The sequence below is a fragment of the Toxorhynchites rutilus genome, chromosome 3, assembly GCF_029784135.1.
Source record: "Toxorhynchites rutilus septentrionalis strain SRP chromosome 3, ASM2978413v1, whole genome shotgun sequence".
Lineage (NCBI taxonomy): Eukaryota > Metazoa > Arthropoda > Insecta > Diptera > Culicidae > Toxorhynchites > Toxorhynchites rutilus.
Window position 1 is genome coordinate 20,548,370 of NC_073746.1, and position 112,416 is coordinate 20,660,785.

General features: G+C 39.5%; 4 protein-coding genes across 7 annotated transcripts; 2 read left to right on the forward strand and 2 right to left on the reverse strand.

Moving 5' to 3' along the window:
- Positions 1-3,940: 3,940 nt before the first annotated feature.
- LOC129772940 (uncharacterized) lies at positions 3,941-5,684 on the reverse strand. Its single transcript, XM_055776473.1, has 2 exons — positions 4,364-5,684; positions 3,941-4,276 (listed from the first exon to the last, which is right to left on the reverse strand). Exons 1-2 carry the CDS (start codon positions 5,682-5,684, stop codon positions 4,212-4,214), a joined length of 1,386 nt encoding a protein of 461 aa, XP_055632448.1. The 3' UTR covers positions 3,941-4,211.
- Positions 5,685-18,612: 12,928 nt separating this feature from the next.
- Positions 18,613-36,178, reverse strand: LOC129777977 (methionine--tRNA ligase, cytoplasmic). The gene is made up of 3 exons (XM_055784590.1): positions 35,888-36,178; positions 23,676-25,802; positions 18,613-19,463 (listed from the first exon to the last, which is right to left on the reverse strand). The coding sequence occupies exons 1-3, from the start codon at positions 35,988-35,990 to the stop codon at positions 18,781-18,783; spliced, it is 2,913 nt and encodes a 970-aa protein (XP_055640565.1). The 5' UTR covers positions 35,991-36,178; the 3' UTR covers positions 18,613-18,780.
- Positions 36,179-36,258: 80 nt separating this feature from the next.
- Positions 36,259-41,463, forward strand: LOC129777978 (coiled-coil domain-containing protein 130 homolog). 2 transcript variants are annotated; one of them, XM_055784591.1, is made up of 4 exons: positions 36,259-36,365; positions 39,755-39,995; positions 40,054-40,396; positions 40,458-41,461. In XM_055784591.1, the coding sequence occupies exons 2-4, from the start codon at positions 39,766-39,768 to the stop codon at positions 40,869-40,871; spliced, it is 987 nt and encodes a 328-aa protein (XP_055640566.1). In that variant the 5' UTR covers positions 36,259-36,365; positions 39,755-39,765; the 3' UTR covers positions 40,872-41,461. The 2 variants fall into 2 exon arrangements, with proteins under 2 accessions (XP_055640566.1, XP_055640567.1); XM_055784592.1 differs by lacking the exon at positions 36,259-36,365 and having other exon boundaries at positions 39,861-39,995; positions 40,071-40,396; positions 40,458-41,463.
- A 3,137-nt stretch (positions 41,464-44,600) lies between these two features.
- Positions 44,601-107,258, forward strand: LOC129775072 (blastoderm-specific protein 25D). Of its 3 annotated transcripts, none has more exons than XM_055779309.1 (7): positions 44,601-45,636; positions 83,366-84,577; positions 84,647-84,846; positions 96,733-98,228; positions 104,992-105,387; positions 105,455-105,747; positions 105,811-107,258. In XM_055779309.1, exons 1-7 carry the CDS (start codon positions 45,351-45,353, stop codon positions 106,089-106,091), a joined length of 4,164 nt encoding a protein of 1,387 aa, XP_055635284.1. In that variant the 5' UTR covers positions 44,601-45,350; the 3' UTR covers positions 106,092-107,258. The 3 variants fall into 3 exon arrangements, with proteins under 3 accessions (XP_055635284.1, XP_055635285.1, XP_055635286.1); XM_055779310.1 differs by having other exon boundaries at positions 96,760-98,228; XM_055779311.1 differs by lacking the exon at positions 44,601-45,636 and adding an exon at positions 83,144-83,271.
- The last annotated feature ends 5,158 nt before the right edge of the window (positions 107,259-112,416 follow it).

Sequence of the window (112,416 nt, forward strand, 5' to 3'; positions counted from 1 at the left end):
CGGGCATATTCTAGAGGATACTGCTTTGTATACACTGGCTTATCCAAACTGAACATCTCGATCGTCATCTCACAGTCCTTTGCCGTTCCCATTTCATGGTAATTTTTAGCAAAACACTGTCGGTATTGTTGCACCACTTGTAAAATTCTTCCTCGTTCGTATTCTCCTTCTACGTTGATTTCCGTCGCTTCAATTGGCTCAAAGGCTCGAACGTTGTATACATCTCCCTGACCGCCAACAGCATCCACATCTTCACCAACACATTCATTAGAAATCATTTCAATTCTGGCACTACCTCTTTTTTTGATGAATCGTATATCCTCTCGATCAATAATATCTCGTCCGATGATTACTGCACTAGCTTGTACGTAATTCGGCACTACGTATACCGTCGATTCCAAATTCAATCCATCGACGGTTATTACTTCGTTGCTTTTTTCAGTAACGCTTTTTTTCCCCTGTTGGATGTGAACCACTGCGTCCATTATTCTGAACTATTGTGGTATATCCCATTTTTTTGTACTCCGCTTCAAGCTTACCTACTACTTATTGATGAAGAAGTAGACTGAATGCTATAGCGAGATAGGTGCCAATCAGGAATACTCTGTTTGATAAATTTTATAATCCTGATCGGCGACGCAGACCAAATTTCCTTGGGCTCCAAAATAGCCTTATCAAGGTATTGCAGTCTGCGTCTAGTTAGAGCTCCACAATTACAGAGCAAATGTTCCGAGGTTTCACTTTCGGTATAACAAAAACGACAAATATCATCTTGCACTAAACCTATGTTTTTGAGATGGTATTTACTCGGACAGTGTCCTGTTATAAGGCCTGTGATTGTGCCTAAGTCTTTCTTATTAAGACTCAGCAATTGTTGAGTAATTTTAATACTCGGCGTGATAAATTTTTTTGACTGGTTAAGTTGTACCGCCAACCAGTTGGCTAATACTTCCCGGTCTTCCCAGTTCTTCAGCTCACCTTTCAACACACAGTCAGATATTCCACAGAAAGGTTCTGGACCAGTGAAAGGTGAGCTTGAGCCGTTCCTGGCAAGTTCATCTGCTCGCTCGTTTCCCTCTATTCCACAATGGCCAGGAATCCAGTACAGTTGTACCGAACTTATCCGACTTAGTTGCCGTAAGAGGAGAATGCATTCCCAGACAATTTTTGAGGAGCATTTAAAAGCATTTAGAGCTTTAAGTGCCGCTTGACTGTCTGAGAATATGCAGATGTTAGCATGTCTATATTTTCTTTTAAGGCAGACATTTGAGCATTCTATTATCGCAGATATTTCTGCTTGAAAAACTGTTGGCCAGTTTCCCATAGCTACAGAGATTTTTGTTCTGGGACCATACACTCCGGCACCTGTTCTGATTCCCATTTTTGACCCATCAGTGTAGAACATGATTGAACCATTACGAACACTGGGACCGCCTTCATCCCATATTCAACGAGAAGGCTCGATTACACTGTATGGAATGTCGTAGTTAGTCCTAGGTTCCATCCAATCACTGTTCATCTCTGAGGATGGTCCTACGGGTAAGAGATTCAGGATGCTCAAGTGACCAATTTTGTCTCCGTCTAGTATTTTTTTCCATTGTTTAAGCTTTAGAGCGCTTTTCTTAGCCTCTAGCTGAACATGTTGGTTCAGAGGTAGCAAGTGAAGGATAGCCTCCAGTGCCTTCGAGGGTGTGCTTCGCATTGCTCCAGTAATTGCAATGCATGCTAGTCGTTGGAGTTTGTTCAGCTTTTTTGTAGCTACAGTCTCCTTGGTCTTTGGCCACCAGACTAATGAGGCATAGGATATTCTGGGCCGCACAATGGCAGTGTAGACCCACATTACCATTTTTGGTTTAAGACCCCATGTTCTTCCTATCATTTTAGAACATGCCCATAGGGCTGTATTGGCCTTACTGATTATTGCATCTAAGTGTGCATTCCAGTTGAGTTTAGCATCTAGGATAACACCTAGATATTTCACTGAAGCGCTGCATTTTATTTCCACTCCCCCAAGATATAAAGACTGCAGATGCTGTTTTTTCTTTTTGGTGAATGGAACAATTGTTGTCTTCGAGGGATTTATGCTCAGACCTTCTGTGGTACACCAATTTTGTGTTAGGTTTAAGGCCATCTGCATTCTACTCGATATCACGTCGTCGAACTTGCCTCGTATCATTATGACTAGATCATCGGCGAAGCCCACAATTTCAAAACCTTTTGCCTCTAAACTTGTCAGAAGGTCGTCAACTACTAGTGACCAAAGGAGAGGTGATAGAACGCCTCCTTGTGGGCAACCTTTTGTTGCAATCACATAATTAGACGACCCGCCCAGCTCCGAGGTGATTTTTCTTTGTGTGAGCATGCCATGGATCCATTCGACTATACAGTTATCAAAGTGTCTTCTTCTCATTGCCTGTGCCATTGATAGATAAGAAGCATTATCAAAAGCACCTTCGATGTCAAGAAACGCACATAATGCGGTTTCTTTTGACAAGAGAGATTTTTCAATTTTTGTCACAAGCATGTGTAGTGCTGTTATTGTGGATTTGCCTGATTGGTAGGCAAACTGGTATTTGGATAGTGGGTGTTTGGACATGAATACAGACTTTATGTATTCATATAATACTTTTTCCATAGTTTTCAACAGTATTGATGATAAACTAATTGGTCTAAAAGCCTTTGGAAGTGATTTGTCGCGTTTTCCCGCTTTTGGGATGAAAACTACTTTCACAAGTCTCCATATCGAAGGAATGTGCTCTAGTATCAGACTTGCCTTAAAGATCTCGATTAGAGACGGAATTAGTTTTGATTCTCCATTTTGAATCAAGGCTGGAAAAATCCCGTCTGCACCTGCAGATTTGTAAGGTAGAAAGGATCTCACCGCGTTTGCTACTCTGGCCCTCGTGAAGACTAACCCAGCAACTATGTTAGCGACATCCTTTGCACTTTCGGGTCCTATGAGACGCCTTCGAGAGCATATTGTGTCGCCATTATAGCCAGGATTTGTGTCCGAGTGGACAGATGTAGATCCCGGAAAGTGAGTCTTCATCAGTAAGTCTAGTACTTCTGAGGGGGTTTTTGTGAACGAACCGTCGTCCTTTTTAAGCGATCCAAGCCCGTTCGAGTGGTCTTTTGCCAAAGTCTTGTTGAGTCTAGCAACGATTGGGGTATTTTCAATGCTTTCGCAGTTATATACCCAGGATTTTCGTTTAGATCGTCTCAGTTCTCTACTGTACTCAGTTAGGGCTCTCTTATATTGAGACCAGTCCGAGGTAATTTTTGCTCTGTTGAACAATTTACGCGCCGTTTTGCGAAGCCGTTCGAGCCTTTTATTCCACCAAGGAACGTTTCTTGTCGAAGAAACTTTTCTCAGTGGGCAATTACTGTTGTAGGCAGAGATTATCGTTTCATTTAATTCTTTTGTAGCTGATTCAATCTGTTGAATCGACCTTATTTTTGAGTTTAGAGTTTTAGACTCGAGTTCAAGTGCATACCGATCCCAATTGGTTTTTTTGGGATCTCGGTATTCTCTCTGAACTTCCATGCCACCATTCCATTCAAAAATAATGTGTCTATGATCAGACAAAGACTCCTCATCGGAAACGTGCCAGTTATGGATATTTTCTTGAATAGCCGGACTGCACAGCGTTAGATCTAAGACTTCTTGTCTGATAGCGTTAATGAAGGTTGGTTCATTCCCTTTGTTAGCAATATCTATGTTGTTTGACGAGAGAAATTCTAAAAGACACTCACCTCGGTAGTTGATATCCGTACTTGCCCACATGGTGTGATGAGCGTTGGCATCACATCCGATTATGAAGTCCTTGTTAATTTCCCTGCAGTAGTTTACAAACGCCGCTACCTCTCGTGGAAGAACCTCAGGAACGTCGCCTGGAAAGTAAGCCGACGCAATTACGATGTCGGCCCTTCCTTTGGCGGTAGGAACTTCCACTCTGATCGCGACGATGTCCCTTTGAATGAACTCTGTAATAGGAAAGCATTTAATGTTTGCATTTACTAAGACAGCAGCTCTTGGGGAGTCATGCTTGTCATCATAGAACAACTTACATGAACCTGTTTGAATACCTAGTATTCTTCCTTTGTGAACCCAAGGCTCTTGTATAAGAGCTAGATCCACAGCGTCTTTTGTAAACCTCCTGGATAGCACGCTCGACGCTGCTTTGGCGTGGTGGAGGTTTATTTGCAGAACTTTAGTGTTCTGCATTAGGTTGGGTTATCCGATCTGGTGGTTCATTTGGGAGGATCGGAGTCCCATCTGTTTTTTTGAAAATCAGGTCAGGTTTTTTGCTTGTTCCAGCTTCCGTATTCGTATTAGATCTGGGATGGGTATGAAGAAACTCACCTTTTTTACTTGGCACAATCGAGGTTCCTAACCTGTTTGCGATAACCATTGAGTTCGTACCGCTTGGGCCGGGAATACTCAGGATGCCAAGCTTCTTGTTTTTCGGAGAATCTTCACGAGGGCGCTTTGGTTTTCCAGAAACCCTTCTGCCGACTTCTTGAGTTTTTTGTGGTTCCACTATTTTGGAGTCACTAGTCTCTGAAGACTTCAGGTTTCCTGGGTTTTTGGAATTTTTAGGTTCCTCGTTTTTTGGCCCCAGATCTCCTTTGAATACACCGGAGCTTTTATGGATTATGACTTGGCGCTGCTTTGGATTTGTTTTCCTCAGCTTAGTTTCGCCAAATCGGAAGTTTATGTTGAAGTTTGTGCTAGTTAGTTGACGCATCGAAGCTTCGTCGACTGTTAGCGTCCAGTCCGCGTGAATTTCGTTGGGATTGGATCTCTTTAGTATTCGCCATTTATCGGTGGAGAGATTTTCATTTTGACTCTCAATGAGGCTTTTGAGTCTCTCGTCGCTGAATGTTGCGCTTTGTGGGAAAAAGGCATGGAGAATTTCTGGACGCGGAATATTTTTGGCGTCTAGAGCAACCAGTTTGATGTTGTCGTCTAGGATTATCCCGGGAACCACTTTCTTCAACCATTCCGAAGTTTGATGATCTTTGCACGAAAGGATTAGATAACCTGACTTATACGAGCAATTGAAAAATTTGGGCTTAACCGGCTCGTTTCTTTGTTGCTCTATTGCAGTGAGTAGAGAATTCTGGATGGAATCTAACTGAGCCGTAGTAAGATCGGTGTTGGGATAGTCCTCCGGGAGTATTCCAACTTTGATCTGTTCCAAAGCTTCCTTGAAGGAGATTCCAGTTTCGACAGAAGTTATTGTGGAGTCTTTGTTTTGAAGAGTGTTTCGAGCATCTTTTTTTTGCTCGTTCAACCCCGCTCTTTTACGGGGGCAGAGATTTTGTTTGGATTTTTTGAGAATCGGTTTTTCGTCACTACTAGGTAGTTCCGATCCTCGGGGGCGTTTTGCTGGTCCAGAGATGTGCTGACTCAGTGCTTGCTGCCGAGCTTCCTTTGCAGGGATCCCGGCTGCGACCAAGTTCTTCAGCCTCCTTCTCTGACCCTTGGTGAGGTTTTTCTTCCACGAAAAGTGGACCTCGGCTGAATCTAGCGCTTTAGGTTCAGTTTTTGTAGTGACGTTACTTTCGTCACTATCATCCTCTAGCGACTCACAACGAGTCGGGGTGTTGAGGATGGAAGAGGAACAGGACTGAACATCCGCAGGTGCGTCACTCAGTACTTCATCCTCTTCGACATTCATAGAGTCGACCTCTATGACGATTTTTTCCGACAGAGAGAGGCTGCCGGAACCCGGAAGATTTTTGTTTTTTGTTGAATTATTCATGAAATTCCCACGAGTTGCGCGGTAAAGAAGTTCAACTGCATCAGTGACCCGCTTAATGCAGAGGGGGCAGACGATACTGTGGAGGGTGCCCTGGTACTCCACAGGCTCCGTTAGAGGCAGGGTATTTGATTGAAACCCCCCCAACCATTCATCCCTCAGCACGGGTTGCGTCACACCTTGGATTAGGGGTTTATCCATTACTTTCTTTCCATAATAACCATGGATAACAGCTATTACAACCATCCTCCTTTTAGGGGCTTTGGACCCACTGCTCTGGTTCTCAATAGTTTCAGGTTCTTATACGGACATGCTATTATCAAGATAATTTCAGGTTCTTATAAGGACATGCCATTATCGAGATCCGTCATTCGCAGGCGGAGTCAGTAACGCTTACTTTATTACCACCGAATCCGACCAGCATCATATCACATCGTTCAATGTTACCCAACGCACGTCTGTAACTTTGTTTTATAGTGGTAACAGCAGATCCACAATCGTACAGTGCTTCTAGTTTGCAGTCACCCACACGCACTTCTTTAACAAAATTACTTTGCTGGCTGACCTCTTGCATGACCCTGACATTTTCCTTCTGTATGAACTTGCTACAGTTTTTCGCGATATGTCCCTTATGATTGCAGCGAAAGCATTCAACATTTTGCATTTTAGTATTACTTTTTTCATTGTTGCAGCTACGTGTCCCATAGTACCGCAACGTTAGCATTTCATACTGATTGCTCCCGTCGATCTAGGGGATCTCGATGACGTGGCACGAGGGTTGCTTTCGGCCACCTTCAGGTCCTTTAGTTCCACCAACCACTTGAGTTGTTTCAACAAATCAGGCAAACATTCAACCTGCGCAATCGTCCCGTAACGACCTTCCAAACCCGACACGATATATTTAATAATTGCTTCGTCCGGTAATTTTCCTTTTTTTCCCATCGCTACTTGGCTATAGAAGTACGTTTCCAAACTTTCACTGGGCAACTTTTTTCGGCCCATCATTGCCTGATGAATGCTGACCATATCTACTGAAGTCGGAAAATCGCGCACCAGATTCGTCTTGAACTCTTGCCATGTTTTCACATCGACACCACTAAACCAGAGTTTAGCAGCACCTTGCAAATTTATTATGCCGCATTGCAGTTTCCAATCGTCATCTGCCTTGTACAGAGCAGCTGCCTTATCGATTGTCTCGATCCATTGCTCCGCCGTAGGAGTAGTAGGTACATCGGGATCGAAGACTACAACAATGTCTTTGACATCACGGATATCGAATCGTCGCTCAGCATTCCGCACACCTAAAACCTTCAACGCATCGATCAATTGTTTTAGTGTTTCATCAGCCATCTTATTTTCAGTCTTTGTCTCGTTGGATTTTACTTTATATCGTGGATCCTTTTTCAAAAATTCTTCAAAACTGTCTCGTCGCACTTCTGTAGGTGACCCGAATGTTTCACTATCGGAATCGGATGGACCTTCGTCGGTGATAACTCTCGTTGATCCGCTGGCTTCAACATCCACGCAATCGATATCCTCGCCGATCACTTTCTCGGCTACCTTCCTGGAAATCTTTTCCAACTCTCTTACGGGAAAACTCATAACCCGTGACCGATCTCCGGTCACACTCGTCCTCTATCCGACCGAAAGTATTATAGGCATCCACAATAAAAATCCCAACACGTACCACGCGTTAGTGCTGATCCTGTCTACAGTATTGTAGGAGATAAATCTCGGACAGTACTATAAAAGAAACGCTTAGCTCGGCTATACAAATTCAACTGCCTTTATTTCGTTTAATCCACTTCTCGTTGCCCCGAAAATACGCACAATAGTACCCAATACAAATTTGGTTGTGTTGCGAGCACTAGAGTGGTGCCCAAAAAATTTCAAAATCCGGATTACAACAACATAGATTTAAAACTTTTCTTGATAAATCGTTGATTAGGTGAACAAACATTTCCCCCAATAAATCCATAATAACAAAACGTCTGAGTGATGAAACCATATGCTCGAGGAAAAATATCAATAAAACCAAAAGATATATGAAACTTATTCTTTTTTGTTGTTTTTTTTTTAATATTTTGGCACTGAGAAAAGAGTATTGGTTGATCAATTTTAAAACTGTTTGTTGTTTTTCTCAAAACAAAAACATGTCTTCTCATCTGACATCACTGATCATACCGAGAAAGACTGACAGTTTGCTCGTCTCCACAGTGACTGAAGAGAGTTTTACAACTGGCACGCGAACCAAAATAAATTAATAACTTATCATAACATATTGAATAACTTGGTTTCCCCCAAATAATTTTTTGGTGCACAACCTTAACACTAGAGATGGGCAAATCAGCTCATCATGGTGAGCGGCTCAGAACCGTCCAGCTCATACAAGTGAGCTGCTCATTCGGAACAGCTCTTCAGCTCAATTGAATTTTGCGGCTGTCCACACAACTGCATAACTACCATGGGACATTTTATAGTGTTCATTTTCTTAATAGACGGAAATCAAAAAAATAAACGAATTTAATTTGTAATTGTATACAAACTAAATTTAATATAGATTCTAATAATATAATATACAACAAATATTGAATGTTGAAATCCAACATAGAAGATGCTTAGGATATGCTGAACTTAAACAACAGAAGAACCAGCAGTAGCCAAATAAAATGCCTTCAGAAATATTGGTTGAGACAACGTTTTTTGATAAAACTACCGAGATATTTTTTTTTGCATCCAAGGATATAAAAATAAATCCATTAATAGAAACCAACGAGAAACAATTCTTCGCCATGACAAAGGTAACAAAAGGACCATTATCAATCACCAGCATTTATCACGGGTAGTTTTGACGTGGGACTACGTCTAACCGGAATATATGGAGGGTAAAATGAAAACCTAAACACAGAACATGCAAGAAAAAATGAAAGATTTCGAATGCTTATAGCTCGAACATTTCGTACTGGATAGGAGAGATGTTTGCATCACTTGATAGGGAATATTTCTACGCATCTATCGCAACTAACAAAATGTTGTTTTTCATTAGATAAACAATTGAATAACTGTAAAATATTAGGCGTTATCTAAACGCCCTAACTGCATCGTTTTGATTGGCCCGATTTACGGTTTCCCTAACACAGCCATCAAAACCAAGCAGCCTAGGGGAAATCGGCATTGCAAATTCATACAAATCGGGGGTATTTTTGTTCCGATTGAAATGTGTTTCCCTAACACAGACTTCAAAACCGAGGTTTCTGGGGAAATCGGCTCTGCAAATAAATGCAAACTGCGAGTACTTTTGTCCTCGCTTGCCTTTGTGCAGAGTGGAATATGTCTGTCCTAACATGATCTTCTAAACTTAGGAACCTGGGAAAAACGTGCAGACACTAGAAGCGAATGAACTTCCCAGTTTCAAGCAAATTCGAGATTCGAGAAGTATGTACACTTTTGGGATGTAAACTTCAGAGGGAAATGTAAAATAAAATAATCGTTTGATAATTTTTTTTTGTCTTTATTGGAAAGATTTTCAGCCTTAGGCTGGTTCGTCAAACGTTTGATAATTCTTCCGTACATATATTTTGTTCTAGTCATCATACCAAACGTAAAAGGTCCGTCATTAAATTTACTTGTAACGAAGAACAATCAATCACAATAAATGAATTGACTTTACACGGCATTTGTTCATTTTTTTCACTCACAGAGCAAATATATTGAACTCAATTGAATTTGGAAACTGTTTCATTCAATCAAGAATTTAATCAATACAAACGAATGATTGCTAAGCTAAGGTAGTTCCACGTGAACCTTGCGGTTATATCATAGATATAACCCACTATTTTTTTCTGAATTGTTTTGATTCAGCAGCATTTTGATTATGTGTTTTAAAATTCATGTTTTAATAACAATATAATATAGTAATTCTATTTACAAGCATATAATAATTTTTATTATTTTGTTTGGCGATGTAAGAAAAATTTAATGGAACGATTGAATATCTTCAAAACAAAAACCTTTTTCCTCTCAGGCATCTCTGCTAAAGCTAAAGAACGAAGAGGGACGAACGAAAACAAACTGACGTCATATCATAAAGCGCGGGAGACGAAAATTTCTTCCGCGTCTCAAAATTCACACTCTCTGCTGCTTTTGCGCTCCACAGCTATGCAGCTCATCAGCTCTCCAGCTCCGTAATGAGCTGATGAGCTGCGTTGTTTTGATTGCGAGCCGATCCGAATCCGCTCACTACGATGAAGCGATTCGAATGAACAGCTCATGAGCGGATGGCACATCTCTACTTAACACCGGCTCCACCATAGCGTCAGTTCGATGCATTGATGCAATGTCAAAGGCACCAACGAAGCCTTTATGATGACGGAAAACAAACAATGTTAACTGTTTGGAAAAAGGCTGAATATTTGCCTCAGCAGAGATTCATTACTAATACCCTAGCGTAGGTACACCCGTGGCCGAGTGGTTAGCGTCCCACACTATCATGCCGGGTGTTCGGGTTCGATTCCCGTTCTGGTTGGGGGATTTTTCGTCAAAGAAAATTCTTCCGGCTTGCACTGTGGTCACGCGTATTCTAGAGCTTGCCACTCCAGAGTACATTCAAGGCGTGTTACTCGGCATCGTAATCTCAACCAAGTATTAATGAACGACGCTAGTTGATGAATACGTTGAGACGGCAAAAGTTCCACAGGGAACGTTAACGTCATTCAAGAAGAAGAAGAACCCTAGCGTAAATAATTCCCTCCCGCTATCTCCCCTCCTTGTTTATATTTATCATTACAAATGGGGTTTCAGCGTAGCGAAGATGCACTATTTTTACCTACGGGTCATGAAGCACGCACGTACGCACACAAATATCCATATATCGATGGCTTGCAGCAACTAAATATATACACACACACACACATACTTATCTCTGTTTTGCGCTCTTCTCAACAGAAGCCCTTTCTGTTAATATTGCCAGTCTAGATTAGCTTAGCTGTCATCCTTTGTGGAGAGAGTTTTCCTACCGAAATTGCGAAACCAAATCACTGAAAAAATTCCAGAACATTTATTTTCTTGGTAAACTGACGATAGCCTAGCTTGGTAATTCCCCACACAATTGTCTAACTCAAAACATTAATGCAATGGCGTCAGTTTGATGCAATGATTGCAATGCCAGAGACATCAGCGAGTGAGTAATTTGGTCTCGTCCACAGCTCAGTCCGAAACGAAGACACGCGATGACGCAAAACAAGGAAGAACAAGCGATATTCATTGCTTCGTATCTAGAACGATACTGAAAGTTTGCCTTCCTCCCTTGCTTGAGAATTTAAACTTTTTCAGTTCATTCGTCTCTAACCTTCAAAAAGCCCTTGAAAAACTTTACTTTATCCATCATATTACTCCTCCACCCCCATTGCCTTGAGAAAGGCATTCGATCCCTCGCCGTCCAGCTCGTCCAGCAACGATGTTGTTCAGTCGATTTTCTCACGAAGAATGAAAGTTTGCCTCAGCGAGATCAGCTGTTTATACTCTAGGCAAATATTCCCTTTCGTTCTTCTTCTTTTCCTTTGTTCACGGAGACTTTACACCTTACGATTTCCCCCTCGTTGCTCGTTATTGACCGCTCTGTTCGGGAGAGCACACAAATGGACTGGACAAATGTATGAGGAAATGGAAATGTTTCTAATTTTCATCAATTTAAACCATATACAGACTATGGGATTGTAATGTATAGCATATCAAACAAATCTTAGGGAATTTCCGATTCGTTTGGTATGTAAATCGCCAAAATCCGTTCACGCCAAAAATAGTTATTAACGTTAACTTTATTTCATAAAAACGTGACCTGTTTTCTGATTTGGCACCCTTAATGAAAGACGTAGTTCAACGTCAAAAAAATCCAAGCTATCATTGAAGCTGCAGAGCATTTCAAAGTAATGTATTTTCTTTCAAAAAAATTGTAAAGGCCCATTTATACGTTGCTAGTAGCTGGCTTCACAATGAGCAGCTACTGACCCGGTGAACTCGCTTGACAAATGGTTGACTCGCCTTGTCCGTTCACACAATGTGAGCTGCTGGCAAGAAACTAGATACTACGGCACAGGTTTTCCAGAGATGCCAGGCGGTTTTTCAAATGTCCATCAAATCGTCAGAAACAGCAATCAGATCCGAATTTGTCAGATGATTGATCCGAAATCGACTTCTTTATTGGCAGTTTTCGTCTTAGATTTTCAGTTGAATTTATCATTACACAATTTTATCGCTAAACACACACTGGCCGTGTTTAAAAATACTTTGTGCTGAATTTCTTTGAACTGAAGGTACTATCCGGAAAAAGCAGAAAGAAAAAAGGATTCGGTCCAGGAATTGGATGCAAAAAAAAGGAGCAACAAATACAATATTGAAGTAACTCTACGATGATGATCCCCGAGAGTACAGAGCAGTGTTGAGAATAACACCTGAAAAAGTGAAAAAACTGTTGGATTTAATTGCTCCACAAATACAACGCAAGATACACTCATGAGGGATGCTATACCTACATAAGTGAAACTAGAAATGTTGTACCTTTCTTCTGGAATATCGTTCAGATTATTGTCGATATTTTTTTAGAATCTCGAAAGCATCCATAGCTAAAATAATTCCGAAAGTATGTAGTGCTACAAATGGCAGTCTAAAAGATTTTTCAAATTTTGAATTATTTCGCCTTGACAGCAGCTTCGTGTACCAATTTGTGAAATGAAAATGATAGTAGATTTGCAGGAGGAATAAATACGCCTCAAAAACTAAAATAATGAATGAAAATCTACTTTTTTAAATGGAATATGTATTCTGTTTTTTAGAACAATACTTTTTTTGGAAGTTGTGAGTGAATTTCGAATGAAAATTGTGCCCGATAATGATTTTATATTTAGAATCCCAAGAAAACTATCTCAAAAAGAAAACGTGCCCCACCAGCGTGCAAAACAAAATAAAATGAGTAAAAAAACTTTTTAAGTTAAACGGTTTATTTGTGATTAAACATAATAATGTACTAAAAGCTAGAGAAAATAATTAGGCAAGTTGCAGTTAGTAGTTATCACACCTCTCCTTCATTAGTCTAGGGCATTGATAAGACTAAAATAAAATAGTGGGACATATGATGAAATCACTAATTGTGGATAATGAAAATGAATGGATTTTATAATTTAAAAAGTTTTTGTTTACTCATTTTATTTTCTAGTTTTTAGTACATTATCTGTTTCATTAGAATATTTCTCTACAATAAAGGCATTGTACTGTATTCTATCAGTCAAAAAATTTCATTTGATACCGATATTGAGTAGATTGCAGAAAATACATAGTGTGTTCTCCAAGTCAAGTTCGTTGGTTTGATACACATATCTCAATCAACCTTTTTTTTGAGATGATATGGAATCAGCGATTTTGAGCGGAGGCCAAATTGGATTTTTCAAGATAAGCAGTTTTAAAATGACAGCAGTTCCTATCCGGTCAGTTCCTATTGGTCAAATTTCTATTACTGTGGGACAATCCTACAGACATACATACATACATACGAACAGTTCAAGCTAAATAAAACCGTTTAATAAAGTATATTGCTATTTTGTGATTGCGGCCATCTTGGATTTTAATTTTTCATGATCTACTGTGATCTACTATTCAAGCCCTTTCATTTGATACCCATATTAATGGTGTTTTGACATAATATGTAGTCCGCCATTTGGTAGAATTTTGATGGATTTGCATTTTTCACAAATAACCGTGTTCTGCTAGTCAATCCCTTTCATTTGATACCCATTGTTACGGGGGTTTCGGAGGTTCTATTCAGCACGCGTTTTTATCAATGTATAGCGAGCTCAAAGCTGTATTTATTAAGAGAAACAATAATTAAACAAGAACTTTACATTATTAGGTTTTACCTACATTTGATCTCCTCGTTTTAAATTCAAAGCACGACAGGATGATTCAATTATTTAACAATTTGGGAATTCAACTTTATTTTGGGTTCTATCTCTACTCCTTTTTTGTGATTAGCAAAGAATGTGTGGTACGAGAGAAGTTTTCAGAATGACAGTGATGACAGCTAGCTGTCAATGATTGTCTGGGTGCGTCATGGAGTGGCACCGTCCGGATGCGCAGGTTCAGATCAAGTCATCAGTGGCGTAGTTTGCTTCCCCCCAACACCCATATTAATGAAGTTTTGGGAAACTATGTAGTCCGCCATTTAGTAGTGGCAGCCATCTTGGATTTGCATTTTTCTTAAATAACTGTATTCTGCTAGTCAAGCCCTTTCATTTGATACCCATATTGATGGGGTTTTGGAAAACCCACATTGATGAGGTTTTGAGGAAGAAAGGGATCCGCCATTTTGTAGCGGCCTCTATCTTGGATTTACAAGATAATGAAATACGCAGTTTTGTAATGACTACAGAGATAAAGGTGTGTTCCAAATTTCAGATCAATCGGTCAACAAGAAGGGGGTCAAATTTCTACTAATGTGGGACATGTTACAAACATACAAACAGATTACAGGGCAAGCTAAATAAAACCGTTTAATAACAACGATTCCGCTTAGAAACTATGAGGGTTTTATTTGTTTTTTCAATAATTTTCAAGTCTATAATAATCTTCGCATATTTTCAAATATCTTAAAAATAGGGACATGTAAAGACAATGTAAAGATTTGGCCTCCCTGATTCGAGCGCTAAATTCTGTTTTTGACGTTTTGAGGGATGCGAGTGCGAGTAAATTCAAAAAAATTTGAAGTAGCTCGCACGCCGAATCACACATGACACTAACTGGCATGATGTGTTCACACGGTGTGAGTAGCTGTACTGCAGTAACTGACTAGACCGACTCGTATGCTTACTCGCACCGTCTGAACCCGGCTTAAAGGCCCATTTATACGTTGCTAGTAGCTGACTTGACAATGAGCAGCTACTGACCCGGTGGACTCGCTTGACAATTGGTTGACTCGCCTTGTCCGTTCACACAGTGTGAGCTGCTGGCGAGAAACTAGATACTACGGCACGGGTTTACCAGGGATGCCAGGCGACTTTTCAAATGTCCATCAAATAGTCAGAAACAGCAATCAGGTCCGAATTTGTCAAATGATTGGTCCAAAATCGACTTCTTTATTGGCAGTTTTCATCTTAGGTTTTCAGTTGAATGTATCATCACACAATTTTATAGCAAAACAAACGCTGATCGTGTTTAAAAATACATACTTTGTGCTGAATTTCTTTGAACTGAAGGTACTATCCGAAAAAGCAGAAAGAGAAAAGGATTCGGGCCAGGAATTAGATGCAAAGAAAAGGAGCAACAAATACAATATTGAAGGAACTCTACGATGAGGATCCCCGAGATTACAGAGCAGTGTTGATAATAACACCTGAACAAGTGAAAAAACTGTTGGATTTAATTGCTCCACGAATACAACGCCAAGATACAGTCATGAGGGATGCTGTACCTGCAAGAGTTAAATTAGAAATGACATTGATGTGCCTTTGTTTTGGAATATCGTTGGGATTGTTGTCGATATTTTTTAGAATCTCGAAAACATCCATAGCTCAGATAATTCCGAAAGGATGTGATGTTATAAATGGTAGTCTAAAAGATTTTTTTTTTAATTTTATTTATTTTGTGAAATGAAAATGATAGTCGATTTGCAGGTGCAATAAATACGCTTCAAAAATTTTAATAATGAATGAAAATGTACTTTTTTAAATCGAATATGTATTCTGTTTCTTAGAACAATACTTTTTTTTGTAAGTTGTGATCTGATAATGATTCTATATTAGAGATTCTCAAGAAAACTATCTCAAAAAGAAAGCGTGCCCCGCCAGCGTGCAAAACGAAATAACAATTATTTCGTTTAGAAACTATGAGGGTTTTATTTGTTTTTCCAATAATTTTCAAGTCTATAAATATCTTCACATATTTTCAAATATCTTAAAAATAGAGACATTTCATTACATTTGGCATCACTGATTCGAACGCTAAATTCTGTTTTTGACGTTGTGAAGCATGCAAGTGCGAGTAAATTCAAAAAACTTTGAAGTAGCTCGCACGCCGGATCACACATGACAATAACTGGCATGATGTGTTCACACGGTGTGAGTAGCTGCACTGCAGTAACTGACTAGACCGACTCGTATGCTTACTCGCACCGTCTGAACCCGGCTTAAAGGCCCATTTATACGTTGCTAGTAGCTGACTTGACAATGAGCAGCTACTGACCCGGTGGACTCGCTTGACAATTGGTTGACTCGCCTTGTCCGTTCACACAGTGTGAGCTGCTGGCGAGAAACTAGATACTACGGCACGGGTTTACCAGGGATGCCAGGCGACTTTTCAAATGTCCATCAAATAGTCAGAAACAGCAATCAGGTCCGAATTTGTCAAATGATTGGTCCAAAATCGACTTCTTTATTGGCAGTTTTCATCTTAGGTTTTCAGTTGAATGTATCATCACACAATTTTATAGCAAAACAAACGCTGATCGTGTTTAAAAATACATACTTTGTGCTGAATTTCTTTGAACTGAAGGTACTATCCGAAAAAGCAGAAAGAGAAAAGGATTCGGGCCAGGAATTAGATGCAAAGAAAAGGAGCAACAAATACAATATTGAAGGAACTCTACGATGAGGATCCCCGAGATTACAGAGCAGTGTTGATAATAACACCTGAACAAGTGAAAAAACTGTTGGATTTAATTGCTCCACGAATACAACGCCAAGATACAGTCATGAGGGATGCTGTACCTGCAAGAGTTAAATTAGAAATGACATTGATGTGCCTTTGTTTTGGAATATCGTTGGGATTGTTGTCGATATTTTTTAGAATCTCGAAAACATCCATAGCTCAGATAATTCCGAAAGGATGTGATGTTATAAATGGTAGTCTAAAAGATTTTTTTTTTTAATTTTATTTATTTTGTGAAATGAAAATGATAGTCGATTTGCAGGTGCAATAAATACGCTTCAAAAATTTTAATAATGAATGAAAATGTACTTTTTTAAATCGAATATGTATTCTGTTTCTTAGAACAATACTTTTTTTTGTAAGTTGTGATCTGATAATGATTCTATATTAGAGATTCTCAAGAAAACTATCTCAAAAAGAAAGCGTGCCCCGCCAGCGTGCAAAACGAAATAACAATTATTTCGTTTAGAAACTATGAGGGTTTTATTTGTTTTTCCAATAATTTTCAAGTCTATAAATATCTTCACATATTTTCAAATATCTTAAAAATAGAGACATTTCATTACATTTGGCATCACTGATTCGAACGCTAAATTCTGTTTTTGACGTTGTGAAGCATGCAAGTGCGAGTAAATTCAAAAAACTTTGAAGTAGCTCGCACGCCGGATCACACATGACAATAACTGGCATGATGTGTTCACACGGTGTGAGTAGCTGCACTGCAGTAACTGACTAGACCGACTCGTATGCTTACTCGCACCGTCTGAACCCGGCTTAAGGGATTGTATCTAGAACACGACCGCATTTTCAACGTAGAACAACGGAATTATATTACTCAATCCGCTTGTTTAGACGTAGTCCCACCTGTCAATATAGGGGTCTATTTCGGGTGGAAAAAGTGTAAGGTTTTCCTACTGGGATTTGAAAGCATACGTTCATAAAAAATACGTTGTATTTAAATAAATGCAGTGTATGTCCGTGTTCCAAAATTCTGGATATTCTTCCATATCCGCACTAGCACAAAAAATTTCTGTATGCTGATGACACCTTCTATGTCGAAGCACACTTTGATACGGAGGGCTTCCTCTTTTTGGAGGGTGTGTAGTGAATGCGGATCAAATTGTATTGCCGTTTCGCAATATATTCCATTCTTGCATCGTGTGTGTGTGTGTGAAATCAACATTTGGTATGAGTAACGTCCGTTCGTTGTGTTGCACTTACTTACTCCTCGTTCGCAACTGTGGTTTCATTCCAGTTCATCAATGGAAAGAAACTCTACTCCATACTCCTCCTTCCCTTTCCTTTGTCCATCCATTCTCGCTCGATGTTCGCTGGCAGCGATTTTGCTCCGATGACCACCAAACGAGAAGTGGTGTGGGTACATGTCAGGTCAGGTAAATAATTATAAAGATAAAGTCTTAAAGTTTTTCAGTTCAATCGCCTTGGAAAACTTTACTCTTCCTGCACTCCTTCTCCACCCTCATTGCCTTCAGATCCCTCGCCGTCCAGCTCGTCCAGCAACGATTTTGTCCAGTCGGTGTCTTCACGAAAAATGTTTGGGTACAAATCGCGGATGGCGTATTTACACCAAATATGTTAAGGACGGGCAGAAACGAATGTATTAGTTGCTCGTCATTGATGGTACGGATAAGCGGGTAAGCACACAAATCGGCAGAAAAAATGTATGGGATAATGACAATGCTTTCAGTTTTCATTAATTTAAATCGTTTAGGGATTAAGAAATTGTAATGAGCAGCAAATCAAACAAATCTTAGAGAATTTCCAATTCGATTGGTATGCAAATCATGCAAAGTATGCATTCCGTTCGCTGTGAAAATAGTTATTAACGTTAACTTTATTTCATAAAAATGTGACCTGTTTTCTGATTTGGCACCCTTCCTTAAAGACGTAGTTCTACATCAAAATGTCAAAAAAACGTCAATATGCCAAGCTTTGAAAAGTCAAAAAAAAATTAGACTTGATGGTATTGCGCTCAAATGTGGGATTTAAGCACTTGAATATCACAAGTAAGAAAGGAAAAATATTACGAAACAGCTGAGCGCAATTTCGCTTTTTGTCTGATGGCCAGCGATTCCCCACTGTGGAGTGTGGCGACATAATTTCGGATCGTTATTAGAAAACAAATCTCATTTCAATGCAATTTTTTATTCTCAATTAAATTCGCATTAACTTAAATTGCTTGCTTGTCGGTGCTAACTTTCCAATTTATAAAACAATTCAAAACTATTTGAACACAAACGAAAAAAAACTGATAAATGGGAATTGTAATATCAATCATCGCTTCGTCCTGTCTAATTAATGATTACTTCTTATTCTTCTTCTTTCCACCGGCACTTGCGGAGGTCGTATTTGTACCCGTCAATTGGGCAAGCTTCTGTTTCAATGCTAGCAGAGCGTTGACCTCTGGTTGCCAAACGGTTTTGTCGGAGCTACCCTTCAGGGTGCGCACTTTCTCTCCTTGCTGAGCGATTTCCGCTTCCAAGGATTTGATCGCCCCTGGATTTGCTTTGACAGTGGCAACAGGACTATCTACCGGAGGGGAAGCGCTTTCTGAGGTCCTCGGTTGGCTCAGGGCTTGCAGTTGTTTCTTCAGTTCGAGGAGAATGTTAACCTCCGGCTGGAAGACGCTCTTGTCTACTCCGGTGGATTTGATTTTGCGCACCTTGGCCGCCTGTTCGTCGACTGCCTTCTGGGCTTCCTTGAGAGAGGTGAACAGTTTGCTGCTGGCAGTAGGAGTCTTGGCTGCGACGGGTTTGGCCTCCGTGTTTTGCTGCACTCCAGCGTATTTCTTCTTGAGCTCATCGATCTTGGTCTGCTCAATCTTGTTGAACAGAACAGCTGGTTTACCTATCTTGTGACCGCTTGGTAGCAAAATGCGAATGTGTGGTTTCTCCGGGTCAATGTGACCCGAGCTGACGTTCAGTTGTGTGTATAAGTTGCGGGCAGTGGTCGGCATGAAGGGGAACATCAATGTGGCCAGTACACCTGTTAAAAAATTTGCAACGATTGAGTAAATCATCAAAAATATTCATGCAATGTGTTATGTTCAGCGTTCAGTGTATACTTGAGAACAGATCAAGTTCAGAGAATGGGCACTGTAGCTGACGGAGATGAATTGGTACAGGCCGTAGGCTGACATATTTGTTTACGATTAATTGAAAGATATGATACAATGAAAAATTGAGTTGTTACGAATAGTTGAATTGTGTTAAAGGAAATATAGGTATATATAGTTATTCCATGCCAACCCGATATAGAGATTCTCATATTTACGATTTTTTTTTCTACTTTTTCCAAAAATGACTTTTTTTTAATAATTCATAACTTTTTGCTGGACCTGCTGGACCGATTCAGAAATTCGACATATCAAATTTAAGCAAACGAACTAGTTTTCGATACATACAAACTAGCTGACACGAAAAAAGATCGTTCTACCATATAAATTATTCCGGGTTCCGATTCTCCCAAATAAACCCCCGGATCGGTCAACCCAACCTAATGCAGAACACTTAAGTTTTGCAAATAAACCTCCATCACGCTAAAGCAGCGTCTAGCGTGTTGTCCAGGAGGTTTACAGAAGACGCTGTGGATCTAGCTCCTACCAAGAGCCTTGGGTTCACAAAGGAAGAATACTAGGTATTCAAACAGGTTCATGTTAGTTGTTCTACGATGACAAGCATGACTCCCCAAGAGCTGTTGTCTTAGTAAATGCAAACACTAAATGCTTTCCTATTACAGAGTTCATTCAAAGGGACATCGTCGCAATCAGAGTGGAAGTACCAACCGCCAAAGGAAGATCCTACATCATAATTGCGTCGGCTTACTTTCCTGGCGACGAACCTGAGGTTCCCCCACGAGAGGTAGCGGCGTTTGTTAACTACTGTAGGGAAATCAACAAGGACTTCATCATCGGATGTGATACCAACGCTCATCACACAATGTGGGCAAGTACCGACATCAACTACCGAGGTGAGTGTCTTTTAGAATTTCTCTCGTCAAACAACATAGCTATTGCTAACAAAGGAAATGAACCAACATTCATAAACGCAATCAGACAAGAAGTCTTAGTCCCTAACGCTGTGTAGCTCGGTTATTCTTGACAAGATTCATAACTGGCACGTTTCCGAAGAGGCGTCTTTGTCTGATCATAAACATATTATTTTTGAATGGGGTGGTGGCATGACAGTTCAGAGAGAATACGGAGATCCAAGAAAAAAACCAACTGGGATCAGTATTCCCTTGAACTCGAGTCAAAAACTCTAAACTCATAAATAAGGTCGATTCAGCAGCTTGAATCAGCTTCAAAAGAATTAAACGAAATGATAGTCTCCACCTACAACAGCAATTGCCCGCTAAGAAGAGTTTCTTCAACAATAAACGTTCCTTGGTGGAATAAAAGGCTTGAAAAGCTTCGCAAAACAGCGCGGAAACTGTTCAACAGAGCAAAAATTACTTCGGACTGGTCTCAATACAAAACGGCTCTAACTGAGTACAGCAGAGAACTGAGACGATCCAAACGAAAATCCTGGGTATATAACTGCGAAAGCATTGAAAACACTCCAATCGTTGCTGGACTCAATAAGAGTCTGGCAAAAGACCACACGAACGGGCTAGCTTCCCTTGAAAAGAACGACGGTTCGTTTACAAAAACTCCCTCAGTACTTACTGATGAAGACTCACTTCCCGGGATCTACATCTGTCCACTCGAATACAAATCATGGCTATAATAGCAACACAAAAAGTTCCCGAAAGTACCTCACAAGACCTGAAAGTGCAAAGGATGTCGCTAACATAGTTGCTGGGTTAGTCTTCACGAGGGCCCGAGTAGTAAACGTGGTGAGATCCTTTCTACCTTACCGATCTGCAGGTGCAGATGGGATTTTTCCAGCCCTGATTCAAAATGGAGAATCAAAACTAATTCCACCTCTTATCGAGATTTTTTAGGCAAGTCTGATACTGGAGCACATTCCTTCGATATGGAGATTTGTTAAAGTAGTTTTTCATTCCAAAAGCGGGGAAACGTGACAAATCACTCCCAAAGGCATTCAGACCAATTAGTTTATCATTAATATTGCTGAAAAGTATGGAAAAAGTATTATATGAATACATAAAGTCTGTATTCATGTCCAAATGCCCATTATCTAAATACCAGTTTGCCTACCAATCAGGCCAATCCACAGTAACAGCGCTACACACGCTTGTAACAAAAATTGAAAAATCTCTCTCGTCAAAAGAAACCGCTCTATGCGCGTTTCTTGACATCGAAGGTGCCTTTGATAATACTTCTTATCTATGAATGGTACAAGCTATGAGAAAAAGACACTTCGATAACTGCATTGTCCAATGGATCCAGGGTATGCTCACACATAGATGGATCACCTCGTATTTGGGCGGGTCGTCGACATCTGTGATTGCAACGAAAGTTTGCCCACAAGGAGGGGTTCCATCACCTCTCCTTTGGTCACTTGTAGTTGACGACCTTCTTATTTAAGTTTAGAGGTAAAAGGATTCGAGGTTGTGGGCTTTGTCGATGATCTAGTCATTATGGTACGTGGCAAGTTGGACGACGTATTATCGAGCAGAATGCAGATGGCCTTAAACTTTACACAATCTTGGTGTATCACAGAAGGTCTGAGCATAAATCCCTCAAAAACAACAATTATTCCTTTCACCAAAACCTTAAACCAAAAATGGTTTTGTGGGTCTACACTGCAATTGTGCGCACTAGGATAACCTATGCCTCACTTGTATGGTGGCCAAAGACTAAGGGGACTGTAGCTACAAGAAAGTTAAACAAACTTCAACAACTAGCATGCGTTGCAATTACTGGAGCAATGCGAAGCACTCCTTCAAAGCATTGGAGGCTATCCTTCACCTGGTACATCTGAACCAATATGTTCAGCAAGAGGCTAAAAAAAGCGCTCTAAAGCTTAAAAGATGGAAAAAAAACAATCCTAGACGGGGACAAAACTGGTCACTTGAGCATCCTGAATCTCTTACCCATTGGACCAGCCTCAGAGATGAACAGTGATTGGATGGAACCTAGGACTAATTATGACATTCCATACAGAGTGATCGAACATTCTCGTTAAGTATGGGATGAAGATGGCCCCAACGTTCGTAATGGTTCAATCATGTTCTACACTGATGGGTCGAAAATGGGAATCAGAACAGGTGCCGGAGTGTATGGTCCCAGAACAAAAATCTCTGTGACTATGGGAAACTGGCCAACAGTTTTTCAGGCAGAAATACCTGCAATAATAGAATGTTTAAATGTCTGCCTCAAAAGAAAATATAGACATGCTAACATCTGCATATTCTCAGACAGTCAAGCGGCACTTAAAGTTCTAAATGCTTTTGAATGCTCTTCAAAAATTGTCTGGGAATGCATTTCCCTTTTACGGCAATTAAGTCAGATAAGTTCGGTACAATTGTACTGGATTCCTGGCCATTGCGGTATAGAGGGCAACGAACGAGCAGATGAACTTGCCAGGAACGGCTCAAACTCACCATTCACTGGTCTAGAACCATTCTGTGGTCTTTCTGACTGGTTGTTGAAAAGTGAGCTGAATAAATGGGAAGACCGGGAAGTGACAGCCAATTGGATGGCTGCAAAACCTAAACAGACGAAAAAATTTATTACGCCGAGTATTAAAATTACTCAACAGCTGCTAAACCTTAGTAAGAAGACTTCAGCACATTCACTGGTCTTGTAACAGGACACTGCCCGAGTAAATACCATCTTAAGAACATAGGTTTAGCACAAGATGATATATGTCGCTTTTGTAATGCCGAAAGCGAAACCTTGGAACATTTGCTCTGTAACTGCGGAGCTCTAACTAGACGCAGACTTCAACACCTTGATAAAGCTATTCTGGAGCCCACGAAAATTTGGTCTGCGTCGCCGATCAGGATTACAAATTTTATCAAACAGATTATTCCTGATTAGCACCTATCTCGCTATAGCTTTCAGTCTATTTCTTCATCAATAAGTAGTAGATAAGCTTGAAGTGTAGTATAAAAAAGGAGTATACCACAATAGTTCAGAATAATGGACGCAGTGGTTCACACCCAACAGGGGAAAAAATATCACCGACTATCTTGGAATGGAGCTCCAACAACTGATGAAATAAAATACTTCTCGGAGGATTGAGCAAATCATCAAAAATATTAATGCAATGAAAAACTCATACTTACAAGCAAAGTTACAGCATAGGCCAATGACCGTTCCAGCGCGCGCCTTCTCATCATCGGTTCCCTTTACCAGCACCCACGGCTCCTCGGATTGCATGTATTGATTACCGTACCGAGAAACGGCAAGTAGATGCCTGATACCATCCCTGAGTCGTGCCTTTTCCATTTGGTGAACATAACCTCGCAGCTCGCGATTCAGCAGCGCAAGAAGCGTGTAATCTTCCTCGCTCAGCACCATGGGGGGAATAATCGCATCGAAGAACTTCTCACAAAACACCAGCGCCCGATTGACAAAGTTTCCGACATTCTTAAGCAGTTCATTATTGTTGCGAGCAGCCAAATCATTCCAACTGAAGCTAGAATCTTGACCCTCAGGGCGAGCTGCACCAAGATAGAAACGCCACACATCGGCCGGGATTCCAGTTTCCTGGGCATCATTTCCGAAAACGCCAATACCGCGACTCTTGCTAAACTTGCCATCCTCATAGTTGAGATACTCCGTTGCCATGATGTGAGACACCAGCGTGTGGCCTTTGTTGATTCCAATAAGACTAGCCGGAAACATAACCGAGTGAAAGGGAACATTATCCTTCGCCATGAACTGATACAGATCAATTTTCGTGCTTTCATCCGGTTGCCACCATTGCTGCCATTCCTTGCAATAGCGACTGGTCATGGAAATGTAACCAATCGGTGCATCGAACCACACATAGAACACCTTGTCCTCGTAGCCTTCAAGTGGCACAGGAATACCCCATTTGAGATCCCGAGTGATGCAGCGTGATTTAAGACCTTCCTTCAACCAGGCCCGGGTGATAACGCGTGCATTGTTGGTCCAGCCTTGCTCGGATCGATCCACCCACTCACGCAGTTTCGGTTCAATCTTTGGCAGATCCAGGAAGAATTGGCTCGACTGTCGAATGATCGGAGAAGTCTCGCAAATCTTACAGCGCGGACGGATTAGCTCAATAGCATTGATAAGCTTACCGCAGGCATCGCATTGATCGCCACGGGCATCCTCATAGCCGCATCCCGGATGCGGACAGGTGCCCTCCACAAAACGATCCGCCAAGTAGCGATCGCACTTTTGGCAAAGCAGTTGATCGACCGCCCGGGTCTCGATGAATCCTCCATGGTACAGATCTTTGAACATATCTTGGCAAATCTGCGTCTGCTCCGTCGTCGTAGTTCTTCCGAAGTAATCGAAACCAATGCCAAACCAACGGTAGATCGAGTTGTGAATTTCGAAGTACTTGTCGCAAATTTGTTTCGGACTCATGTTCTCGGCTAATGCTTTCGTCTCAGTAGCGGTTCCGTATTCATCCGTACCACTGATGTACAACGTGTTATAGCCACAGATTCTGGAATATCTTGCAAACATATCCGCCGAGAGCACACAACCAATGATGTTTCCCAAATGGGGCACATTGTTCACGTAGGGCAGAGCAGAGGTAATCAAATTGTTCTTCTGACCCGATTTGGGCAGAACAACCTTCGCGTCGCTTTCAACACGTTCCACAACGGACGTGAACATGGCTTTAGCCAATTCAATTTCATCTTTCTGCACAGTTGCCGCAATGTTATCTGACGTATCAACCAGGACCTGTCCCTCGAAGTCGATAATTTCCGGATCTAACACAATATGATGCAAGCCGCCATACCGATTCGAATGTAGCAGAGAGGCGAAATGTAGTTCCTTCAATGGAAGCTGCTCTAAAGCTTCTTTTACCTCGGGCATAGCATTGATAGCCCGATACCAGCGGAGCAGGTTATCGATGTTCTGCGCACCCTTCAGGGTGCCATCCGGAGCGAGCAGACTCCAAACGGAAATATCCGCCGAAGTCAGCTTCTCCCCCGTTAGGTAGGTGTTTTTGCTCAAACAATCGTCCAAGAATTTAACCAGAGAGTTAAGGATGGGCTTTGCGCTTGGATCCTGCCGACCGCCAACGGCCATATTGTGGGTGAGCGCCGGTGCCAACCGGGTGGTGGACCATTCGAGCCATTCATCCCGCTGGATGACCGGAGTTTCCCCCTGTAGCAGAAACTTCACGGCAACATCGGTGGAGAACAGCTGGACACCGCTTTCCAGCTGCAGGATGGGCAGCTGTTTGATGGTTTTGATGGCAGCGTCTGGAAAGGAAGAGTGAGGGGAAAATTGATTATTAGAATCATGTTGATGTTTATTTATTTGTGAGGCTTTCGCAGGATAATGGAAAAACGGAGCTGAATGTAAAAACGTAGATACTCTCTAAGTGATGAAAATTTGTATTTATGACCGTGTCGATAGCAGCGAGTATGTGTGTAGAAATAGGATAAATTGTCAGGGTCGAATTCGCATCGGTGACACACGGTTGTGTAACCCGACACTCCTATTCACCGATGCTGGTTCGATGCATCGGTTGGATCTTCGACTCCGATGGCAGTTCGGTGTCTGTCTAGCTTCACACGGTCCAACGGCTTCGTTATGATGTCGGCCTCCATGCGCTCGGTTGGCATGGAACGCAGTTCAATAATTTGCTGCTGGTGTAGATCCTTCGTGAAAGCATACTTTGTATCTATGTGTCTGAAACATCTCTCAAGACGCTGGGATTCGACGACCTTTCTGCACAACTTGTTATCTTCCTATACGATGATAGGTCCCGCATGAGCTTGCTGTAACTCGTTAAGTAGTTTTCGAAACCACATTAGCTGCTGACATCCGACCGCCAACGCTAGGAATTCGGAACACACATGTTTGGTTACGTGTTCCCCAGTCGACAAGACCGCCGCCGAACTTCAGCAGAAATCCGGTATGAGATTTTCTGTCTCCTTCGTAACCGGCCCAGCGTCCACGAAACACTCCATCTCGCCGCATCAGGACCTCAGGTGCAGACGATGATTTTTTGCAGTCTTCAGATATCGAAGGACTATGTTGGCTTCGATCCTGTCGCGGTTTGTTGGGTTTGTAACTTTTATACCCACCAGTAGGACGGATACGCAAATTCCCGGCCGAGTTTTGACCGAAACGTGAATCAAACAGCCTACCAGACTATGGAATGACGTGTTTTTAGGCAATGCACACTCCTCCTTTTGCTTGAGGTATCCGGGGACAATCGGCACTTTCGACGGCTTGGCTTCATCGTGTCCGAATCGTCGAATCAGCTCTTCGATGTAACTTGCTTGATAGAGAGTGTAAAGGTCACCGTCCCTCGTCACGTCAACGTGGACGTGAAAGAGGAAAACTCGAAGTGTTGCTGGAGCTGTTGGCGAATCTCCACAAAATCTTTCTCGAAGTTGCTGGCGACGACCTTATCGTCCACGTATATGAGGATGTAGGTCACCTTTCTGCCATAATTGCGGATATACAAACACGTATCGGCTTCAGACTGGTGGAAGCCCATGGACTTGAAAACACCATCGATCTTCTTATTCCTTGCTCGAGCGGACTGATTGAGCCCATAAATGCTGCGCTTAAGGTGGCAAACCAAGCCATCGTGTCGATCGAAGCCAGCGGGTTGCTTCATATACATGTTTTCTTGCAGCTCCGCATACAGATAGACGTTCTTGATATCGAGGTGCTTGACCACCATCTGCTGCTTATCGGCCAAAACGAGGACTGTTCGAAGAGTCGTTTGACGTATGACGGGAGCGAATACCTCGTCGTAGTCTGTGCGAATTCCTGAGCGACTAGTCGTGCTTTGTGCCGCACCACTCGGTCGTGTTCGTCCCCCTTCTTCTTAATCGTCTACTTACGACCTACCGCCTTTCGACCTGGAGGCAGTTGTACGAGCTCCCAAGTACCATTTTCTTTGAGCGCATCGATTTCCTCCTTCATTGCAGCTTTCCAGGCAGCTGCTTCCGGACTGTTGATCACTTTGAAGTAGATTTGGGGTTCTCCGTTTACGTGCTTCGTTACGTTCATCGGTACAACCGTAGGAATCGTCGTCTGAATGACTCCTAACCTCGCTTTCCTATTCAGCGTTTCCTGCAGCCTCCGGTTGTGCTTCGCGTTCGTTCGGGATTTTTCGTTTTAGGAAATCAAACGCCACCTCTCCACCTTCATTGCTTGTTGTCGGTTCAACCGTTGGAATGGTGTCCGTGCCGTCGGTGTCTCGATGAACTTGACGTCGCGGCTCACATGGATGTTTCGTGTGGACTGTAACCGACGGTGTACTGGATTGGGATCCATTCGCGCTTGTAGAAAGACTGTAACTGCCCGAATAAATTTGGCAAACACAACGTACTCCTCGATTTTGACTACGACATTCGTCTTCTCCTTAAGTAGGTAGAGTACAAAATAGCGACTGTGGTCGTCGATCATGGTCATAGAATATCGATAACCACTGATCGATGGCACCGCAAACGTCCGTGTGCACCAGACCCATTGGCGCCTTTGATCTAGATTTGGATTCGCTCGGGAAAGGAGTGCGAGGAGTTTTAGCTTTCAAACAGCATGCACAGTTTTCGTCAACACCTCATTCGTAAATCGTTAAACCATTCGCCAGATCAGCCCGCTGTATACGTTCGATTGCCTTCGGGTCCCGATGACCGAATCTCCGATGCCAGACGTGCTTGCAATCTTCATTGTGGTGATCGCCTGCCATCATTACAGTACCTTCCAGTTGCTTGATTTGGTACAGGCCTTCCTTTAGGTGTGCCACGGCGATGGCAACGGAAAAAATTTCGATCAGCAACGGTATGTCGCGTTGCGCCGAAATCTCATCGGCATCGTCGATATCGTAATGATTCAACATCCCATTGAGCGATTAGATCTGATTCACAACTTTTCGTCAATAAATCCGATCCATGGATCAGTTCTTCAACTCCCGGCTGAATCAATTCTTGCCAAGTCCTACTCCACCTGATCCAACTACCTTATTCGCTGGGCTCATCTCCTTCTCGTTCCTACAGGATTCGATGCGAACATCATCTTTGCATAGCTGCTTTCCGGTTCTCTTTCAACATGCCCTGCACATAGCACTCGTCCAGCCTTGGCGACTTTCTGGATGCTGGGTTCGTAGAGAACCGGTCGAATTAGGAGTTTGTACATGGTACATTTCGTACGGGATCGGAGTTGATTCATCGGGAGTTCATCGCGTTGTCAAAATTCCCTGTGAGTTTCAAACGATTCCAACAGATCACTTGAGATCCACCGTTACCATGGTTACCTGAATCAGTCTTGTCAGCTTACGGGGACAGCCATGTTCTCCATAGCTGTCGTCGGTTGATTATATCATATGCGGCCTTGAAATCTACGAAGATGTGATGCGTAGAGACCTAATACTCGCGGCACTTTTGGAGGACATGCCGCAGTGTAAAAATATGGTCGTCGAGCAACCGGGCATGAATCCGGCCTGATAACTTCCCACAAATCTACTTACTATTAGCGATAGACGGCAAAAGAATAATTATGATTGCACTGTAGTTCCCACAATCCAGCTTGTCACCTTTTTATGGATGGGTTAGATTATCCTCTGTCCGGCGAAGACAGCCCAGTATAGCGTTCTGGGAACTAATCGCGCAGTCGTATCTGGATAGCAGACATGTCGACGATTCCATGTTCCCCTTCTTTACGTGGTAGTGTCACCCTCTCACTGGTATTCTGACGTCGCTGAATGGTTTTCTCATCCTCTTCTCTTATTTTGCTGTTTTCCTCCTCTTTTTTCTAGGTCAATTTGTCTTTATTTGACATAACTATAGAGCAGGGGAAAAAATGTTGATCGGGCGTATCTTGTTCCCCGCGCCAAAAAGTCTTCAGAAAATAGTTTTCTTGACTCAAAAAAATTGTCTCTTAGCTCAGTCATCTGGAATTGTTGGAGAAAACCAGAACAGCTCTTAGTCTTCGTCCAGTGAAATAGTCTGCACAAATGCGTACTTTCCTGTCCTCCTTTTTATGGTTCATTGAGAACAATCGAGGAAAATAGCAAGCCTCCCTTCTCAACCCACTGTTACTTCCACTCCCCCTCTTCCATCATCGATTTCGCTTCCCCCTTCTGATGTTTCCGATCCAATCCAATCCTCGTCCTCGTCTTCTCCCTCTGTTGTCTCCGCTCCACGTGTCAGAGTTTATCCAGAAGATGCACCTGGAACTGGCCTTTGGGTTGTTTTCCTCCGGCCAAAACCAAAAGGAAAAAGCCTTAACGTGATTCAGATCATGAAAGATCTGACCAGATACACTTCTGCATCTGAAATTCGCAGGGTTAGACCGAACAAATTGCGGGTTGTCGTGAATGAACGGAAACACGCAAACGAGATTGTTGCTGACCAACACTTCACTCTCGAATATAGAACATTTATACCCTCCCATAACGTAGAAATTGAGGGGGTGATAACTGAAACGGGTCTGACGAGCGAACAAATAAAAAAAGAAGGAAAAGGCAAGTTCAAGAAGCTTCCCTCAATGGAAGTAAAGATCTTGGACTGTCGCCAACTCGGGAAACTCTCCCATGATGGGGATCAAACTAAATTTACGCCGTCAGACTTGTTTCGAGTCACCTTTGCTGGTGCCGCCCTCCCTGACTACGTTATGGTGGACAAATTGAGACTACCTGTGCGACTCTTCGTGCCAAAGCCCATGACTTGCAACAAATGCAAGTCAGTTGGTCACACTTCAGATTATTGTGCCAACAAGGAGCGCTGTGCCACTTGCGGAGAGCAACATGAGGGGAAATCCTGCAGTGCGACTGAGCATAAGTGTCCATATTGCGGAGGATCCCCACACGCGCTCTCAGCTTGTGAAACTTACAAGAGTCGCTGGGAGAAACAGAAGCGCTCTTTAAAGGAACGCTCGAAGCGCACTTTTGCGGATATTTTAAAGGGCGCTTCTCCACTGGCCCAACAACAACAACAACCAATCTCAACACACAATATCTTTTCCACGTTGCCAGTTGATGAAATGGAAGCGGACACAGCTAGCGGGGGCACACCGTTTATTTTCAAAGGGAATCCCCGGCGCAAAAATGTGACCACTCCCAAAGTTCAAGAACAAGTCCCCCCGGTGATACCCCCAGTTAGCTTGCCTAAAAAACCGAGTGCAGCGGACAAGCAAAATCAGGTTCCTCCTGGCTTCCGTGGGAATAGTTCACCTTCGAACGACCCAGCACTCGAGGGGACATCAAAAACCCCAACTGTCCCTGTTTTTCCGTCCAGCTCAACTTCCCAATCGGGATTTATAAGGTTGTCTGACCTTTTGGATCAAATCTTCAAGTGTTTTAATGTTTCCGACTCCATCAGAACCCTTGTCATCTCAATGCTTCCAGTATTAAAGACAATTTTACAGCAATTGATGCAAACATGGCCCCTCCTTGCAATGATTATCTCTCTTGATGTCTAATTTAGATAGAGAGGTCGGAGATATCACTGTTTTTCAGTGGAATTGTCGTAATCTTATCCCTAAATTGGATACATTCAAATTTTTAATTCATAACTTCAATTGTGATGTTTTTGCTCTGTCCGAAACTTGGCTTTCTTCGCGAGATGATATCTCTTTCCACGATTTTAATATTATACGCTTGGACCGTGATGATAGATACGGAGGGGTGCTTTTGGGGATCAATAAGTGCCACTCATTTTTTCGAATTGACCTTCCACCTATTGGAGGGATCGAAGCTGTTGCTTGTCATGCAAACATCAGAGGCAAAGACCTCTGTATCGTCAGTTTGTATTGGCCTCCGAGAGCTGCGGTTAGCCGCAAACAACTTGATGACATGTGCTCACTCCTTCCTGAGCCACGATTGATCTTGGGAGACTTCAACTCTCATGGAACTGCCTGGGGGGAACAGTACGACGACAATCGTTCATTGTTGATGTATGATCTTTTTAACAACTTCAATATGACCGTTTTGAACACTGGGGAAACAACACGTGTGCCTAAACCTCCTGCTAACCCAAGTGCTCTTGACCTCTCGCTTTGCTCGAATTCACTATCGTTAGATTGCAAGTGGAATGTAATCCAGGACCCCAACGGTAGTGATCACTTGCCAATCAAAATTTCCATCACCATTGGGTCGAATTCTTCTGAATCTATAAACATGGCATATGACCTCACAAGACACATTGACTGGAAAAAATATGCGGACGCGGTTGCTCTAGCCATCAATTCCAGAGATGGTTTACCTCCATTGGAGGAGTATAACTTCCTTTCTCGTTTGATCTATGACAGCGCGGTTCGCGCTCAAACGAAACCCATCCCAGGTTCCACTATTCGTCGAAGGCCTCCCAATCTATGGTGGGATAGCATATGTTCCAAGCTTTATGTAGAAAAATCGAATGCATTTAAAGCTTTTCGGAAACGTGGAACCCCTGAAAATTTTCAGACGTATTTGGACCTTGAAAATCAATTTAAAAACTTGATCAAAGGGAAAAAACGTGCTTATTGGCGAAATTTCGTGGGTGGTTTGTCACGAGAAATGTCAATGAAAAAATTATGGAAAGTGGCTCGAAACATGAGAAATCACTCTTCAACGAATGAAAGCGAAGAATATTCACATCGATGGATTTTGAATTTTGCACGGAAGGTTTGTCCTGATTCCGCTCCTGTGCAAAAAAATGTTCGAGATATACCACAAGATAGGTGCGATCTTGATTCCGAGTTTTCGATGGTAGAATTCTCTCTTGCTCTCCTTTCATGTAACAATTCTGCTCCGGGATCGGATAGAATTAAGTTCAACTTGCTGAAAAATCTCCCTGATGTGGCGAAACATCGCTTGTTGTACTTATTCAATCGGTTTCTGGAGCATAATATTGTTCCAGATGATTGGAGACAAGTACGAGTTATAGCTATTCAAAAACCCGGAAAACCCGCGTCCGACTTCAATTCGTACCGCCCAATAGCAATGCTGTCTTGTATACGGAAATTGTTGGAGAAAATGATCTTGTTTCGCCTTGATCGATGGGTTGAAACGAATGGCCTACTCTCAGATACACAATATGGGTTCCGCAGGGGCAAGGGGACGAATGATTGTCTTGCGTTGCTTTCTTCAGAAATTCAAATGGCTTACGCCGAAAAAAAACAAATGGCTTCAGTATTCTTGGACATAAAGGGGGCCTTTGATTCTGTTTCAATAGAGGTTTTGTCAGACAAATTACACTCTCGGGGTCTGCCGCCTCTATTGAATAACATGTTATATAACTTGCTTTGTGAGAAGCATTTGAACTTTTCTCACGGAGATTCGGCAGTAAGTCGGTTCTCTTACATGGGCCTCCCCCAGGGCTCATGTTTAAGCCCCCTTTTGTACAACTTCTATGTAAGCGACATCGACAATTGCCTTACACAAAATTGCAGCCTAAGACAACTTGCAGATGATGGAGTGGTGTCTGTCGTAGGATCAAACGAATCCGACCTGCAAGGACCCTTACAAGATACTTTGAACAATTTTTCAACCTGGGCCATTGGGCTAGGGATCGAATTCTCCACGGAGAAAACAGAGATGGTGGTTTTTTCTAGGAAGCATAGACCAGCAAAACCAAAGCTTCAACTTTTGGGTAAACCGATCACTCATGCTATGTCATTCAAGTATCTTGGGGTCTGGTTCGACTCCAAATGTACTTGGAGGGCCCATATTAGGTATCTGAGTAAAAAATGTCAACAAAGAATAAACTTTCTCCGTACAATTACCGGCACCTGGTGGGGAGCCCATTCCGAAGATCTTATTATGTTGTATCGAACAACTATTCTCTCAGTGATGGAGTATGGCAGTTTCTGTTTTCAATCAGCTGCCAAAACACACCTCATTAAACTCGAGCGAATTCAGTATCTTTGTCTCCGTATCGCGTTGCCCTCAACGCATACCATGAGTCTCGAGGTTTTGGCAGGCCTACTCCCACTAATAGATCGCTTCAATTTATTATCTCTTCGGTTCCTCATCCGGTGTAAGGTTATGAATCCATTGGTGATCGGAAATTTTGAGCAATTGATCGAGCTAAATTTTCATTCTGGATTCATGAATTCATATCATGAATTCACCTCTATGCAGGTTGTTCCTTCTTCGTATATTCCCAACCGTGTTTGTTTTCCTGACTACATCAATTCCTCTGTACATTTCGATCTGTTCATGAAGGAGAAAATCCATGAAAATCCAGATTATCTTAGATTGGGGTTCGTTCCTACAATCTTCAATGCAAAGTATGGGCGTATCAATTGTGATAATATATACTTTACTGATGGGTCCTCTATGAATGAGTCCACAGGATTTGGAGTGTTCAACGTATTTTTTAGCACCTCACACAGTCTTCAGAATCCTTGCTCTGGAGGCGATCTGGCGTAGTGGTAACATCCATGCCTCTCACGCTCAAGGTCACGAGTTCAATTCTCACTCCCAACATTCTTCCAAAAATGGAAGTAAAAGTGACGAACCAGCCAAATGAGTTGAAAGTCACTATAATACAGATAAAAAAAAAATCCTTGCTCGGTATATATTGCTGAATTGGCAGCGATATACTGGGCGCTGGACAGCGTCGCCTAACGACCTGTTGAACACTATTACATTGTAACGGATAGTCTTAGCTCTGTCGAAGCTATCCGTTCAGTGAGGCCGGAAAAGCACTCGCCGTACTTCCTTGAGAGAATACGAGACATTTTGAGTGCTTTATCCAGACGCTGTTATGTCATTACCTTTGTGTGGGTCCCTTCACATTGCTCAATTCCGGGTAATGAGAGGGCTGACTCATTGGCAAAGGTAGGTGCAATTGAAGGTGATATTTATCAGCGTCAAATCGCCTTCAATGAATTTCATTCTTTAGTCCGCAAAAATACCATCGCTAACTGGCAACGCAAGTGGAATGAAGATGAATTGGGCCGGTGGTTTCACTCGATTATCCCAAAGGTTAGCCTCAAACCGTGGTTCAAAAGTCTGGACTTGAGTCGGGACTTTATTCGCACCTTCTCCCGACTCATGTCCAATCACTGTTCGTTAGATGCACTACTCTTCCGTTTCAATCTTGCCAGCAGCAATCTCTGCGTTTGTGGCCAAGGTTATCACGACATCGAGCACGTTGTTTGGTCGTGCGAGGTGTATCTGGTCGCCAGATCGAATTTAGAAAACTCCCTTCGGGCCCGAGGAAGACAGCCCAATGTGCCGGTGAGAGATGTGTTGGCTCGGTTAGACCTTGATTACATGTCCCATATATATGTTTTCCTTAAAGCTATAGATCTTCGTGTGTGATTGTCCCTACATCCTAATACCCTCCTTTCCTTCCTTTGCGGGTAATTCGTCCCCTTGCTATAAATAGTAGAATAAGTTGAAATGTAAATAAACTATAGATATACGAATAGATTTAAGAATTGAGTGCTCATCAACATTGTTACAATTTCCTTATATCCCATCCTTCTCCTAAAAATATGTCACCCTTCTAAACTCGAGTACACCGCGAGTAATCGGTTTTCCACCTTACTAACCATAGATGTAAGAAAATTGTTTCTATATATATATAGTTTTAAAAATATATTTAAGAATTCGACTCCTTTAAACTTAAGTAACTGAGCCTGTAAAAATAAACGAATTAAAAAAAAAAACAGAACAATCGATAGGGGCACAGATTCATGCGGTTATCAAAGAATTCAGTTTTACCAGGACGGTATCATGTATCAGATTCTGCAAACGTAAGCATTTATTGAGAGTCTCAAGTTTGCATTAATCTTCCTTCGCTTCCAGCTTGGCAAAGTCTGGTCTTGATATCAGCTTCATTCGGAGATCGTCTTCACATCAGGAAGGGATCTTCATACTGGTGGAACCAATGACTGTAATGAATAAATTTTCACAATTGCTGCACACTGCTACCACGACTACTTAGATGCCACTGGATTTCTTGTGGTACTTTCTTGAAAATGAAGTTCATACCAACTGTGTGTAACACCGAGTATTGACCGCTGCGGTGAGTTATTTCTAAGTTGTGTCCAAACCAAAAGAGCATCTCCCCAAAGAAAGTTGATATGCTCGGAAACTTCTCTTATCAAAATAACTACATTGGTAACTTTTCCGGTTAGATGTATGAAAATCATTTGAATCAACCAAAATATGGAAATTCCTAATAATTAGCAGAAGCACACTTGTTAAGCTGAGCGCCAAATAGGGGTTTCCCTATTAATCACACCTCACTGACCCCTTTGACCTTTTTTTATCCTAAATAATTATTAATACGCTCGAATAGGTCCCCGCACTATCTCACATCACTCAGTCCAGGGTCCTTAGCAGTCCGCCCAATAGTTTCCCATCCCACCTTGTTTTTCTTTTACTTACCATTCAGTGAAACTATTTTGACCTCAACCTCTTTTCGGGCAAATTTTGCACAAATCAGCAACTTCAGCCCAAACGGATTGCCCGCATTTGTGTAGATTATCATCGTTCCACTACTTGCTAGTCACTACCTATCACTTGCCGTGTTCTCCGCGGAATTCGAATTGTGATGAAATTTTAGCTTCACTTTCAGCAAAGACAGTGGCGCTGTCGCGTGTATCGGGAAAATTTACGATCGTGGAGATTTCTCTGGTTAATGTTCGCGAACTGTCACTTGCTTGTGTGATGTGATTCTGACGCACGCCGGCGCAAATCGAAAACATCTGTGTGGCTGGTGCTGACGGGCTTTCATTGGGTTTGCTTTAACTGTGGGGCGTAGAATTGTCAGAATCTGTTTCTAGAAGAGTGTGGGAAAGTAAACAGTGGTCGAACTGAGTGCAGTGTCAACAGCGATTTATATTGAAGTTTTCGAAGAGTTAAGGTGCGTATTTGCTGTGATTCTACTAAAATTTGAATTATTTGTGCATAATTAGTTATTAGCAATTGGGTACAGAAGTAGTGGTTGTTGAATAATTGTAATTTTGATTGAAAATGTACAGAAACGTTTTCACTGCTCGCTCACGAGTGGTGTTGGTTCACTAAAGTCGAAAATGTTTTTTTTCTAATTATTTATTAATGAGACTTTCAGTCTCTTGGGCTACTTCGTCTCAGGTCGAAAATGTAACTGGAGGAACATAGAATCGATTCATGAATATTGAGATGAATTTTTATATTACGGGCTGTCCACGTGGACTGAAAAAGCATGATTTTAGACTCCCCCGTCCCCCTCCGTGGACAAGTGTGGTCATTTTCTAAACCCCTCTCCTCAAGTCCACGTGGACATTGTTTTTGGATCAAGGAAAAAATTGAATTTCGCTTATATTTAAAGCTTATTTTATATTACCGGACCTGTAACGTTAATCCCGTTTTGTTCTGATTGTTATCTTAATTCAAACGGCTTTGTAAAAAAATAAAGCAAATTGGCTTTATTAGAAGTCGTGTTTTTTTTCTGTTTTTTGAGGTTTTCACTAAGGGGCTGTCCACACACCACGTGGACAGAAAAAGCAACCCCCTCCCCCTCTATGGACAAGCGTGAACATTTCTTATACCCCCTCCCCTATTTCCCACGTGGATATTTAATTTTTTTTTTGGAAAAAAATTTAAGAAAATTGGCGATCTAACGTACAAATCTACACCTAGGCGGCGCTGCGGTGAAAGTGTTGATGGTTTTAAATTGAGCTTATGGAAGGTTTGTAGTTCTTTCTATAAATAACAACATTAAAATCATAATAGATTATTTGATTGCGATGAGTATGGAAGAAATTTAATTCTGCACAATTTCATGTATAACATGGTGTTTTCTTACCTCTTTTATTTGTGAAAACTGTATAAATATTGACAATGGTTGAATCAATGAAGGAAATTCGAGAGCACAATCAAAAACAAGTTGAAAAATGCATGTGAGAACTACCTTGGAAGGAGGCGATCTGGCGTAGTGGTAACATCCATACCTCACGTAGAGATCACGAGTTCAATTCTCACTTCCGACATTCTTCCAAAAATGGAAGTAAAAGTGACGAACCAGCCGAAATGTGTTGAAAGTCACTGTAATAGAGAGAAAAAAACTACCTTGGAAAGCCCGGAAGTAAAATATACGTGATTAATTTTTGAGTTTTAGGTAACATTATCATCATTTTCTTAGTTCAAAGACAAAATCCAGATGTCTCACCGATCGTTTACGTTTTGCGTTAGATCGCCAATAATTGAATTGCGTTTGAATTTTGTTCCAGTTCAATTTTTTGTTTTTTTTAAACAAGAAAATTTAAGGGTTGTCTCCGAACCATGACTGAATAGTATGATAACTTGAGATATTTGTTGTATGTTGGATTTGAATATCTTCGAACAAGATGTGATGATGTTCAATGAATGAAGATATGACGATGTTCAGAAAATGAGGTAGTCACGGGTCGAGGTTTTTTAGCGTTTCATTGGTGCACAACGCCATAGTATCGATTTGTTCTTTATTCTATGACTTACAACATTACCCAGGCTTTTATTTGTTTCGCTCTTCACTTTCTTATGAATTCCAATTATATTGTCTTCGGCGAGCTTTTGTGTGTAAAAAATACTATAACTGTTTCTGGCAATCCTCCATCTCAAACTGAACAAGTCATTTCGTTATGAATTTACGATATGGTCTGCAGGGAATTGCTTCACACTTGTTTGCGTGCAACCCCCCGTTTTATCAGCATTCCAAGACCGCAAAGCACACTTTCTTTCAACTCACGCTAGTCGATAATCCGAAAAAGATACAGTAAGTGTATTCGATAGCTTCGCCCACATGTTTGTCGAACCGTTCTACATTGTAAATCTCAAACAAGCTGCATCACGCACATTCTCTGCAAGGAATTCAGTTTCTCAACAGCATTGCTGGCTCGAAAAGTCACGATGATATGGTTGTAATAGTAATATTGTCATCACGCTGTTCAATTTATGAAAAGGTTTCGTAGTGTGATGTAATTTTGGAGTTGTCGCTCAAACTCAAAGTCGTCAATCAGTGGCCAATTTCAGAGCCGCAGATTCATCATTCCATTGAAATAAGTTTGGAATTGGTATATGCTACTTGGTATCGTCTTAGCAACAATGATACTCTACAGAACACAAAACTAGGCCATGTAGCGTACCAATGATCTTCCTGTGTAATTGCTTGGGAAATATTTGGGCGGTCGGAAAGCTCGCGCTGGTTTTTAGGAAAAACTTAAATATATATTTTCAACCGGTTTGTCCCAACATTATTCGTCAAAAAACTATTGATTATACCAGACGGATCCCTGGCCTCGGTTCGTCCAGTTGCTAGCTTTATTTATTGTGATTTATTTATTTATTTTAATTTATAATTATTTATTTATTTATTGTAATATTTGTTTTACGGAAATTAATAACACAGAATTCCTTCCAATTCCACCAGACACAGAGCAAAACTTTCCTCGAGAAAAGACCGGCTCTGAGAGTAGCTAATGGTTTCTGTCGATTTTCCCAAGATTCTTACATTCAAAATTGTTGTCACGATTTGCAACAATAACGGCAAACAGAAGCTGGATAAAAACCCGCAACTAAGAAAATAATGTCGAGCATTTTTAATATTACAATACTAACAGTATGTAGCGATATCTTCATCCTGGTGAAATGAACTCTACTAACAATGGAAGAACTCACAGAATATGGATTTCACTGAGAGAAGTATGGACGTCCGATCGGCATTCTCAGAGCCACTTTACACAACTGCTGAATTGGTCGAATCAATTAGAAACGAGAAACTTACAAATCAGACGTAATGTATTTTAAAAAAATCATTTTACGTGTCTACGAGGAAATTATCTCTACCCCCTCCCCCCTCACCTTGGACAAGCGTGGACAGTTTTGTAGCCCCTATCTCCTCTGAAGTTGTCCACGTGGTATGTGGGCAGACCCTAATATGCATTTGAAATCCCTCAATTTTTCGTAGAAAGACCGTATAGTCACCCACTATATAGAAAATCAAGACGTACACCTAATTACGAAATTTTCGTGCGAAATTGTAGTAATTGTGCGAAGCAGTGGAAATAGAGATATAATCTTAGAAATACAGTTTCTTTTACATCTTCTTATTTATCCACCTCGGAAGTAGGCATGAATTGATGAGTAGACACGTAAATTCTTGCTTTTGTTAGTGACTGTCAGTTACAAATATATGTACCTTTGCCGAATTTGAGGTTCTTCAATCTGGTAACAAACTGGGAACGAAAATGAACTGTTATAACAAGTGCTCACGTGCCACACTTATAATTCTAGAGTCCACCACCATGGGAGAACGCAAGGGACAAAACCATTACTACCCACCGGACTACGATCCGAAAGTGGGGAGCTTGAACAAGTGGCATGGGACGCACGCCCTGCGGGAACGGGCCCGCAAGATCCACCTAGGCATCATCATTATACGCTTCGAAATGCCGTACAACATCTGGTGCGATGGCTGCAAGAATCACATCGGCATGGGCGTTCGATACAACGCGGAGAAAACCAAAATTGGAATGTAAGTTCTGCCCATATATTGCACTGTGATGTACATCTTTTTGAACGCCATATTCAAGGTACTATTCCACACCAGTTTACCAGTTTCGAATGAAGTGTCACTTGTGTGATAATCATTTCGAGATTAAAACGGATCCAGCGAATCTTGACTATGTCATAGTATCGGGAGCGCGACGACAGGAGAATCGGTGGGATCCGACGCAGAATGAGCAAATCGTTCCAGAAACTAAAGAGGTGCAGAAGAAACTCTTCGATGACGCCATGTACAAGCTGGAACATGGGGCAAAAGATACGAAGGCAGCCGAAGACGCGAAGCCTGTACTTGGGCAGCTGTATCAACGAAACAGCAGCATATGGAAGGACGATTTCGAAGCTAATAGTCGGTTGCGAGCGGAATTTAGGGTCTGTAGTTTTGTAGCTATTGTAAGTTCACTGAAATAATGCTGGCATATGTTCTTTGCAGGCATCTAAAAAGCAGATAAAGCTGCAAGACGAAAAAGACAAAGCTCTACTAGTCAAGTCAAGCCTTGATATTTCGCTCCTACCAGAGAGTGACTCCGATCGCAGGATGGCGGCACTGATGCGGCTACAGTCGGCGAAATCTATCGCGGAGAAGGACCGGGAACGGAGGAACGCTATCCTCACTCGACCTGCATTGCCCTCAACATCATCGAGTGTGGAATGCCCCAAAAGAGTGAAAGTAATCGGAGCGAAACTGGAACGCAAAAGTTTGGGTATTGTCAAGAGACCAGCAGCTTCCGCCGGAGTTGTTTTGACCACTGCCAGTGTTGGCAAAACGGTAGACGAGGCAGCGGAAGCGAAGAAACCTAAACTTCTGCTCTGTAATTATAGTTCTGGTTCTAGTGACAGCGATTGAAATGTTTCAATGCATTTGTGTTGTGTTTGTTTGCTTAAATAGTGATGAAAGTAGTAATAGAAATAAAAGTTGAATTAGCGTGTACAAAATAATGAAAATGGATGGAAGATACATTAATTGGAAACCATGGAAAAGAAATCAAGAAATGTCTCCAAAACCGTCGGTACATGTAAGAGTGCAATAGTACTCCATCTGTTCAATTGTTCAGTTAGATCGGACAGCGGAGACAATTGATATGATCATTGTTATGTTATTAATAGCACTATAGATATTATTAATAGCTTGTATGGACGGAGAGGTACCAGGACTCCGACCGTGAATCAATCTCCATGACTAGTGTTCGTTGCTTGGACGTAGTTATTCTATAACAAAGATGGCCAATTCACAGCCTTGAGTTTTGATCCTACGATCGCTTAGTTAGCGAACGCGAAATCAATGCGATTTTCCAAAATATATATTTTTGTTACGGGCCATATGGTGTTAGCCTGAAAACACAATTGTGAGTTGATAACAACACTAGAAGCGAATGAACTGAAAAGTTTAAAGCCTCTTTACTTCAACATCGTCGTCGTCGATAACAACAATAAATTGCGAGATTTATTCAAGAAAATATCAAAACCTTACGGTGGGTTTAGACTAGGGATATATTCGCTAGCGTGAATTTATACAGTGACTCAAATCCATAATCGTACTCCACCATGCAGATCTATTTTCTCTTCTTTTGAAAATCGAAAACGAGCTTTCGGAACATTCTATTTAGATAAAAGTGTCATATGAGAGTTAAAAGATTTGGTATCTGTTTTCAGAATAATGGTTTGTTTTCTCTAAAAATGGCGAATGGGTGTGCTAATGTATGGAAATTAACTCAAACTCATAATCGTACGCTGGTTGAAATCTCAACTCGATTTCGAAGGCGTTGGCCAATTTCCGAATTCCATCATTAGTATGGAATTCCATAATCGTTTTCGCTCGTTTTCGAAGAAGAACTGCGGTCAACTTTAGTGATTTCTCACTAGTGAGAAATTCACCAGCGTTTACATATGCTGAATTTATTCTAGTTATATATACCTCGAATACCATATTTGTTCTCACCCGTTTACATCTATTTTCATGTGAATAAATCCATCTATAACTATAGATCTCCCTAATGTAAACCCGCCATTACTCTCATACTGTGATGCGTTGTAACAGGTTGTAACGTATCAAGAAAATTATTTACAAATGATTTATTTTAAGTTTTCGAGGTCGTTAACATTTTAGTTGTTATAAGTTACCTAAAAATGTGAAAATCCAAAAAATCGTTTTTTTTTTAAACTTTCTAGGTCGGGGTCCACCCTTAAGGCAGATGCGCTGAAAGGAGGGCACATCTCAAGCTATTAGTGGCAAACGATTCAAGAACTAAACAAAAAAACAAATAGAAATCGGAAGGAGAGAGTTAAAGTTGAACATTAGATGTTCTAATCAAACTATTGAAAGCATGATTGTAGAATATTCAGCCACTGATAATCTCACTGGTGAGAAATCACTAAAGTTGGCTGTAGTTTTACTTCAGGGTAAATTCATCGAAAAAGAGAGAAACGACTCATTCTCTTTCTTGCACTCGTACTAATAAGCAATTAAATGTGTTTGCTGTCAGCAGATGTAAACGTGATTTAATTTCATTTCTTTAGCTCAAAAATAAAGATGAATAGCATAATAGTTGGGAAAATGTGCTACTTCCAAGCTGCTACTTTGAATTAAATATTAAAAAACCATTCCAGAACAATAAACAATAAAAATGAACTTTGCCAAATTACAAATTTCAATTACATTTTATCCTTTAACGGGCCGTGAAAACATGTCTACTCTAAACGAATTTCGATGTGGGACTACGTTAACCAGAATATATGGGGGGTTAAATGAAAGATTAAACACAGAACATGCAGGAAAAAATGAAAGATTTCGAATGCTTATAAATTGAACATTTCTTAATAGATCGGAAAGAAATTGCATCATGCCTTGAAAAATCGTAATTTCAGATACCATAGACGAATGAACTTTCAAGTTTAAAGCCTCTATAGTATAAAAAGTCGAAATTGAAGTCGTTGCTTCATGCAACCCGAGGGTACCTGCATTTTTTTGCACTTCGGAATGTTCAACACGAACTACAAAAGCTACAAAAGAGAACACAACGCTTTGGCTCGGTTATTCAGGACTGGATAGGAAAATATGCCCTCATATTTTCTGCTCACTGAATCTCCAAATGCTACTAAGCCAAGGGTAGTCCTACGTTAACCTTGCTATTATACCATAGATGTAACCCATCCATTTTTCGATACGCAAAACAGTTAAAAACATTCAAAGAATTTATGGCAATATAGTTGTCACTGCCGTCTAGCGTAAAATGTTAGTGGCAATGTAGCTGCCACTTGCCCGTCTAGCGGTAGTAAAAGCTTCAACAAACTGACTGTTTTTCAATGACTTTTTGGAAAATTTGTACTTGTTGCTCTAAATTGGGAGTTGTTAACACAAAAATGGCTCCAAGATGAAGTTTTTGATTTTTTCGCGCTTAAAATAAAATCAGGTATGTTGCTAGATATCAGAACTAGTTACCACATAAGGCTAGAAGTGATAATTTATTGTTAAAGTATAGACAAAAATAAAATGGTTTGTAGCAATATAGCTGCCACTACCCGTTAAGGGATTGAATTACAAATCTTCCGCCAAGGTGCAAAAGCTTCACTCCAATCCACTGATTGTATGCTAACAAGTAAATGCTCACTTGCTCAAAACGTATAAATAAAATTGTCTTTTTCATGATTTATAGTAGTTCTATAGTATATTTTTACGGATTCACATATTTTAAAGGATTATAAAATCCAACTTATTTTGGTTTCGCCCCACATTTGAGTTAACTTTTAATCAATCACCAGATGATTGTTTAGTACGTATTGAGAACTTTTCTGGATTGTAACACTTACAAATATTGTAAACATCATGCTTGCACATCATTTGTATCAGATTTACATAGCTAAACCATGTAATTAATGCATTTGATGACCTTAATTGTGATCATGAGTTGTCCGATTTACTAATGTTGGTTTGTCCACATGATTTCTAATATAACCGCTTGGCGCGCTGCGGTTTGTTTATTTTGTTTATGGTGTCCTTCGCGCATAGCAGAAATAAAGTTTCTCTGTGTTGAGCGTGTTGTGGTGGACACTTTTGAAATGCCCTAGAAAAGGCAATATCCTGAAGAAAGTCTAACTTATGAATGGATCAATATGATGACAGTAAACTTAAGTAATGAGAAATGCAACATCTACTTCAAAATTCGAATTTTTTCATTCAAAAATTGTGAGCGGACAAACCATGAGCTGTCCACCTCCATGATTATAATTTCTCTTTGAGGAAAATCGTTAAAAAACATGAAAATCTGAATAACGCCTTACGGTAGTTATTAACAGCTGGAGACATGGGGCTTTCAACAAACCCAAACTCGTGTCGGTTATAAGTGATTTTCATGAATAGAAATCGATTTGCATTTACTGGTTGCAGGAAAAAACACCCAAAATCGGACAAATTTAGCCTATCATAAAATAATCATATTGCGGTATGGCAATAAATTATGAAATGCATTAAAAAATCATCGCACGTTCGGCTTTCGATGTTTTGATCATCCGACCCCGCTAGCGAATACCACTGGGTGGATGAATGACAGTTGTGTGTTCTTTTTGTGATGATTACACATTCACCCTTGGCTCATTCGAGACAGACCCGTAGCAGTCTTCGTACATTGCACGTACGAATACAGATATCGCGTGAAAAAGAAGAGAAATTTCACAATAGCCCCAGACGACCTTTTATTCTTCCCGTCGGGTTATTGTTTGTAAAAGATTTGTTTTTCGGAACCATACTGATAAGCGTGCGATCGAGTACTAATTGCCTGAGTGAGTGATAAAACATTCGGTGAATATCCTAATGTTAGCCGTGTAGTCGTGAAAATAGTGTAGGAAAATCGATTTTTTTATATTTATTGTTTGGATGTAACGATGACTGTATTGTCTCAAGATTATTGCTAGTGTGATTGGCAAGGTCCTTTGAAGAAGTATCACGCGAGTGGTGGATGCGTTGCGTGTGTGTAATTGTACACGGCCAATAAAATCAGGCCGAAAGTTTGGCTAATAAAACGCGTGTCTATTTTTGTCTGTGCATGCCCTAAATTCAGTGTGAGAAAAGAGCCCAACAGAGTGCTTCTTGCAGCACGGGCCGTCATGTTCGGCTAACAATCCGCTTTTCAGAGGTGGAAAATGGTGAAAAGTGGAAGATCACAAAAGTAAACAACATCGGTATTTTGTCGCATGTTTTGTAACGCTGTGAGGAGAAAAAAACAAGGTGCAAGAAACGGGAAACTATTTCTCGGCACGACGGGTTCTGACCGCGAGCCGAAAGTAGATCAGTGGTGCGTGTGAAAGAGTTAAGGCAGGAAAGGGGCACGAAATGGCTCTTTCACCGGATCCGTACGAGCAGCGTTTGTATCACATGTTCCAGGCGCACGATGTTGACTCATGCGGGCGGCTCGATCGGGATGCATTGCTGAAACTTTGTGTAACACTGGAACTCAAAGAACGTGGCCAATCGCTGGTGAAATGTTTACTCAGCGAGGATAATCGTCGGGTTACGTTCAAGGAATTTCGTGAAGGATTGCTCCAGATTCTCGGCGGGGAAGAGGACCCGGAAGAGCAGCGACAAGAGCGCTGTAAGCAACAAATACCTGCTCAACAAGGTAAGCTTCATTCGCAAACGCTATCTTTGGCAGGTGGGAAGTGGTGTCAGTGCATAAAAGATTCTTATCTAAAACTCGGTAAGCTCCAAAGCTGCATACCAAATCCGTGAATCATTCCGAAATTATGCGACACACTGACTTCAATGTTGTCTCAATGTCGAATATCACCGGCTAGCGGTCTGTGGACAGCTCGAAAGAAGATGGGTGGAGGTGGGTTGCAGTAATTGGATCAACTAAATTAAACTAAGAATCAACCACGCCGTGGTCGATCTCTTCTGGCGGTGTTTAGTGATGTCCGATGATTGTTCGATAAATCGAAAATATAATACAGCCGATTCTTGACTTTCGGACACACACACGTCTTCAAATACAGTTCAATGTCCAATCACAGATGAGAATAGAGCTAAAGAAATGGCTAGGGCGGTCTTCGTGAAGTCAAGGGTTGAATGGGCAGTGGATTCCTTAAAGCCCTTCAAATCTCCAGGACTTGCATATAGACCAATTAGTCTAACATCTGTCATCTTCAAAATGATGGAAAAAATCATTGATCTTCATATCAAATCATCATATTTGAATAGGAGCCCATTGAACAAATCTGCCTACCAAGCAAATAAATAAACTGAAACAGCGATTCACACGTTAAAAAATAGAGGTATAAAGAGTCTTTTGACGCTAAAGAAATCTCACAGATTGTATAGATATTGAAGGAGCATTTGAAAATGCATCCCAAAATTCTTTAAATAAAGCTATGAAATTTTTTTGTTTTGAAATGTGCATCTCCAACTGGATACATGCTATGCTAACCAACCGACTAACAACGAAACCAACTAGAGGTTGGAGGGAGGAGGAGTTCTGTCTCATCTGTTGTGGTCCCTAGTTGTCGACGATCTTCTTAATAAGCTAGCTAATTTAGGATACGAAGTCATTGGTTTCGCTCATGACATAATCATTTTAGTGAGGGTTAAATTTGAGTATACTGTTTCTAATAGAATGCAAACAGCCCTTAATTACATACTCAAATGGAGCAAATTGGAGCTTTCAAAACGAACCAAATATTTAGGTGTTATGCTTGACCAAAAAAATAAATTGGAACGACCAACTGGAGTATGCAATATCTAAAGCCCAGAGCGCAGTAGTAGTATATTCGGCAAAAAATGTGGACTTAAACCGAGAATGATTCGCTGGATTTACTCGGCAATAGTGGGACCCAGACTAACATAAGAACTGTATCGAAAAGTAATTAGCAGCTTTTATAATGATTCTACTCAAAAATGGGTGAACTTGTTTTAGTGCAAGCAAAAGTTTGTGCAATCGATTCATTCCTTTTAAGTTGTTCGTTTGCGCTATGACTAGATTGATAGATAGATTGAGATAAATATGGAAATTCTGCACGCTTGATGTACTGAAAAGGGTGCTACCTTCAACTAAATCGCAAAACGGTTTTAAGTGCATCACACAAGTGTGAAAAATATTATCCACAAGTATGACAACGAGTTCTCCTTGAATGATATGCCTAGATACGGTAGAAAACCTGGTTCCAGTCAGCCCATGTTGGATCGTACAGTAGTGACTTACATCGAACGACACCGATCGGTATCATCGCGTGATTTGGCCAAAAAGTTTAAAACCAGCATTGAATTGATTTAAAGAATAAAAGCCAGGAACTGCATGAAAATATACATAAAGCGGAAAGTGCCTAAGCAAACCGAAGAACAACAATCTCGAGCAAAAACAAGGGCACGAAAACTGTATAACCGGCTCTTGGATAACAGCAACTAGTCCATCCTGATGGGAGACGAAACACACGTCAAACAGGATTCAAGAACGCTTCGGCGGAGAAGGAGGAAGACGATGGTGAATGCACGATTGCGCTGGGAAAATTCGGAGAGAAACCCTACGGCAAAAACAAGATATCGGAAGCTGTATACGACATTGTTGACAAAGTTTGATTGCGTGGTAATGGACGACGAAACCTACGTCAAGGCAGACTTCAGACAGCTTCCTGGATAAGAGTATTATACAGCAACCGGAAGGGGAAAGGTGGCAGACATTTTCAAGCATATTAAACTATCAAAGTTTGCCAAGAAATATCTCATTTGGCAAGCTATCTGTACCTGTGCCTTGAAAAGCGACATTTTCGTTGCAACCGGGACCGTCAACCAGGAACTTTACGTGAAAGAGTGTCTTCAAAAGCGTTTGCTGCCTTTCCTGAAGAAACATGACTTGTCTGTGCTGTTTTGGCCGGATTTGACCCTCCCAACACACCAGAACTTCGCTCAATCGAAAAATATTGGGCGATAGTTAAGTAGAACCTTAAGAAGACCCAAAAAACTGTTAGCAGCGAGAAGCAGTTCAAAGCAAACTGGCGCTCTGCGGCGAAGAAAGTAAATAAGGTAACTGTACAAAATCTGATGGCAGGCGTCAAACGAAAGGTTCGCCAATTTGGACTAGGTCGACCGGAATCTTAACTGAGTATTTTTTCCGTCTTTTATACATATTGAACTTCAAAAAGAAAGATACTTTGATTTTTTCTTTAATAAACAAATAATCGATTTACACGCAATTCAGTTTGACCACTTTTTGATCCGAACACCCTTTATAGTAAGCGCGAACGAAGACTGGATGGAAACAAAGTCTAACTCCAGTGTTGCCTTCAAAGTGATTGAATTCAATCGCAGCAATTGGGAAGAAGGTGATTCCTGAAACTCGTCTAGGATCACTCGTGTTTCATACCGATGGGTCCAAAATTGGTAAATCTACAGGAGTTGGGATCACGGGACCAGGAATCGACATGTCAATAACAGGATAGCTCAGATAGGAGAAAAGAAGATGAAAAGAGCGATACTTTTGCGTGATTCAATTGGCATGCGCTGCTAATTTAAATATTTTGGTTATTTCAATTTCCTAAATGTATACACTTATTCATATGCTCTCATATTTATGCTCATGTTGTATATGGGACTTCTTAACCTTATCAATCGGTTTCTGTACACATATTAGGATTGGGCGATTTCGGATCGATATTTAGAAGATCGATCTTTTCCTCTCCGATCTCCGATTTTCTGGATCGATTCTTTGTACTCAAAAAAAAAAAAATGGCGAAACTCGATCTTTTCGATTTTTCCGATCTGTTTGAATGTAGAATTTTTTTTGAAAATTTATTTTTTTAGTGAACATTGAAAAACCACCTGACGAATTTCATGAACATTGGATCCAATTCAAGGATGTCAAATTAGTGGGTTATGAGAAGCAGTTTTGTAAGTTTGGACATCATCCAAGATTTCAATCATTTGTACTAAATGCCAGACCGGTTGGATTTTATGGGTTTATCATTCTGGATAAATATCAGTTGTGGAATTTCTATTGATAATTTACAATTAATTTCAAAATATCAAAATAAAATTAAAATAAATGATGTATGAATAAAAATGTGAAAGTTCATTCCATGTCCAAACCTTGAATGGAACAAGTAAATAAATTAGAAAAAAGGCATTCGGTTTTCCAAACATCGATTCTTTGGTACTGATGTAATCAGTGAATCAATCCTTACGCTGCACAGTGGTCCCTGAGAAAATTTAGGCGGCCATAACCAAGATGTTGCCACCACCAGCAGATCGGCAACCCTGCCATGCAGGACGACAATAGTTTAGAGATGCCTCGTCATGCTTAGCAATACTTGTCATGCTGATGAAAACAACAGAATATACAAGAGGATAATCGTAACTTATAATATTCGTTAAGATCATTTTGCCATTTGGTTTGATCCTTTTTTCGCACTGAATTTGTAAGTAAATAAGAAATTAATGAACTGATGATGAAATAATGCATTCAAACAAAATTACAGCTTGAAACTGTTTGGTACTGCTGTCAGGAATTAGCGCGATTTATTATTCGAAAGAATAGATCTAAAAACCCAATTTTTGTTAGATTGGGGTTTTCGCATACGCTGAGTTCATTTTTCATCTCTGTTTCACCAAAAAACCAAAGGATGGTGGGGGGAGGTGCAAGCGGGTAAAGTTCAAAATTTTTAGTTTTTATCGTGTTTGGTGTCAAAATGTATGTATGTAATGTCGGATACGCAGAGTTCATTTTTCACCTAGGTTTAACCAAATAACTAAAAGAAGAAGTGATGCGAAGGGGAAAAGCGCAATATTTTTGATTTAATAATGCGTGGTTTTTAAATGAACGAATACTAGAGATCAAAATATTATTTAAAATAGCGTAGTACAAATCTTTGGCAACATAATTAGATATACTTTTTGGAAAAAAAAATCACAAATAGCTATTTGTGATTTTATTAGATAGGTATACTTATTGAAAAAAAAACGCATGATAAATATTTGGCAACATAATTTGAGATTTTTATTGAAAAAAGCATCACAAGTTTTGCAAAATGAATTCAAAAAATGCCTTATTATGTACTGCTAGATATCGACTTCGCCTCCTACGATGTTTTCATCACCTTCCTCGTCTTCATTGGCTTCTCTTTCATATTCTTCTTCATCTTCGTCCAAAATCTGATTTTCTTCATGTTCCATCTGAACTTGGTCTTCAATCTGAATATCCTCTTCACCGGCATCATGAGAAGCGTGAATCTCTCGATGTTCAGTGTGCTCAGGACTTCTCCGCTTACAGCTGGTTTTTTCTTCCTCAATGTCGATATGTATGGGTCAGAGTTGATCAATAATCAATTCATTAGATCAGTATTGATCCTCAATCGGGATGTCTTTAACGTAAAGCTTCCCCGATACCTTCTATAAAATTTATTTGAAGCTTCGGCTGCTTTCTAGGATAGTTGCCCTCGAACATCATCAATTCAATTAATTGGCAAATGTGTCATTTTTTCAAAAAAGACTAACTAATTGGCTTCAATTTGATATATCGGTCATCTGAATCGGTTCAGTAGTTAAAAAGTAATAAATTTTTGAAAAAAAGTAATTTTTGTATAGAAAGTGAAAATGATTTTTTGGACCATCGGTCAACTTTGAAAAATCATAAATCAGAAACGTAAAAAATATGAAATAATATAGCGCCCTTGGTTCCGAGACTATGAAAACAATAAAAAACGAATACAATCAATAATAACGAGAACAGATTTCGAATTTTTGTAGTATTTGTAGTAATTTTTTGGTGACCCCACTGAAAAAATAAAAAAATACGGATCTAATGTTTTGCGATAAAGAACAAAACCACTACTTGCGGAGCCGATCTGGCGTAGTGGTAACATCCATACCTCTCACGCTGAAGATCACGAGTTCAATTCTCACTCCCAACATTTTTCCAAAATTGGAAGTAAAAAGTGACGAACCAGCCAAAAGTGTTGAAAGTCACTATAATACAGATATAAAAAAAAACCACTACTTTTCACGAAGTCTGAGAGGGAATCCAAAAGGGGATATTTCGGGTGGAAAACTCAAGTGCTGAGTGATAAAATACACTTTGAGGAACACTTCCATTAAAAAAGTTTTGAGGGGAAATGCGGGGCAAGTTTTATAAGTCCATCCGAAGCAAAATTAAATTTCCAAAATAGTACTTGCTTTGTGTGGAGTTAACACATACTACAACCAACCGAATTTTGCAACTGACAACAAATGCAAATTATCCGTTAAAAATGCTTTAAGAAACATAATGAGCCAAAAAAATTATACGAGGTTGTGTCCAAGACACGCTCGTATTGTTGACGTAGAACTACGCTGTTATTTCATTCAAATTGCTTGTTTATAACTTCTGATATTATTTGAGAATGCTGTGAGATTTTCATTTTGCACTATTCTAAAAAAACGCTTCTGTTAACATTACGGGCCTAGAGAAAAGTTACATTACTTTCTCATTCTCGAGATAAGCGCTGCTGTCATTCTTAGTGAAGAAAGTTTTGCCAAATCACATACAAAATTCCAGAACGACATTTACTTTGTTGGTGACTAAATAAACAAAATAAATTCTTTTTGTTTATCTCAATAACCTAGAAAAGAGTTGGATTCACGATGGTCTAGCTTGATATTCCGAAAATAATTATTTGGCGCACAACCTTAACTAAACAATCGCCCATCATAGCATCGAAAAATTAGGCGTTTGTTGCGATGCACACGGGAGCAGATACTTGAAGGAGCAGGCTTGAAGCAACTAAATATACACACAATTATCTCCATTCTGCGCTCTTCTTAATAGAAGCTCTTTCTGTTGATATTGCCGGTCTCGAGCTATCATCCTTGGCGGGGAATTTTGCTACTGACATGTGAAACCAAATCACAAACAAAATTCCAGAACTATCATTTTCTTGGTGAGCCGATGATAGCCTAGCTTGATGATTCCCCACACAATTGTGTAGCTCACAAATGAGCAAAACAATGGATTCGTTCACAGTTATCAATTATTGGAATAAATTGAAGGAAAGCGAATTTCTGAACGACAGCAGTGGTATAAATAAAAATATAGCATAAATGTTGCCGTTCTAACTCGTAAATGTTAGTCAGTGTGCATTTTTTGACGTCGTTCACTAAGCTGAACCGCAGATTCATCTTCCTATTGCGATAGGTTACCATTGCAAATATTTTCTCGTCTGATAACACAAAACTAGGTTAGAACTAGCCTGGCGACTAAAGGGTGTGTCACATCAAATTGCATCACGGAAAAAACGCTGTAGAAATTCGCCCAGTAGACCGATCCTTTTGAAAATTTTAGACAGTAAAATAAAAACTATTAAACAACTTTTGGCATTTTCTTTTTATTCATACTTCGAGCCCAAGACCGTATGCTCGCACCTTCCTCTTTACCCCGTCCATAAGGTTCTGTACAACGTCAGGTTGTAGTTTTTTTTTAACAGAAATCCATTTTCTCTTGAAGTCCGCCTCCGATTTGACAACTTTTGGGTTCTTCCGGAGGGCCTGCTTCATAATCGCCCAATATTGGGCGAAGCTCCGGCGCGTTGGGCGGGTTCATTTCCTTTGGCACGAAGGTGACCCCGTTGGCTTCGTACCACTCCAACACGTCCTTTGAATAGTGGCACGAAGCGAGATCCGGCCAGAAGATGGTCGGGCCCTCGTGCTGCTTCAATAGTGGTAGTAAGCGCTTCTGTAGGCACTACTTAAGGTAAACCTGTCCGTTTACCGTGCCGCTCATCACGAAGGGGGCGCTCCGCTTTCCGCAAGAGCAGATCGCTTGCCACACCATGTACTTTTTGGCAAACTTGGATAGTTTCTGCTTGCGAATCTCCTCCGGAACGCTGAATTTGTCCTCTGCGGAGAAGAACAACAGGTCCGGCAGCTGACGAAAGCCCTCTTTGACGTAGGTTTCGTCGTCCATTACCAGGCAATGCGGCTTCGTCAGCATTTCGGTGTACAGCTTCCGGGCTCGCGTCTTCCCCACCATGTTTTGCCTTTCGTCGCGGTTAGGAGCCTTCTGAACCTTGTATGTACGCAGGCCCTCCCGCTGCTTGGTCCGCTGGACGAATGAACTTGACAAATTCAGCTTTTTGGCGACATCCCGGACCGAACTTCTCGGATCACGTCTAAACTGCTTAACTACGCGCTTGTGATCTTTTTCACTGACGGAGCATCCATTTTTGCCGTTCTTCACCTTCCGGTCGATGGTTAGGTTCTCGAAGTATCGTTTTAGTACTCTGCTGACCGTGGATTGGACGATTCCCAGCATCTTACCGATGTCCCGATGTGACAACTCCGGATTCTCGAAATGAGTGCGCAGGATTAATTCACGACGCTTTTTTTCGTTCGACGACATTTTTCCAAATTTACGAAAAATTGACAGTGAAGCATGGCCAACGTGATCTATACACTCTTATCTGATTATAAGCGAAAGCTGAAGATATAATTCCTAAAAATTAAATTTCTACAGCGTTTTTTCCGTGATGCAATTTGATGTGACACACCCTTTAGAATAAACCTAGTCAAAACAAAACAACTTCACGCCATAATTGATATTTTAGCATGTCCACGTGGACATTATCTAAACCCCTTCCCCCTCATCGTGGACAAGCGTGGACATTTTCATACTCCTACTCCCATTGTCTTGTCTTGGAGCTATGTGGACAGAATAATTTTTGTGCATATTTTTTATTTTTAAAGTTATATATACTATTATTATTTTTCTGAGTGTGGCGATTGATCGATTATACGATTGTTTTGAGACGATTATCGCATGAAATAATAAACAACTGAAAAATATTCGATTAGTTGATAAACGATTTATTTAAAAAATCGGACATCACTAGCGGTGTTTAATCAATACGAGAATAGTGCTGCAGCACACAAACGGTATACAAAAATAGCCCTAACTGTCCCGAATTGCGCGACCGCTTAGATATTTCCTTCGTCATGCTTTAAATCAACAATATGCAACGATCTGAGTTAAAATTTAGTGAGAACTTCATAGTTCTAAAAATAACATCCCACTGGGTGCAGCAGCATAAACATCAGCGGATGCAACTGTTAACAGACTTAAGCAATGGAGTCATTGAACTTTACTTTACTTGACTTTACCGCCAATGGACGAATCATGGGAACATATGGGACTCTAGAGAAACTTTGTACAGGTTTTTTTCTTCGATGATGGAATTGTTGGAACACACGCGAAACATCCCGGATTGATCTCACAATTGAATGATTGGAATGAATATAGTCAAAACGGAAAGCGGCAAGTGGTGCCCGAATAGAGAAGGCCAACTGGCGCAAGGTGAGCCGCGGTGAGCTGTGGTAAGCTCGTAGTGGCACAGGTGGATAATTGTTTTGCTGCAGAAACTGTATTGAACAAACTTTCCAAAGTTATCACCGTATTATGTTTTTCGCTGGAAAGTTGTCAGCTAGCGCTATGAATGTTATGACTTCATTGAGATAATAGGATCAGAACCGGTTATACCGCTGTACGTCACGTACCGCTTGATGACGTTCAAAGCTTTGCAAGTTCTTGCCCAAGGTCAGAAAAAAAACAACGCAATATCGATTTGGAATATACCACCAGGAAGGTTCCCGCTAGTCATCAAGTATCAAACATTGATGTCCAAATGCGAACATATGCCATAATCATACTATAAACGACTCTTCTTCATGACGAATTTGCAAATCGTCCCGCGATTAGTCGGAGGGTAGAAAAAGTGCAATCGAAATTGGAACGGTGCCACCCTCGTTTGCTGCTGTAATCGTTGCACGGACAGTGTTTCGCCTATAATACCATTGCCCTGAGAAGCGATGATTCAACCGATGTCACGCAAAAACAATGGACGTAAAGTTTAATTGCGACACGAAGGCAATTTTCAGGCAAACCGAAATGAACAATTGGTGGTCACTTGACACGAAGGGGGTTTAGATATGATAAGCTTTGATGTAGCTTTATCGCTTTGTCATCAGGATCGAAGTTTTTTTTACTGCTTTCATAATACCAGAGTCAGGCATTATTTGTGAATGCTGTTGGGAAGCACTGAGATCATCCGGGGAATTTTAGCTCTTATCCGTTAAATATGTGGTCACGTTTTCGGGAGAATGGCAAATACAATTAACACGAAAGGTGAGAGAATAAACATTGCAAAACCAAGTCGGCAAAAGTGGATCGTATGGTGATGAGATAGATCTCTGCGTGGGTGATTTTTTAACAATATTCGATGGCTGTTCAAGCTACCAGGGCTATGGAGTCGGAGACGGAGTCGGAAGGAATTTTATTACATTAGGAGTTGGAGTTGGAGTCGGAAAAAAATTATCGACTCCGACTCTGACTTCCAGTAAAATGATCCAATAAAAACAAAATATTCAACTTAAACAAAATTTCATTTCAAGATTCACTTCAGAACCGTTTGCTTGTGTGTTGGTCAACCTATTTACTTTCTTTATAAGCGACAAGACGGTCAGCATGACTACTGAAATGCTTAAAAAGAGCATTGTGGATATGGTCGTGAAAAACAGTATCCCGTTGATATTTTTGTCACAATCATGACTTTAAACGGGGAAATGGCAAGAAAAATTGGAATTTATCTTCAAAGCCAAAGCATCAGTTGCATTGTGATTGAAGAAGCAAACACTGAAAAGTGGACTTGCGCAAATACGTTAAGAACCGATTTGAATTCGTTAAAATTAATTTGATACCGTAATATATGAAGTTGCCGTGAGTAACATATCTCACAATTCAGTGACTGATTGAACTTAGAAGTTTCATCAATGAACTGGATAATGAGAATACTTCCCTAGTCGAAAATCAGTGGAACAAAGCAATCGATATGGAGAAGCTCCTGTTTCAACCAAGACGGGTCTATGGTACTAGGTGAGGCCGTTTCGTCACTAAGTTGGTTAGGGGAGCGGTATATGAAAACAGTACGGAAGAAAGCAGAAGGGGAATTTTTGCCTTGAAGTGTGAAAGAGACAGACTGATCACGAGCGAGCTTGGGCACAAGCGTATTGTGTGTTGTTTACAAACAAAACACAGTAGACTTCGAAGATGGCTGAAGAGTGGTTTTAGCAAGATGGCCCACCTTAGGATATACTTCTACGCGCCTTGGTTTCAACCATTCAATCTAACCAAAACACTTCAGCTTGAAGAACTGACACCTGGAAAGTTTGTTGCTGGAATGAAGAAATCTGATTTTCCGCCATAGTAAGATAGAATGACCAATTGCAGATGGAGTTGTACGGTCCATGGAGAGAAGAAAATGTACACTTCTGGCTGAGCCTATGTTGTTAGCAGCCATTTACATCGATCCAAAGAGCAGAATTTTACTTAACGAAAGCTAATGGTCAAGGAAGCACTAGGTGAACATCGGAACGGATGAAAGGTTTGTTGTTGACGAAGAAGGATGATGAACCTGTCAGCGAATCTTGCAGCGATAATCCTGAGTCGTCGGCTATATCAGTGAACACAGATTTCGATCCTTACCTGAATAACAAAAAAGCAAAACGACGTCACCTAGGAAAGGAGAATAAGAAGGTAACCCTGCTGCTAAGCATCTTTTGAAGTGAAATCCTAGCTTGTTTGCCAGAGATAGAAAAGTATGACCAATTGTGCAAGATGACAGTACATGAGGTAATTTCAGCGTTTTCTAAGCTCAAGATTTGGCTGAAGCAGTTCTGGTTTTGCGACCATTCTAAATCTTATTTAAAATCGTTTATTTTTGAAGCCTCAGTTCTTCTTCTGTAGAAGCCTTGAACCACTGCGACCATTAGTTTCATCTATTGTAGTGAAAAGTTCAAATACACGAGTTTAAAGGAGCCAAAAAGAATCGCTGATTTCTCCGTCGATCTACTCAGCACTTTGGCGACTTCGGTCCTGATCCCCTCTTGACTTGTTACATTTCGGTCTTTGTTAGCCATCCCTAGTTGGCTGCGCATCTTCACCAATAAGTCCCTCGGTGATCGAGGAAAAACAACCCTACCTGTGACGGATCGATACAACAGGAACGGTAGGTCTGTCATCGGTCGGGGTAAGTGAAAGAGGAGAAAAAGAATCATAAACAAATCGATAACGTGTGCTAGTTGAAATTAAGAATTTACAAGTGAATTTCGCAATACTTAGAATTAATTATATATACTTATTATCTAGTGAGTACAACTATAATAACCTAAACATATCCTAAACAAACTTATATTCTAGCTTAATACTATCGAGGATTACATATAGATTAATCTAATTTCTAACCTAGTAAATACCAAGAAAACGATTGTTCCTGCTCTTGAAATTAAAAGGAATTATTAAGGGGACTAAACGTGAGTAAAACTGTAAAAATAGGAAATGAACTTATAACTACAATTTATGAATAATTGTTTCCTACGTATAATTTAAAACTAATATTTTGTACATATGTGCAATTCCCAGGGAAATTATAATTCGCTTTACGGACCTCAAACATCGGGTTCTAAAATTATAATTCCGGAAGAAACCCCCCTCCGTTGTTACCACTCGTAACATTTTATAATTTCCGTTTACGCGAGCGAATTGAGTCATGCACGAGACGCGTAGTAAATCTGCTACGAACGGCAAGCATTCAAGCAGCGACAGGAACCGTGCTGGAAGTGTGGTTGAGGTGGTCACAGAGGATAGTAGGATGCAATCCGCCAATAGGAGTAACCAAGGGTGCGCGTGTCAGAATTGTGATGATCCTGATACTTCGGCCATGGTCCAATGCGATGGGTGCGATAAGTAGAGCCACTTTGCGTGTGTGGGAGTCACTCAGGAAGTCGAAAATCAAAGTTGGGTTTGCCAAAAATGCCAAACTGCCAAGGAAATCCAACAACAGCCATCGACATCGGGACATCGTAAGGAAATGGTTGTTTTCGAAACGAATGCCATTGAAGTGGAGATGCATAATACCAAGGCTCAATCTGTAGGTCCAAACTACCAACAGCAGCAACGTAGCAGTTTACCGAAGGTGGTGATAATTCCTCCTAGTATCGAAGCGAATTCTGAGAAGCGACCTTGCAAGCCAGCATCTTCCAAAGCAACATGTCAGGCACGACTGAAGCTGCAGTTAATGAAGCTGGAAGAGGAACGTGTCTTCGAAGAAGCGCAAGCCAAGATGTTTCGCGATTATCTGAAGGAGAAATACGAGCTGTTGGAACAAATGTCCAGTCGAGCAAGCTCCAAACATAGCGAATCTGGTAGTCGAGTAGAGAGATGGGTTGAAGAAGTCAACGGTCTAATGACTCATGAAAACGCAGCTGAAGGCGTGAGAGAATAGTTTAATCCGAAGGGACATTCAACAATAAACATTGCGATGTCCTCGATCAACCAAACCAATCCTATTGGTGAAAATCGTAACCATACTAGTGTAATTAACCCGACCGCTCACACGCCAGGTACAGTAGAGCACTCTGCTTTGCATATAGATGAACGATCTACGATTATCAATCCGATAAATCAGAACAGTACTCCATTGTACGGAGCCAGAAGCTTGTGTAGTACTGTGCCCACTTCCCTTTTAAGGGATCCTATTGTCAACAGAAGTCCCGTTCATCTTTCCAGACAAGCACTTCATCGCTCATCTGGGCAATCTGTTATTCATCTGTTATTAGCACCAATTCGTGCATAATCGCATTACGAAACTTCATGAGTCGACGGGGAACACCAAGAACTATTCGAAGCGACCGGGGAACAAACTTCATTGGCGCCAGCCGAGAGCTTAAAAGGCTCCGGGAAATCATCGACTATGACCAGGTCGCCAAAGAATTTGTTACGGCAGAGACAAGCTGGCATTTCAACCCACCCTTGGCTCCACACATGGGTGGTAGTTGGGAGCGATTGATCCAGAGTGTGAAGAAAAACTTATTGGTCATCTGTCCTTCGAAGAAGCCAACTGAAGAAGTTCTGCGGAGCTGTCTAATTGAAATTGAAGGCACGTTGAACTCCCGGCCACTCACTCACGTGCCCATTGATAACGAATCATCAACCGCACTCACACCCAACCACTTCCTTTTGGGGTCATCCGATGGCTCGAAACCCTTCACGTCATTGGACGACAGTGGTGCCCTTCTTAAGCAAAGCTGGCGTACATCCCAGGCGCTGGCCAACCAATTTTGGAAACGCTGGCTGTCTGACTATCTCCCTGAAATTACGAGACGAAAAAAATGGTACGCCGACGAGAAGCCAATTTCTGTGGACGACATCGTGGTCATCGTAGACCCAAACCTCCCGAGAAACAGTTGGCCAAGAGGTAGGGTCATTGCTACTCATCCAAGCAAAGATGGACGGATCCGGTCAGCTACGGTAAAGACATCAACTGGCGATTACGATCGACCTGTAACCAAACTGGCGGTTCTGGAAGTTCGATGCGGAGAAGAGTAAGCCGACGATGCCTTCGGCTCACCTGGGGGGAGTGTTAGCCATCCTTAGTTGGCTGCGCATCTTCACCAATAAGTCCCTCGGTGATCGAGGAAAAACAACCCTACCTGTGACGGATTGATAAGACAGGAACGGTAGGTCTGTCATCGGTCGGGGTAAGTGAAAGAGGAGAAAAAGAATCATAAACAAATCGATAACGTGTGCTAGTTGAAATTAAGAATTTACAAGTGAATTTCGCAATACTTAAAATTAATTATATATACTTATTATCTAGTGAGTACAACTATAATAACCAAGCCTAAACATATGCTAAACAAACTTATATTCTAGCTTAATACTATCGAGGATTACATATAGATTAATCTAATTTCTAACCTAGTAAATACCAAGAAAACGATTGTTCCTGCTCTTTAAATTAAAATGAATTATTAAGGGGACTAAACGTGAGTAAAACTGTAAAAATAGGAAATGAACTTATAACTACAATTTATGAATAATTGTTTCCTACGTATAATTTAAAACTGATATTTTGTACATATGTGCAATTCCCAGGGAAATTATAATTCGCCTTACGGACCTCAAACATCGGGTTCTAAAATTATAATTCCGGATGAAAACCCCCCTCCGTTGTTACCACTCGTAACAGTCTTCGATTGACCGTTTCCGTTACATTTGCCAATCCGTTAGCTAATTTCTAATTTGTAGGTTAACGCCCTATCTCAGAAACATTGCTTCGGCGTAAAGTGAATCTATGGGTGACCATGATGCACTGAACTGCTTTGATGAAGAGATGTTACATGTTGTATCGTATCTATAAATTGTACATTACACTGTAGCCATTTAGGCATAGAAGTATTCCATCTGTACCATTGCATATGGTACATTACACAGTAGTCGGTTAGGCGTAAGAGTATTCTTTCTGTTCTTCCATTGTTATGTTTAGGAGTTTTAACCCACATGTCTTCAAATGTTGTTCAACGTAACTCCTGAACATATATTTTTACCATTATGATGTTTTTGGAAAAGTTGTTGAAAATTATAAGCAAATTTATAAATTTTCATAAACATGACGGTATAACACGACAAACATATTAAAAGATCCTGTTTACTATAAAAAAGACTTTAATTTAGAAATCATTTTTTAAATATCTCGAAATGGCTGCATTAAGAAGGAGATTGATGAAGAGCTTTTTTGTTTTAAATCACATCAAGATTCATAATTTGTCACTAAAAATAAAAACAAAACATACAAAAATTCGAAGTTTCGAAAATTCGTAAATATTCGATGTTCCACAAAGTTCTTAAAAAACGATTTTATCATCTTGGACTCATTTTCTCAATTTTCTACATGACTTGTATTTTGTATGCAAAAATTTAAAAAAAAATTAAAAAATACATATTTTTGATATTGCAAATTAAAGTGTTTTTTTGTAAATAGAAGATGAGTACTATTTTTTTTCTCAGTGTATATTTTTTTCACGTTTTAACATCAATACTCTATAACTCGTTCTAAGACACTATTTTGGTACGACTCATAGTTTTGGAGTTACTCTGCGTTTCACAACTATAGAACCACTCATTTTATCTGAGTTTCCAGAGATATGTAAGAAGTCGGTTCAATTGAAGTTTCTAGTGTAGGATATAATAACTGTCTTCATTTATAAGACTGGCCATTTGAACTTTATTGTTGCGTCCAGGCTCGAAACATACAAAAAACTAAAATTCCAATGTTTCAAAACTATAGAACCAGATGGAAAAACTCTCACTTCTTTAAAACATCAACGTCAATTTCACATGAATTACAACAAGTTTCTAATTCGTAGGTCATCTTTAGTGCTCAATCAGTTCAAATAACACATTCGGGGTGGTTTGTATCGTTGTGTCTCATATCTATGCAGAGGATACTGCTCGTTTATGTTCTTCAAATCACTCATACTGCTTGCAAGCTACATCTACTATTCGTACGATAACTCCTCATAAGTTCTTGAAACGGTTTTGTTTTGGTGACCTTCCGGATTTTATGAATTGATGCAAACTTACTCAATTATCATATTGTTTTTTATGCAAAAACAGCAGTAAATGATTCTGCAGTACTTCGTTGCACTATCAGTGTATAAATTATCAAAAATTTCTCTTACTAAAATCGATATCCCCTATTCAAAAGTTACACTTGAGTCAAAAAATTTCTAATTTCCAAAACTCATATTTCCTCCAACCCAAACGGAACACAAACTTTCATTCAAATAAAAAATTCTCATGTTTTGTCCTTTGTCGATTTCATTTGGAATTACTCGGGTGCAAAAATAATTAACTTGTTCACGTTATGCCTAGATTGTACCTGAAGTCAGGTATCTCGAGGGTACCTGTGTATACAGCCATTCCGTGCCAAACCAATATACTGGTACTCAGATAGTCTTCAAAGGCCAAACATAGCCTCTAAAATCTTTTTGTTTTTATTAATTTTCGAAACCTTATGCCGGATGTTTCCAGCATTTTCAATTTAGCAAATGATATGCATGGAGAAAACATTGTTGAAATTGTTCCTAGTGACAATTTTTTGCTTTATTACAAGTAAGTTATGGTGGAACAACTGGATGTGTGGAGGGGGGATCCCTGTCTGGAAGGTCGAAAAATAATGAATTTTCGTGATTTGTTTTTTGGTGTTAGGAATAAAGTGAAGTGTTCGGGTATTTTGGTTATTGTTCAAGGTATATTCCAACGACCAACGAAAACAAATATCGAAAAATCTTTTTATGACAACATTTCTGAGGGCATAAGCTTCTAATAATGTAAAAAAAACGACTTTTTCCACCTCCTAGACCGGGGTCCCCCCTAACAACCTGAAAGAAACTATTAGAACGGAAACATTCATGAAGAAATATCTATTCATGCAACTAATATGATTTATTGAAGTTAGCATAAACTCAGAAGGAATATTTAATTCATTGCGGTTGGAGGTGACATTATCCTAGACCAGCTGGCGGGCGCCCAGGAATATCTACGCGGGATACCGTTTGGCCATCTCTGGTCTATATCGTTTGAGTGCTTCGACAAAAGCACTCTTCTGTTGGATTTTTCTATGCTGGATGATGATGAACATGTTTCAAAATTACACTTTATCATTTTCAATATTCCTCAGATGGCTGCCAACTTTTTGGATACGTTCAAGACTTACGAAGAACTCATTCTTCCTGCAAAACTGAATCCTGAAAAAGGTGTGTCCTTGATTTTTGAAGCGGATCTTAGCAAAGTTCAGTATCTTTCGGTGAGATCGATTGCTAAAAATAATCATGCTGACGTCTTTCCTTTCTATCATATAATCCCAGAAGCATATCCTTTTCCGGTTTCCATCAAAATTACTGAAGTGAGTACGGAAGTAAAGCTACAAAATCTTTTGGATTTGAATGTATCCCTAATTGTTGAAGCCTTGAGCAACAACGGATTACTTAATAATTTCAATAACATATCTGATATCTCAAGCCTTCATATGAGTGGGATTGCGATGGAAGTGGTGAACATTCCTATGTGGTTCTCTTTACAAACAGAGCAGCTATGCAGACGAATCCTAAGGAATTTACTGATTCAGTATTGAAGCTTTTGAAGTAACCTTTTGTTGATTTTTATTTTCACTTTTATCAGTGATTAAAAATTAATTCCGCAAAAAATATTCCTCCCATTTCCTTTTTTTTAACACAGTTTAAATGCAATGAAATTGACTCAAATAACGGATTTTAAACTGCATTTTTATTTATAAAAAAATATTCCGTACATTTTTTTCCTTATTTGTTTTCAAAGTTTTTCTCCGATTAAGGTGATTTTTTGAATAAGCTATTGCTAAGACGTTATGACCAGGGATCATACGATCAGCTTTGTAGAAGATACAATGTTGTAGAAAGCATTCCAGATGAAATTGGAATTAGACTCAGAAATATTTGAAATACGATGAAACGAGAGTTAGTTCACTCAATCCATTCAAATTCTTAGATAAAGAATACAATATTCGAGAACCAATTACCCCCCTTCTGCAATTTTGGGTAGAAATTTACCAAATTTTGGATTGCTCGCGTCGTAGGGCACAACTTAATTCACTCACGACATGCCTCTGTCAAATATTATTTTGTTTTATTATTCAGAAATAAAATAAGATCTCCTGGAAAATAGCTCCGATTTGGCTCAAGCCGTTTATATTTATTCTTTTTTGAAATAAAATAAACACAATATTTTTATATCTCGACCTTAGCTGCATTAAGCGGTCCATAGACGTTCAATATTAAGGGGCAATATTTTGGTTTGTGCAATATAATTATAACATTCAATATTATTGATCAATAATATTGCATGTCCATGGGCCGCTTAATTCAGAATAAGGGTAGTCTGAAAAACTTGACCACTTAACCGATGTGCGATTTCTTGAGTGCAAATGGAAGGTATTGCAGTAGACTTTTCATGAACAATATTATACGGTACTTCAAATGAATACCTTCAGGCGAAAAATTTGAAAATTCTCGTTTTTGTGGTTTTTGAGATGTCGAGACCTAATAGATCCTAGCTTTCTATATCAGTTTTAGAAATCTGATACTTGTGAGCTGAGAACAAAACAATTGTGTTTATAATTTTTGAAAAGATTGTTTTGCAGAACATATAAAAAATTCAGAGAAAATATATACCTACTGTTATTGAGGTACATTTTTTTCTGAATATTAAGTCATATGTTTTATTTAATTTTGTCGCTTAAAAAACAAATTTGTTTGTTTGTTTTACCTCTTACGCTTGATAACAAACTTCTATTTTTTCCGAATATTCATTCACGGGCTACGGGATATAATTTGTATATCTTAGATATTTCTTCAATCGATGTGTGTAGATGTTTTGAGTAATCAAATTATTTATCACTAGCTGACCCGGCAAACTTCGTCCCGCCCAAAATTTATATGTCGTTATCACATCCCCGTTTTTTTTACTAAGCGCACATTCATGGGTCCAATCGCAGAACTGTTCATTGATTGATCTTCTAATCGATCTTTTAAAATTACCTTTTATTATGACATTCCTAGTACTCCTACCAGAACTCGTCATTATGATATCAGATTATTTTCAGACACAATTCTGGTTCAAGATTTTTCAACCACTTGCAAATAACATGTTTCTCCGTTACATGGAATGAATGTTTGATGCAGAAAATATGAGACAATAAAGACAGCCCTAAATCGGACAATACCTTTCTCGAGTTTTGCTCTTATCAACACATTTGGCGACTAACAACGCTATATCCTTCAGAGTTTCCCGAAAATTTTCAATTGTCATGTTTGGTTGCAATATGTTTGAGTGAAATATTTGTATTATTTTCATGCCTCCTAAAACCTACACATGCCTAAATTGGTTCTGTTTGTTTGATTAGTTCTTGAGTTATGCAGAAATTTATGCTTCATTTGTATGGCATCCTCCTCTTAGAGAGGAGGGAGGAGTGTCGAACCACCATAGAAACGTTTATCGATCCCTAAAATTTTTATATGCTAAGTTTGATTCCATTTGCTTGATTAATTATCGAGTTATTCAGCCCCCCCTCCCCTGTAGAGAGGGGGAGGATTGTTAAACCATCTTAGAAACGTTTCTTGCCTTCTAAAACCTCCACATTCCAAATTTGGTTGATTAGTTCTTGAGTTATGCAGACATTTATGCTTCATTTGTATGATAGCTCCCCTTTAGAAAGGGGGGAGGAGTGTCTATCCACCATCGAAACGTTTCTCGCCCCCTAAAACCTGCACATACCAAATTTGGCTCTATTTGTTTGATTACATTTCGAGTTTTGCAGAAATTTTTGTTTCATTTGTATAGCAGCCCCGCACCCCCCCACTTAGAGAGGGGTTGGGAGTGTCTGCACATTTATTGCACCCTAGAACCTGCTCAATTACGCTTCAACAACGCCAAATCGGCTGTTGAATCATCACGCGATCGTCACCGATGGTCGACGATCAGCAAACGCGGCACCAATCGCGCGGATAGAACATAGAACAACCACATGCCAAATTTGGTTTCGTTTACTTGATTAATTCTCGAGTAATGCAGAATTTTTTATTTCATTGGTATGGCAGCCCCCCTTAGAGAGGAGGGAGGTGTGCCTTACCACCATAGAAACATTTATTGCACCCTAGAACCTCCACATGCCAAATTTGGTTTCGTTTGCTAGATTAATTCTCGAGAAATGCAGAAATTTGTGTTTCATTTGTATGGCAGCCTCACCCCCCCCCACTTAATGAGGGGGAAAGGTCTCGAACTATCATAAGAGCCTTCACTGACCCCAAAAACCCCCACATACCAATTTCTATGTCGATCGGTTCAGTAGTTTCCGTGTCCATAAGAATCAGACAGACAGATGATGAGATATATAGGTGATGATATGTGGGTATTGCAAGGACGACACAAGAGAACAAACACAACGCTGGGATCTTACAACAAAATTAACATATCATCGTATTGTGACAGGGCACAATACTTGTAATCTATTTCTATCTACGAAATTAATTCGGGCCAGTAACAAACTTCAATAAGCGCATCATTTGTTGACAGCAGAAAAAAACTTCGGATTGTAATTGACAATTGTGCAAAAAAGGCACATTATCTAATCAAGTGCAGCAGTACGTATGATACGTATATGTATACAGATCGTCTATCCATATTTTACAATCAGTTCAATTGGCCAGAAACAGACAGTCACATTCGAAGGCCGAAATGATACACGATAAAAATGGAAATTGATTATTCATTTACGGTTGACATCATCACTCGCTTGATTTTGCATTTCCATTGGTAGTGGAACAGTGTGTATGCGTTCCCTTGTCATTAGACATGTATTTTTGTTACGTAAAATTTTAGAACTTCTAGAAACATTTATATTTTTACCAATGCACAGGAACTAGGTCACTCAGGAGTGGTCGCTTGTTAACCTGCGCTTTCATTAATATCGATTTCCATCACTGTTCCGTTTGCTCAAACAGGCACTTGTTTGCCCAGCCCATGTTTCAAGAGCAGAAAAATACCCTCCTCAAATGCAATGGCAATGAAAAAAAAAACAACCGTAAACAGTAAACCATTCGCGTACCACAACGATAAGGATCGTGTGCGCTTTTGTTTTGTTTGCGCAGGCAGTCGTCAACAGTGATGGACGATTCGTCGTCGCCGTCGTCGTGGGTTATTATTCACCGGAAACCAAGACACTTTCGCTGTAATTAGGGGCTGAATCGTAAATACCACACCGGACCCCGGAGTTGCATATACACACTACCTTTGCTTTTTTTTCTTCCGGTTCGTCGCTCGGCTCTCTTCTATCGGCACACAAATAAAGGGGTTTGTTCTGTGTTGGCTAGCTGTCAAGTAAAACCTGAGAATATGCTTGTGCCGAGAGACACATGGACGGCTGGTACTTCCGGGTGGTGTGTCCACTCTTTTTGCCTTGCTTCGCCTCTATCACGCTAATCAGATCTGTGTGCTTCTGGATAGGCTCGTCTTCGTTCAGTTTGCGTTCGTTCAGGCGGAAAAGTGTTCATTTCAGAGAGAGACTGTTAATGGCCACTTATAGTCGCCACGTTGTTTGGTTGGTTGTTTTTTCATTTTTCGAATTAGGGTAGCGCACGTGTTGCGATGGGCTTCCATGTGCGTTGAGAATATTGTTTGCATAATCCCTGATATCGATGTGGTCTTAAATCTGCCAAGGATTGATCAAATCAAATATAAATTAATCAATTTTTAAATCTAATTTAACAAGATACTGGTTGCGCCGGTGCGTTTCTTCAGAAAGATCAGTGTTTGCCCATGATCCTGACTGGGAAAACTATGGATGCTTTGCATTTTGCAAGGTCGTGCCTGATTCCAATTGTTTTTCTTTGAGGGTTTACAAAATGCCATGATAGATAGCACATTTGTGATGTTTTGATCGAGTCTAATAAAAAAAATAGTTTTTTTAGCGATTGCGTGGAATTACCCCCGATCAATTCTTTCACGGTGTTCGCAATTCTGTGCACCGTTGTACCCAGTGTTTCCATACGTACAGATTCATCTGGAATGATACGGATTTTTTCGATTTTTGTGATACAGATTCCGTACGGTACAGATTACAGATTTTTGTAAAAAAGTACAAGTAATAATACGTGGAGTTGGTAAAACAGATGAGGCAGTTGGACAAAAACCCGATGCCTGAGAAGAAATGATAGTTCGCTCGCGATTTGATATTCTTACTACACTCTGTCCAACTTCTATAAGGCTACCCTGATTCTATTTCGTTGCAACACAAACAGTTAGAATTTCAACAAGATACATTCATACATTGTTGAATGCTTAGAATAAAGTATATTCAACGTCAATTTCATTCAAAAGAGTTGTTTGTTTATTTATTGTGCTTAAATATGATAATTTCAGCTGTCCAGTTTCTATAAGACCACTTCAAAATTCATAAGTATTATCAATTAAAAATTCCAAACGATCGGCTGATTTACATGTCAATAAATGGAAACATTGCCATTTTGACTAATAACCTGGAAACTTCGTGTTGGAATACTATTTATCAAATTTTTCTGAAAATTGCGACCTTGAGCTCTTCAATCGTGGTGTACCGATTATGCGTACATGGATTCCCCTAAGATTTTCAACAGGATTCAAGTCTGGAGAACGAGCCGGCCAGTCCAAAAAAATAAGTTTTTAGCCCTTAATCCATTGCTTAGTTTTCTTGCTGGTATTAATAGTAGCATTGTTTTGCTGGAATGTGAATTTTTGTGACGATATCCACGCAAAAACGGTAGGAGAGAGGATTCCAGAACATGTATGTAATCCTTGAATGATGTGAAAGCCCAGCTCAAGATTTCCGGTCGCACAGAATGTCGCCCAAACCATGCACGAGCCTCCACCAAAATTCCAGATTAAAAAATACTGTTCCTCCTTCCGTGAATCTCGCCAGTACACGTTGAAACCATCAGGACCATCCAAATTGAACTTTTTTTCGTCAGTGAAGACGTACATTACATACTTTTGTTATAGTATATAGCAAAATGTATTATTTTTGTAACATTCTTTGTCACAACATACCATGTCCCACTGTAGGTTCATGTGAGCTTTGGCAAAACTCAGGCGTCTTCCGATGTGAGATGGTTTAAGATGAGGAGCTTCAACCTTTCAAGTCCTCTTTATGTGAGGATTTTTTACCAAAACTTGACGAATTGTCACCCGAGTAACATTTAAATTGAAATATTGCTTTATTTGCATAATCGATTTTGAAGTATTCGAAGTCAGGGTTGCCAATAATATTTTTCAAAAAACTGGAAGATCGCTCATAAAAAAAAAGCTGGAAGAAAACTGGATCCTGTAAAACCATTTTATTTTAAGAAGATCGGCTTTCATTTATATAAATTGATTTTTCTACCCATTCCAAGACTTGAGAAATAGAATTTCTTCTGAAGCTTCGTGTAGTATTTAATTTATAAAATGGCCAAATAAACCAATAATAAGTCATACAATTCAAGCAGATAAAAATGATGTTTCCCATCACTCGAACATTACTGTGAAACAGTATCTGAAGATCTTTTTTTCTAGAACCTCCAAAAAATACGGTTTTCTTTGGTATAATTTGAAAAAAAAATCTTATTTATTGCTTCATGACCATAAAATCGTCGCAAAACTGCTCGATAATGTAATTAATTGAGGTGCATTAAGACACGATTTATGGTTATAGATCATTGCATCAAACCTAACCTCAATTCTCTTTTCTTTTTTCTAACGCGAATTTTGACATTTCTGTAGTGTTTCTTTTGACCATTTTCGTTTCTATCTTTTTCGCACTCATGAAGAATGTAAAATAATAGAAATAAATAAATCAATGCAGCTCCCATTCGTTAACATCTAAATAGGGACATGTAGAAATTGCAACGAATGGTAGCCAAAACAAAACACGCAAAACTGTGAAACTGACGTCTCATTGCACTGATTCATGCAGTGATCTTTGTATTAGAATTCTGAAATAGTTTTTGATTAAATCCCACAATTTTATTCCAATAACAATAACAGAATGGAGTATTCTGTTAAATATATACCGGGATTTCACATTTTTCAATCTCCCCGCTGGTACTACTGTCAGTGGTCTTCAAATTTGAGCGCGATCTGTCGATTAATTTGTTCACAGATTCATTAAGAATAAGTACACTTTTTTTGCTCGGCGATTTTCGTTGTTGTTGTTGATGTTGTGAGGGCAATTCCTGGATATAGCTTTAAGGGAGTATTCTAGTCTAGAAATTAGAACAAAATCGAAATTTGATTTCTTCATATTTCTGAAGTTTAGGCATTCAAGAATATACCCCAGAAAGGACTTTTCGGAAATCCCATCATTTTCAGAGTTATAAAATCATTATTTCTTTTTAATTTTACTATTTAAAAAAAAATCGGGTAACGTAAGAAAAGTGTTAAAAGCGGATTTTTTTTCATCAGACTGCCGCCATTTTGTAAACGAAATGTTTCTGACTCGTACGAGGTTCAAGCGATAGCGACATCTCTACTGATTCAGAATCGGTTCGATTTTTTTGGTTTCAGTTTACCAGAAGGGCTGGAATCGTGAACGCCATGATACAACTTTTTTTAACCTTCTCACATCGTCAGCTTGTAACTATTCCAATTACGAATATTTTTTTTCCGTTCTATTTCTGTTTTATTCTTAAAATATAGATAAACAAATTATCGGATGGTAAAGCTGTTTCTTGTTCTATTTTCTCGGAGCTCGAGAAAAAAAAAAAAAAAAAAAAAAAAAAAGAGTTTCGATGATTGGATTGTTCGTTGTATGAAGAATATTGTTTTAGATGAGTCATATTTTTAGAACTATAATAGGAATATAGATGATAGTTAATGCATTTACTTCAATAACACAAATTCCCGGTATATATTTGACAGTATGTAAAATGTGCACATTCAATACCAAAACAACACTACCCAAATAACACTTTGATATTGAAATTATTGAATTTTGGTTTTGAATAGAATTTTGGTTTGTGTGGTTAAATTTTAACTTTATATTCTCGTTTATTTCTATCCCTCCCGATTGCTCCTCGTGAAAAGAAACGTTGTTTTTTGTAGCCAGTGTACCTTTCATCATAATGTTCCCTAGTCTGTTCATATTCTTCGTTTTGTTGAGCTTATGTTCAGAAAATGTTCTTTCCACAGTTTCAACAGAAAAAGTAGGGGTGTGGGAGGAATGATATATATATACATAGGTTGTGAGTTTATTTTACCTTAGATGGGTAAAACTGAATCACACATAAAAAACTGGATAAAACTGGATATTATCTCAAAAAACTGGAAGATTTTAGGATTTAACTGTTTGACTGCATCAACAAGAAAAAAAACTGGAAGAATCCAGTTTAAACTGGAACATTGGCAACGCTGGTTCTAGCTATTTTCCGCTTATCCTGGTCAGAGAGCTTCGATTTACGTGGAGCTCTCTCCTTCTTACCGTATCCTTGAGGATTCGCCGATTAATGATGGGATCGTCCAATCCGACGTGCAATTTCTCTGATACTAACATTTTGTTGGTGAAATTCATGGAGTTGTCTTTCTTTTCTCTCCGTGAGCATTTTTCCTTTCGGCATTTTCCAGATTTATTGATCAAAACAACTAAAACAACGAAAAAATGTAACTGGTCTTATAGAAACTTAACACTTGAAAAATACAAAAACATTCTTTTCGCTCAGCGCTTGCACATACACATATGAAAATCATGCAGTGTATGGTAGTCACCAATACCTACACACTAAAATATAAATTGAAGCATTGTTTGTTTACAATGACACAAAGGATCAAGATTATCACCTGGTCTTATAGAAGTTGGACAGAGTGTACAACTATGCACACCAGTCGTTGATAAGAACGCAAAAAATGACATCCATAGAATACACGCCTACGAAACTACCACAAATCGTTGGTGATGAAGCGCGGTCATCTGTATAAGAGGAGTTTGATGCATTGGTTGGCATTCTTCGATCCTCACATGATCGAACGTTAAACGAGTTTTTCCGGAGGCAGGACAAGTTAGCAGTGAAAGATGTAGTAGACTTTCATCAGATAACATTGAAAAGATAATGTTTATAAATAAAAAAAGTAAAAAAGATGATTTTGGTGGAAATACATCAGAGAAAACCTTCGGTAAAGTAATAGTTTTACTATTCTCTTCACTGAGTATTGTTTTAAACCTTATGTTTTACGTCTTCCATTCTTTACATATCCGAATGAACCAGTTAATGAAAAGAGCCGTCGAGCCGCTCAAATGAGTCGGCTCTTTTCATTGAGCGCACGGCCCTGAGCCGCTCACTGAAATGAACCGTTTTGGCCATCTCTATTTAGTCTATTTGAAATGTCGATACCAGGGTTGCCAACTATAACTTTCAAAAATCAGGGAAAATGAAAATAAAAATCAGAATAAATCAGGATAGCTCATTTTGGGATGTCTGGAAAGTTAGTGCCGATTTTCAGGAGAACAAAGGCATCATTTTTATAAACAGATATACATTTATTCAATTTTGTATGCACAGTTTTGTTCCACAATCTTTCGCTTTATTCCATACAGCTTTATAATTGTGTCCTACCAGATCATGTTCGCTTTCTCGTCGAAAACTGTTCAAGGTATTTTTTATGCTGTCCATAGGATCGAAGTTCTTGCCCTTGAATGAATTTATTAGAGACCTGAACCTGTGATAATCTGAGGGTGTAATAACAGGTTAGTTTGAGAGCTGGTGATATAGGATCTCATACCAAGACTCCAAAATAATTTATTGTGTAATTTATCGAGACATAAATTATTTGGACATGAAATTGGAAAGGCGACGTCTATTACGTAGACGATTTCCTTCAAAACATTTCATTTTTTTTATTTGAAATACAATACATTTCATTCAAATAGCGTAGAACCCACATAAATACGTAACCAAGCTTCAGCAAAATCTCATCAACGGTGGATTTCGATATCTGTATTGAATATGCTAATTCATTTTTCGTATATTGAGGATTACTCTTGATCAACGTTTCGATTTACTCATCATCGATGGCGGCACGAATTTGCTGCGAAAACATAAAAGAACCTTTATCTTCTTTTATCAGTCCTACATAATTCTTAGTAGCTAATATTGTTTCCATCATTTTCGTACCCGGTCTATTAATAATCTTTGTTTTATTACTTTTATTATTTTGTTTTATACTTGAGCAAAATTTCATTTTTCTTTTTTAGGCATTGGCATTTTAGGTATTGTGGTTGTTGATACTATGACTACGATAATAAATGTCATACATTTTTTACGGTATTTGAATAATTTATAATTATATACTTTACAAAGAAAATCTACTAAATATCTCTAACTCTGTAATCCTTGACATAAGATATTGGAGAGAGAGAGAAAAAGATCTCACAAAATTGTCCTCAATGTTCATTAATTGAATTGGGGTTGACGGTTTCATTTTCTGTCATTGTGAAGCGAAAAACATAACGGATTTTCAGGTGGAATAAACGCACTACGTGTTTATGGCATTCAATTAAATATTAATACGTAATAATAAATGATGAACGAAAAAAAGAGCAATCATTGTACAAGGAAGAACCGGAGAGCTTTTTATGTAGGCTATTCTAACAGTTCTCATTTCCAACCAGTAAAACGTTGACAGGAATCCCAGTATACATAATACAGATCCTTTTTATTGTGATGAAATATCAGGATCAGGATCACTTTAGAAAAATCAGGCAAAATCGAGTGTTTGTCAGGATGTCAGGATACGAGTCAAAAAGTCTGGGAAATCCTGAAAAATCAGGAAGGTTGGCATCTCTGGTCGATACACTCATTCACTGCAATCTGAGATGGTGCTGCCAATTCCTAAGACGATTTGACATGAAATTTGTCAAATGTCGATTTACATTTACAGCAAATGTGGCATTTATTGTAAGTTATGCGTATTTTTTTCATGCTAATAAAAGATTTTGAGATTTTTCGCCTCAACTAATTTTCTTGAAGTTACAGATTTTTGCAAGAAAAAGTGCAGATGTAAAAGATTTTTACCCTTTCCGGTACAGATCAAAATGTGGCAACACTGATTGTACCGTGCATCGCTTCATATCATTTCAATTGACAGCGAGAATGTGGTGGTAGCGAACACGATAAACTATTTTGACGCCACACGCCATGAAATATTCGGAATGTGATGCACAGACGCCCCGACTGCTCGGTGGTTATATCGAGTGAATACGACGATTCGTTGCTTTCGATGCACTCTCCACTCGGCTGGTCATTTTCGCGACGCCATTGAAGCGTAAATTTCGCAGCCAAATAAACCGATAATAGGGCAGTCGCTTCGCGGCTTCACTAGGGCAACACATTCTTGGTACTCGGGCGTAATAGACTAATTTGAATATTAATTTGCTCTAGTTTGCTTTTACCATTGCTCGTGATTTAATTTAATTCCGTGCGAGCAGATTCGTTCCAATTCATATCATGCAATTCAATCGTACATGCCTCATAGATATGAGCCTTCTTTGCTTCCTTGTGATATAAAGACACACACTTCAAAGGACATCACGACATCAATTAGTAGTGGGAAGATTCGCTCTCGTTTAACGCTCGGACAATATATCATATAAATAACGTACAGCAGAGCGACCCGATCCTCTAACGCTGAGCGTTTTCTATTTACGGGTTTTTTGGAATTTGTTAACCTATCACCAAAGAGACGGTGTGTCTCCTTTTGGGAAAACATTCACTACAACCCATTGTTTCGCTGTACGTTTGGCAAGTCGTACACAACAAACAACAGCAGCTACCATAAATAGCCACAGACAACAACAACAACCGCGGGCTCTGTATGTGCACTTGATTAGATGCTTTAAATCAACTGTCAATGGCGTGGTAAATTTTTGACGCCTACTATATGCGAAACGCCGCCATAACGTAGTAGACCTTCCACATTGCGGGGAAGTGTATTGTGCTGTTTGTTGTTGCTTGCGAAGAGCTGGGCCAATCAGGCGGTGTGTTTAATTCAACAAGAGTTCAGGAGAGGAAAATGGACTGATGTGGCGTCAAAAATGGGGTCTATAAAAGAGGATAACTATGCGAGTAGTGAATGGATGAGGTTGACTCATTGTAGATTATCGGGGGAGAAAATAACAAATGTAGAGGCTCAATATTTACAATCGCTATTCCAAAGGTGTTTTCAAAACAATTTAAAAAACTGGTCTCATCTATTTGAGAGTTTTCTTCAATGTATCTATTCTTATCAGTCTAACATCTGATAAATCTCCCATTTACAAATGTTTTGAGAAAACCTATACAGAAAAGAAACAGTTGCGATGAACAGGAAGCGACATGCACATCCAAGCACAATTAGAGTTAATTTCCAAACGCTTCTAGGAAAAACGGATATTGATCAATAGAAGCAATTATATGACACGAGGATTTTTTGGATATTAAAAACAATATAGAAAACTACGCGAATGTCGCGGTTCTTCGCAACTTCTCAATCGGGTTGAGATCAGGACTTTGTAGTGGCAATTCAAGGGGTTTTATTTTGCGTAAACGGAAATAGGCTTTGGTCTTCTTAGCAGTATGCTTCGGGTCGTTGTCCTGTTGGAAATAACACTTTGTATCGCGCCAGCGGAATCACTGAAAGGTTGTAAATAATATCGCGCAGCCCTAGCTGTCAACATGTGGAAACGAGGGGTTACTCAAAGGTTTTGAATGATTTTTATTTTTTTTTTTTTGTCATCGCATATTTACACAATTCAAAGAAGTCACGTAAGGGGCTGTACACATACCACGTGGACAGAAAAAGTACAATTCTAGACACCCCCCTTCCCCTTCGTTGGCAACATTCAACATCGACATTTCAAAGCTTCAAGTTTTGGAATGTGTTACGGACACATTGTTATCGTGGTGTGAATGTAGTGAATGAAAATATAGGAACAAATGAAAACCCATCTTCTTTTTGTTATTTCAAGGTTTTTCGGGACTTGCAGCTAAATGAGTCAACAAAAAATCCAATTAATCTTATCAACCAGTTTTCATTGGATTTCAAGAACTTTCCTGTAGAATCTTTCAAAGTTATTTTTGTTTGAACGAAAAAGTGCTCTATCGTCTTCGATGATTAATAATTCTATGAATGATGAACGCGCTGCAGTTATAATTGTGTGCAAAGTTAATTTCATTGATTAAAAAACGAAATTTACACTTTACAACGAAATTTATATAATTTTTTGCATCGTTTTTAAAAAGTTGCAAAAACAGTTTTGCTATAGTGTTTAGAAAGTCGTCTGTAATTTTGCAAAAATAGCAAATATTCCAATGTTAGCACAAAATTTTGAGCCTAGTATATCCTCAAAACCCCTGTGAATATAATGATACTTTAAGCCATTCTTTTTAGTAAATCAAAGAATGTTTTGATTAAATTATAGAATCATTCCATCGCAAATTGTGCCAGAAGTACAAAATGCTGTGCGTAAATTAACGATTATTAACTTTAGTTTCCATGCGTTTTTTGTTAAAAATTCAAGCTTCAAATTATATATATATCCTATATTGATGCGTTGATTTTTCACGTAATTCCAAAAATTACTTACAAATATCGACTTTAAACTCTGTACCTGTACTTTTTTTATCGAATGTACTAAAATCACGACTTTATTTTTGTATGTGCGGATGGGATTTAGATTCCGCTTCTTCGCTTCTATTGATTGAGGTTTTGCGAAAATGAAGGCAAACAGGACATTCTTTGATGCATGGGCCATATCTCTGGAGATGTGCAGCGATGCAGCGATGCTCTTTTTTTTAATTATACAATTTTTGCAATACAGATTTCATTTATTTTCATAAGCTCAGAATCAATCACTATATGTGATTCTGAGTCTGAGCGACTTTCTCTTCGATTGGGTGAAACAATGAAATAATGAAACAACACAATTGTGAACCTGTCTATTATGAAATCAACGAGCACTATAACAGTTCGGCTAAAAGGTTCATAAGGTTGACGTCTAGATGGCGCTTCTTGCAAAAATCTACTTCAATCACCATCACCATCTTTCAATGGATACGTGTCAAAATTTGACAGCAATCGGTCGATAGGTTCGTGAGTTTCAGTATTGAGAGTGAAGCAACTTTTGTTATTGTGAAAAAAAAAACGGAAAAATCGCTAATCAATGAAAACGATGGCAAAATTGCATGAATTGGGCTTCGAATTGCTTCCGCATCCACCGGTTTCTCCAGATCTGGCCCCCATCGACTATTTTCTGTTCGCTGACCCGAAGAGAATGCTCGCTGGCAAGAAATTTAAGACCGATGACGAAGTGATTACCGAATCTGAGGCCTATTTTGGAAAATCAGAAAGGGTACTATAAAAATGGTATCGAAAAATTGCAAGATCGCTAAAGTCGCTGTATCGCCCTCGAAGGCAATTATGTTGAATAAGAAAATTGAATTTTGCAAAACAAATAGTTTTACTGTGTTACCTAATAAACTTTTCGGCCGAACTGTTAAGACAGATGAAATATGCGACTGAAGGTAAAATTGTTCTGGTGTTTATATTAATTGATAACAGATAGTCTATATTTTACTTTAAAGGAGAATAGAGCAAACTAGAAACGGCTGAATACATGTGGTTTCTCAAGTAACGAGAACTTAACAATAGGTGCTCATTTACTTCTATTGACGATAATTGGTAGATCAAAAAATTTCCATGTCTGAAAGATACGTCTCTTACGCGTCTCTACGTGTATTATTGACGATCCGTTGATGCCTGGATGAACCAGTTACTATTTTGTGAATTGTTTCAAAATCATTTTGTTCCGGAACTTTGTCAGTTTCTGATCAAAGGAAGACTACAACCAAAGGCAGTTTTATTAATAGATAAGTCAGGATTGTGACGATAAAATTTCATCTGACGATGAACTAGTAAAAAATTTATTCTATCGCCGGATTCAACATCCATTGTCCATCAGGGTTGCCATAATAAAATCTGTATTTTTGGCTTGAGCAAATCATTTCATCCTAGTTTTTCCTCAGAAAATCTGTATTGAAATCTGTATAAAATTTATAAATTCCATTGATTGTTATTATTGATTCGATGATATTAATGATATCACGAAGAACCAGTTAGCATATACACTGTAGTAATAATGCAATGGTTCAAGGAGGAGGAAATTTACATAGTTATCCAGTTACCTGACCATTGTAATATATTTATGGTACACATAAAAAGGTAATGGTTGAAATGAATTAGAACAGTGATTTTCAACCGGTGGGGAATATGGTCATTAAAAGGGGGGAATTGTGGATGGGACTATTGCACATTTACTTCGTTTTGAAGATGACAATAATTTGTAAAAATTGCCAAAAAAATTTTATTGGATACGCTAAAATTTGCAATCCTCGGCAACCATTTCCAAATCTGAAGTGTAATGTTCAATCGAACAACTGCGCAATGTTCGAAAGACTTTCGTCAGTGAATGATGATGGAACAGACGACGAAACAGTATAAAAGACCATAAAAAAGGAAAGGAAAAGGAAAGCCTTTTTACAACAAGTTAAACTTGAGACATATTTACCTTACATCAAAGAACAAATTTGGACATGGTTTGGAATGCCTTCCGACTGGCAGTGACGAAAGTTTCGGATCAATTTCAGAACAAACTCATAGATCTACAAACGATCGATTCTTATCCTGATATGCGGAATAAGCGTTACGAGTGTTGTTGTCTTTTGCATAGAATTTATGTGAATCTGGATTTCCTACAATGCTGGTGATGGGAAGAAAACACCGTAACAGAGTGAATATCGAAGACATGAGGTTTGCTTTTCAAAACCGTTCTCAAGAATTACGATTTTGGCGGAAAGCGTTCAGGCGCAGGTGCCATAATGCGCAGGTGCCAAACTTTATATACCTTTTTTGTAATCAGATACAAGTATAAAATCAAATTTGTTGCGAATATTACTTGGAAACCGTTGGTATTTTTACATTACTTTACTGACATCATGCTACAGACTTTTTTAAAAAAATACTGATAGAGGTGAAGCACTGGGATTAATTTTAGTAAAGGGGGGAATTGAGAAAAAAGGGTTGAAAACCACTGAATTAGAAGGTAGCATAAAAAGACAGCAATTCAGAAATTGGAGAACTGGCAACGCTTGTAAAAGGAACATAAATTTACTATGAAACCACATTATAAATTGTAGTATTTCTGATATACTAACGATTGGTGTAATTATTTTGTCAATATATTGCATATGTTATTCACACTAAAGCATATTTGTAGTTAAACTCTATTTTCATTTGGTCAATATAAAGTACGCATTCCTAATAAAATAATCAAACTACTATTTATAGCTAATAAAAATCCTTTTTTAATAATTCCTCACTTTTTATAAGTCTAAAAAGATGACTATCCTTGCAAAGAAACGTCACAATAATGTGTTTGATTATTTGTTTATCATTATGCACAATTCAATCTGATAAAATGGAGAAAAAGCAAGTTTCCGTCGATATCCGTAAAACTATAGTTAAGAAATCATTTGTCGGTAATCTTGAGAAAATTGATGGCATAACGACGGCAGACTATTCCATGAGCATCTAGCAGAAGAATCTTAAAAGTCGGTGCAAAAGGCTGGCCTAGAAAAGAAGTTCATTTTTCAACAATAGATCCTAAACATACCGTCCACGAAACCACTGCGCACTTCCGTGCTTCACGTATCAAGTTATCAAATTCAATAGAAAATTTGTGACCTTTTTCGAATCAAAATGTCGAGAAAGAATACCAACGTAGGGAAGAATCAGTTTGAATATTGAATTACTGCAATGAGTACTTTATTTCATCCAAAAAAAAAACAATTTCCCAATAAATGCTCTTCTTAAGTTTATATGTCGTTCGCATGTTACTGTATCCAACATATTTCGAAAGTACATCTTCAGTTTGTTAGAACACTTTGAATATCCATCTGCCTTAGATTCTACCAAAATCAAGAAAGTTTGAAAATATCTCAAGGGTGTTCTTCATTTTGCCCAGTATTGTATATTGCTCAAGATAGTAAGATAAAGTGTTCTGATTTCCAAATTTATCTGAGTGTCTTCAGGTATTTCTGTTTGTTTTGTTCAACTCAAAAAGCAATAGCAAAATATAGTTCAAGAAACAGTAAAATAGGTTTGGTCTTACAGTCGTGTAAAAGTTCAGAGTTCGTTTCGCTGTTTGGTTTCGGTCGTGGTTGAACATCTCTACATTTTCAATGGTTTGAGCTTCAATATTTTCTGAATTGTGTTAATCTCAATTGTTCACTTTGTGCTGTGCGAAAAATAACTATAAATGTGCCTTCGGGTCTATATTAATATATTGAAAATTGAAAGATCTACTAAAACGCTATCTTAAGGTGAAGGTGGAAGCTAGCCATTGTAGTAGTATAGGTAAACCAACGAGTAAAATTGGGGTAATAGTGTGTGTGAGAGAAGAGCAAAGCACACGTAAATAGATCAATTCATTTATCAGACTGTGTGGCGCTTCATTGACACGAGTCTTTGAATACATTTGAAAAAAAAAATAACAATTCAATACTAAAGTAAAATGTATGAACGATATGTTCCGATGAACAATTGCAAATATAAATATATATAGAAGGTGCATTTGCATATGAAGTGAAATTCTGATTATACGCGAGCGTAACATGAGCAAATTTATAACACATGCGAATTGGGGCTCTTTTGGTATCAACAAGTTATTCCGCACAGTAACTCGATGTTGATAATTCCTTAATATTTTCCTTCGTTGATCGTATTGTTTTCATATATTCACGTTGGAGAGCCTTAACCCTTCTCTTCGTTGGCCGAGGCATTTTGATTGAATGTAATACTTTTCCGTTTACTGTTTTTGAAAGCATAGGTAGCCGGGGCAGTGTTCCAAGCTCTGCAATACAATTTTCTTACCCAATGTTAAAGTTGCTAAAACTTACATTATAGACCCATTAAATGTAAAGATAATAATTGTATTGATATCAACACAATTTTATTCTATTGATTTTCATGACATGAAACGCTATAACTCAGGAATAACATTTTATTGAGTGGTTTTTATAGCTGTTTCCATGATGTTGTCTGGCATCAGTGTCGAAAAAATAACGATGCTTTCAACCATTAACAAACAATTAACATTAACATTAACAAACAAAACCATTGCCGAAGATTGAAAAATGAAAATTTATCTTTCAGAGCACTTGCTCGAGCTTTCCGACGTTTTTCACTATACAGTGCGACAGTAGATGAAAATTTAATATCTTGTGAGTAATCGATTAGAGTTTGGTTAATATTACTTGATGGGAAGGGTGCAAAAACGATCATTTTCTTCACACTGTTTTGCAAAATTATTGGGCCTGATCACGAACATCACTGCCACGTACGCTTTCACGTCACTTATACTTCACTGCAATGTTGGAAAAACTTTACAGTTATTATTTTATATTCAAAATATCAACAAATCAACATTATACATAATCAATCATGATCGTATTTGGACCAGTGGCCTCCATTGCCATTTCATGGTGTTGCAACTCTCTCTTAGTCTAATCCTAAAAATAGAAACAAAAAAATTCTGTTCATTCAAGACAATCGGAAGTAGACCTCCGCCATGTTTCAATGGGCCTACAGCAACTACATTTTTAATCCTCAATTACATCCCATAGCGCATTTACCGAATCCAAATAAAGAAATTTACGTCCTCTGGATACGTCAGAATTTCGTTCTAAAAGTGCCACCAGGCGGGTAAATTGCTGTTTGTTTATCTTTTGTTTCTTAAACAAGACTTAAAATGTTAGCAAAAAAGCTAAATAAATACGAAATTAAACTGCATTGCGCGTGACTAGCTTTCACCATCTAAAACACAAGTGACAAATATATCTGTTTTTCTCCGTGACATGACAGTATCGTGGTATTCATAATAACAACTAGTTCATCAAAGTTGTCACGACGGATGAACTCTTCTGGATTCTACACACACGGTGACAGCCGTAATAAGGTTGTATACAATTCACTTCGTTTTCACCGTGAAGTGACGTTCGTGATCAGGCCCATTGATTTTCGGGCGAGGGGTGAGGGAGGGAGATGAAAGAAATGAGCGCCATTGTGGCAGCCATTTGTGGCTAGCTTCCACCTTCACCTTAAACTATTGCATATTTTATAATAAGCTTGCAATCGAAAGTTAGGCAGTCTTCAAATGGATTTGATTGAAAATCACTTAGTCTCCCTATATAATCCCGACAACGTAAACCTACGTCAAAACGCGACAATGGTTCTATTAGACATTTTCAATCCGTAAAACAATCACTTTCAAATCAAAACTAATTTTCATGACAGTTTGAAATTTACATTCTCTGTGCTCTAGCAAAAAATAATAATCACAGAGTTATTTATATATTGTAACGCTCGCCGCAGACGCGGATCTTTTGCCTTAGAACTAACACGAGAAATCAGAACAGCATGCTACAAAGAACTGTCAAAACTTATGAATAAAATAGGTGAGATGAGAAACAATATTATTGGCATTAGGTCATAACTATTATTGGAACGTTATTTTAAAAGATCTGTATATTCTGTATTCATATCAACCCAAAAATCTGTAATCTGTATCTACAGATTCTTGGTTTCAAAAAGGTAAAAAAATCTGTAAAAATACAGATTATTCTGTAGATATGGTAACCCTGTTGTCCAAATCAAACTAATATACCGAGAAAATTTAGAAATGCATTTGACGAAAACAAAATGCGATCCACACAGAATGGCAATTAAAAATGTGATTTGAGTGATACTATATAATGGTCAGAACAAAACAACTTAGATTTAGTACATACTGTCTTTAAGAAAAATACGAGAAATTGCTATGGGAAAAGCACTGCAACCATAATTTCGTTATATTTTGTTATATTGTATTTATTATATTTATATTTATTATTGTAATAAGTATTTTTTTTTAAATTTTGCATGTTGCACGGATAACGTTTCGTGTCTTCGATGAAAAACCCACATTGTGATGTAGGAAAACAAAACATTAGACAACTTCCTACAAGAGAAAAAATACAGGTTTTACAAAGAAAATTCGTATGAAAAGACACATCTCTTTCGAATATATCACGTTTCCATTGTATTCCGCGAAATTGTTTTAAGCTTGCTATAATCGCTGTAGCTAATATACAGTTCTATGAATTTATGGTAGTAGTTTTTGATGAAATAGTCCAGATAATGAGAAAAGTTTTTAAATGTGCAAGGAAGGCTTTTTTAATGCCTATACTGTATGTAACACATTTCAGTATACACATAACATATGTTGAATAGCATACTGTTAGATGTGCTCTCAATTTCTAACAAAGAAACGATAGAACAAATAAAATCTATGGAAAATTTGTATTTCCCGTCGATTTTTTAAATTCCTCCCTCTATTATGTAAATTCCTCCGAGAGGTAGCAGAACATTTTTCCTAGCCTAACGCGGCTACCTGGAGCTTCATATAACACTCTCCTACAAACAGTCTAGTAATTCTTCACATCGGAGGTGCAAAAGCCTTCACTTCACTGCCTGCCTGCGTTTGCTCTAAATTAAATACGCGCTGCGTCGTCGTCCGTGGACGGTTCGAGCTGTTGTTTTAGTAATTTTAAGTTATGTTTGCTTATTGCCGCTGCCTGTGTGTTGCCTGGGTCGGTAATACGTTGATTTTTTCCCCTCATACCCAGTGGTAGCTATTTCGTTCGAACGGTTGGTTCAGTGCAGTCACGAACAGCAGCGCATCGCTTCACAGCTGTGGGGCCAGAGGCCGTTTCATCACCATCATGATAATCATACTTTGTAAGGCTCACTTACGCGACGACACACAACACTTGTGTCTTTCCCAATTAGATACCCTCTAATTGTGTGCATTCTTTTCTGTTTTCCTTCTCAGGTTCCGCCGATGATCAGAACGCATCAACAGGTTCACCCACAGCAACAGCCCCAAGCATCACCACCACAGGCAGTAACAGTCATAAAGCACCGACGGCGACGGGTAGCATAATTTTCAACTCACCCAAACATCACCATCATCCGCATCTCATCTGCCACCGTCAGCTGACAGACAGAAAGTCGGAGGTAGAGAGCGAATCGACTGTCAAGATAACGATCAGCGGCGGCAGTAGCACAGTGCCATCGGGCGAGGATGATCTCGTAACTTCAACAGCGACAACGACGCCAACAAATCTGATAACAACAACGACAGCCACCACCACGTCCGATAACGAGAATGACTCATCCGATCGGGAAGTGTCGCCCAAGTTTGTAGTGGGAACGAAAAAGTACGGCCGACGGTCACGTCCCCGGGAGGATTGCAACGGATTCGAAACCTCCTCCGATTTCAGTAACTCGGACAACGAGTCGGTACCCCAGCCCGTTATCGGTCAGCGGCAGCAGCACCAGCAGATGGTACAATCCCCACCGCCGTCGGACGCTGTAAGCAAAATCTCCTCGAAAGTCCATCGATCCGCATCGCAGAGCGACATTCACGGCTCGAAACGACGTCGGCCAATTAGCGGAAGTAGGCTTAAACGTTGCGCATCATTACCAACGCACCGGCAGCGACCGGAGCACATCAGCAGTAAGCTGAACGCGAGAAACGTGAGCGCGCAGCTCAATATGGATGAGAAGATCGATAAGAAGATCTACTTCATGCGGCTGTCGGAAAATCTGCGGGATATCTGGAACTCGCTGGTGGTGAGTGGACACGGCGATATGCTAAATCAGTCCCAGTTAGAGGTGGTTTGCGAGCGGGTTGGTCTGCAGAAGCTTCCGGCCAAGTTGGCCGCTCATGAAGTTTTCGCCAAACTTTCGCTACAGCCAATCGAGGGAATCGGGTTCGATGAGTTTATTTCGCTGCTGCAAAGTGATTCGGATATTCTGCAGATCGGGGACGGCGGTGGTGGTGGCACCGATGGGGGCGGCGGGGGCGGAGGCGGTGTTAGTGTCGGTGTGAATGGGAGGGAAACAACAAACAGTGAGCGTGGTGGCGGTGGCGGCGCCGGTGTTGTAGTGCGATTGTTCGATGAGAGTAACAACTTCAAGGCTCAGGAACTCGATCGCGAGAGTGTGAAAGAAACGGTTGATTTAACGATGCATACGCTGGGTAAGTGTGTTGTTATTCGATTGGTGGATTGATAGTTTGATTAACACATGACTCCTCTGTATTGTGCAGATTGGACCGCTGAATTCGGCTCCCTTTCGACGGCTATCATCATCGACATGTGGGAGTCGGCTGGCATCGGTGAGCCGAGGAAGCTTTTGCAAGAACTTGGCTTCTACGGTGAGGAGATTCAAGTCACCGAGCTAGTCGGGGCGCTGGAAGAAGAACTTCAGCGACTTGGGGGAAACAGTGATACGTCCGCTATTGTGAGGGTGAGTGTGTAAACATTGATTTGTTATATGAGTGAAAGAACCGCTGCACTATGGCATTTCAGGCGGACAAAATTAGGAGACGTGACTGTCACCGATCTGTTTTTTTACATTTCCTATAGAAAGTAGTCATTTTAACTAAGAGAAGTTCAAAATTTCAGTACTGTAGCAGGTACCATACCTGAGATATCTAGAAATGAAGATGAAAAATTGCAAGAAAAGCATTTGTTTGGTCATAAACTTAAAAGTATATTAAATGAATTTCATGCCAACTCGACTGGCCATCTCAAATAGCAGTGAAAAGTTGTGGGTGTAAAGACATTGGTCACTTAAACAATTTTGCATACTTTAAATCTTCAAAAAAGGATTAGACTATTTTTTAAAAAGGCCCAAAGTTTTTTCTTGATTTTTTTTTAGAAAAATGTATAACTCAAAAATTATAAAACCTACCAATGTCCTGGATTTGAAGGTAATGAAGATAATGGAGCTACGAGCGACATGCGACATACCGTGTCGTTTTTTCATATAGTTGTTGTGTCCACTTTGGATACAGTGTGTACAAACGCTTGACGATAAACGTCATCAAAAGAGTGACAATAAGAAACGCTTGATAACTTCTTCTTTCTTTGTTTTTGAGAGGCTTTAAACTTGGAAGTTCATTCGCCTCTATCGCTTGATAATGCATAGGAGGTGATTTATAAATAAACATTGAACGAGTCAGGTAGAACGTTCTCGACCATAGAGATAACAACTTGTGTTTCTCTCCATCTACTCTGTACCCTTATTCATTTCAATTCGTTGACCCTGGCCAGAGTTCAGTGAACTCTTTTTACAAAACATAGTCCGAACTTTTTATATTTTAACAGTGACGTCAATATTTGTTTTTATATTAATTGTCCACTACATCCATGCAAAAAAGTTATTTTCAGTATGTGTCTCATCAATGGAAAACATACATTTTATTTAAGTTCCCACGCATTATGAGTATAATGTGACAGCGTGCAGTGGATATTTGTGAAATCACGTTGAAAAAGATGAATTAAAGTAATATTTTAGTAAGACATTTTCACTCCTTCAAGACCGTAGAAACGAACGAACTTTCATTATTTTTACAATACTATATGATATTGTGTGATGTGGGAAAATAATATTCAATTAAGTACCATTTCAATTAGAATGTAACTGCTTTCGAGGACTAAGAATACGGCTGCAACTTTACCACATAAATAATGGAAAAAAGTCGCAATGTTAGAAGACAAACAGTTGTATGATTAATGAAAAATTTGGCTCAAATCATCAGAAAAACTTGAGTATTTTGAAGATTGTTTTGTTCTTTCCATATATACTTAACCCTTTCCCGTACAACATCGAGTCTCACTCGTGGGTACTTGAATAACACAGGGCGCTAGAACGCTCAGCAGGTTAGTGAAATCACTTGATGTGTGACGTATTAAATAATACGGGAAGGGGTTAATATAGAATGCAAATAGTTACGACACCATAACTGCTTGCCAATACAAATATACTTCGCCTACTGCCTTACCTCGATATGTACCTACAAAACTCTGGTCATAGGATGAAATGTAGGAAATACAGGTCGGACTCGATTATCCGGAGTATTGATTTTTTTTTCACTCCGGATAATCAAATTCTCTGGATAATCGAGTCAAAAAAAATTTTTTTTATTCGTTTTTTTTGCATGTATTTTTTGTTTTTTGAATAAAAGAGGAATTTGATTTTTGATTCATCCCCTTGGAGTCAGAAAACACCTTTCTCACATGAAAAAAATAAATTTATCCAGATTCTCTCAGGAGGTGATAGGCGATCATATTTGATGAAAAAAATCCTTCTACGCATATGTTCGAATTTCAACAATGACAGAGTTATAGAACTTTTTTTCTGTTTCGGACTCTGTTGCCTCAAACTGGCTCTACATTAAAAAGTACGCTACGGAAGACAACTCTGTTGCCTTCATTTGGAAGATGAGAAAATCTAGTGTAGGATATAGTAGTGGAACATCTAAATTAGTGTATTTTAATAACATTTTGGAAGTAAAAAACTTAAAGGTTAATAATTTTTAATGTGTTATTATTACTTTTATCCTAAAAATTGTACTAATTGGATTGTTCCTATCAATTAAATTGAAGCTCTCAAACCGCTCTACAATTTGTTCTTTGACACCCAAATTCTATCTTTCTAAATTTGGCTGCAATATCGATATAAAGAATTCCTGGTAAAAATCAAGCTAAATCTCCAAAAATCACTATTTTTACCCCACTGTACATGTAATAGCCACTCAAATTTCACCCTAACGTTAAATGGTTACATTTATTCTTGAAATAAGTCATATTTGAAATATAAAAAAAATATTTTTTTTCCAAACTGTATATAATCGAGTCTAAAATTGTATATAATCGAGTCTGACCTGTATCAAATGAAAGTGCTCGACTAGTAGCAGATCATGAAAAATTCAAATTCAAGATGGCCACAGTCCACAAATAACTGATTACTTTTTAATGGTTTCATTCAGCTTGCCCTGTTTGTATGTAGGGGAACTGGGGGCAAAATGAACACCCTAAGCAATTTTAGGCTTTTTTCTTCGAAAAACTAACAAAACATTGCGGAAATCGCATAAATTTAACGTTCTAGTCTTATTTTTATTGCATGCATAACGCAAAGTTTGAATAATGACTTTTTTAAATGATAATTTTTGTATTTTTAACAACACCAAAAACGATACTGTTTTTTTTGTGTGCGGGTAAAATGAACAGGTACTGGGGGTAAAATGAACAGGTATTGGGGGTTAAATGAACAAGTGATAGTGGTTATTCAAACATTTTGTTTTATACTGTTATCATCAAACGTGGAATGTATAGAAGAATGTATACACTTAAGATTACACACAATACACAAGGAAACCTTCGGCGGAAATTTTCAGAAATAATTAAGACGTTAGGAAAACGTTCTGAATACTCACGCAGAGATCACGAGTTCAATTCTCACTCCCGACATTCTTCCAAAAATGGAAGTAAAAGTGACGAACCAGCCGAAATGTGTTGAAAGTCACTATAATAAAGAAAAAAAAAACGTTCTGAATAAAGATGACAAATGTGTTCTAAAATGTGATGAAAAAAAACATAAGATCAGGGGTAAAATCATTTATTCGTTCAACAAAAATCATAAAACAAATTCAAATAACAGGACGATCATTTGCAAGGCAATTATTGCCATGAAGAAACTCAAAACAATCAATTAAAAATCAGTTACATATGCGGCATTGAAACCCATCATCGTTTCTACATTGAGCATGGAACCAATTAAGACACGATAGGCATTTCCTCCAGCCATAACCATCGGTCGAATCAGAAAAACAATCTCCACACAGCTCACACAAAGTATCCTCGCACTGTTCATCCGATGTTTTACCCTTGGCTCGCTTCTTTGACGACTTTCGTCCTTTTTTGATGAACTTGATAGTTTTTGTTGCCTCAGCAGAAGCCAGGTTTTGACGGTAGACGTCGCCGGTAATCTCCACAGCTCCACAGAACCAATCGAGGAAGACTTCACTGGTCATATAACCGGAAGGGTTACAATTGAACTTTGTCCCATTCGGTGCTCCTCTCTTAAGCGCATCGTGCATGTGCACACGGGGGAAAATCATGTACGGTGGCACATGCTGTCCGATTGCGGACATACACATAACAACCGTCGTCAGTACGCCCCTCTTAGCCGATGTTAAGGAACCTACTTGCTTCTTTCCCTTTTTAGCAGCAATTTTTAGCTTTTTCGGAGGAACCTGTAATTGATAAATTTATGTTAAGTAAATTATGAGCAGGTATAAAAAAGCTGTCTAGCTTACGGTGCTTATTCCGGTTTCATCAGCGTTAAATATACGCGCCGGCGGAAACTGATGACTGTCCAGCGTGCTCCGAAGAAGGTCGAAAAATGCTCCCACGGAAACCTTGTTAAAGCCCCGTGCACGATCTGCAGATGTGGCTTCCGGCTTCCGGAAGGAAAGGGTTTGATTCCGTCGAAGGAAACCATCAAGCCAGTTCCTACCGGCCATCTTCAGCTTGTGGTTGAATGGATGGGGAATACCGTTCCTCTCAGCTAACTCATACGCCATTTTTTGTACGTCCTTCATAGTGATCCCATAGAATCGGGCCTCCAAATCCAGCAAGTGTTGAACCAGCTCCGTCTCTTGTTCGGCTGAGAAAACCCACTTTTTCGATCCCAGGCCTTTTTTCTTCTGTGGTGACACTATCCACCTGGCGAGCGTTATTCGTGGGATCTGGTACTTGATGGATGCTGCATTTACGGACATTCCACATCCAACAGCAGGTTTTGCTGCTGCCATTTGTGTGTTTGTCCAACTCTGCCTTTCGGTTTTTCGTTTGTAGACCCGAGTCATCTGGAGAAGAATCTGTGATTAGACACACTGTTCATTTTACCCCCATCGTTCACTGTTCATTTTGCCCCCGCAGCAATTTATTTTTTTGATGAAAATACTTAGGTACCTACAACTTCTTTCGATAGATCAACGACAATACGATGTGTGAACAAAACTGGATCAACCAATTGAACGGATATCAATTTTTCACCTCAAGAAAGCTTATTAATCACGAGCAGAAATTTACATCACAGCCAGTACTGAGCAGGTGATTTTGGTTTTGTTTACCTTTTTCACTTTTTGACAGTTCTTGATCGGTACAGGGTGGCCCAAAAGACTTGAAATACTTATAGGACAGGGTGGATAAGCATTTGGAAATAATTTCTACTGTTTTTTCGGTCATTTGACTACCTGTTCATTTTACCCCACCTGTTCATTTTACACGCAGTTCCCCTATGTTTGAGTGTTTGTAGGATTGTCCCACATTAATTGAAATTTGACCCCGTTCCTGATCACTGATTGTTCTGAAATTTGGAACATACCTTTAATTATACTGCCATTGTAAAACTGCTTGAAAATTCAATTTGGCCGCCCCAAAAAAAAATGGCTGAATGGCTTGACTTGGAGAATAGACTACATTATGAACAACATAAATTCGAAAAGGTAACCGCCACTAAATAGTCGATTATGTATTTTTTGCATTCCCCTCAATACAGGGAAACTTCGATATAGCGTACCCTCGTTATAACGTACACATTTTCAAAGTCCAAAGGAATTATTTTTTGAATAGTATTTTTATGAAAGAACAATGAATTATCTGTATTTTGATACCAAAGCTTGTTTTGTACTTTTAACCAATCCCGAAGTACAACTGTTTTGTGATTCCGGATTCTAAATGAATCAATTATTAATCAACAGTACGAAGAGAAACATCATGAGAAAGGTTGGCTTCATCTTCTAGTTGAATTTATCCATTAACCTTACTCAAACAGCAACACAATAAAGTAATATAAGCTACGTTTCTGAGTTCTTTATTATGTTAAATAACTGTGTTTTGTTAGTCAAGCTCTATCATTTGATACCCATATTGATGGGGCTGTGAAAAAATATATATGGCGCCATCTTGTGGTGGTGTCCATCTTGGATTTGCATTCTTCATAAATAACTGTACTCTAATAGTCAAGCCTTTTCATTTGATACCCATATTGATGGGGTTCTGAGAAAATATGTAATCCGCAATCTTGTGGTGGTGGCCATTTTGGATTTGCAGTTTTCATAAATAACTGTATCCTACTAATCAAGCTCTTTCATTTGATACCCATATTGGCTATTCAATATGGAATTATTATACAAATTGTTCAAAATTTCCGAAAATCAAAAATAAAATACTCCGGATAATCGAGTCCGACCTGTAATTTAAATTTTCATAAAAAATACATTTTTTTAAATTACGCTGAAAAAAAGTTATTTAAAAATTAAAATTCATTACTCATAACATAACATTTTTAAGTTTATTGTGAAAAATATGTAAATAGTCCTTACAATTTCCAACAAGTTACATCGGAAGATGGGCACTTTTACAGGGAAAAAAAGTTTTTCTAACAACATTTTTTTTCATGTTTTCTTTCAAAAAATGACAACTACTTTTTTCGAAAAATCTTAACTTAGAAATTATAAGACCTAAACAATTTTGGTAAAAGAATCAAATTTAGGAAATTATTCATGAGTCATCCATACATCTGCAGAAGGGCTCAGCTACAGGGAAAGTGTTTTGCTAAAAACAACTGTTTCATGTTTTCTTTGAAAAATCACTTCTAATGTTTAACTCGTAACATTTTTATGTGTAAATTATCGCAATTGACATTTTCTGCAAACTTTTTCCTATTGAGGAGCATGTCAAGAACATGTCCAATGCGAGAATTTACACACAAAAATGTTATGAGTAAAGCTTAATTTTTTTAGAAGTCTCCATACAAAAATGTCATATATTCCAGAAACTGCTGCCATACAAATGAGACACAAATTTCTGCATAACTCGAGAACTAATTAAGCAAATGGAGCCAAATTTGGGATGTGAGGGTCTTTGGATACGAGAAATGTTTCTATGATGGTATAACACCCCTCCATCCATTCAATGAATAGTTCTGCGATTAGACCCATGAACGCGCGCTTAGTAAGAAAATGTGAATGTGAATTTCAGCATTTATACATGACAATAAAGCTTTTTTTACTCTTTTTAAAGTTTAAGAATAAAAACATAATTTCAGAGAGAAAAATGGAGAAAATTTCTTTTTGATATAGTTTAAACTTATCATCTATGACAATTTCTGTATATTTCACGTCCAACTTATTTAAAGGGTTTATCTTTTTTAAGTTTGGATAAAACTATATTTTTCTAAAAAATACTACTTTCGTGGGCTGCACCCTCTCCACTTTCCCCATACTCTAATGGATTGTGTCACATTTACCCGAAACCCACTCACCCGAATGTAACATCTACCCGAACAGACACTCACCCGAATGCGACGTTTACCCGAGTGTAACATTCGTCCTAATGTGACAGTTACCCGAATGTAACATCTACCCGAATTTGACACTCACCCGAAAGAAGGATATATTCGAATAATACGAAAATTTTATTATTAGGAAATATTTGCATATTTATTTCTGATGAATATAATATGAAGATCATATTTGTCTTCAACGTTCATTTCCATCCAAAAAGTTCGTATTTTTCGTGGGTAGTGCAATTTGAGGAATAGCGGCGTTGGATAAAATCTTTTTTATAATGAAGAGTGAAAGAATGCCGTTTGATAACGGATTACGAAGATTATCCATTCATACGGATGACGCAGCCCGTTTACTTTAAAAAAGCTGACAATTTTGTTACATACGTATTATGGTACAGAAGCACTTATATATATTTTTATATGAATTTATTTTCTCGTAATCGAGGCGCCCTTACACCGCCGAGGTGTCGCAATCCGAGTACTACCGATTGCGACCCGCCATTGGAAGCGACGACCTCTACCAAGCAAACTTATGTTCTACCAATTGCCCGGTTAGTTTGCAATAAAGGAGACAATGCACCAGATAAATGTATGCCGCTCACTAACGCTCGGTCGGACCTATCTAAAGCATCGTCTCCTTTGTTTCAAACAAACCGGGCAATTGATGGAACACAGGTTTGCTTGCGAGAGGCCACTGATCCGCTGTCGGATTGTGTCACCTCGGCTTGGTGCCGCCTCCTTTCTTTATCTTCGACATTGACCTCGGAATAAATTTCATCACGAAATAATAAATTCATGATAAAAACTACGCTGCAGTGGTAAATACGTTAGTACCTTTTTTTTCTTACTAATTCTATTCACATTTTCATGGCATTTATGCTTCATATTATTTGTGTTCAAATTATCTGATAAATTTTCCAAATACTCCATAACCCATGCTCATTTCTGCATGATTTCTTGGTATCAAAGAGCAATACGAAAAGGAAAGAAGAAGGCATGTCAATTTTGCATACACTGATTTCCGAAAATGACACAGCGAAGTTTTCAACATTTTTTTCGAATTTCTTCATTACAATTTCTCATTTTACTTCGTCTTTTTGTTACTTTTTCATTTTTATTCTTATTTATCAACAGGAGATTGGATAAAACTCATCTGATTTGTCGGAATTTTTCCTTCTTCATTCGGGTAAACATTTCATTCGGGTAAATGTTGCCGAAAAACTAAAAATCACCCAGGGGGGAATACCCCGTCATACAGATTTTTATTCATTACTTTTGAAAGTCGAAAACAAGCTTTCGAAGTATTTTATTTAGATAATGATAGGTACATCATTTTGAAGCTTAAACCTTCAGCTTTTCGAATATTTTACGAGCATATTGTTATCTTAGTGTGTGTAAATGTAGTGGACAAAAAAAATAAGGAAGAAATAAAGAATCGATTTCATTCTGTTAAAATTTTGTGGACTAACTTAATTTTTTGCCAGCTAAGTCAAAGGGAATTCATTTACCCTCTTCAACCAGTTTTCATTTGGTGCCTATAACGTTTCTGTAGGTACTTTCAACACAGAATTATTTTTTATTTGAATAAAAAATTTCCTCTTCGTGTTTGATGATTTTTGTGGGTGAGGAGTGCATGTATATGTGGGAATGCGTATGTATACTTGTTAGTATTAATTACTCCTTGCAACTCTCGTATGAAAACGAAAGTTATGAATCGTTCATTCTGAGGGTACACATAGCATTTTGAATTTCTGGTACAATATGCGTTGAAGTGCTCCTTTAATTTACTCCCCACTTTGATCGATCGGCTAAAAAAAAAAACGGCTGAACGTATCAACATGAAACGTTCAAAGGTGTTTTGGGGATACACTAGGTTACAAATTTTCCTGCCAACATTAGAACTTACTGCAGTAATTGTAAAATTACAGATATTTTTAAGAAACTCCTGTTCTGGCATTTTTTTGGAATTAATGCTAAAAATAAAACAAATTAGCCACAAATAAAACTTGTACGTAATTTATTTGACTTTTCTAAAATACTTTTCGGTGTGCGGTGCGATCATAGTTTATTAACTTATTCATCATCAAAGAAGGGGTAATTTTTCATTTAATCGAAAATATATCTGTATGGGAAAGTCTTACATGAACATTATAGGAACCAAATGCAAGCTGGTTTATTAGGTTAATTGGATTGGGTATTAAGTATGTTAGCAAAAAATTGCGTTAGTCCACAACATCTTCGAGAAAACAGAAAAAAATCGATTTATTATTTCTTCCCGATATTGTTGTCCACTACGTTTACCACATATCAAGATAAAAATATATTAAAAAAATATATATAAATAAAGAAAATATATAAAAATATCGCCTTAAAATTATGTTACATACCATTATCTAAAAAGAATGTTTCGAAGCGGAGAAGCATTCGATTGTTTTCGACTTTCAAAAGTAGTGAAACGAGATCTGCATGGTGCGGTAGGAATTCAAGTCTGCGTCGCAATATTTCTGGAATGCCTTGACCGATATTCACTAAACCTGACAAACATGTTCCTTACACATTTTTTTTTTTTTTTTTTTATTTATATCGTTTATTTTTACAGGCTCAGTTACATAGGTTTAAAGGAGCCGAACTCCTTACTGTATTGTTACTAGTATATATACATTTTTCCTTAATTCTAATGTTAATAATATAGGAAACCGATTACTCGCGGTCAACTCGAGTTTAGAAGGGTGACATATTTTCTTCAGGAAAAGGAGGGGATATGAGGATATGTTGACATTGATCACACTCACACTCTCAATCACACTCATCACACTCAATTCTTAAACCTATCTTATATCTAATATGTATTTACATTTCATCTTATTCTTAAGAAGGGATCCGATCTCTCACAAAGGAAAAGGAAAAGGAAAAACTAAGGGTATAAGGACAATCACACACGAAGATCGATAGCTTTAAGGAATACATATATTTGGGACATGTAATCAAGGTCTAACCGAGCCAACACGTCTCTCACCGGCACATTGGGCTGCCTTCCTCGGGCCCGAAGGGTGACTACTAAATTCGATCTGGCGACAAGATACAGCTCGCACGACCAAACAACGTGCTCGATGTCGTGGTAACCTTGGCCACAAACACAAAGATTGTTGTCGGCAAGATTAATACGAAAGAGTAGCGCATCTAACGAACAGTGATTGGACATGAGTCGGGAGAAGGTGCGAATAAAGTCCCGACTCAAGTCCAGACTTTTGAACCATGGTTTGAGGCTAACCTTAGGGATAATCGAGTGAAACCACCGGCCCAATTCATCTTCGTTCCATTTGCGTTGCCAGTTAACTATGGTATTTTTGCGGACTAAAGAATAAAATTCATTGAAGGCGATTTGACGCTGATAAATATCGCCTTCAATTGCACCTACCTTTGCTAATGAGTCAGCCCTCTCATTACCCAGAATTGAGCAATGTGAAGGGACCCAGACAAAGGTAATGACATAACAGCGTCTGGATAAAGCACTCAAAATTTCTCGTATTCTCTCAAGGAAGTACGGCGAGTGCTTTTCCGGCCTCACTGAACGGATAGCTTCGACAGAGCTAAGACTATCCGTTACAATGTAATAGTGTTCAACAGGTCGTGAGGCGACGCTGTCCAGCGCCCAGTGTATCGCTGCCAATTCAGCAATATACACTGAGCAAGGATTCTGAAGACTGTGTGAGGTGCTAAAAAATTCGTTGAACACTCCAAATCCTGTGGACTCATTCATAGAGGACCCATCAGTAAAGTACATATTATCACAATTGATATCCCCATACTTTGCATCGAAGATCGTTGGAACGATCCTCGATCGAAGATAATCTGATGTTCCATGGATATCCTGCTTCATGGACAGATCAAAATGCACAGAGGAATTGATGTAGTCAGGAAAACAAACACGGTTGGGAATATACGAAGAAGGATCAACCTGCATGGAGACGAATTCATGATATGAGCTCATGAATCCAGAATGAAAATTTAGCTCGATCAGCTGCTCAAAATTTCCGATCACCAATGGGTTCATAACCTTACACCGGATGAGGAACCGAAGAGATAATAAATTGAAGCGATCTTTTAGTGGGAGTAGGCCTGCCAAAACCTCGAGACTCATGGTATGCGTTGAGGGCATACATCCCAACGCGATACGGAGACAAAGATACTGAATTCGCTCGAGTTTAATGAGGTGTGTTTTGGCAGCTGATTGAAAACAGAAACTGCCATACTCCATCACTGAGAGAATAGTTGTTCGATACAACATTATAAGATCTTCGGGATGGGCTCCCCACCAGGTGCCGGTAATTGTACGGAGAAAGTTTATTCTTTGTTGACATTTTTTACTCAGATACCTAATATGGGCCCCCCAAGTACATTTAGAGTCGAACCAGACCCCAAGATACTTGAATGACATAGCATGAGTGATCGGTTTACCCAAAAGTTGAAGCTTTGGTTTTGCTGGTTTATGCTTCCTAGAAAAAACCACCATCTCTGTTTTCTCCGTGGAGAATTCGATCCCTAGCTCAATGGCCCAGGTTGAAAAATTGTTCAAAGTATCTTGTAAGGATTCTTGCAGGTCGGATTCGTTTGATCCTACGACAGACACCACTCCATCATCTGCAAGTTGTCTTAGGCTGCAATTTTGTGTAAGGCAATTGTCAATGTCGCTTACGTAGAAGTTGTACAAAAGGGGGCTTATTCCTTACACATTAGAAGTGGTCAAAAGTGTATTAGAAATGGGAGGGCAGCCACTGAAAGGGGGAGTGGCTGAATATCGAACAAATCCATATATAATTCCCTCTTTTTATATCTTGAGTAATTGTTTCGATCATAACAAGTAGGAAAAATACCAGAAGTGTTGAAAAAATGATGGAAATATTTTTGTCCGCTAGCTTGTACAGAAATCGTCCATAGTGCGCTGTTTTGTAGACACTGCGGTGTGACCCAGCAATTTGGTTTAACTAGTATGCTTGTTTATTTTTCTTTTCTCAGGCCTCACTCGCGCTGCACAAGGCGGAAGTCAGTGCCCTCCGGCAGGCGTTTGTCCAGCTGGTGGAGGAGAACAAGAAACTGTACTCGGACAACAAGGAGGTAAATCACAGGGCGCTTCTTCTCGCCCAGGAGGTAGATGAGAGACACAACTCGCTGGAAAATACCACGCGAACCAAAATACGACACTTGGAACAGCGTCACCATGAAACCATTAAAGAAATCACCTCACAGCTGGCGAGCGAGAGAGAGCAACTTTCGTGTGCGAATGTAGCACTGGAGAAACGCATTCAAACACTCGAGAGCGACGAGGGAAAGATGAAGCTGGAGATGAGTCGACTTTCGGAAGAGAACGAAGGCTTGCGAATGGAGCAGGAAACTCTCACCAGGGAGCTGACCGATCTGCTGGAGAAGAATATCAAGCTGAACAAGGATATTGCCGAGCTGGAGGAAAACAACAGGAACGATTTCGATTATGTGTTTAGTCGAAAGGAGGAAGATCCGGAGATCCTCAAGTTGATAGAGAAAATGTCTCTACTGCAGGATGAGAACACGGATCTCAGAGATAAGAACGATGAACTGATTGCAGAGGTTGAAAGTTTGAACGTGGAACTGGCCAAATTCAAACTTAAAAGGAGCAGTATTAACAGGACCAGCTCGGTGGAAGTGTCGCCGGTGGTTGTGGAAACTACGGCAGGCGCTGGTGAAGAAAATGCAAGTGCCGCGAGGAAGCGTCAGGGCGATTCACCAAGCAAGGTGCGCCTGTCGGACGAAAGTCCGCGGTTAGGTAAATTCCGCAAGTGCAGTAGTGATTTGGAGAACGAATCGGACTCCAGTGGGGACTGGATGGCGCTCCATTCGGAGTTGGGAATTCGAATGGGCAGTGCAGTAACATCATCGGGAATTTCGCAGGATTTTTCTAGTATTAATGATTCGAACATTAGTCGAGAAGACGAAAACCGTCAGCTGAAGGCTAAAATTGCAGAATTGGAGAAGAAATTAGAGGGGATGAAGGCCTCCTCGGATGGTAAGACTGAATCGGTAGGTGAAGAGGGCGACGGTTCCGAAGGGGAGAAGTTGAAAGCTCGATGTGAAGAATTGGAGGCGAGCTTGGAGCAGATGAGTAAGGAGTATGAAGCATGTGAAGATTACTGGCAGGAAAAGGTCAACGAGGAGCGGCAGCTGTTTGAGGAAGAACAACGCGTTTCTGACGAGAGATTCAATGAGCTGCTTAAAAAGATGGCTGAGTATGAAGAGCAATTTTCAGGGCAACCTGCGGGCAGCAAAAGTGACGACGGAAGACTTTCGCCGATCGAGGAAAAGGATATACTCGAGCAGCAGTATTTGGATCTGGAGGCCGAGTTGCAGCAGTCGCAGCTGATGCTCGAACAAAAAACCATCGAAGTGGAAAAGTTGACCAGCAGAGTTCTCGAGTTGGAGGAAATGAACAAGTACCGATCGGAAGTTACACTGTGAGTATGAATAATCAACCGTTATGCTGAGGGTTTCCAGATGTCAGTCAGATAGAATGTTTCAAGAAAATTATTCTGGCCTCACTTAGCGCCAGAATATTGCCGTTTTTTCGTTGATTTTTTTGCCTCGTCATCGCTACAGAAGACGATTCTGTTGTGTCCATTTAAAAGATGAAAAAAAATGGTACAGGATAAAGTAATGAAACATCTAAATTAGTGGATTCAATAACATTTTGGAAGTGAAAAACATAAAATTAAATAATTTTTAATGTGTTATTATCAATTTCATCCTAAAAATTTATATTAAACTAGATTGTTTTCATCAATTAAATTTAAGCTTTTTAATCGCTCTAAAATTTGTTCTTTGACACCCAACTTCTATCGTTTTTAATTTGGCTGCAATATCGATATAAACAATTCTTGGTGAAAATTCAAGCAAAACCTTCCCAAATCACTATTTTTACCCCACTGTACATGTAATAGCCACTTAAATTACACGTTGAAAGGTTAAATTTCTTCTTGAAATAAGTCACAATTTTTTTTCCAAACTGTATATAATCGAGTCCAAAATTGTATATAATCTAATCACATATAATCGATTCTTTATATAATCGAGTCCGACCTGTATTTGTATTTTTTTTTTGGAAATTTGAGGATTTATTCAGAGAAATAGATATAATATATTTTATTTATCGTACGCTTATTTTTCGTACATCGTAACGTTAACTATGACTCCCTCCCATCTTCCAGGAAGCATATGGATTTGAAGAAAAATCATTGGTTGCTGAAATCTGAAATCGACCCAATTTTGATTATTCCGTATGTAGTTTGGTTCTGGGATTTACAGGTAGCCGGAAGAAGCGATTTCTGGTGCGTGAGTCGGAGGAACAAACGATAGAGCGATAGAACAACCCATTGAAGCGCTTCCCATATTCCTTTGATGACTTTTTAACATGTTGTTGAGTATTATCATGTGATTGATTTCTATAAAAGAGGTTTTCAACACATTCGCATCTAGCCTAGATAAAGCCCAGTTAGAGGACTAATCAATGGAGATTCCTGGGGTATCACTCACGATCGTTCGACATGTAAGCGGACCTCAAACCATTTTGCTCGTCTAACTTCTCCGGGACATTGCGCTTGAATTTGAGGTGGGAATAAAGTCTACTTCATTGATCGGATCAGTGACTAAAGCTGTATAACTCGAACAAAGCAACAGCTGTTAGAATCGACGATAATTATTCTCTCGTCAGTGAACAGGATTCCAGGATTTTTTCGCATGAGGTAGTTCAATATTTTCTTCCATTGCTCGACTCGTAGCTCCCGGATGCTTGCTCACATGATTACCAACCATCATGTGATTTTTTTCCATGCCCTAAACTTCGCGGATAGTTATCCTTTCTTTTCTCGGTCTGAGATCCTTTCCACTGACCATCGGGACATTCCCACTGCTATTGATATACCGTGTAACTTTTGAAAAGGTCTTATGTAACATTTACGTTAACTCGAGAAAAACGAAGCTAAAGATCGGAACATTGTTTCGCGAATTGTTTTCTTCGCAGTATGTTTATGCTCATTATCTTACTGGTAGATGTAGTCCCATGTTCAGCATGGATTCTTCCAGGTTCTCGCACAATATGTCGATGTATCATCGGAAGTCATAACACCAGGGTTCGGCATAGTTATAGTCAACGGAGGATAGTCAGCGGACTATGAAGAATGACTTTTGGCATCTTCACGTAGTTTCTCCGTCAACATGACTCAACGTTTAGCCGCTATCTCCCTCTATCGACTCGACTATATCATTTAATTCTTCCCCGTCAAAAAGACTTCATTGCATTTTGAAGTGACACCATTTTGATGTCAAACCGGTCAGGATAAAGTGCGATTCACATACAACATCCACGTCACGTTCACGTCCCGTCACGTCACGTTACGTCAGTTATTCTACCATGCAATTATTATGAAAACATTCACATACACCGGCAACGTAACGACCCGTCAGCATACGTTCAACGAAAACGACCGGCAGGATTTGTAGAAAAGAATTATTGACGGAGAGGGACGGTTCCTTGGGTTTTTGTCTGGGATTTGTGTCTCGGCTTTTGTTTTGATTTTGGTTGTACAGTAATTTACATCTAATTCGACATTTAACTAATTGGATAGACCTGTGATGCAACACGTTGAATTGGACATTTTTACCGGCGTTTTTGTAAACATTGAGCTTGGGGCCCAAATTATGACACCACATTGAAAGTCGCCACCAGTCGCGAATGTCCAATTACTGGTCAAAATCGCCTCCAATGCGACACTGAGTGGTGCCTCGGCATGTCGCATTCTAAGTAACTTACTGTATTTTTTATGCCAACATATCTCTTAGTTCCAAATTTCGGAGTGAAAATCATTCGCGACTAGCTGAGAGAAATAGTCTATATATTATTTTTGTTGAATAATGGTCGGGACTACGGGGTTTAAGCATTTAAATAATTGAATTCAATGATTTTCATTGAATTTTTCAAAATTTAGAACTGATTCTAGGCATGCTGATTCGAAAAAGGACATTGCAATTTAAAATTGTTGTAGGTGGCGACATCATTAATAACATTAAATAAATCATTCATTTGACATATGACGTGACGGTGCTGGTACAAGCATTGACTGCATGTGTTAAGTGCGATTCACATACAACATCCACGTCACGTTCACGTCCCGTCGCGATCCGTTACGTCAGTTATTATACCATGCAATTCATATGAAAACATTCACATACACCGGCAACGTAACGACCCGTAGGCATACGTTCAACGAAAACGACCGGCAGGATTTGTAGAAAAGAATAAAGTGCGATTCACATACAACATACACGTCACGTTCACGTCCCGTCACGTCACGATACGTCAATGATTCTACCATGCAATTCTCATGAAAATATTCACATACACCAGCAACGTAACGACCCGTCAGCATACGTTCAACGAAAACGACCGGCAGGATTTGTAGAAAAGAATAATTGACGGAGACGGACGGCTCGTTTGGTTTTTGACTGGGCTTTGTGTCTCGGCTTTTGTTTTGATTTCGTTGTACAGTAATTTACATCTAAATCAACATTAAGCTGATTGAACAGATCTGTGATGCAACATGTTTAATTAGACATGTTTACCTTTAATTGAACATTTTTGTAAATATTGAGTTCGGGACCCAAATTATGGCCCCACATTGAAAGTCGCCACCAGTCGCGAATGTCCAATTACTGGTCAAAATCGACTCCAATGCGACACTGAATGGTGCCTCAGCATATCGCATGATAAGTAACTTACTATACTTTTTATGCCAATATATCTCTTAGCTCCAAATTTCGGAGTGAAAATCATTCGCAACTAGCTGAGAGAAATATTCTATTTATTATTATTGTTGAATAAGGGTCGGACTACGGGGTTTAAGCAGTTAAATAATTGAATTCAATGATTTTCATTGAATTTTTCAAAATTTAGGACTGATTCTAGGCATGCTGATTTGAAAGAGGGCATTGCAATTTAAAATTGTTGTAGGTGGCGACGCCATGAATAACATTACATAAATCATTCGTTTGACATTTGACGTGACGGTGCTGGTGGAAGCATTGACTGCATGTGTGAATTGGTGGAGACGTTGACGGCACGTAGACGTTCTTCTCCGTAACGTTCTATGTGAATCGCACATAACCCAGTATAAGCCGTCGGTCCAACGTTGGTTTAACATATGCTGTAAACATGTTATGTTAACCCAACCTTTATGTATGTTTTGCTATGGATTTATTTAGTAAATATTGAATTATTGTATACAGTTTTAGTAGGCTGACCAAATAGTTCAGAATTGAAAACAGGACAGACAAGCCAAAAATGAAAACATAACCAAAAATACATGATATTTCTTCAAAAAAATTTATTGAGTGAATTAAACCTAGAAAAAAATCAAACAATCAAACATTCTTAGATGTATCTGATTTGTTGTGAGTATGTTGGTAATAATGAGACTTTTCGAAGGAGTTTGCGATTTATATATTTACAAAAAAAAAAATTGTCACATTCGAGATTAAAGTTCTGTTTGACAATTTTCTTTCGACTTCTCTACATTGTTCATCGTAAAAAATATTCTTTAAACTGGAGCAGACACAAAAAATTATCAGTTAAGCTTCGCGAATCGGTGTAAGTTGCACCCAAAATTTTGGAATGACACCGATTCTTTTATCCATCTTTTTATCTAATTACTAGCAGACCCGGCAAACTTCGTCCCGCCCAAAATTTGTTTTTTGTTATCAATACCTTCAATTCATTCACGACCATGAGCAAGTTTATGGGTCCAATCGCAGAACTGTTCATTGATTGATCTTCTAATGGAGTGTGGAGTGTCTAACCACCGTAAAACATTTATTGCACCCTAAAACCTCCACACCCCTTCACCCCCCTCTCTAAGGAGGTGCTGCCATACAAATGAAACACAAATTTCTGCATTACTCGAAAATTAATCAAGAAAATGAAACCAAATTCGTCATATGGAGGTTCTATGGTGCCATCAATATTTCTCTGGTGGTAAGACACTCCACCCCCTCTCTAAGGGAGGGCTTCCATACAAATGAAACTCTAATTTCTGCATTACTGGAGGATTAATCAAGCAAATGAAACCAAATTTGGCATGCAAAGGTTTTAGGGGACACGAAACTTTTTTATGGTGAATAAACACTCCTCCCCTCTTACTGATAGGGAGTTACTGCCATACAAATAAAGCATACATTTCTGCATAATTTAGGAACTAATCAAGCAAACGGAACCAAATTGGGCATGTGGAGGTTCTACGGAGCAATAAATGTTTTTATGGTGGTTTGACACTCCTTTCCCCTCTCTAAAGAAAGGGTGGGAGGTTGCTGAACAACTCGAGAACTAATCAAACAAATGGAATCAAACTTAGCATATAGAGGTTTTAGGGATTGATAAACGTTTCTGTGGTAGTTCGACACTCCACCCCCCTCTTTAAAGGAGGGCTCCCATACAAATGAAACACAAATTTCTGCATAACTCGAGAACTAATCAAGCACATTGAGCTACCCCCTCTCTAAGAGCATGGGGGCTGCTGGACCCATGAATGTGCGCTTAGTAAGAAGCCGTGGATGTGATAACGAAACATGCATTTTTGGCGAGACCAGATATAATCGGGAATAGTCAGATTGAGCCATATTTGGTTTCCATCGGGACTAAACAACTTTGTATAAATTCCAACAGTGATTACTCTTTGTTTCAACACATCGGTTCCTGTCGTTCGACTACTTGCAAAGAGTACTGGGATGTTCTCAAGTGACGAGTAAAAACATTCGGCTGAATATCCTAGAAATTCCACTTCCTCAATTTGGGAGTTTTCGGGCTCAATATATTCGGCTTTAACGGGATATCCATCGATTACTAGGTTGGTTCACAGATCATCTAACGATTTCGCTGCATACTCAAAATGTTTCGCTTCCAGTTTCGGATTCCTTGTTTTGAGTTTTTCATCCAAGTGAGATCCATAATTATCATGCGAAAAAATTAATCTTTCTAATTTCTAGAAAGAATAGCCTTCCGACGTTCAACTCGGTTGAAAGCTATGCGTTCTGGACCAAACAAAGAGTATTGCATCAATATTCAATTGATTTAAATGATGAATATATAAGTTGAGGACTTTAAGGTTCTGTACTTAATAGAAACATGTTATAGGTTTGAGCTCTAAACTAGAACTAATTTATTTCACATTGTTTCGCCTTTTTATATCTGACAAGAAACATTATTTAATAACCCGTATCGCCACAGACGGATTTCCTATATCTCTATTAGGAAGCTGCTATTCCTCTATTTACCTATTGTCCTTGCTCTATGGCCACCCTCCTTCTTCTATGGCTGTATACCTGGCGGTGGGTCCTAATGTAGAGATCTTAACTTATCTATCTATGACCTTTTTAAAACGGTCCTCCTTTTTAAACCTCTGGTCCTCCATCCACATTAATTAGGATTCTTCTTCTTCTTCTTCAATGGCACTAACGTTCCTAGAGGAACTTCGCCGTCTCAACGTAGTATTACTTGCGTCATTTTTATTAGTACTTAGTTGAGATTTCTATGCCAAATAACACGCCTTGAATGCATTCTGAGTGGCAAGCTCTAGAAGAATACGCGTGATCACAGTGCAAGTCGGAGGAAATTTCGAATTCGAATCGATATCGAATAAATTCGAATTCAGGGAGCTCGCTATCCTTTTTTGAATCGAGCCCATGCATTTGAAGAACAGACGATAATTTTATTGTTGTTGTATAGCCAGTAGCCATTTAGGCGTAAGAGTATTCGATACACACAATGTTATTGTAAATTACACAATGTCGCCTTTTCCGGCGTTAGAATATTCCTATTGTTTGAATGTTCGCAGTTGGACTGTTCACAGCAGGACTGTTGATTTGATGTTTCCATTGTTGTGTCATTAATAGCAGCAATTACCGATGCAGCAGACCGTATGTGCAGTGAGAGGCTGGGATCACCATCACATGATGATTGTTGCGTGGAAGTAGTAGCTAAAATAACACTCAAAGATGGTCAATTGAGGGCCCTAAGTTATGAGCTCATGGTCGTTGGCTTAGTAGCGGACGCGCGACCAATTAGGCTACGAAGACCCTCCTCCTCAGTACTATGCAATCTGTTACTTTAAATTCCAGTCGAATTTCTCAAAGAATTTTATCCCTGTAACAATGAAATACCATCTTTGTTTCCAGTGCCACGCCACCACCTCTCGAAACACCAGACATGGAAAGTCCTGCGTGTTCACCGATCAGTTATCTTTGGAATCAAAGTACAATTCAAGCTCCAGCCACGCGTGATTATCACAACCCGAACTGGAGCCACCCGGTGAAGGGGAGCAGCCCTTCGGGTGAAACGACTGCTCGTGACGATGATGGCAAGTTGAACTGCTCATCCCAGTCGAAACAAAGCGACGATTTGGCGCCCGATGGAGACTCTGGTTTCAACCCAACCGTTTCACCCATCCAGAAACCATCGACATCGGTGGCGCATACCACCAGCGATGACAATCACGAGCTGGGCGACTGTTCCGATGTGTGCTCGGTGAAGTCTGCCAAGAGTACGCACAGCTTAGCGTCCACCCATAGCATGTGAGATTCGGTTTTGTGTTTGGTGCTAGATTCGATGATTAACGGTTTTTTTCCTTCTTTTCACCAGCCATAAATCCGTGTCACAAACAGACGTGGCGATGATAAGCCAGGAACAGTTGAAACAAGCGCGTCTAATACAGCTTCAGCTGGAGGACGAAATCAAAGAGTTGACCCACAAGCGGGACTGCTTGAAAATGGAGTTCCAACAGCTGAACGAAGTGAAGCCAATCCTGGAGAGAGCTTACACCAAAACGACACACCCGAACGTGAACCAGAAGATACAACATCTGGAGCAGAAGAATCGTCACTTGCAGATGATGCTGAGACAGCAGCAGACTTACTCGGAGGAAATTTTCCATCGTAAGTTATTTTTTTCCGGATGAGTGAAAATTGATTCTATACAATTATTTTCTTTCCGCACAGGAGTATGGCAGCAGCAGTGCAGCGACATCAACGAACTTCGCCAACGAGTCGAGGCGCAGAATATGCACTTGACCGAGCAGGCGTCGAAGCTAATGAAAAACGATATGCTCGTTAAGGATTTGTACATGGAAAACTCGCGCCTTGTGGCGCAGATCCAACGGCTCGAGCAGCAGAAAGCTCGAGCAACGTTGCTCCAGCAGTTCTCCCAGGCCGCGGCAAACAGCCATCATTCGTCACATCACCAGAGTCACCTCAGCGGTATAGTTCCCGGGCTTCCCTAACGGCGGCGGCCGTCGGCAGTCTGTGGGGTCGTCTCCGGCAGCGGGGGCAGAGGTCGTTGGGCGTTTTTTTAATGTGTCATAATTATAAGATTGCGTTTTTATTTCCGGGCCTCATCGCGGGAACAGCAAATGTGGTTCCACTGTGTATGTGTACGTGTTTGTGTGAGGATGTGAGACACTTCCAAAACTAATCATTTTCAAATGATACAACGCACCAAAAACAGCAAATTCAAGAGCGAATGATGTCTGCTGAATTGGATTCAGAGATTCTGTTCCGATATTTATAATCCTTAATGTTTATTTATACAGGAATTTATACACCTTCCGCGTTATTGTGCAACGATGCACCATTATTACAGTACTAATAATGCTTCATTTTTATATCTGAGTAGATAGAATCAATTCCATTTCTTGTCATAGTCGTGGACGGAGAGATTTTAAAAATAAGCAAAACTAAGTTATAATAGCGGACCTAAAGAGCTAGAAACTCGTCACATTTATACTCATATCTCTATAAATTTGATCGTAGGTTTTGTTTTTAACCAAGTAGGGCGTCACTATTTTCCGCGTCTTTCTATTCTAAAATTTACAATTTACTTCCCATCGAAGGTTTCCTTAGTTCAAGATACTCACTAGAGTTTGAGATGATTGCGTGAAAAGACTTTTTTTTCGTAACGTTGCTTTTGAATGTATCCTATAACCGACGGCAGTCGGAACAAGATTGGCCTTATTGCAAAATGTTAACTATAGAACTTCGGTTCAGATGTTTTTCTATACAGACATTGTCACACATTTTTTGTGATAGGCATTTCACTTTCTCGAAATTTGGGTTCCTATTAATTTACGCACCCACGAATGAAAAGCAAGAGAAAAATACTGTCGAAACCAAACACGAAAATGTGATGAAAGTTGTGTTTGTGAAAGCTAAACGCGAAGACAGTGAGAGTGTAGCAGCAAACGAATTGTCGTTGAGCTGATAGAGATGTGAACGTTGTTAGGAGACAGTAGTCACGCAGCGTTGGCGGCTGCTATCGAAGATGTGAAACGGTAGAATTAGTGTATTGTGGAACAAGACAGTAATTTGTTTTCCCAGCGAATGTTGTTTAATAAATTTCTGCTTCTGGATAAGTTAAGCTGTGCTACGTTCAGCTGGTTGAGAGACATAAATCAAGTGGTTTCAAATCGTACTGTTTATTGTATATCCATTCCAATGAACTTCAAATTTCTTAGAGTCACAGAGGAAACATAGTCATAAATTGAGGAATCTAATCGGGGCTTAGAAGCGAAGAAATCTATTGTATCATCTAAGGCTTGAAACATTCAGAATCCGGCATCACACAAACAGTTGTATCTCGGGATTGGTTAAAGGCACAAAGATATTTTTATATCAAAATGCAGATAATTTATTTTTCTTTTCAGAAAAAATATTGAAAAAATATTCAGTTACAGTTTTGATGAATTTTCGAGCTTTTCTTCCGATACCCCCATCAAACTTTGGACTCGCTATTGGTCAATCTCAGTGGCTATTTTATTCTACGATTTCTTCATGTCTGCCGCATCCCGAGTTACCTCCACTTTCCGCTTGGCAATTGAATTTGAAATATAAAAGTTAGAGCGAAAAACCGTTTTTTCATGGTCACCCTAATGCAACTTAGAAAAAAGCACCCAATCGACTATATTAAAAGATAGAAAAAGCTTTGTTCCACAAAGTTGTTCGAAATAACTGGGGTTAGAACATTGTCGAACTGTGTTTATCTCTATCTATAAAGATAAGAAAGATAGATTTTTTATTTCACCTAAAATTGGTCGCACTATTTTTGACAACATTGAGATGATGGGTGAGATGGAGCGCTATCATATGTGATAACTTCATTGAAGACAGTTTTTGTTTAGAGAATAAATACCTCCCACAAAGTTATTTTGAGTGTTTTCTAACTAAATTGCATTAGGGCGATTATGAAAAAACGGGACATTTATATTTAAAATTCTACATCAAAATTGTCTTCGTACGACTTTTAGAGCTTATCAAGATCAACATTTTGCGATACAAAACTTGTCAATATCTAAATCCTATTCTAAGTTATCAATAATACAAATGCAGAAAATAACATACTTTTGAAAGTCTCACATTATGTAGAGTGAAATATGTTCTTTCAAATGCCGTCAATAAATATTTTTTATGTTTTCCTCAGATTTGGTCACCATATTTTTGATAACATCAAAATGAGCGCTCTATCATATGTAACAACTTTATCGAAGATAGTAGCAGCTACAGCTACACAAAACGGATCAATGTGAAATTATTACCGTCGTAAGATACAGGTTTTCTAAACAATTGACTGCCAAGGGATTTCAGATGCGCATACTACGACCGCTGCTATATAATGAATAGTAATTCCGGATTCTAAATGTTTCAACCTTTAGGTGTCAAGACTAACAAACGAAGGTAATGAGTTTCAGAATTGATGTTGTCATCGAGAAGATTAGACTGCCAAGAAATGTTGCACACCTTGAGCACGACTTGAGGATCACTTGATTTTTCCAAAGGTTATCGCGTTCAATGTGTCTGTGAATCTGTAGAAACCTGGAAGCATCATGATTGATTGGATTTCTATTATAGAGGCTTGAAACTACACAGTTCATTCGCCTTTCTCCTACCTAGCATTGAAAAATACCTATCAGAAGGTCAATCAATGAAGAGTCCCAGGATTGAGCCAACGGACGTTCGTTTCTTTAGGCGGACGCGCTATTGCTACGGAGACGAATATGAGATATTCCTCTAGAGGCGAAAGAACTGAAAAATTTAAACCCTCTTAAAGCCAAAAAGAAGAAGAAGAAGAAGACGAATATGAGAAATTTGCCAGTACGATCCAGCTTACTTAAAATCTTAAGAGTCTTTTTAGGACAAACAAGGTGTTGACTGAAGCTGGCCATTTGTTTACACCGGTTGATTGTGAGAATTTGAGATGCAGAACAACTGCCGGAGGAGTGGAAGGATGGGGTTATTTGCCCGATCTACAAAAAGGGCGACAAGCTGGACTGTGAGAACTATCGTGCAATCACTGTCCTCAATGCTGCCTACAAAGTACTATCTCAAATTATTTTTCGGCGACTATCACCAATTGAGAACAGACTTGTGGGAAGTTATCGGGCTGGCTTCGTTGAAAGACGGTCAACGACGAACCAAATTTTTACGTTGCGGCAGATCCTCCAGATCCTGTGCGGATTTCGGGTGGACTCGGAGTGCTCTGAGTTTTCGAAAGACGAGTACTAAGAACGATCTTCGGTGGCGTGCAGGAGAACGGAGTATAGAAGCGAGGGATGAACCATGAACTAGCACAGCTCTTCGTCGAACCCAGTATTCAAAAGATGGTTAAAGCTGGACGGATACGGTGGGCAGGGCATGTTACAAGAATGCGGACTTCTACCCTGCGAAGATGGTGTTCGCCTCAAATCCGGTAGGTACAAGACGATCAGGAGCACAGCTAGCTAGACGGTTAGACCAGGTGGAGTGAGATCTGGCGGCGAGTATGCGATTCCCAAGAAATTAGAGACCGGCAGCCCGTAACCGAGTGAATTAGAGGCATATTGTTCATCAGGCCTTGTCATAGGACGGAAAGCCAATTAAATAAAATAAAACGTGTTGACTGAATCTAGATGAGAGGATGCACTTCTAGAGCGGAAATGTGGAACGAAGGCTTCCGAAAGGGATATCCTCGTCGAAGCACGTCGCGTTGATAGGGGTGGAGCTATCAACATAAACGCAGAAAAACTGACAACATGCTTCAACTAGAGATTGATTGATTGGTTTTTTCTAAAGGCTATAAACTACAAAGTTCATTCGCATCTAGCCTTGAAAAATGCCTATTGGAAGATCAATCAATGGAGGTTTCCAGTGATTGAACCCAAGGTCGCATAATAAACGGTTCGCAATACTGGTGGCTACGGAGAATTCCACTTTAACTAGGGCACGTGATGCTACCATGTCGAGAAAACTCGACCCAAAGAACAAACTGCACCCAGCTTACTGGTGGCACAAAACATTCAGCAAACTTCGCGCTAGCTGTCACGGGAACAAAAGGCGCGTCTATAGAGCAATGAATGAATGAAGGTAGAGAGAATCGTTATATGGATTCCAGTGCGTAGAGGCCGCCTAAAATCGCAAAATAAAATTGAGTAAGTGGAATTGCTATAAAGAGGTGGGCCGGGATAAGGGAGGATGGGGAATTGGGATGTGAAATTGTTGGTGATGTTGCCGAAACTAGGGAAGTCGCCGGTGAATTCGTCTTCGTACAGATCCATATCCATATGCTGAATACACTTGGGAGACTACTGAAGATCGATCCTCAATAGGCTTACTAGATGCAGGTAGAGTGAACGCCTGCACCTAGTAAGATGCGAACCATCAAGGAGTGCTTCCACGTCTGGGAAGATCTCTCGATCCAGTGAAGCTACGAGTCTTCAGAATGCAACGCGGTGTTGATATCTAACAAGTTTTTTTGTTCTCAGTTGAGCTCTCACTCCTTGTATACATATGCGCTCTGGCGAATGAGCACGCTCCGAAACACAGATCAAACTTTTTGTCGTCAGCACCGTTTTTGCACCGAATTTTGCGCCGTGATTTGCGTCGTATTTGTATACCTGTTTTACACCGCGCTCGAATCTGGTTTGCGTTTTCTGTTGTTTTTACGCTTTGCTTAGAACGAGTGAAGACAAAACGGGCGCTAGAACTTGAAGTGTGTGTATAAAATGAGACGCGCATCATAGAAGTGAGAAGCGATATTAAGTATTTGAATTCTGCGCTGTGTTCATTCGGCACTCTCGTGTCTAGGAATTTCGCTCACTTCGTACTAACAGAGAATATGTGTTTGTTATGAACTCGCGCTGGTGAAAATGAAACTCGAGTGCAGCGCAGCGTTTGTTTTCCGAAGACTGGCTACGATTCGTTGGCGGGATTTTTGTCGCGACGTTTGATGCAACGGAGTGGAGTACTCCAAGCTAGAGACATCGGAAGTTTCTTTCGTGGAGTATTCGTTACGACCAGCTACAACGATTTCGCACAAACGTGTCGACTTGTCATTTCATAAAAAACCGGATCCAGTGAGCGGCCACGAAAGTTGCGAATGAAGTGGCGCTGCTGGAGATCTCGAGAAATGTGAGCTGCAGGGAGTTGATGCTGTCATCAAGTCCAGTTTCAGGTTTCGGCTCTGTCTGTCCATGTAGAATTCCGAGGAGCTGGTTCCTGAACCGATTTCTCGTGTACGAGATCGATGGGTTGGGAACTAGACCTAGACCTGCTAAAATAGGACAAGGACCATCACTGGGATCGGAAGGCTTCTTCTGGCCAATATATCGTCGAGAGGAAAATTCCAAATGAGGAATACTGAGTAAACCTTCCGAATGAAGGTTTCTGACTACTACGAAATTCAGAGGAGATATTTCTCGAACCGATTTCTGGTCTACGAAGCATCCATAGGGCAGAGACTGATTCCCGCCATGTGGAACATGGCATGGTGTATGAGGGTGTTTGGATACTGAAGAGGTGTGCAGAACGTTGGTTTTACGGACTAATAATAAGAACAGGCTCCGAAGTAGTCGCTTCACAGTGGTCCCGGAGGGGATGGAGGCCCAACAAAAATGTTAGGAGTCGGTTCAACTTCATTCAACTATACACGAAGGCAGTTCAAGAAGTGCAGATCTAATGGTTCAAGTCAACGATGCCTTCATAACAAAACCAGAACATATTTGAGGGGTTTTCCCTCAAATATGTTCCCTAGGATTCTAGCAGGAGTCAGATCGAAAGTAATACGGTGAATGAGCTGAATAGTGGAATATGATCAAATACCGTTGAAACATTTCAAAGTGTGCGGTGTTCATCCCAGCTTCCTGATTAGGAATGCAAACGTGGTGAAAATGACACAGACACAAGAAAAACCATGTTATGAAGATATCTTATTGTAACAACACTAAGGAAGAGAAAAAGCTCTTATGAAAAAAAACATTGCGAACCAATAATCCTCATAACTCCTCACTGCAACGGACCTAGAGGCAAGCTTTTTGAAACGGATACAAATGAAAGTCAGGAATTAGCAACAGTGAAAATCTTTTACCCGGCCCATTGTTTCCTGGAGAAGAATTAATTTGAGTAATTCGATGTATAAGGAATACAGTGAGAATATGTTTCAAAGAGCGCTGAGTTTAAGGAAGGTCTTAGCTCTTAGGGAAAAAACATTGAGAACCGATAATCCTCATAATTCCTCACCGCAATGGACCTAGATTCGAACAGATGCACTTTTGGAAGCAGATGCAAATGAAAGCCAGGGAT

Bases quoted from the DNA above. Each gene is read 5' to 3' on its own strand.
- LOC129772940 (XM_055776473.1), bottom strand. From the start codon at position 5,684: ATGAATGTCGAAGAGGATGAAGTACTGAGTGACGCACCTGCGGATGTT. The intron at 4,277-4,363 runs GTGAGTTTCTTC...TCAAAAAAACAG, and splicing joins GATTGTGCCAAGTAAAAAAG to ATGGGACTCCGATCCTCCCA.
- LOC129777977 (XM_055784590.1), bottom strand. From the start codon at position 35,990: ATGATAATCTACACAAATGCGGGCAATCCGTTTGGGCTGAAGTTGCTG. The intron at 25,803-35,887 runs GTAAGTAAAAGA...CTTCCTTTCCAG, and splicing joins CAAAATAGTTTCACTGAATG to ACGCTGCCATCAAAACCATC. The intron at 19,464-23,675 runs GTAAGTATGAGT...ATTTTTTAACAG, and splicing joins CCTATGCTGTAACTTTGCTT to GTGTACTGGCCACATTGATG.
- LOC129777978 (XM_055784591.1), top strand. From the start codon at position 39,766: ATGGGAGAACGCAAGGGACAAAACCATTACTACCCACCGGACTACGAT. The intron at 39,996-40,053 runs GTAAGTTCTGCC...GCCATATTCAAG, and splicing joins GAGAAAACCAAAATTGGAAT to GTACTATTCCACACCAGTTT. The intron at 40,397-40,457 runs GTCTGTAGTTTT...TGTTCTTTGCAG, and splicing joins GGTTGCGAGCGGAATTTAGG to GCATCTAAAAAGCAGATAAA.
- LOC129775072 (XM_055779309.1), top strand. From the start codon at position 45,351: ATGGCTCTTTCACCGGATCCGTACGAGCAGCGTTTGTATCACATGTTC. The intron at 84,578-84,646 runs GTAAGTGTGTTG...TGTATTGTGCAG, and splicing joins TTTAACGATGCATACGCTGG to ATTGGACCGCTGAATTCGGC. The intron at 105,748-105,810 runs GTAAGTTATTTT...CTTTCCGCACAG, and splicing joins CTCGGAGGAAATTTTCCATC to GAGTATGGCAGCAGCAGTGC.